The 142,820-nt window shown below is 41.7% G+C and overlaps 10 protein-coding genes, 1 non-coding gene and 3 pseudogenes across 12 annotated transcripts; 8 read left to right on the top strand and 6 right to left on the bottom strand.

Moving 5' to 3' along the window:
• The first annotated feature begins 4,362 nt into the window (after positions 1 to 4,362).
• Positions 4,363 to 7,588, top strand: LOC127780571 (ethylene receptor 4). Its single transcript, XM_052307494.1, has 2 exons — positions 4,363 to 6,107; positions 6,713 to 7,588. The coding sequence occupies exons 1-2, from the start codon at positions 4,401 to 4,403 to the stop codon at positions 7,247 to 7,249; spliced, it is 2,244 nt and encodes a 747-aa protein (XP_052163454.1). The 5' UTR covers positions 4,363 to 4,400; the 3' UTR covers positions 7,250 to 7,588.
• An 800-nt stretch (positions 7,589 to 8,388) lies between these two features.
• Positions 8,389 to 9,182, top strand: LOC127780545 (uncharacterized). The gene has a single exon (XM_052307463.1). The coding sequence runs from the start codon at positions 8,527 to 8,529 to the stop codon at positions 8,770 to 8,772; it is 246 nt and encodes an 81-aa protein (XP_052163423.1). The 5' UTR covers positions 8,389 to 8,526; the 3' UTR covers positions 8,773 to 9,182.
• Positions 9,183 to 18,161: 8,979 nt separating this feature from the next.
• Positions 18,162 to 21,310, top strand: LOC127778722 (uncharacterized). Its single transcript, XM_052305340.1, has 8 exons — positions 18,162 to 18,562; positions 18,651 to 18,724; positions 18,830 to 18,892; positions 19,249 to 19,347; positions 19,431 to 19,496; positions 20,210 to 20,282; positions 20,359 to 20,445; positions 20,518 to 21,310. Exons 1-8 carry the CDS (start codon positions 18,250 to 18,252, stop codon positions 21,255 to 21,257), a joined length of 1,515 nt encoding a protein of 504 aa, XP_052161300.1. The 5' UTR covers positions 18,162 to 18,249; the 3' UTR covers positions 21,258 to 21,310.
• An 830-nt stretch (positions 21,311 to 22,140) lies between these two features.
• LOC127778365 (BTB/POZ domain-containing protein At4g08455) lies at positions 22,141 to 25,497 on the bottom strand. The gene is made up of 2 exons (XM_052304951.1): positions 25,117 to 25,497; positions 22,141 to 22,946 (listed from the first exon to the last, which is right to left on the bottom strand). Exons 1-2 carry the CDS (start codon positions 25,378 to 25,380, stop codon positions 22,470 to 22,472), a joined length of 741 nt encoding a protein of 246 aa, XP_052160911.1. The 5' UTR covers positions 25,381 to 25,497; the 3' UTR covers positions 22,141 to 22,469.
• Positions 25,498 to 32,906: 7,409 nt separating this feature from the next.
• LOC127778253 (metal transporter Nramp1) lies at positions 32,907 to 37,672 on the bottom strand. The gene is made up of 13 exons (XM_052304825.1): positions 37,466 to 37,672; positions 36,349 to 36,427; positions 36,239 to 36,279; positions 36,029 to 36,107; positions 35,841 to 35,945; positions 35,494 to 35,603; positions 35,131 to 35,312; positions 34,844 to 34,913; positions 34,583 to 34,756; positions 34,353 to 34,457; positions 34,018 to 34,149; positions 33,677 to 33,772; positions 32,907 to 33,554 (listed from the first exon to the last, which is right to left on the bottom strand). Exons 1-13 carry the CDS (start codon positions 37,553 to 37,555, stop codon positions 33,255 to 33,257), a joined length of 1,563 nt encoding a protein of 520 aa, XP_052160785.1. The 5' UTR covers positions 37,556 to 37,672; the 3' UTR covers positions 32,907 to 33,254.
• Positions 37,673 to 62,237: 24,565 nt separating this feature from the next.
• Positions 62,238 to 67,625, top strand: LOC127778281 (alanine--tRNA ligase-like; annotated as a pseudogene).
• Positions 67,626 to 68,410: 785 nt separating this feature from the next.
• LOC127780156 (uncharacterized) lies at positions 68,411 to 75,178 on the top strand (annotated as a pseudogene).
• A 1,605-nt stretch (positions 75,179 to 76,783) lies between these two features.
• On the bottom strand, positions 76,784 to 79,716 carry LOC127778693 (uncharacterized). Its single transcript, XM_052305315.1, has 2 exons — positions 78,304 to 79,716; positions 76,784 to 77,294 (listed from the first exon to the last, which is right to left on the bottom strand). Exons 1-2 carry the CDS (start codon positions 79,658 to 79,660, stop codon positions 77,233 to 77,235), a joined length of 1,419 nt encoding a protein of 472 aa, XP_052161275.1. The 5' UTR covers positions 79,661 to 79,716; the 3' UTR covers positions 76,784 to 77,232.
• A 16,879-nt stretch (positions 79,717 to 96,595) lies between these two features.
• Positions 96,596 to 96,702, top strand: LOC127780978 (small nucleolar RNA R71). The gene has a single exon (XR_008018869.1). It is a non-coding gene; the product is annotated as a small nucleolar RNA R71 (small nucleolar RNA).
• An 8,294-nt stretch (positions 96,703 to 104,996) lies between these two features.
• On the bottom strand, positions 104,997 to 111,175 carry LOC127778682 (uncharacterized). 2 transcript variants are annotated; one of them, XR_008018550.1, is made up of 5 exons: positions 111,067 to 111,175; positions 106,651 to 109,204; positions 106,150 to 106,574; positions 105,831 to 106,074; positions 104,997 to 105,752 (listed from the first exon to the last, which is right to left on the bottom strand). XR_008018550.1 is itself a non-coding variant. In XM_052305305.1 (2 exons), exons 1-2 carry the CDS (start codon positions 107,740 to 107,742, stop codon positions 106,425 to 106,427), a joined length of 1,242 nt encoding a protein of 413 aa, XP_052161265.1. In that variant the 5' UTR covers positions 107,743 to 109,087; the 3' UTR covers positions 106,133 to 106,424. The 2 variants fall into 2 exon arrangements, 1 of the variants encoding a protein (XP_052161265.1); XM_052305305.1 differs by lacking the exons at positions 104,997 to 105,752; positions 105,831 to 106,074; positions 111,067 to 111,175 and having other exon boundaries at positions 106,133 to 106,574; positions 106,651 to 109,087.
• Positions 110,837 to 119,259, bottom strand: LOC127780155 (protein RGF1 INDUCIBLE TRANSCRIPTION FACTOR 1-like; annotated as a pseudogene).
• Positions 119,260 to 119,735: 476 nt separating this feature from the next.
• On the top strand, positions 119,736 to 120,648 carry LOC127780852 (uncharacterized). Its single transcript, XM_052307825.1, has 3 exons — positions 119,736 to 119,863; positions 120,145 to 120,263; positions 120,399 to 120,648. Exons 1-3 carry the CDS (start codon positions 119,768 to 119,770, stop codon positions 120,487 to 120,489), a joined length of 306 nt encoding a protein of 101 aa, XP_052163785.1. The 5' UTR covers positions 119,736 to 119,767; the 3' UTR covers positions 120,490 to 120,648.
• A 7,192-nt stretch (positions 120,649 to 127,840) lies between these two features.
• Positions 127,841 to 138,381, bottom strand: LOC127779851 (uncharacterized). Its single transcript, XM_052306770.1, has 16 exons — positions 138,205 to 138,381; positions 138,063 to 138,114; positions 136,521 to 136,654; positions 136,128 to 136,433; positions 135,420 to 136,046; positions 135,181 to 135,354; positions 134,834 to 135,098; positions 134,684 to 134,754; positions 134,501 to 134,600; positions 134,367 to 134,426; positions 133,746 to 134,114; positions 133,497 to 133,565; positions 133,128 to 133,184; positions 132,684 to 133,033; positions 130,438 to 130,471; positions 127,841 to 128,579 (listed from the first exon to the last, which is right to left on the bottom strand). The coding sequence occupies exons 4-11, from the start codon at positions 136,164 to 136,166 to the stop codon at positions 133,909 to 133,911; spliced, it is 1,542 nt and encodes a 513-aa protein (XP_052162730.1). The 5' UTR covers positions 136,167 to 136,433; positions 136,521 to 136,654; positions 138,063 to 138,114; positions 138,205 to 138,381; the 3' UTR covers positions 127,841 to 128,579; positions 130,438 to 130,471; positions 132,684 to 133,033; positions 133,128 to 133,184; positions 133,497 to 133,565; positions 133,746 to 133,908.
• On the top strand, positions 128,253 to 132,804 carry LOC127780154 (uncharacterized). The gene is made up of 13 exons (XM_052307111.1): positions 128,253 to 128,493; positions 128,837 to 128,917; positions 129,145 to 129,234; positions 129,594 to 129,674; positions 129,902 to 129,991; positions 130,586 to 130,713; positions 130,798 to 130,869; positions 130,959 to 131,009; positions 131,101 to 131,187; positions 131,288 to 131,365; positions 131,530 to 131,708; positions 132,291 to 132,414; positions 132,769 to 132,804. Exons 1-13 carry the CDS (start codon positions 128,253 to 128,255, stop codon positions 132,802 to 132,804), a joined length of 1,338 nt encoding a protein of 445 aa, XP_052163071.1.
• Positions 138,382 to 142,820: the final 4,439 nt, after the last annotated feature.

Here is a 142,820-nt window from a genome sequence, read left to right as displayed (position 1 = left end):
ATTGATGTTTAGCTCTTATAGAATTGATTTCTCTTTCTGAAAGAAGATGCAGGGTTTCATGCAAAGAACTAATTGGAATAGTTTTTTCAATTGTTTTAATATAGTAGTCACTAAGTAACGAAAAAGTACCTACATGATATATTTCCTTAATATTAACCTTAGGAATCTTCCAGTTGGAAATACTTTTCTCAATATCCTCAAAAGATATAGATGAAGCATTCTTTACCGACATGGTGCCAATAGACTTCTCGCTACTGCACGAGGCTACAGATCGATCAGTGGCTCTTCGTGATCTACCAAGACATCTTATACGAAAGATAGGAAGATAGGTAGGTAGTTACCAGTCAACGGCGGGGAATTCTCCCACAATTATGATCAACCTATTTGGATATAATGTGTTCCAGTCAACGGCAGGGAATATTTCCCACAATTAAGTTCAACCTTTGCCTTCTGCGGCTCAACAAGGCAACGCGACTTCAGGCAACCGATCAAAGGTTCGGGAACTCCGCGACTTCAGAACACCACCACACCGTTCGGGATCACCGCGACTTCAGCACGCTACCCGACCCCTCTCCCCCCTCTTTCGGAGAAGATGGCTTGGGGAGGTTACGAGCACTTGGCTCTGATACCAGCTCGTCTTATATATATATATATATATATATATATATATATATATATATATATATATATATATATATATATATATATATATATATATATATATATATATATATATATATATATATATATATATAGTAAATTTGTTTGATGCTCCATGGTGCCCGGGCACCATGATTGAAATTTACTATATACCCCAATTCAAATGAGTATGAAACTTTTTCAAATATTTAGGTATTAACGTTAACTACTTTACTAACTAGTTCAAAGCAAGTTTGAACTGAATTCAAACTTGCTTTTGTTAGATTTTGATTCTAGGTATATAGCATCCAAACATATAATTAGTTAGGTATGTAATAATGGATTGTGAAATAAAGTTAAAAATCGCTAGCCATAGTTGATACAAATATGCATTGCTCAGATGAAATGACAAACCTAGCTAGCTATATCTGGTTTCAGGCTTCTTCCTCTGAACTGGACCGTTGGAATGCCAGGAATCTTAGGTGGCGACAGTGATCAAAGCCAACTTGACCCTGTCTGGATTGAGGATCTCAAGCTCTCTATTCCTCAGCAGTACGGTCCTCGCATGTTGGTAATCAACTCACAGGATCTAAAATCATTGAAAGTTTGTAATGTGTTTCTGATGAGTTCGTCCAAACCTCACTTTCTTTTCATCCAGCAAGTGTTCAATGGGTGGCAATTTTCTCAGCTAGCAACAACAGCAGTTGATGACTGCCAATGCTCACTTTATGTTGGTGACTCAATTCTTAAGTTATTTCAAAATAATTTTAACAGCGCAACATGTTCTTTATTGATCCTGTACCAACCTCATGAAATCGATCGGTCTGAACATATGGATGATTTAGCCCACACAACAAATCAATGCGATTTGGAATTTAATTATTTGGTTAGTATTCACTATTCAGGTGTATGCATTAAGTCTCATGTTATATGTAGGTTTAATAATATCCATTGCTTCTTGATACAGTACTTGTCATATTCCAAAAAGGTGAAAAGATTGGTGTTAAAGTTAGAATGTTGCTGCAGCTAGATGATATTGCCTTCAGTTTTATGAAATTACTGCTATCCCCATGAATTGTTCAGAGTTCGATCATTAATTGTTTGATTTCAAAAGGTAGCAGCATCACAGTATAAATTGTGTTTGTCCCACTAAATACTTTTACATTCGTTGGTAAGCAAGTAGTGATTCAAAATAGTGGTTTTTATAGAGAACCATCCAAATTGTCATGTTAGTATAGTCTATGTGAAATTGTCTTAATTGCTAGAAGAATTTATATGGAGTGCATTGCATAGAAATGATTGCATAGATTCTTCTTCGTTTGCTAATATATACTGTCAAAACGTGCCTTGCATGTGCACGATTACTAGTATACAATAGTAGCTTACTATACTATTAATATATGGTCCCACCTTGTCGGAGATATAGGCCCGGGGGTATGCCAAGTGAGGGGAAATTACCTTCCCATCCAGCCATGTGGCTCTCCAGCCTGGCCCTCCCCTCGCGCCTCGCGAGTCTCACAAGCAGCCAGGGGGCCTCGGGGTGCCACGTCACACCCCTCGGGCCCTCGCGCTGCCTTGCCCTGAGGCCCTCGCCCAACTGCCATGTGGCGGGGGGAGCGAGCGGGGAGGAGACCCAGGCTGAACCGCCATCAATGCGCGCGGCGCCCCAACTGTCCCTCACCGCATTTAATACGCTAAGGGCAGACATGCGGTGCCGTCCGACTGACCCACGTCAATCGGGTGTGACCAGACTGTGACCGGCCTATCGCCGGTCACGTCCGATTCGACAGGCGGCCGCGCCCCCACGTCCGCCTCTGTCTCCGGCGGAGTGGAGGCAGGTATGTCCCGTCCCATCAGAGTATTATTCGGAGTTCCCTCAACGTGAGGAGGACCGCCACAAGTCTTCACTCATTTGAGGGAATGACAGGGTTGTCCCCCGTGTCAAGCGGGGGGCGGCGCTGGGTCCCGCTCAAGGACAGACTGCTGCTTAGCTTCCGGGCGAAGGCACGGATCGTGGCCCGGTCGAGGTAAAGTGGGTCCCCCTCCCGTGAAAGAGTAGGTAGAACCGGCGCATGTGGTATCCCCTTGAACTATAAAAGGAGGACCTCGCCCACCGAGAAAAGGGACGACACTCAGTAGGCCTGAGCTCTAGAAGGAGAAGATCAAGAGCGCTCTTCGGAGTTGAGGAACCTTTGTAACACTCAACCATAAATCCCACACATAGGAGTAGTGTGTTACGCTCCATAGCGGCCCGAACCTGTATAATCTTGTCGCCGGCACGCGATCTAGAAACTCTGAGGGCGGATATACGATCTCGAGAGGCGAACCCTTTCCCCCGACCGAACTCACAAAAGGGGATCTCACGATCTCCCGCTAGAGAGGATCACTCCTCGACACACCCGTCATACACACATTTTGTCTTGGAGTCCGTGCTACAGCTGAGATCTGTAGCCCGCTACTCTTCTTATCTTTTATCTCATTAAAATATATTTATAGCTGGCTAATAGTCGTACCCGCTCTAATATTGTCTGGTATTTTATAAAAAGAAACTCGTCAATCTAGTGGACGAGTCAATCTAGCAATGAAACCAAATAGGACCATGGGTTCGGATATAGTCTGAAACCATCTGATCTGCAAACATCTAGTCCACTATAATAGTTCAGTTAATAATTTATTCCAAACTACTCGTAAATAACACGTAGATACTCTCCATTGGTTTTGCTTTGTATGACCAAGAATGTTAATAGGCATAGGGCAGCTAAGGTTGAAGCCCTATGTTAACTCCATAACTCTCATTATATATTTTAAAAAAATGTTATGTAATTATGAAAAAATTAAACCCTTATTAATTTAGCTCATTGTTCTGTGGCTACGGGTGGAAAAAAAGCTCGAGCTTGGCTCGAGTCTGGTTGGCTTGGCTCGGCTCGTAAGCCAAACGAGCCAAGTCCAAGCCCCCTTTTCAGCTCGTTGCTGAAATGAGCCGAGCCGAGCTGGCTCACGAGCTAGGCCATCTTATGTTTATATCCATTATTTTATTTTTTATGGAGTTATTATTTGTCAACTTAAAATTTATCATTAAGATTTTGAAGAATTGAATATATAAACTTAAATTTTATATGTTGATGATTTGTTCTTATTTTTTTTAATAATTACAAAATATATTTGAAGAGGTGTTTCAATAGGAAGGCTTGTAAGTCGGCTCGAGCTTAGTTCGAGCTAGGAAACGAGTCGAGTCAAGCTTAAGTTTTAGCTTGTTTTCTTAAGTGAGCTAGCTAAGCCAAACCTAATTTATTACGACCCACTGTGAGCCGAGCCGAGCCGGCTCGTTTCCACCCCTAATACTCATGTGGCTTCGCCGCTGCCTGAGAGGCGGAGACACGGATGACACGATCTTACGAGGCAAACCAAACACCATTTCAAAATCTTTTGCGCCAATTTTGTTTTTTTCAAAACTGTCCAGTCCACCGGCCTCTGCCTTCCCTTGCCCGCGTGCCCAGCGGCAAGGGTATCCTTACACTTGTCTCTCCCACCACTCGACACAGCACGAGGCGCTGCATTGCCTACACTTGTCACCCGCTCACGCTCGCACGATTCTCCACCACCTCCACGCGCCGCCCCTCCCATCCAATATCCATCGCCCTCCTCACTCCCCTCCTCCTCTCTCGGTTGCGATGGCGATGGTGACGGCGCGGCAGTTCTTGGCGTCGGCGGCGGAGCTGGGGAGCGGGCGGCGGCGCTGCGGCGGCGGCGGCGCGTGCGACATGCGGGAGGACGGCGGGGTGGAGGCGCTGATGCAGTGCCAGCGCGTGAGCGACCTGCTCATCGCGGCGTCCTTCCTCTCCATCCCGCTCGAGCTCTTCTACTTCGCCACCTGCGCCGACCTGTCCGAGGTCAAGTGCGCCGTGCTCCACTTCTGCGCCTTCATCGTCCTCTGCGGCGCCACCCACCTCCTCGCCGCGTTCACGCACGCCCACCCGCACTCCGCCCCGCTGCTCAGGGCGCTCACCGCCGCCAAGGTGCTCGCCGCCGTCGCGTCGTCGGCGGCAGCGGTCTCGCTCCTCACCTTCATCCCCAAGCTGCTCCGCATCAAGGTCAGGGAGTCGCTGCTCCGCGACAAGGCCAGCCGCCTCCACCGCGACCTCGGCCTCGTCCGCCGCCGCGAGGAGGCCACCTCCCGCGCCGTGCGGGAGCTCACGGGCCGGATCCGCGCCTCCCCGCCCGACGCGCACGCCATCCTCCGCACCACTGCGCTCCAGCTCGCCGACGCCCTCGGCCTCCACGCCTGCGCCGTCTGGATGCCCGCCGCCGGCCGGCCCCACGACCTCGTCCTGGTGCATCACCTCACCTCCCGGCCCGACGACGCGGCCGACTTGCTGCTGGAGGTTGGTGACGCGTGCACCGTCGCCGCCGATGACCCCGACGTGGTCGACGTAAGGGCGAGCAAGGTCGCCAAGGTGCTCGAGCCGGACTCGGCGCTCGCCATGGCGAGCAGCGTCGGCGCGGCGCCGGCGGGGGCGGTGGCCGCCATTCGGATCCCCATCCTCAGGGTGTCCATCTACGACGGAGGAGGGACGCCGGAGGTGACCGAGGCAAGCTACGCCATCCTGGTGCTGCTTCTTCCCCCCCACGACGCCGCCGGCGGGTGGAGCAGCCACGACCTGGAGATCGTCCAGGTCGTCGCCGACCAGGCCGCCGTCGCGCTCTCCCACGCCGCGGTGCTGGAGGAGTCGCGGTCGATGCGGGACAGGTTCGCCGAGCAGCACAGAGCGCTGATGCAGGCCAAGCACCGGGCCGCCATGGCGACCAGGGCGTTCAGCTCCATCCAGAGCGCCATGTGCCACGCCATGCGAAGGCCCGTGCACTCCATAGTCGGGCTGGTCTCAATGCTGCAACATCCGGAGGCAGACACAATGCGCCCGGAGCAGAGGCTCGCCGTCGACGCCATTGCCCGAACAAGCAACCTCTTGTCGGCGCTCATGGACGAGGTGACCGTGAACCGGCAGCATTTGTCCGTGCAGAGGAAACCCTTCAGCCTGCACGCGCTGATCAAGGAGGCCATCAGCGTCGCCGGCTGCCTGTCTCATTGCGGGGGAGCTGGGTTCCTGCACCAGCCGGAATGCGCGCTGCCCGAATGGGTCGTCGGCGACGAGAGGAGGGTCTTCCACCTGCTGCTTGACATGGTGGGCACCCTGCTGAACCGATGCAGCACCGAGTCCGGGGCGTGCCGCCTCTCGTTCTCGGTCAGGATCTGCAATGTGGGTGAAGAGAGGTATAGCCTTGACTGGATCCCGATGCGACCGACCTTCTCCGGTTGCAACGTTTGCGTCAAGTTCAAGGTCGGGATCGGGAGATCTAGGAGTTGTGCTATTGAGAGGAGTTTGCCGTGCGAATTGCCTCGTCGTTCTGCGGCCACTACCAGCTCTCAGATGGGGCATATCTTCAGCGGCTACTTCAACAAGATTGTGCAGGTATATGGGATCACTCACAATACACTCTCATACAAGTACTGGAAGCAGATCTCCAAATCTATTTTGCTGCCTTACTGTACTCAATCATGCTCTGTTTTAAACACTTCATCCGTTTCATATTATAAGTCGTTTGACTTTTTTCATAATCAATTTTCTTCAAGTTTAACTAAGTTTATAGAAAAATATAGTAGCATCTTCAACCCAAAATAAGCATATTATCAATATATATTCAATGTTATATTTAATAAAACTAATTTAATATTTTAGATATTGCTAAATTTTAGTATAAACTTAATCAAACTTTGTAGAAAAAGATCAAGCAACTTATAATATGAAACGGATGTAGTAATAGAAATTGTTGACATCTCTCTGGCCTCTGTTGATAAGCACATAGCAAGTACCTACATATCCCATTGTTTAACACAGCCATTGTTTAACACACACTGACTCACCGACAGAAAGCGTTCTGGAAATGCTAGAATTATCATCACTTATCAGTAGTTTGTTGATAAAACTTCTCAGTTTAATTATAGGTTCTTTAACACCTGTAAGAGTTGTGTAATCCGAGGAAACAAATGAATTTACTTTATGTATTACTTGATCAGATGATGAATGGTAACATGTGGTCGGCGTCGGACTCCGAGGGCGTCGGAGAGAGCGTCACCCTGATCCTGCAGTTCAAGCTGCAGCAGGGACATGTCGAAGCATCCCCGCCGTACATCCCTCACTTGAACGGCCTGAGGGTGCTCCTCGCCGACGACGACGCCATGAACCGGGGGGTGACCAAGAAGATCCTGGAGAGGCTTGGGTGCCAGGTCATGTCGGCGCCGTCGGGCGCCCACTGCCTGAGCCTCCTGGCGAGCGCCGAGGCCTCCTTCCAGCTCGTCGTCCTCGACCTCGACGATCGCGCCATGCCCTCGGCGGCCATGGACGGGTTTGAGGTGGCCCTCAGGATCAGGGAGCTCAGGAACAGCTGCTGGCTGCTGATCGTCGTCGCCGTCGCGGCTGGCGTCGTCGCCACCGATGATGGCGGCGCCGTGCAGGAGCTGTGCCAGCGTGCCGGGATCAACGGGCTGGTCCAGAAACCGGTCACGCTGCCGGCACTGGGAGCTCAGCTCTGCCGAGTGCTCCAGGACAACTGATGATGCTGCCTGCAATGGAGTGTGTACCGAAAAGAGCAAGGACTGAAATTGGTAGATGCATCATGCAATCTACTACCAGGTAGTAGAAGAAAACTGGAATGTACAGTACCGTATTGCTGTCTCTTTATCATGGTGTTGCATCTGCCGGCCTTTTGCTTCGTTCATTTACCGAATTTGCTGGATGATTATCGAATTTGTCTGAACAACATCATGTAATTCCGGCCAAGCTGGTGTCTGAAGCCGTGCTAGCAGTCTTTTAGTTAGCACGGCTCTAGACACCAGTTCATCTCGTGTACTCGATAATCATCTCGTGTACTCAAATTATCTTATTTGATAATGCGTTCTATAGTGGTTAATATGAAATTGTAATTCTATATGATACTTGGATGCTTATATACCAAACATAAGATAATATGTTTCAATGTACATGGAATTTTATAGCAAACTAGTGGGTTGTAAATGCATATGATAAAGGCTATGAGGAGGACTTAGCGAATCCAGATTAGGAGGTGTCGTCCATGGCGGTGGCGTGCGGATCCAGAAGAGGGGAGAGGCCGTCCACAGCGGCGGAGGTGGATGAGGTCATGAAGGGGAACCCTTCATGCAGCAACATGATCGAACCACGTCTTCAACTGCTACGAGTTTCATGAATTTGTGCTATAAATTTTAATATTTTGTTCTATTAATTTGTGTTGTGAATTTTTATTCGCTTTTTATTCGGTTATGCATGCATCGAGGATTTGAGGACCAACAAAAATTAGTTTCAGCACCACTGTGAATTTTTGTGTAGATAGTCCCATAACGCTAACATAGCCGCTAGGCGGCCGTCCGCCATCTGTAAAAGGTGTTTTTTCACATGCCTTAAATCACAGACAGTGTGGCAAGTCATTTTCTGGCCACATGCTAAAACTGTTTTTTTCCCAAAAACAGTACCAAGACTAAGGCCATGCAAATATACATATTGGTGACTAGTTATAATTAAATTTAGGTCATCTGTTATTCCCCGTGTCGAGTCCGATCACCAAATTTAGTACAAGCTAAAAATCGAGCCCGTGACTAGTTATAATTTAATCCGGCTCTAAATTTCAGCCCCGCTGTTGATATTTATAGGCAAACAGTCTCCCATAAAAAGGGCTCTCCCAGCAAGCCATCATCAACCTCCAAAACACATAAGAGAAATTCAATAATTACACACAAAAAAAATAAGGCATAAGAAGGCAGCTGCAGCTGCTAGCTGCTGTTGTTGTTGGTAGTAGTTTTTTGGGCACCAATTTTCCATGGAGACGAAGGTGAGGATGAGCTGCAGGTTGGGCACTATGGTGGCCCTGGTGCTGGTGGGCGTCGTGCTGGCGGCGATCCTGCAGGAGGCCACCGTCGACGCGGCATCGTCCAGCAGCGACTCGCCGGCGGCGAAATCGGGCACCGGCTACCTCGACTACGGCAACCTCAAGGCGAAGCTGCCTCCACCGGGCGTCGCCGTTACCAAGAGGCCATGCATAGCAAAAGAGAAATGCCGCGGCTGATCGATCGATCGATCGATCATCACCGACGTACCCACACGGATGAAACGGATCGACGTACGTACTGCTTATGGTGTCAGCGTGTTCTTGTTTTTTTTTTCTTTTCTTTTCTTTCTTTCCGATGGAATTGAAACGTGTGTGTTCTTGTTTTTCTTCTTCTCATGGCATCGCCTTGGCTTTCTATATATAATGAGGTTTTTAATGTCACTAATTAATTAACCACCTGGGATATATAGGCCACATTGGTGAAAATCTAACTGTTTGTAGCGAGTATAGTGAGTAGAGTCGTGCTCCAGCATTATTAATACATCATCACACCGATGATTAATTCTTCTCGTTGTTGTTGTTATTTGGAGAAATTATGTGTTTTATCGTTGGTGATGGAATCTATGTAGAGCATCAACAAAATATATAATCCATATAGATGGGGTCCACACATATTAGCTTTAACTATTGCATTATTCATTGTATATCATGCCATTGTAGCATTAGAAGGAGAAATAGAGAGGGGAGTAGAGATCGATGTATTACTTAATTTATTCCATATAGATAGTTCATATGCATATAGATAGCTCATACTAATGACTTTTATAAAAACCACTTCCGTAATATATATAAGTAGATCATACGAGGCTTAATACCGATCTTATTTTTATATTGTAAGTATCCTAAGTTGTTTTTTTTGATAAATGCAAATTCTATGAATGCCATTTATGGGAGTGTTTCTCTTCCGATTTTGCTAGGTTGTCCCAGTGCCATCCGTTAACCTCTCACTTTTTTCTTCTCACAATGCCGAAACAAAGAATTCTATATATCCACTAGAGCGTAGCAGAAAAAATGGAACAAACGCTCCTAGGAAACCACCGGAACAAAAGCTTTAGGAAGATAAAGCACCAAAAGACGGCGATTGCAAAGTATTTTTTTTACGTAATTGAAAAGTATATACTCGTCAGCAGCAGCATTGTGCCTCTGGTTCTCCATATGATTTATTTATAGATTTGATCGTTTTTTTGGTATAATTCCTCCAAATCCAGAGGAAATCACTAGGGCCGATTTTGATGATTTGCTTGCTGATATTAATTATTTGGAGGCTCCTATTTCACCCCGACATGATAGTTCATTTGGGTCTGCTACAACTTCCACCGTGCGTGCTTATAGTTTGAATGCACCAGACCAGTCATTGGTGGTTCGACGAGTTCTTTCTACTCAATTAGTTGCAGCTGAGCAAGGGCAGCGCCATAATTTGTTTCAATCACGATGCAAAGTGAAAGGGCAGGTGTGCAGATTTATAATTAATGGTGGGAGCTGCAACAATAATATATTGTTAGTGCCTTGCTTGTTGAGAAGCTTGGCCTGCAAACACGTCGCCATCCACACCCGTACCATATGCAATGGTTGAATAATTCAGGGACAGTGAAGGTTTCATCCATGGTCCGCTTGTCATTCTCAATTGGTGACTATCATGATGAGGTTGATTGTGATATTGTGCCTATGCAAGCTTGCCACTTACTTTTGGGTCGCCCATGGCAATTTGATGTGGATTCTGTGCACTTCAGCCGGTCGAACAAATACACATTTATTCACAAAGAGAAGAAGGTGGTTCTTGTTCCATTATCTCCTGAAGATATAAGCTCTTCTGATGTTGCTCGCATGAAAAGAGATGAGAGTGAGAAAAGAAAATTATGTGAGAGCCACACAAATAGTATTGGAGAGACTCCTAAACCATCCAGCCACATAAAGCCTCCTGAAAATACAAAACTGTCACGACAACATGAGTGTTTATTTGTGAGAAAGAGTGATTTGAGAGAAGTGAGGAACACCACAACCCCGTTCTTTGTGCTCTTGCACAAGGTCCTATTTTCAGCTAACAACTTACCATTGTCGCTGCCTAGTGTTGTTCTTGATTTATTACAGGATTTTGAGGATGTTTTTCCCAATGAGGTTCCAGCTGGACTTCCTCCCATACGCAGAATTGAACACCAAATTTATTTGGTACGTGGTGCTTCTCTTCCCAATCGTCCAACCTACCGCACCAATCCTGAAGAAACAAAAGAAATTCAGCGACAGATAAATGAGCTTTTGGACTAAGGGTATGTTCGTGAATCTCTCTCAACTTGTGTTGTTCCCGTACTTTTGGTCCCTAAGAAAGATGGGTCTTGGCGCATATGCGTTGATTGTCGTGCTATCAATGCTATAACTGTTAGATATCGTCATCCAATTCCTAGGCTTGATGACATGTTAGATGAATTGAGTGGTTCAATCATTTTCACCAAGATTGATTTACACAGCGGTTATCACCAAATTCGCGTGAAAATTGGTGATGAATGGAAGACATCATTTAAGACTAAATTTGGTTTATATGAATGGCTTGTGATGCCCTTTGGTTTGACGAATGCTCCTTCCACTTTTATGCGTTTAATGAATCATGTTTTACGAGCTTTCATTGGAAAATTTGTGGTTGTATATTTTGATGATATCCTGATCTATAGTAAATCAATTGATGAACATCTTGATCATATCCGTGAAGTCCTTGTTGTTTTGAGAGCAGAGAAATTGTATGTAAATATTTCTAAGTGCACCTTTTGCACAGACCGTGTTGTTTTTCTTGGTTTTGTGGTGACTGCAGCTGGCATCAAGGTTGATGAAGAGAAGATTAAAGCGATAAAGGATTGGCCTACACCTGAAAATGTGAGCCAAGTTCGAAGTTTCCATGGTCTTGCAGGTTTCTACCGACGATTTGTTAAAGATTTCAGCACCATCGCTACACCCCTTAACAATTTGACAAAGGAGGATGTTCCATTCAAGTGGGGAGCTGAACAGGACCATGCCTTTGAAGAGCTAAAACAAGAGCTTTGTGAAGCACCGCTGCTACAACTACCAAACTTTGGTAAGACCTTTGAGATCGAATGCGATGCAAGTGGTATTGGCATTGGAGGTGTGCTACTTCAAGAAGGTAAACATGTTGCCTACTTTTCTGAAAAGTTAAATGGTCCACATCTGAACTACTCTGTCTATGACAAAGAGCTTTATGCCTTAGTTCGAGTTTTGGAAGTCTGGCAATATTATTTGTTACCTAAAGAATTTGTAATCCATTCTGATCACGAATTTTTATGCCTTAGTTCGAGTTTTGGAAGTCTAGCAACATTATTTATTACCTAAAGAATTTGTAATCCATTCTGATCACGAATTTTTGAAATATCTGCAAATCCAAGGCAAACTGAGTCGTCGACATGCGAAATGGATTGAGTTCATTGAAACATTTCCCTATGTTGTCAAACATAAGCGTGGCACAAATAACATTGTTATAGATGCTTCGTCTAGATGATGTGCTTTGGTTACACAATTAGATACAAAAGTGCTTGGTTTGGAATCAATTAAAAACTTTATGCTAATGACCCTGATTTTAACGAACCTTTCTCTAATTGTATTGCTAGAAAAGGATGGGACAAATTCTATGTGCATGATGGATTCTTATTTCGAACTAACAAACTGTGCATTCCAGCTTGCTCGATTCGAAATGTTCTTTTGCAGGAATCACATGTTGGGGGCTTGGCTGGTCATTTTGGTGTAAAAAAGACTTTGGAAATACTTTCTGATCATTTCTTTTGGCCACATATGCGACGTGATGTCCACCGACAAGTTGAGCGGTGCATAACCTGCTTGAAAAGTCTCGTCTTAATCCCCATGGTCTATATACTCCATTATCTATTCCAAATGTACCTTGGGAAGATATATCTATGGATTTTATTCTGGGGTTACCTTGGTCTCAGAGGGGGAGGGATTTCGTTTTTGTTGTTGTCGATTGCTTCTCAAAGATGGCACATTTTATTCCATGTCATAAGAGCGATGATGCATCACACGTTGCTGACTTGTTTTTTAGGGAGATAGTTTGTCTACATAGAGTGACAAAGACTATTGTTTCAGATCGTGATACCAAATTTCTTAGCTATTTTTGGAAGACATTAGGGGGTAAACTTGGCACTAAGTTGCTATTTTCCACCACTTGTCACCCACAAACTGATGGGCAAACTGAGGTTGTCAACCGTACTCTATCCACAATGCTAAGGCTGTGCTGAAAAAGAACTTAAAGATGTGGGAAGATTGCCTTCCACATGTTGAATTTGCTTATAACAGAGCAGTACATTCCACAACCAAATTTTGTTCCTTTGAAATTGTTTATGGTTTTAAACCACATACACCCATGGACCTTTTGCCTTCACCATTACAGGAACAAGTGAATTTGGATGCTGCCAAGAGATCTGAATTCATTAAGAAGCTACATGCCGACACAAGGAGGAATATTGAGAAGAAAACTGCACAATATGCAAGGCAAGCGAACAAGGGTAAGAAAACTGTTATTTTCCAGCCCAGCGACTTAGTGTGGTTGCATTTACGCAAGGATCGATTTCCCCAACAGCGCAAGAGTAAGTTATCCCCTCGGGGTGACGGTCCATTCAAGGTTCTAGAGAAGATAAATAATAATGCTTACAAAATTGAGCTCTCTCCTGAATATACCAATGTGAGTGCAACATTCAATGTCAAAGATTTGTGTCCATTTGTTGGTGAGTCTGAGTCAAGGACGACTCCTTCTCAAGAGGGGGAGGCTGATGAGGACGTCCCTAGTAGCCACTCTTCCCCACCTCCTAATAAAAGTGCATCTGATATAGTGGGTCCAATTACAAGGAGCAAAGCCAAACAATTGGGGAAGGAAATTCACTCTCAGGTGAACACTAATCTTGTGTTAAATAATCAAATTACTTTGGATGAGCCTATGCTTTTGAGTGTTCATAGGAATGATGGAGTGCATGAACGGATATGGGATGATGATGGTTTCTGCCATCCAAATATATGGACTAAGGAGCCTGGACGTGCATAGCAAAAGGAACCATTCAGCTGCTATACATAGTAAATAAAACCTTCAGATTAATAAAACCTTCAAATTGTTGTTTCCCATGTTGAGCTGGATGCAAATGAAGTCCAAACATCAAGAGAGCTCCACTAGGCCATGAATGCAAGGATTGTTGTGACTTCCTACTGCATGTTTTCATTTATGTTTTTAATCTTAACTAAAGACTCCACTAGTGCTATATATAGCCATGTAATAGATGACAAGGGGACTTTTTGGCTGCCAATTCAAAAATACAAACTATTTGAGCTCTTATTTCCATGTGAGTCTTGAGAGGCTTGCAAACTTGTTCTTTCGATTCCTGAGGGAGTTGTAGAACGCCGAACTGTGGTTCACCTAGTTTGTGCCTTCACATCTTTATGGTGTGATTGCGTGGGTTGGCTTCATCGGTACGTGGAAGGGTGATTGTCTCGGTAGTTCGTCGCGTGTGCAGACTCGCGGTGCACTGCCTCTTCACCAGGTCACGCAGCGATAGTTATCAAGTTCGTGGATCCTTCGAGAAGATTGGGCCACAACTTCTCGTCACACGTGATCCATAGACATGTGAACGTCAGCTAGGGTGGGAACGGGAGAGGTATCCGGCGGCGTTGGAAGGGGAATGGGGAAATTGAGGAAGGAGAGATTTTTATGATTCCGATTTTGACGTGGTTTTGTGCAAATTTTGAACCTTTCTCTAAATTGACAAACTACGAGGACTTAAATATAAAATGTTAGGGGCCGATATGAAAAATTAAAGCCACAGCTATAGCTCCTTTGCATTATGGGATAAAGAGAGTTAAGACCCGGGCGCCATGCCATGCTAACTCATGTGCCGAGATCAGAGCTCAAGCAAGGGCCAATATAGAGCTAAGTCACGCCAGTTCGCACGGGCACACTAGAGACCCATAAGCCGATAGTGGTCCACCAGCATATGACTAGCCACTGAATTTTTAAATGTGAGGTAGAAAAAAGAAAAATGTGAAAAAAGAAAAAATGAAAATGAAAAATGGAAAACAAGTAGAAAAAATATGTGCAAATTAAAAAAGTAAGGAAATTAGGAAACATATATGAGAAAATCTATATTTATAACTATATCTATATCTATACCTAATAAAAAAATTTGTAAGGCTTCCGTCAACTTTTATTTTTCATCTGTCTTCTTTTTTTTCGCCCCTTTTTCTTTTTTTTCGTCCGTCTTTTCCTTTTGTTGTTTTTCCTTTTTTTTTCTTTTTTTCGTCCGTCATTTTCCTTGACTTCTTTTTTCTTCTTTTTTGGGTCAACTTTTTTTTATTCGCCGCCATTTCTTCTGTTTCTTCTCCGTCCGTTTGCCATCCGTAGTTCGGGCTAAACCCTAGCGCCTCCACCACATTGATATGACTCCGCATGAATTTCCTCCTCCAATTAATTGTAAAAATTGATTCCCCACTGCTCTCTCGTAATTCTCCCCATGATTTCTTCTTACAATTCGGCTTTACATCATCAGATTTAATCTCTATTTAACAAAAATTGATTCCCCACTACTCCGGGCTAAACCCTAGCGCCGCCGCCACATTGATATGACTCCACGTGTGTTTCCTCCTCCAATTAATTTCAAAAATTGATTTCCCACTACTCCCTCGTAATTGTCCCCTCTATTTCTTCTTAAAATTCGGCTTTACTTCATCAGATTTAATCTCTATTTAACAAAAATTTATCCCCCACTACTCCCTCGTAATTCTCTCCTTGATTTCTTCTTACAATTTAGCTTTACTTCATCAGATTTAATCTCTATTTAATCGTCAACGTTTTTATCCGAAATTTGTAAGGCTTCCATCAACTTTTTTTTTCGTCCGTTTTCTTTTTTTTCGCCCCTTTTTTCTTTTTTTTCATCCGTCTTTTCCTTTTACCGTTTTTCTTTTTTTTCGTCCGTCATTTTCCTTCACTTTTTTTTCTTCTTTTTTTCGTCAACTTTTTTTTATTCGCCACTGTTTCTTCCCTTTTTTTCTCCGCTCATTTGCCATCCATAGTCCGGGCTAAACCGCACCACCGCCACATTGATATGACTCCACGTGTGTTTCCTCCTCTAATTAATTGTAAAAATTGTTTCCCCACTACTCCCTCGTAATTCTCCCCTCGATTTCTTTTTACAATTCGGCTTTACTTCATCAGATGTAATCTCTATTTAACAAAAATTGATTCCCCACTACTCCGGGCTAAACCCTAGCACCGCCGCCACATTGATATGACTCCACGTGTGTTTCCTCCTCCAATTAATTTCAAAAATTGATTCCCCACTACTCCCTCATAATTCTCCCCTCGATTTCTTCTTACAATTCGGCTTTACTTCATCAGATTTAATCTCTATTTAACAAAAATTGATTCCCCACTACTCCCTCGTAATTCTCTCCTCGATTTCTTCTTACAATTCGGCTTTACTTCATCAGATTTGATCTCTATTTAACAGTCAACGTTTTTATCCGAGTTTTGCATATTACTCCAATTTTGATAAAAAAACGGAAAGAGAAAATCGAGTAGATCAAAAGCCCTCAACCAATTTTGGTGATGGGAGTATTGAGAAAGATTCGACCGATTTTGGTGATGGGAGGATTGAGAAAGATTCGACCGGATCTAATGGAAGGATCGGCTCCGGCATCGCATGGGTACTTCTAGAGGTTGAAGACAGTAGTTGGCTGTGCGAGCTAGGAGCTAGGCCTATAGTTTCGCTTGTGGGCTGAGGGGACGAGAGGTAGGCTGAATAGAGAGAAGTAGCGGACTGGACTAGGATTAAAAGGAAGGAAGTAACGGTCTTTCATTCCAAAACCAAGGAAGGAGTATAATGTATAGCAATCTAAAATTTGTTTTACCCATTGCAACGCACAGGTATTTTTTCTAGTTGACAAAAAAGAAAAAAATGTGGAGAAAATAGATGGGCCAGGTCGGCAGGCACGGGCAGGGCCTATGCTTGCAGCCCGTACCTTGCCTTCTATGGCCGTGCCCATTTTAGAATTCTCCTGTATCCGAAGTAAAAGAAGGAAATGATTTTTCTATTCCACTTGCAACAGACTTTCAAGGTTTATATCATTTTTTTTATTTTTGGTTCATATGATTTTACATCAAGATTTATGTTATTTATGTTATTGTATATCTACCTACCTTACAGTTACATTCAATTACATAGCATTTACATTAAATTAAATAGCATTTACACTTAGCTACACGCACTTGCACGCATTTTAGAACATATTTTTCTCTAAATTTATGTTTTTTATATGCTTGTATTATTTTATTGTATTTAAAACGGACTATATTTATATTGGTTAAAAATTCTACAAGATCTATAAGTACTAGAGAATTGCTATAGTACGGGATTCCGTTTCAACTGGATACTTTATGAATTTAATCCCTCCTTTCGTCTTTCCCATGGTCAAGCTCCAACGTTGAAGCAACGGCAACCCCTAGCGCCTTGCCCCCACCGACCACAGCAACAATACAGGAAGGAGGAAGGCGTCGATGAGAGGAAGGGAGAAGAGAAGATGAGACAACAACAGTTGACTTACTGGCCAGCCAAACGATGACAACGCACTCTCCCTCTCCACGCCTTGACTCTACCCGATACCACATGTATCAGTCCTAATTCCTATGGATACCAGTTAGCACCTAAGGTATCAGGCACGATATCCCGAGATACCAGACTCTGGTAGGCTTGTACCTGGGTATCAGGCATGATACTTGAGGTACCAAACCCTGGCACCTAGGTATCAAGCATGATACCTGAGGTACCAGACCTTGGTACTAATAATCCCCTGATACCAAGGGTATCAATTGCAACATACCTGTATACAATAGTGATGAGTAATGAAGAAAACCAACGACCTCTCATCCATTTCATCAACTCCACGGTCACTATACATCGAGACCGGCTGCATCCACCTTCTTGTCGGTTCACACGACCTTTCCTTCTCACACATGAGACATGGCAATCCCCAAACCTCACAGCCATAATTAGCTCCCTCGCATAACCTCTCCAACCTCCACTCCGTCACATGCTCTGGATCCGGTATAGGAAGGAAGAAAAGAGGATAGGGGATGTCGTCAGCGTTGGAGACAATAGTATTGGAGTCGAGGAGGATGATCACTGGGATGGAAGAGTGGATGGAGGGAGGAGGAAGGCAAAGCGTCGGTGCTTGGTGGAGGAAAATGAGTTGATAGGAGAAACATATACGAGAGAAATGAATATGGAAGATAATGCTTACATCTTTTATATCCCGTGCTCTCATGCCCCCCGCCCCAATAGGATTCTGTCTGTTAGTTTTTCTGATAATACTAATATATAAATAGGGCTTGTTTGGTTTAGAACCAAATTTTGCCCTACCAAAATTTTGGTATTGCCAAAACCTTCGGTAGTATTGAATTTAAACTATTGTGTGTAAAATTTAGTAGCAAACCAAACATGGACTTGCTACTATTAAAGTTACTAAAATTTTGGTAGGACAATAAGCAGTTGGTATCAAGCCAAACAAGCCCATAGTCCCTAGGAAAAAAGAAATTCAAACCGAAATCCGGCGCTGCCGCCCCAAAACCCCCAATTCCCCATAGAGCCCTAGGCCCAAACCTCCATGTCCCAACCGGCAAGCGACGCCGCGGCCGCCGCCGGGGAGGAGGAGGAGGACGCCGCCTGGGCAGACGCGCTGGACTTCGACGACTCCGGCTTCCTCCGCCGCGGCCCGGCCTCCTCTCCCTCCCACCTCCGCTCCCCTCGCCCCGATGACCCCGCGCCGGCCGCCTCGCTCGCCCAGGGCGCGGCGCGCGGCCTCCGCTCCCCTCCCCACCTGCCTTCGTCCGGTCCCGCCGCCCGCGGCCACGGCCACGGCCATGCCACCGACCCCGACTTCTCGCTCGCCCCGTGGCTCCACGCGCTGGGTTCCCTCGGTGAGGGTGGAGTGGAGGCGGTGATCGGATCAGACATTCCGTGTTTGGTTTTGCGTTTTCGGTTACTCATCGTGGCGTGGGTATGCAGGCGAGGCGCGCGCGTGGAAGCGGCAGGAGATCGCGGCCATCCGTGGCGACCGGGCATTGTATCGAGCACGTCTGGTGCGTGCGGAGTGTGGACATCTCCTGGCTTTTACTTGTTTCGCTAGTTTTGTGCGTGCCATTGCTGATGGGTTGATTGGTCTTGGGGCTCTTGGTTGTGATCAGGTGGTCGGCGTGGTGACGTCGTGCGCGCCGAACAGGCTCGGTGATCTCTTCCTTTCTCTTAAGGTGAGCGAACACAAAGCATCATGGCATAGTATATGTGTGTACCGTGGAATGAGTTGGATTCCTTGGCCGAGTTATCATGTTCGCGGCATGCGGGAATTAGCCCGTGTTAAAATTGGAAAAGAGGGACTTTGGTCTTTGATTGATGTACTGGTTGGTTTTCTACTAATTACTTATTATATCTTATTGCATTATCTGCATCTCTTCAAGCTTGCATCTTACATGTAGAGTGCACTAAATTAGGAGACATTCAGATAAGTTATTAAACGGAAAGCCATAAATATTACTTTACAATCTGAGTACAGAATATTTATTGAATGCTAACTGATTGGGAAATAATGGTGAGTTATTCTTGATAGGATCCAAGTGGTACGGTTGGTGCTTCAGTTCACCAGAAAGTATTTACAAAGGAGGATAACATGGTTGTATCTGTAGGTTCTGTCATTGTTCTGAAAAACGTAAGGTGTTGTGGTACAAAAGGATTTTTTTTGTTGGCAAACTAACTTAGTATATGGAGTAATTGGTTCATTGTTAATTTCAGGTAGCAGTTTTCCGTCCATCTCACAAGGGCTGCTATCTCAATATCACCAAAGAAAATCTAGAGATGGTACAATTTGCACTTCTTTATATTACTATCTAGTATAATTGCCATTATTACTAAATCTTAATACGTGCACTGCACAGTAGAGTGAAAATAATATAAGATTCACTGATACATAATGTTACAGAAGTAGACAGCTCTAATACAATGATACCAGAGCATTAGTAAAGGATGAAAAGAAGGCACTCTGTGAATCTTACTTGTGTAAAGCATCATTATTGTCTTCTCTTTTTCCTTCTCAGTTTTTTGAGTGAAAATGGTAGAGAAGTATCCTACAATTCCATGATCCTATTGTTTGTTTTATTGCTTCAAATATAAAACTTTTCATGAAGTTAAAATACACCGTTAGTTCAAGATAGCCACATCGTATATCAATAACAAAATATTTTACCATTTTAGATATTGCAAACATTCTTGCGCATGTAATAATATAAATCAAAACCTCTGGCTGGGCAGATGTTTGTTCTTCTGGTTAACCATCATATTTTAGGCCTTTCATGCTTCAGACCTTGTGTTAATCAAGAACAAGCCCTTGCATTATCAGCAGAGTTACTTGGATTCACTTGTATTTCAAGTCTCAGTTCTTTAGAAGCATGTAACCATTTCGCAGAAGTTTTGCAATGATGCTTTGTTACTTTTGAACTGCCACTACAATGCTCCTTAAAATTAACATCATAATCATTTTAGGACATGGCGATATGAATGTTTTTATATTGCAGCTTGTGCCAAAGGACTTCTGCTTCCCATCTAAGCAAGTGTTTTCATCAAGTCCTTCTGAAAGTCAACATCCTGGTAACTTCCAGTTCATATCCCTTTCTCTTTATTAATCTCTTAAGAACAATAATATGTTACATGTATTCCATAACAGTAAAGTGTCAAGAAACATGGGGTTCTTCGTGCCAAGGAGATAACCGCATCAGGAAAACTGGAGTTGAAACATACGGACAAACAACAGGTATCTGCCGCACGATCTTTAGTACCAGGGATGATAGGATTGCTGATGTACTTTCTGATAATAATTATGCAGCAAATGCTGTTCGAGATAGTACGTTAAGAATGGACAAAGGCAGTGCTCAAGGTGTAGGAAATCACCTGGATATAAGGATGAAGGAAAAAGATATAAATCCTTCAAACAATAATACACCAAGCTGCAATGCCAATCAGCAATTCCAAAAAACTAGTTGCGATTCAGGAAAGCACCAAGGGATTGAACTACAAACATTGATGCAGCGCCTCGGCAGCAGGCATATATCAAACCGCAATGGTGAAGAGCATCACCAGCAAACTTCGAATGTTCCTGAAAACCCAAACGGAAGATGTTCCCGGTCTACTCTAGGTGGATGCTCCGTCATGTCTAGAACGGGAAATTCTATTGCAGCTAGTTCCGATGAAAAGCTGAGTCAACCTCTTGAAGGTGAACGGGTGCACCCTAATAGCAAAAAGCAAAGGGGTGATGCGGTATTGCCAGATAATGTTATGTCAAGTACGAATATTGAGACCTATGGGTTAGCCAATAATCTAAACATTGGTTTGGATGATGTCGCACATCTTGTTGAGCACGCTTCAATCAAAAAACCCAATGAGCATCAGCAAAAGGACTTCATTACTGGAACTTTGGGCATTGTCCTGCCAACTCAAGAAAATAGTTCTGTAAGTAACAGTGATGCAACTACTGTCAGTGCATCGTTGCATTCACAGCCAAATAAGATGGCTTCTGTAACTGAATGGACAGATGATCAGCTATCTGAACTGTTTGCTGACTATTAGGATAGGAGTGAATGTCTGATCAAGGAGCTACCAGATTTGGTACTTAATTTGAACTGGCTATCTTAATGGTTGATGCTTTTGGTAGACTTTAGCGATTTACTCAGGCTATCACGTCACACTCTGGTTTCAGATAAGTGCAGCTTCCCAGATCATTACAACATCATTATTTTAAATTGTAATTGATGTTTTCAGTGGATGAGACCTCTCATCACGCAAAGGAGCCTTTGCAGACAACGGAATTGTTTGTTTCAATCTTGTGCAAACCTGCAATCCCTGGTTAATATGATAGGATTGAAGGATCTTGTCAGCTTGTTTCACTAGAAACTTAAATGCTACTTCTCTTCAGAAAATGTAGTCTTTTGGTCTTTTAGAAAAGAAAAAGGTTAGCCTTTTGTATTTATCGAAGGTCAGAAAAGTTACTGCTAGGCAATGGCAACTTCAATCTAATGGTTAATGGAGGAAAATGCAAAGAATTACAGTAGTCCTTAATTATGAGCTTTGTTTTTTTGCTCTATTTGATTTATACATCACAAGTAAAAAAGTATAATTGATGTAGGTGAGTGGGACCACTTTTAACTGTCATTTAGCATTCTCTCTCATGCAACTTATCTCTGGCTTTTTGAGAGCTCAAGGCCCTATTTCAAATGTCGAGACTTCAAATATTCCCCAAATGTAAGACCACTTTCTCATAGTATTTGGCAACCAGCCGAATAATATATGTTCTTCAGCTAGTTGGAACATATTTTATCTTTTTAATCTCAACGCCGACGAAACGTGCATGAACGTAGTAATAGGGATGGCAATGAACACTAAAGAAATCGATCAAGGTTAGTAGAAGCTAGTCCGGTTCATGCAATGTTCTGCACTCTCGGAGCGATGCACAAATCACAACAGAGCCCGGGTAATCAATTTAAGCGTTCAACGTTGCAAATAGTTTACACTTGATACAACTATAAGCATCAGTTTCTTGTTCATACTGAGTGTGTTTGATGATCATCACATATCAGTGGACCTATATGTTACATAAAGATGGCAATGGATCTCATTCTATTAGCAGCGAGCACACAGTATCAATTCAACCATAGACAGAAATAGCTGTTCTTTGTCTACACCGCAGGATGACAATTTGATGTGCCAGTCTTTGCCTAGCATGAACATGCAAAAGCTTGGTTAGAACATTAATTACATCTCTGATAGAAGTTTTCTTTTGAATTACCCCTTCCTACTACTGGAATCTGTCTCCTTCCCAGCAGCAGTGTTCACTTGTCTGTTCAGATAGGCTTCATATATCTCCACAACTAGCCTTGGGTCCTTCTCAACAAGCTCCTTGTATTCCTCCCGATCTGCCAGCGTTGACATGTTGTCCATGATCGCTGCCAGGGATGTCTCAAGCAGCTGCTTCGCGCTGTGGCGATGCGCAAACGCATAATGCGTGATGGCATTGTCGTTGCTCACTTTGGATGTTAAGAACTTCTCGCAGTAGGCCTTCAGGTTCTTCACTTCGTACTTCTCAGCCAACACCAGGAGATCAGATGCCATCTGCTCGTCAAGGAGAGCTTCTGCCGTGTACATGTAATGGACGAAAGCACGAAGGACGTCATAGGACACATCGTATATTTTGATGATGCCACTCCGGCTCTCTTCCATCTCGTTCTCAAGCATAGCTCTGAAAACAGGAGATCTGCTGGCCTGTTTTCAAAGAGAAGAAACTCAGTTTAATGGATAATAAAATAAATTCTACAGCAGAAACTAGTCCGTGTGCATCAGTAAGATGCAACTAATTCACAAATGCGAAATATCTCAAGCAAATCAACTACAGAACATACTAATAGCTAGCTAAGAAATTAGAAGAACGATGATATAATTGAAAGTCTGTGAACAAGGAATAAAGCTATTTGTATCTTGCCAAAATACAACAGATATGATGCATTACATATGAGCGAAAAGTTAAATATTGAATCAGGACAGTTGACAGATCAAAGAATCTGAATGGAATTGTGTCAAGTTCAGAAATACATATATTCCAAAGCCTCTATGGATATACTCTAAAGCCACTCTCTGAGCGCAAAATCCAAAATTTGTATAGCCATGCGAATATTCCTTGTTGTCCAACCAGCAGTAGCTACTGCAGGGTACCTATTCAAGAATCTTGAGATACATGTTTGCCTGTGAGGCAGGTGATGTCATGTAGTTCGAACTCCCATCAAAGATCTTATCATAACAGCACAGGAGAATGATATATGTATGATTTCTTACATCCTACAGCTATGAGGATCATCATTGCCAAAGTTATCTTTCCAGATCTAACAACATGGAAATTACTTTTGGACTATCAAAAGAGTAAAAACAAAGTGAAAAGAAAACATAAGAGCAGAAGAGTACCTAATTCCATATGTGCATTAGGTACATAACTTGGCACGCAAGTACTATAGACACTCAAAAATATGTATTACCGCATCTGTTATTTATTGATTTGTATGATAAGAAAATAGGTTATATGCAACTTCACTTGCTGAAATGCACGCTCCTATAAAATTACTGTGGACATTTTTTTATTTTAAAAAAAGAGCAACTAAAATTGTCAAGGTATTGATGGGCGAATGCATTCCAAACTAGATAAATGAAGTGTTAATAACTTATAAAGACTCAAGTATGACTCTTTTACCATGTTAACATGATAGATGCAGGGTGATCTTGCCATTGCTAGCATGCAGTACTCCAGCAGTCCTGCTACAATGCTAGCATGTATATTAAAGTAGCTGTATTTGAGACTTATGAGCATGCTACAGTTTGTAGCTGTTATTATACCTAGTATCGTGCTGTACATAATAAGTTAACTTTCTTAGGAATAAAATCAGTCTTATACAAATTATGTCACATCCATTGTTGATAACCATTGTAATACACATGTACCGAGAAGCATATTTTCCTGTTTAGCCTACAGCTTACATTCTTTTAGAGGCCACTTAAACTCTGTCCATCAACAGTGATAAGTGTAAGATCACAGTTGAAGTCCAGGCTCTGTTATGCTTCATGCCTTCAAAAACTACATGCCCTCCAAACAGTTTTAATCAGTGTCATACTGTCTACAACATGCAATGTTATCTAGACACTAAAATAGTGAAATTCAACCTCCTTCATCGCATGTCTTTTATTGCTAGTAAAACTTCATTGCAAAACATGCCTGAGTTCAACTCAAACACATTCAAAGCAAGTAGCACCAACACATTGGAAAAAGAAAAGGAACTCAAAACACTAAAAACATGCGAAGAAGAATTTGCACACTTACACAGTTCTGCAGCTTCTTCTCCTTTATTAGTTACTAGACTAGTTTGACATGTTATTGCAGTGGTACAGCAAAGTAGCAATATTAAGCCAGACATTAACACATTACCCACTCTATATACTCCATTAAACATGTCCTAGTGTATATGCATACATATCTTTGTTCTTTGTGGAAAGAGAAATTTGTACGTCACAGATCAGGCTACATCGAAACAAAAGAAAGTGCAAACAATGGTTATGGCTAGGGAAATTCTAGAATCGAAATCAATCTAGAGAAGAAGACCAAAGGCATCAGAATGAAACGAAGTTCATCTTTACAGGGGTAAGCTCTGGGTTACAAGATTTACAAGTCGGCGACCTGCCGCTATGAAGCCAGCAGGACCCCCAATTTATATATAATCAATCAGGAACTACTTGGCTACCGGAACATCAATCCTAGATCAATCTGGCAATAGTAGTCCACTAACTTAATTGAGCACTGCCACTAGCACATGGGAAATCAAGAATGGCATGAACAAAGAAAGCTACGTGTTGGGACTAATGAATTGGGAAAAGTGAAGCAAGAATGACTCACGAGGATGACGCGGTGGGCGGGGACGGCGGGGGTGTCGGGGCGGGCAGGCGCATCGGCGGGGATGGCGTGGAGGAGGAGGTCGGAGTGGGAGAGGGAGGAGGCGTCGAGGGAAGGGGAAGGGAGGCGGAGGAAGTGGAGGCGGGAGCGGAGGTCGTCGATCTCGCGCTTGAGCTCCTCCTCCGTCTCGCTCGCCTCCTCGTAGCACTCCTTGCACGTCCCGGCGTCCTCCTCCTCGTACTCCTCCTTGCACGACTGGCACCACATCGCCGCTCCTCCGGCCCGGCACGGCGGCGCCGCCGCTGGGTGCGACGGCGAGGTGGCGGCGCGAATGGAAAGGGAAGGGGAGAGGATGGTGGTGTCGAGGATGGATGGATGGGCCCCCGGTTGGACAATTTTATAAATGGGCCTTGTAGGCTGTGGCTCTGTAGGCCCTACTCACGGATGAGTTTCTGGTACTTTTCTATGAACAAAATCCAATCTACTACAGAGCGTGACTCATTCTAATATATAATATAATAAATGGAAGGTATTTATGCGTCGAGCGTTCGATAGGAGTAGAAAAAATCTGGCGCACACATCAACATGACATCATCAGCATGCATGCATCCAAAATACTTTAAATTATTTTTTATCTTAAATTATTTATCCAAATCATGATTCGATTGTGCTATTAAATTCGTTGCAATTAAATCTTAAAAAAAAGACCACATATGGATATATTCCGCTGAAAAAACAATTTAGCTTATTATTGAATTATTTTTAAATGTTGCATGCTGTTCCACCAAGTATATCGGAATTATTTCACTAAGTAGATCGAAAATGTTTCAATCGTTTAAATCGGACGTTGTTTCACCTTATATAAAAACAATTTTTCAGCAAATAGCGAATGAATATTTCAATTCACTGCAATATTTAATCTATACATACTGAAACATTATAAGTACACTAGGTGAAACATTTTTGGTGGAACAAAAAAATAAAAAGAATTCTCTTGATAGAGGGTTTCTATACTATGAAGTTGATTTGTTGAAAAAAATGTTTTAATTTGCTGTAAAATTAGATCTATACATAGTGAAATATTGTGAGTGTAGGTTAAACATTTTTTGTGGAACAAAATATGAAACGAGTTCCCTTCATAAAGGGTTTCCAAAATATATGAGAGATTTGTTGCAACAGAGTACGTGGTGGAGACACGTGGCAGGTGGACAGGGACATGTGCTGGGTTCCGGGGGCAGGTGGGCCCGATTTACAGCATTCTTTTGGGTAACCTTTTATTTTGATTCACTGTACTATTAAGATAAGTCACGTTTGTCCTCGGTTAAGCTAAGTTTTTATTAACAGAGAGAGTGCTGAGAGTGCTAATGTAGTATGTGCTCTTTTTTCTTGTTCAGACATGATTTATGAGGAAACCTTTTATACAGATGTTACAAATGGGTCTTGTGGGCTCTGCTTAAGATTACTCACGGCTGATTCTAGGTTGGTTTTTGTCAACATATTTTTCAACACTAAACAGTGTTTCCTAATAAAAACTTATTCTTCTAAAATATTAAATAATCTAATTTTTAAATTTATGATAATTAAAACTTAATTAATCATGTATTAATTAATCCTCGAATTAGTCGTGTGAATATACTTATTTGTTAAGGCTTTCAAGGATTATTCAGAAATTGTAGTGATATGAGAGCATCTCCAAGAGTCTTGCTATCCCATTCTTTTAAGTCAAAATTTGGCAATTTTAGACTAAAAAATTATACTCCAACGAACTTGCTATTTGAATGGCCAACCCATCCAAACTGCTTCCTACGCTAGCCAAACTTGGCCAGCCAAAGCCGACTAGCCATCCGTGGAACCCGTGCCTGTTTCCCCTCTCTCCACGCACACCCTCCATCCGAGGCGTTGTCGAGCGCGTGCAGCAGCCATCACCCGTGCCTTGCTATTTGAATGGCCAACCCATCCAAACTGCTTCCTACGCTAGCCAAACTTGGCCAGCCAAAGCCGACTAGCCATCCGTGGAACCCGTGCCTGTTTCCCCTCTCTCCACGCACACCCTCCATCCGAGGCGTTGTCGAGCGCGTGCAGCAGCCATCACCCGTGCCATGATCTAGACACCGGCCGCCGCGGCGGCATCCACTACTACGAAAACTATTTTTCGTGGCGGCAATTTTGGGTTTTTCTGGCGGAATTTAGAGCCGCCACAAGCGGTTATCGACCGCCAGCAATAATTTATTTTTGCTGGCAGTTGTCTTAAGCCAGCCACTAGCAAAAAAATCTATTTTCGCTGGCGGTTAGCTTAACATGGCCGTCAGCGAAAATCGCTGGCGGGTTACACTGCCAGCCGCCAGCTGCCAGTGAAAATGCTGGCAGAGTTAAAAAAAAACGACGGACGGAGCTCTATCCGCCTCAGTCAATGCTCTACCATTCAGAAATTTCACAGAAATTTAGCCATGCATTCAAAAATCCACAGAAATTTACATCAATAATTTGCAGTAAAAAATTCTCATTCACCCAAGCATTCAAACATCAAAAAATCAACACACTACAAAAATTTGAAGTCCCCTCCACCATCACCGCCGCTGCCGAGCCCCGTCAGCCTCCACCGCCTCCGCCTCGACGACGCCGCTCTTCATGGCACCCTTCTGCTCACCTCTCTCCTTCTCCTCCTCCTCGGTGCAAGCCCTGTACCATTCACCCATGAGATCCAAAAAAGCTTCATCACTAACATTCTCCCGTAGCTTTGAAGCATCACAGAGCATCCAACCCAAATAGCCCGCAAAGGTAAAGCACGAAACCAACAATTTGAACAACAAAGCAGCGGAATCCGACGCAAGCAACGAGACCAGATCTACACGGCGGCGATCATATAGCTCCGCCCCAGATCTAGCATCCGCCGACCGCCTCGTATCCCCGGCGAGATCTGGCCAGGCCATTCCCCACATCCCCCTCCCCCACACGCTCACCAAACCCAAACCGTGTACCAAACATGAGCGGATCTGACGGTGCCCGAAACAAACGAGAAAACCAAAATTCGAAAATACGACGAACCTGGGGAGAGGCAGCGCGGGAGCGGAGCGGAAGCAGATCAGCAGGGCGGCGCCGCTCGCCGTGCCCGACTTGCGCAGGCGGCGGAGGCGTCGGGGGGGGGGGGGGGGGGGGGGTGGGAGGGGATTCCACGCGAGGGGAATCGGAGAGTTGAGCAGAAGAAGTTTTATTCTCAAGGAAGCTCCGCCGCCCAAGACTGAGCGCTACCGCCTGTCGCCCGGGCTCCGCCGCAGCCGAGCCCCGCCGCTCCCGTGCGCGCCACGGACGGGAACCCTTGCTGCTCCCCGCCGCGAATCGAGAGAGGGAGACACCAGATCTGAGAGGGTTGGAAGGAGACAGCGGTGGGGGTGGTGGCGGCGGTGGAAGGGAGGAGGGAGGAGAGGACGCCGCGCACCCGTGGCCCGCCGGCGACTGAGGGAGAGGGAGGAAGGAGGAGGAGATGCAAAAAATAAAAAAGAAGACCGAGGGAGAGGGAGGAAGAAAAGGAGAGGACTTAGCTGGGGTTGCCGGGTTTGGACGGTTTTAATATAGCGAATTTATTTTTCCTGGCGGTCCTCTTTATCCGCCACCTATGAAAATAACCGCCATTGATAATCCTATTTTTGCTGGCTGCTAGTAAATAGGACCGCTAGCGAAAATCCTATTTCCACAAGCGGTTGTTTTAAGTGAGGCGCTATATTTTTGCTAGCGGCCCTCTTAATCCGGCTGCCAGCGAAGATGCATTTTTGCTGGCGGTTCGTAGCCTCCCACCCCTTGTAATATTTTCGCTGGCGGTTTTCACGTATAACCGCCAGAGAAAAAAAATAGGGTGATGCCACGAAAAATCGATTTTGTAGAAGTGATCTATCGTCGGCCTCCACTATCTCCACTGCCTACACCCTCGTCTGTCATTGTCTTGGCCTCCTTCACTGGCCCTATAGTCGCCCCCATCGTCGGCCTCCATCGTCGTCCCGTTGCTGCTCCGATCTACCACATCGACGGGACAAGAGGACAACAGCGGCGGCGGTGGCCTGGTGCGTGGAGAAGCCGACCCCAGCCTAGGCACCTCCAACTCCTTCCCTGCATCGAGACCACCGGGGGAAGCCTCTGCTCGTGCCTGCTGTCGACATAGGGAAGGAGGCGCGCCGTCGCTCGCTCGCATCCTCCCCCGAGCTCGCTGTCACCGTCGGGAAGGACGTCCACCCGGGCACGGGGATCCAGAGCTCCTGGGCGACGGCGATCTTGTTTGGGTTAGAGATGTTGTTGGCGCAGCGTCCTGGTAGGGGACAAGGCCAGCGAAGACACCCCTGGTGATGGCGTCGTGGGTGTCGCCGGTGCGGATGCAATTGGTGGAGCGCTGGAAGGTGGCCCCGGCCCCGCCGGAGCAAAGGTAGGGGAGTCAGATGCAGAGCAGCGAGGGTGCCAACGCGGATGGCAGCATGGAGAGAGAGGGGAAACAGGCATTGCACACGAACCGCGCCACCCCCGCCTCCACCGGCTACACCGCCGCCACACAGAGGAGCGCCACCAGCACGGAGACGAGGGCATGGGGAAAAGGAAGTATGAGGAAGAAGAAGGAGTTGTAGAGGCTGACATGTGGGTCCCACTGTCATTGACTCATAATAGAGAGGATGAATGGAGAGGCTGTTGGAGTAAACCACGAGTTTGACTTGCCAAATTAGATAGAGAGTTGGCCAAATAGACATTTCGAGAGTTAGATTTGGAGAGACTGTTGGAGATGCTCTAACGGTTGTTCCAACTTACTCTCTTCTGTTTTAATCGGTTATATTAAAACCTACTAGGAATTGCAGAGCTGAGAGTAGGGGTGGACAAATAGTTCGGGCTCGTATAGTTCGGCTTGAAAGCCAAACGAGCTGAGCCCAAGCCTCCTTCTTAGCTCGTTTCGAAAATGAGCCAAGCCCGAGCTGGTTCACGAGCCGCTCGCGAGCTCATTTGGCTCAGTACATAGGTTATATACAAAAATTTTGCACCTTTTCTAACTATTTATTTGTTGGAAATGATAAGTTTGATTGTCATATTATCTATTTATGTGTTGTGATGACATATTAAAGAAAACTATCACTGTATTACAAATTCTATGTGGTAAAATGTTGCTCGATTTCTGTTAGACCTGCTTGAGATTTACTTGATGTCAGGCTCGCAAGCCAGCTCGAGCTGGCTCGAGCCCATTAACGAGCCGAGCCGACCTGTAGTTTTAGCTCGTTGTTTGTAGCGAGCAAGCCAAGCCAAGTTTCCCTTGTACCAAGCTTTCACGAGGCGAGGCTCGTTTAATTCCACCATTAGCTGAGAGCGCTTCGAGTAGCGTGTTCACACGCGGAGGCATCCACGTCGCTTGCGTGCGCTGGGAGGCAGGCAGTTTATGAAACCAAACAACCCCTTTATTTTATGGATAACTCTGTCTATATTCTTTGTGAAAGCTCTTATAATTGATGACAATTCCATGGACTCCTCGTAGTCACATACGCTATTCTTTCAATAATAAAACTTGTACTTACAAGTTACAATGTATTTAATGGCACGGGATGGACGGAATCCTAACGGCTATGGCATTTCTAGGATAAAATCGCTTGTAAGATGGCATTTCATGGAACTTGCACTTGTCAATGGTATTTCTTGAAATTGGACGCTTATCAATGCATTTCTTAGATTCTCTTTTTAATGATTCACGCCAGACAATGCAAAGTTCATATTAGTATAGCAAGAAAAAGCTACAATATTACAACCCTATGAGGTCGTAACCAGGAAAAACAAATGAAAACAAACACACCGCCACCAAGAGCTAGCAACTCCTCGTAGCACATCCTAGAGAGGACAATAGCACCAAGCCGACCGCCGCTAAGCGTGATCGATCACCACTAGGCCAACCAGGAGGTTACAAACGCCCCGTGAAACACCGACTCAATACAAAAGGACGTCAAAAAAGCTTTCAGTTATCCATATGTAGAGGGATTGAGGAGAGGAAGAGGTCAAGAGAGAAAGAGATCCACTCGTCCCTCGCCCAACCTGATAAAGACAACCAAAAACCGCCGATGACCAAACAAAGAAAAGGCGGTGAAGGCAAGGAACATGACCTCCTAGACAATGCCTTCAGGAAGGCCATGATGTCTTAGACGTCATCATTGCCCATCCAGCTAGACTCGGTTTTCACCTGGAGGGTCCTATCAAGGATGGAAGGTGGCCGCTCGACAACACCCCGAAGGGGGAACGCGACATCCGAAAACGTCGCCATTGCTGGCTTGGGAAGTCCCAAGCTAGGTTTTCGTCTGCAAGCCTCCCTACCACACTTGCCCCTGCCACCCCCAAGCACCGCCACCTACACAATCTCAGCCAACTCAACCTCAGCTGCACCAGTGCCCCATCGCTTGCCGGCCCCTGCCCTTGCCCCCGGTCTCCTGCACGGCCATGACGCCTCCGCAGCTTGCTAGCTCCCTCTCCCACAGCGTAGTGATCCCTGCCGTCGATGCGAAAGGGTCACTGCCGCCGGACATGCCGGCCTCTCGCGGTCACAAGCCATGATAGCCTCCATGCCGTCAGCCGCGCCGGCCTCTCGCGGTCTTAGGCCGTGACATCCTCCCTATCATCGCCCACGCTGGCCTATGCTGCCACCGAATGCGTCGGCCTTGCCACCGGCCGCGTCGTGCATCCCCCTTCATTGGGCACGACCGCACTTTCTCGGGCCGCCTCGCGACTCCACTAGGCTGCTATTGCTGCGAACTTCGCCGCCCTCTCCCAAACTGGTTGCGGGGTGTGGGTGTGTGTGGGGGTGGGGGGAGGGGGGGCAGATCAGCCTCCGGGTGGCCGGCTCCGTCGCGCCAACCACTCCGACCATTGGTCCCCACACCCGACACGCGCCACTCCATCTCGTGTCGAGAAGGAGTTTCATCGGGGTTGTGTCCCCCACCACCGCCTTCCCAGCTGTCCCCTTGTTTTTCAGCGGCGGGCTCCGACGGCGGCAAGGTGGCAAGTAAGGGTGAGGGGGTTGGCGACGCAGGCGGCTAGGGTTTCGTCCCTGAGCCGCCCACACGAGAGCGATGGGGCTATACAAAGAAAACTATTGATATTACCTGCCATTCTTGTGACTAATTTGAGGCGATCTGTAGAGCGAAGAAATGGAAAAACAAAAGATCTAAAGAGAAGCCAAATTAAACAGCTCGAGTGAAGGGGCTATGGAAGAAAAGCTCTAACGTTGACCCTAAATAAAAGCCAATGACCAATATGGAGGGGGAAAAAATGCTTTGTGCAGTAGCGCATTAGTCCTAGTGCACGCCTACTCATTTCCTTCGCTTCCATTCACGCCTTTCCCAAAATAGCATCACGAACATGGCTCCGTGCTGTGTGGGTTTTTCTTGTGGGCACACATGTGTCCAAATCGAGCATGCGCACAAAGTAGTTTTATCCAAAAAGGAGCTCTACAAAAATTTAATTAAAAAATGTAAACGGAGATAAGGTAAGAAGAGAAGTCCGATTTCTCAAGATACAAGGTGGTTATACCTTCTCACAGTCACAGCTTCCTATTCAGGATATAAGAGTACCTAAGCTTAAAGACATTTTTTTTTTTTTTTTGCGGGGAAGCTTAAAGACAAGTTAATGAGCCACAAGAAAAGTAAGAAAAAGAGAAGGTTCACTCAAACTCTAGAGATTATTTTAACTTGTAACCAAATCTAAATCTCAAGGAAACATGGAAGTCAATAGACGTAGCAAGACCTGGGCATAACAGTAGCACAAATGAATTCAGCATCAACAAGAGATAGATGTCCACAAGGAACAAGGTGCTGCTTTAACTGCATTTATTTACATTTATATTTATCATTGTCCTCGCATCCAAGAAAACTCACTCTTGATTTATGACTAAATATCTAACCATACAATTAGATTGCCTAGCTACAACATTATGCCAATCTGCCAATAACTAATCAGTAAGAAAAAAGCAGCAATCTACTCCCATGGGCCAAAATTCTAGCCGGTTATCACTGGTAACCGGTTTTTGAATTCAAAAATTTGGACCTAAACATCTATTGGATTTTTTATATAAAAAAAATTGGACCTAAACATCTATCCAATAAAAACCAGCCAACACCGGTAACCGGTCTGGAAGGGTACTACACGGGTGGCTCTTTGCTGTCCTCGTCGGCGACGCCGGTGGCGACCTGTGCTTTCTCGGTGTCGTCGCCGGCCTGCAGCTCACGACGAGACACGAACTTGACGGTGTCCTTCCTGAACGTCAGGTAGATCACGGCGGCGACGTAGAGCAGCATGAGCGGGAAAAGGACGATGCCGATGAGCACGTTGGCGAATGTCGGGAGCGCGTTGTGGAGGATCCAGCCGACCAGCTTTGTGCTGAGGAAGTAGACGTTTATCCCGATGATGATGAACCCCAGCACCCAGGAGAAGCCAACAATCTGCAGGTTTTAATTACCAATGCATTATTATTAGTTTTCCATGAATGCTTTTGGTTTGGTTTTCTGTGTGTGGACAAGCTAGAAAAAAGTATTGATTGATTGATTGATGGGGGAGTGCTTACATAGATGGAGTTCTTGTTTTCACCCATCTTGTTGCTGCTGCTGCTGAACTTGAGAAGAGGGATGAGAGCAAATGGTAGCTCAAAGGATAGAATCATCTGTATGAACGTAACAGCCAAACCAAAACAAGCATTAGGTTTTGATTCTTTGATACAGTATGATCAGAAGGAATGGGGTACAACAAATTACATATCGTCCACTTTTTGAAGAAAGAAGCATTTCGATTAGCAAATAACTTACTAATAATTGAGAAAATTAGAAGATGGTTGATTGTATGGCAGTTTTTTTTAATGAGTGTTCTTATGGGCAAACTGATAATTTCATTTGTAGTAAAAGATTGTACCGATGCAATGACGATGAGATGACCGGCGCCACTAGACCCTCCAATGATGGAGACGATTAAGCTAGGCACAATGGCAATGCTGCGTGTCATCAGGTTCCGAAGCCACTGTTTCATTTTGATGTCTAGGAACCCCTGTAGATACATGGAAAAAAAACTGTTACTATACATTCAAGCTTGATAATTGCAAACTTTTTTTCATTTCTTTCACCATTTTGGAGATCTTCTAGTTTACTGCGTGGTTAATACTATACCACTTGAACTGGTCATTAAGAAAATAGTTCACAGATAGTAATTGGTTAATTTGTAAACAAGGTTAGAGTTCAGATAAAATATACCTGCATAACATATTGCCCAGCATAAGTGCCAGTAATGGTCGAGCTCTGTCCAGAAGCCAAGAGTGCTACACCATACACTGTCGCACTTGACTTTCCTAGCACATTCTGAAAAAAAAAAATTCTGTAAATGACCATTATATGGTCAATGATAACATGACTAATTTATTTTTGTGAAGAAAATAACACAACTAAATATAAATGGTGATGAACTTTGCACATATATGCAGTACCCTGAGGAGGAAGGATGAGGAGTCCAATGTAAGGTCGCTGCATTTTACAGCATCTTCTGGTGAAAGGTTGGTTGCATTACATACAGTGCCGGAGACAGAGATGATTGCAATGTTGACAAGCAGAGCCACGAAAAGAGCTATCCCACTCTCAAAGAGGAAGAACCTACAGGCATCCTGGAGTACAAAAGAATGAAGGAATATGTATCAGCTAACTAGGAGTACCATTTCTTTTTTAATGCACGAACACGAACATCTGATCACCTTCATTCCTTTTGCTGATGCGGGTGTATTCCTCGACAGCACCAGGGCAGAGTGCAAGAATAGATTGTGCCTGTAATTAATAACTGATAATGCTCACTTATGATTAACAAGAGTGCATTTTGTCAAAATCTAAAAAAAGACTAAAACTACCATTGTGGAGATTTTTAATTACTGGAGAGTTGAAAACCTTATGCATGTTTACAGCTACCCTAGAAGAATCTTAAGACGCAAAAAAGACATTGCACACATTAACAACTGGGGGTATATATGCATGTTTGACTGCTTACGGCATTACAAGAGCCCCAAGAAGGGCAATGGAGTCTCCTGTGGCACCGGGCCCACTGAGCCTGGGGATGAATAATCCTTGAAGGACCTCATTAACCGGAGGCTTGACTATGCTCATCTCCACAAAGAAGCACCCTGCCATGACAAACACCAATAGCGCGACCACGACCTCCAGTTTCCTTACCTAGTTATATAGATGAAGGAAAAATGCAAACAAGTCAATTCAACAACAAACCCATTTGTAATGACCACCATTTACAATGACCGAACAGTAATGATCAAATACAGTACAATGATGTTTAGACATTCATTAAAACATTTTATACAGACATCTATCATATATCCAGTCATAAATAGTTGGTTACCCCATATCTTTGCAGTCCAAGAAGAAGAAGTGTGCTAGAGCCAGCAATGAGAACCCCGGTCCACACTGGTATGTGGAACAAAAGGTTGAAAGCAAATCCTGTACCTATAACTGCACAAAAGGTACATGTGTAAAAAACACCAAATATTAGATTAGATGTTGCTTTCTTCTCAGAAAAATTGCTACATATCATAATGTTTAGTGGATAAGAGACTGTATACAATCAGTGCAAGTGTTGCTCGTATACTTATATCAGTGAGAGAGTTTATAAACTTAATCAACTGAAACTCAAAGGTGACAGTTAAACATTAACTTTTTTTTATTTAGATCTATCATTCTATTTCCAACCTTCTGGAATATCGGAAGCAATCACAGCTAGTTCTGCTAGCAGCCATAAGCAGGTTTTCACCCATACTGGATATTCAGTCTTGCACAGCTCAGCAAGATGGCGCCCTGTATCAATTGACATTCATTACTTGCTACTTCCAACTGAAATGTTAAATCAATTATGTGTGCTGAAAGTGTCTATTTATTACCTGTCACCACTCCAAGATTAGCCGATAATGATTGTATAATCAGTGCAAAGATCAGGCCAATCAAAATCACCCAAAGAAGCTAAGAAACATATGAAAGAGCACATCAAGAAGCATATCAGTTAATTGTTTCTTTCTTCTCGCTGTAATGAAAGACATGACAACTGTGATAAATGGCAGGAAAAGTCATATAGAAAAGGCTAGAGAATGTACCTCATATTTGTGATTGGCACCAGCTTGTAGATCAGTCTCCACTGTTTCAATTCGTCAAGCGTGAGAAACCATATGAGTGTGAGAAAATAAATTTAGAGAGAGAATATTACTATTTCCAGGATCGAGGTAAGCCAAACAGACCATAAAGCCTGGTCCAATGTGGGACAAAAACCTTTTCCATGCTGGCTCCTGTGTTACATGACCAATTAGTAATAAATATGCATGCACATCATGTCAAAGAAAATAATTAAAACATAAAGAAAAATACAAAATAGGTACAAAACTAAGACTATTTTCAGTCAAAGTCTCAAAGACGTACAAACAATACAAGAATGAGTGAATGATACATTCAACTAAGAATTGGAAAATGAGTTATGGAAATATAAATAAATGCGATAATGGTAGGGCAAGTAAAATAACTAGCCACAAATGTGAAGAAATGTATATTAATGTAAGAAATGATGTTCACATGGACTCGCTATTATAGTCCAACAAGAAGAGGCTAAACTTTCAATATGAAATTTGTAATTTGAAGCTTATAACGAACATCTATGAGAAGCAGATAATGTCAAGCTATATGATTTTGGATTAGGTACGGCGGAGAAACAAATCATATTGTACTATCGGCGACCTATAGTAAGATAAACTGAGATCTAGGCTAAACCATACAAGAGATGACCAAAAGTAGAGACATTAAACAACAGACTTCTATTGTACAATAGACTTCGTTTGTCAAACAAGAGCAGAGAACCGTAATGCCTTAGTTTGTCAGACTTGACATCAAACAAAAAAACTGAGGTGATCACAATCTATTGTTTTGTATCTCATCTTTGTTCCATAATAAAAATGAACTATTAAGTCATAGTTATCAAAAGGAGAAGCTCCTAATTAACAAAACGACTTCTCCCTTTTATTTTCTCCTATAACTTAATGCCACTTTTCTTTTGAATAGAGACATAGAAGACTACTCTACTAAACACGATTTTTCAGCAAAGAAACATGAAAGAAACCCATCATTGAATCAACTTATAAATATTGAAGGCGCCGTGTCCTGTGGATGCATCCTCTGGGGCATTTTCACAAACAGCAAGAGCGCATACCAACAGGAATCAGATCAGACATTATAATTTCTCAGTCCTGTCCGTCCAACCGCGACATTGATGCGATCCCTCATTCATAGGTAGATTTAAGTATGAGCAACCAGGAGTATTTGCAGAGAGAATTAACCTTTCTGAGATCGGCGAGCGCCTCGATGTCGTCCACCACCTTCCCGCCGTCGCCGTCGCCGGCAACCGCCTCCGCCTTCGTCACCCCCATACTAGTACGGCTTCTTTAGCTCAGTCGCCTGAGTTGCCTTGCCTTGCCTCTCAACAACTCGCCGCCGGCGCCGAACCCCGATCTTGCAAGAAACCTCCTACTCGACCACGACTGATATATATAATGTATAACACATGTACGTGGCGGCCTCCGGTGACGTGCGGTTAGTTGGAGAGAGAGAGAGAGACAGAGGGAGTTCGAGCGGAGATCCTCCGGCCACCGCGGGCGCGCGCGCCGCCGCGTGCCGGGCACGCGCCGCCGCGTGGGCGCGCGGGTGCTCTCTCTTCAGCTGCGCCTGCGCGCGCGTGGCGTGGGCATGGCGTGCGAGGAGGTGGGCCGGGCCGAGCGAATGGGCCCAGTTGTTGCTGGAGTATAGAGTATTTCCCGATTCAATTTTGCTATTTTCTTTCGTAGTCTGTTGGATGTAAATATAATAGTAGAAAAAATCTAGGTGAATTTTTGCTAGAAATCACCCGACAATTGGATAGTCAGTTCCCGATTGTGTTTTCAAAAGTTAGTCATCTATCAATAAACGGATTGAGTATATCCATAACGTTTTTTGGAGTGTTTTCTTTCTTGAAAACACCTTCCAAAGGACATTTTTTTCTTATGTGGTAAACTTCACCAATGTTAACACCGGCTGATGCGTGGGCATTAGCAATTTTGCAGCCGGCCCACTTGTGAGTTGCGACCCTCTTAGAGGATCTTTTTTGCCTGACTAGGGGGCCTAAAATTATTTGCCGCTTCACAAATTCATCCCAATTTATAAGATCAAATACATATATGTAAATATGAAAAGATGACGCTCAATGAAGTCGGCGTCGTTCCATCCTAATTTAACATATAAAACACATGAGAGGATCGAACACATAGGAACATGAAGAGGTCTTGCTTAATGACATCCAAATTTATACATTTGGATGAGTTTGTGAATACCAAATCATTTCAAGTCCACCTAATCTATGATAACATTATTTGGGAGGGTGGCAAGTAGGCTGCCTCAAGAATTACACCTGTCTCTTAGCACGGTGTGACCGGTGTTTGGTCGTTTGACATGACATAAAAAATTAAAAAAAGCACCTTTTGAAGAGCGTTTATCCTATATACCTATACAAATCATCCCCACTACTAGGAATTCTCTGCTTCCTGCTGCTTCACGTCACCCCATTTGCTATGAACCGTACGATTTGAATCATTCGGTAGGGAAGCCATGAAGCAGCCTCCCAGAGTTCCCCGGTTGTTTATTAGGCCGAAAGAAGCCCATGTTATGGCCCAACTCAACGGGTATCCATCCCTAACCAGAGGCAAACCCTCCAGTTCCCTATACTGCAGCGCCTCAGGTGACGGCGCCCGTCCCTTCCTCTCCGCATCGTGTCCCTCCCCCTATCCGGCGCTTCCTCTGCCTTTAGTTCAAGCCCACCTGCCGGCTGCCACCTCCCAGCCTTTTCGCCTCCTCGGAATGTCATGAGAAATGAAACCGCTGCTTCGAGAGCAGACTTCATGGTTGTCATCAAAGACATCAATTTACTGCTCCCATAACGTCATGGTGAATTCATCCTTGGCCTTCGCTTATTATTGGGGAATGCTTCAGGCCCTGTTTCTTTCAGCTTAAGATTATTATAATCTAGATTATTGAGCCAGATTACTATAAGCTAGATTGTTATAATTTGTAGTATAATAAGCGGTTAGTTGTTTCTTTCCTAGATTATTAGAGCATAGATTATTGAGTTTGCAAGTCTAAAAAGGGAGTGGGGTGGCATGGTGGGTAATTTTTTACCCAATAATCTGAAAAAAGCTCACCTAAATGAGCTTATCAGATTATAATAAGCTGGGCTCCAGATTATAATAAGCTACTTTAATAAGTTGTCTGTTTCTTTCAGCTTACTCCCAATAATCTGGATTATAATAATCTCAAGCTGAAAGAAACAGGTTCTCTGTCCTTCTCCACCAAGGCACCAACTCTGCTTCATCTGAGTTTCCACATGTACAATGTTCTGCATTGATAACCGTAGTAAGTAGCTTTATTTTTATCCCTTTGGATATTTGATATGTACAGAAAGTTATTTGGTGATGTGGTATCTACAGCCATCCTTCTGAATGTGTTATGCTGCTCCTGTAGATCTTCAATCTGAAAAAAGGAAAAAAAAAGGTATGCACCGCTTTTCCTTAAACCTTCCTCCGAAATTTATTCAGTTGTCTCCAAGCGAATGATCAATTTACCCTATTCTCTTTGTCAGAGTTAATTTCAATGGTTATTTTAAATATCTAACCGGTGATGAATACCTTATACTCCCTCCATCCCTAAATGTTTGACACCATTGACTTTTTTAAACATGTTTGACTGTTCGTTTTATTCAAAAACTTTTGTGGTATGTGTAAAACTATATGCATACATAAAAGTATATTTAACAATAAATCAAATGATAGAAAAAGAATTAACAATTACTTAAATTTTTTGAATAAGACGAACGGTCAAACATTTTAAAAAAAGTCAACGGCGTCAAATATTTTGGGATGGAGGTAGTACCATTTAACTGAATTTTATTCAGTTGTACTCTCGATCTAACGTATGTTCAATCCAGCTGATTAGTACTAGGTTGATTTTCTGAATCAAACATTGCAGGGAGTCCCCCGCAGTCAAGTCATTGATTTGTTGTACAATAAGAACATGTGCTCGCTCAATGTATTGGCGCTAACAATTGGTCAAGATTCTCTCACCTGCCACCATTATCCTGCGGGTAGGCAGCTATACTTCTATTCTCTCTCTCTCTCTCTCTCTTACATTATTCATCTTTGATCTTGGTATTAGGCCCGCAGCTGGCTCAGATTATTCTGTCCTCTTTCCCAGCCAATGACCATATTGCATAGATTTAATTTTCCCTAAACTGAAGTGATGAAGCAAGCTTCTACCCAACTGGCCACCTTTATTCTCTGATGATGAGGTAGTTTACTTTATTATCCCCAGGTCTTCTACCTTTAAATGTCATGGTTTTTGCCTTTATGAGAATCCAGTTTTCCTTTTCATAATAGAAGTTGATTCCGAAGGTGCTCTAATCTTTCTCCCTTCTTTCTCATTTTTCTTGCCATAGTATCATCAAGTGATTCACTACCTTACCATAGTATTATCAGGTGATTCAGATGTAGTTAAAGGATGTAATTGCATGAAGTGATTTGATCAATACACAAAATAGAAGTGCAACTGATCGTCATCTGCAGTATAGGGCAGGTATTTCACTACTCTCTGCTCAAAACTCATATTAGATCCATCAGTTAAGTGTGTTAGTATTCGTTCTCCGTAGCTTCTATTTTACGGATTGTTTTTTTCTCTTTCTGAATTCATCCTGCAAATATCACGTTTTTGTTTAGTTTAAAAAAGTCTAGAAATGTATAAGCTTTACTAGGGAAATTTTTCAGCTATTTGTTTACTCAATAAAGTGCAATACAGCGCTACGAGGTAAAACTGGCCCTTCCAAATGTTCCCATAGAATTTTACTTAATCTATTGTTCAAAGTGTGTTGTACGTATTTTTTTTTATATTTGAAAATATGTACACTGTTAATTACACACCGTTAACTTCACATGTGCAGCCTACATATTGTTGCTCGACTAACCGAGTTTGTTACTGTAGATGGCAGGTTCATTTGTTGTAAGAGCAAGCTTAATAGTATAGCCTACTACTAGCTCCAATTAATCTATAGCCAATTTAATAGCTCATCCATACAATAGTTACATACTACACTATTAATACATGGTCCCACCTGTCATACACACACTGCGTCTTGGAGTCCGTGCTACAGCTGGCTACAAATCTGTAGCCCGCTGCTCTTCTCTCTTCTTAGTTATCTCCTTAAAATATGTTTGTAGCTGGCTTATAGCTAGCTATGCTGGAGCTCAGAAGTTGCTTGCAACCTAATCAGGCTAACCATTCAGAATATAACAAACTGGTGAATGTGATTCAGAAAACAAAGAAGCTGATAATTAATTAAGAACTTCCATTATTTTAGGTGAACATCTTCACAATTTACTGTTACAAACATCAGGGTTTCAAATTAATTATCATGTAACATTAGACTACATGAAACAACTTTCGGGCTATATCTATTACTACAAGTTTACAACTCTAGGTCATGTAAAAATGTCCCGCAGCAACGTACGGAGTATTATCTAGATATATAAATAAAGCTTCCAAAGAACGTTAAAGATCCGTAAAACTTGAAAACAAAAAGATATAGTACTGTAAATATATTTTTGACCAAGTAGTTTTGTAAATCTTCTTCTACTTAAAAAAATCGTAATTAGGGGTGAAAACGGGCAAGTATGGTCGGATTATGCCATTCCCATACCCTAACCCATATTTTCTTTTAAATTCGGAGTCGGATACGGGTAGTGATGGATAATATATCACTCATCCCATATCCTATCCCATATTATTTGCTTCGAATTGGATTCGGGAACGGATATCTATTTGTATCTCTAATTCATAGATATTAAATAAAATAAGGTAATTAAAGTATTAAAAAAGATACGTCAAGAAAAAAAAATACAATATACATATGAGCACATAAATAGTGATTAACTAATCTTTTATCATGTTTTTAGGTGGATTTATAATAAATTTTCATACATGTTATATAATAGGGACATACGGGCGGATACATGTCTTCCCGTATCCTAACCCACATTTTCCCAACAAATTCAGATTTAAACTCGGATAGTATTGGATATCCCATTTTTTCTCCCATATTCCTCCCGCGAGCCTCGGGTTAGGCGGGTGGTACGTCGGGAAATACTCACCCCATTTTCACCCCTATTCGTAATGGTGGTCTTGATTTCTGACACAGTAGACGCATTAGGCAGACATGCGCAATCGTAGCCGTTTGATCACCAAATCTAACGTCCCAGATTGCCTCGATCATCCCCTCCCTTGCACTCTATGATATAGATGACCAAATGGCCCGCCCGACCTGACCTACATGCCGAGCCTTCTCACGGGCTGCACCCATGGCCCAGGAGAGGCCCAACATCGTGTTTCTCCATATAATAAGTCTATTTTCCTCCCTCATAGCTTTGGGTTGCGTCTTATATGGCTACAATAAGTCTATTTTGTATCCTTTTTTCTTTGGGCCGTACCTTATATGGCTGTAAGTCTATTTTGGACCCCTCAACTATTTTTCTTTGACAGTCATGCCGGGGCGACCCACCATGACAAGGCATCGGCCCAGGCACGGTCCAACTGTTGGGTCGGGCCGGCATGAGCTCAACACCAGTCGCGCCGTGCCGTGCTTGGGCGGGCCAAATGGTCGTGTCGTGGGTCGTGTCGTGTCGTGTAGTGGGACTATGGGGCCCCCTTTAGTTCGGTCGGGGGTAGCGGGTGAGAATTGAGGCTTAGTGGAAGAGAGATGTGGAGGGGGTCGGGCCCCTCTAGAGCAACGAGACAAAAGGGATTTTTATAGGTTCAGGCCACTAAGAAGCATAACACCCTACTCCTGCATGTGGTTGATTCTGTGGGGAATACAAGTGTTCACGCGAGCTGAATGCCTTCAAAAAACCCCCCTTCTTCACTAGGCCTGGACCTCCTTTTATACCTCAAGGGGTTACCACAGAGGCCCTAAAAGCTACCTAGGGAAGAAGGAAAACATTCTTTACATTTAATGCATGTCTTGTTCCTCTGACTTGGAAGTCCTTATGCCCATTGGTGCGGCATGTGCCCCCATCAATTCAAGCCGGACGACACGGAGGACGCGTGTGTCACTCCTCATTAATGGATGAAGACTTCTGGGCACCCGGTCCCACTAGGGAACGGAAACCCGGATCGGACCGGAGCGGAACGTGGACTCAGGCCTAGGCAAGGGGCAAACAACCCTCAACATACCGTCGTGATGGGGCGGCGCAAGCTGCAGGCCGTCTGACAAGCAGTCAGCAGTCAGGTGCACTAACCCCGTCGGACCCATCATTCGGGGGATGTGCGGCCTGTCAGCCACGCCTGCACGCCACATTAAATGCGACGAGGCGCGGCCATCTGGCTCACCTTAAATGCGGTTAGGTGGGTGTTAGGCACGCCCACCTAACCCTACTCACATGGGCTGACACGTGGAGGGGGTCGGGGCGGCCTGACCCCCAAGCGAGGAGGGGGTGACAACCGCTCCACCCAGGGCCCGACCCTTCCCAGGGAAGAGCCACATGGGTTTGGGAATGGCTCCTCCCTCTAAACTTGATACCCCAGGCCCATATCACCGATAGTAGCCCCCGGCGTTAGCCCTGACCAAAACCTTCCCTAGGTGGTCAGGGTTGACGCCACTCTTTTAGTCTAATGACATGTGGGCCCGGTCTTTCTTTCGTGTTTTGTGAAGCGATTTGGTAGTTGTGGCCCCACGCGAAGCAAAAACCGCCTCCCCGGCAATGATGGGCTGTCACTTCGTAACTGCCACATCACCTGGGTAGGTGCGCGGGGCAGATATGTTAGTGGATTTGCCAGCGAATAAATGGCGGCTTCCCCGGTTACCGCGCGCAATTAAGGAGGGCGTGGTTCCACTTCCGTCTCAGTCGCAACGGTAGCGTGCCTAGCACGCGCGCTAGAAACGGATGCGTGGAGATAGTGGGCATGAAAAACGAGGGGGCGAAGTGAGTGGCCGCAAGAATCGAGGTGCCAGGCGTGGAGGAGGGGAGGATAAAGGGCGTCGAGGAGGGATTTTCTTCACATCCTTTCACCACTAGAATCCGCCACGCTCCTATGCCCTAGCTCTCGCCGCTCTCTTGCCTCTTCTCACCACACACACTCGCTTTTCGCCACACCACCTTCGTTGACGCCATGACACGGAGCTCCGTGCCGCTGGATGGCAGCTTCCTGCCTCCCTCTCGCATTACCAACGAGAGGTTCGCGGGTCTGCCGCGCAAGTTCATGCCGGCGCTGTCGGCTCCCAAAACTAATGATTCGGAAACCGATATGTTTAACTGTATCAAGCCCTGGATCAGTAGATTGATACAGCTTCAACAATCTGGATCTTCATTGCGTACATTTAAACAAGGCTTCAAAGGAGATGTTATTACATAAAATAATAGGGGAATTTGCAAGATTGTGGCTAACTATTACAGCAGAAGCTATAGAATGACTCAACTCTAATGTTTTGCTATAGACTTAAACCATCTAACTAATCTAGATTTGAGAAATAGGTTGAAATAAGACTAACTTATATGATTGAACTCCTGGCTTCGGCAAGAACTTCAATTTAACTCTGGAAAAAGGGGGTTGAAGCAAGGATGAGTACAACGTACTCAGCAAGCTATTATATTCAATAATGAATGTATGAAAAGGTAATACTTGAGTAGGATTACGATTACTTGCAGAAGGCAGAGAATATAGAAATAGAAAGCCTGATGCTTTAAATGTAGCAGCATTTAGTAAAATCTTGAATTAAGTTTCTAACCAAAGTACCATCTGAGTCCCGATACTCAATTCCGTGAGCACGGCTATTCGAATAGATTCATGTTTACTTTACTGCAGTAAATGTATGCTTTACCCGCAATCCATGACATGCCAATATTCATTAGCTTAGTCATGGCAAAGCTTTTCGGTTACTAACATCAGTGGTACCTGTTCCATGAACTCTCATCCTAATACGCTCTGAACGTAACGTTATCAGCAGCGAGAGGAGTTCTGGCGTTCCCGAGGTTTTTAGAGAGAGAACTAGTTGAGAGACCCCCGTCATCTCAACTAGGTTTTCACAATACACACACACTTGAGCTCAACAAATCATTTACCTATGCCTCAGTAAATGTTATATTTGCCCTTCGTGGCATATGCCCTTCGCGGCATAAGTTTGCCTCCTGTGCGAGGACTTAAATAAGAACCACTGTACAGAGGTACCACCTTTGCTAGATAACTTACTTTGCAAGGTCTGTCCCTATTCTAAAATTGCGGTCGTACTCGTTCGTTTGACATAAGTACTTGGTAATAACTATATTGACTGAGACAGTACAAGCCACCTGAAAATCAACCAATTCCTACGTACTGTCCCAATCTAAGTTCATTATATTTTTATGCAGACTAACTAGGCAGGGCTAAGCAAAGCTAGCATATGTCTGGTTTGCTATATGTTCAGGTTATGTATTCAAAATCATGAATGACTAATGCATAGAATAGAGATATAGAATATAGGATAATTATGCTCAAGGGGAGGAATAATAACTTGCCTTGCTCCAACGCAAATAAATCCAAGATAGGCAACCTGATTATCCGATGCTAGAAATACCTCAGGTTGCCATCCAGAATATAATAGACTCTACTAGAGAAGAGGAAGAGCCAATTTCAATAAAATCCATAAAATAGCAAAAGATCGATAAGCGTCTAAGAGAGCTAGGGTTTAGGGTATAAGCTATCTTCTTTATAGGGTATAGGGATTATGGGCTAATACTTTATGTGGAGGTTCTAGAGGGTTGGAGGCTAGAGGGGATTAAGTAACAATTGTCACTTATATTTTATGTGTGGGTTTTAGTTTCTTGGAGAGTAGGGGATATACTAAATAATCTAATTGGTTAAGTGGATATGTGGCTAGTATTGGTCGTAGTTGGGCTTTGGTAGAAGAATGGTTAGGATTTACTTGTTCTCGAGTCGATGCTGAAATAGGATAGCATATCGGCTCGTATTTCATGTATAGGTTATGGGTAGTTGGAGGGTAAATGGTTGGTATGGAGTTTGGATAGCAGACTGGCTGGGGTTTCATTTGATTAAGCCGATATCGAGGTAGGATGAATATCGGCTGGGATTTGGGTGTTTGCTAGTCGTTGCTAGAGTTGGGCAGTATAACGACTGAAATTGGTATCTTCTCTAGCCAGTGTCAACAGACAACATAACGGCTAGAGGGATAGGAAGTTTGTGTGGGTTTAGTGGGGCGGAAGTGTTACTCCGACAACCGTGAGTGGCGGCGGAGCGGTTAGGATCACACAGAGCCCAAGAGCTAACTGTGCGGCGTGCTGTGGAGGTCGAGGGAACAGTGAAGCTCCGACCACTATACGCATCGAGGCATGGGGTGCCAGGAGCAGCACTTCGACCTTAGGTTTGGCTTTGCCGGGCTTTACAACCAACGGTCCGACGTCGGGGATAGTAAACCGCGAATGTCCCATGGAAGGCGTAAAGTTCCAACCGGCGGCTTTTTAGTGGCTAAAGGGTATTTTGGGTTAAAAAGAAATATTTGAAAAGACAAACATAAATTCAAACAGTATTTGAATAAATTCAAATAAAATATTAAAATAGCAAACTTGGGGTCAAAAGATGGAGTTTGAATTTAGATGAATTTAGGTCCAAGTTTCACTGGAATCGGATCTATGGTTTAGGAGATATGGACTTCTAAAGAATAGGATTTGAATTAAATAAGGAAAATATAAAATGTTACTGTGCAGGGGCCCACCTGTCAGTCTTTCTTTTTCTTTTTCTTTTCTTCTTCTTCCTCCCGTCATCTTCCTCCTCTCCTTCTTCCCGTGTAATAGCATAGAGAGAGAGAGAGAGAGAGAAGGGGCGCCGGTGCTCCGATGGCGGAACGGCCTCGACGGCGGCGGCCAAGCGTGTTCCCGGGCGACGCGCACCCGGGGAAGTCGGTGGCTGGCCGAGAGAGAGGAGAAGTTGGCCGGAACGGCAAGTAGAAGAGCTTCTCTTCGGCTGCAAAGGAGGTGGTTGTGGTGGTTGCTATGGGGTGGGGGAGAAGGGGAAAACGGGAAAAACGGGTTTGCCGGAGGGAGAGGGAGTCAGTGGTGCAAGGATTTGGCTAGGGGTACTATAGAGGAGGAGATCGACCGATGGCGGCGTCGGCCGGACTTGACAGGAGAGAGAGAGGAAAAGCTTCAAGCTCTGATAATGTGAGGAGGGGAGGACGATCTCGCCGGCTATTTATAGGCGGCGGAGGTCGGTTGCTTATGGCGGTTTCGGAGGAGAAGGTGAGAGGAGACACGGCTGCGGCGGCGTGAAGAAGAGAATTACGGCGCCGGCTTCGTTCTCCTATTGGCTGATGAAGGCGGTTTGGTGCAGTGGCTGGCGTCAGCAGGGTGAGGTGGCGGTTGACTTCAGCGGCGGATGCTTAGCGGCGAAGGAAAGACGGCGGCGACGGCTCAAAGTTGCGGGTGGCGGCGGCAAAGCCGCGAACGGCAGCAGCGGCGACGTGGGCGCCCTGTGCGCCCACAGGAGAAGAAGGCGACGGCTCGGCTGGGTGGTTGGGCCGACTTGGGCCAAGTGAAATAGAGGAGGAAAAAGGATAATTCGGCCCAATCTAAAAAGGAAGAAAGTCTAATTTTCATAGAGGTTTAATTTAGAGGAGCGTTTGTAATTGGAAGCAATTTGGATGGCTAAGTTTTACAAGGGATTCGAATTCGGAGAATATTTGAATAAGAAGGTTTGAAAGGAAATTATATCTAAATATAATTTCCAGAAGAGAGATTTTCTGGTTTATTTGAGTGCAATATTTTGGAGTGGGAGTTTGTTTGATGCACTCAAAATAGGAATTCAAAATATTCAACACCATAAATAATATAGCTCTAGGTTTGAATATTATTGAGTATGTGGAGCGAATATGGAGGGAGTAGAATAAATAGAATTTTAGCCCAAAATATATGGCATGGATTCTAGAGAAATATACGAGGCTAAAAGGAAATTTGGATCGAGAATCAAGGATAGGTTTAAGATCAAAGGGATGGGTCAACAATTAATTCCAAGAAAATTGGAATTACTTTGGTTTAGGTTCAAGGGTTGTGTTGGAGGATTTCTTGGACCACAATTCATAAAAGTAAAAAAGGATTTTTAAACTAAATTTGAATAAAGGAAATTTTGGTTGAAAGAAGGTTTAAAATGCAAAAATCAAAGAGAATACCTCAATTTAACAAGATCAATTTTTAGAATAAAAGCCACGAAAGATTTTAAATACCAAAAAGGGATTTTATGCATGTTAGTTTTAGGAGGTCCCTCTAATTATAATTTCTTAGGTTTAGGAAGGTTATTAAGAACATAAGAATCGGCATGATGCATATTTAGAAAATAGCAAATTTTCAGTATGTTACAGACGCCGTCCGGTCGGGCGATGATTATCCTGGGCAAGGCGTGCCCGGTGCTGCGTTATCCGGAGCGGCCAGTCTTCTTCCTCTTGTTCGTCATGGTGGGATTGACTCCCCCTTTTTGTCTTTCTTCCTCGATGTTCAGGACTTCTACGGGATCCAGATGGCGCACCTCACCCCGAACGCCGTGCTGACACTTGCCATCTTCACACATCTGTGCGAGATGTTCATCGGGGTGAGGCCATGCCTCCGCCTCTTCCGCTGGTTCTTTACCATGCAACTCCCCCGCAACGGAAGCCGACGGCTGCTACTTCTAGCCGCGCGCCAACACGCAACAGCACTACTTCGGGCAGACACTACGCAAGAAGTGGGACGACTGGAAGCACGATTGGTTCTACACCGTCCTCCCTGACCACGCCCACTTTTGGCTCCCTACAGCACCGCCTGTTCAGACGTCGAGCTGGCGGTCGTTGTCGGTGTTGGGAGACACGTATGACGCAGTGATCGACTGCCTCACCGGTCTGCGGTATAAGGGGCTGACTGGTGCCATGGTCTTCAGCGACTACACTCGCTGCCGGATTGCGCCTCTCCAGGAGCGGGTCCGGGGTGCATGGTCGTACACCGGCTCCGACGACACCGGCTCCGACGACTCCATCCGGACTCACCGGGGGTAGATCTGGGACTGGAACTATGCCGACCTCAAGCTAGTGGTCCAGTGGGTGCTCAACCTCGGGGATGTCGAGCCGTCGCTAATCCCCCACAACATCCTTCCTCCATCCTGGCCATCATGCAAGCGATAGGCGCAGGCGGGGACCACAGCGGAGGTGATGGCGCTGGCGGCAGCCACGTTCTGGGGGACCGCCACCTGTTTGCCCGAGGGGGCCATGGAGGAATGTCCACGGACGGGGGTCGGGCAGCAGCCGCCCCCTCTGACCCGAAGGGGAAGAGGAAGCAAAGGGACTCCTCTCCCTCCCCGTCCCGGCCCCACGGGGGCGGCGCAGAGCGCGCCATTGGCAGGTGCCCAATGGGCACCGAACCGGCGCAGCCCTCAATGACCGCACAGCTAGAGGCTGGGTGGAGGAAGAAACGGCTGCGCAAGATGGCGGAGACCAAGCCGTGCCGGGGGGAGTTTATCAAGCCCCCGGAATGGAGCTCAAGCGCCACCCCTGAGGTTCGGTCTCAACGCCATCCTCAACCTATGCCCTTCGCTTATCTTTTCCATCTTGCTTGTTTTTCTCTTTTCTTTTTTTTTTCTTTTTAGCGAGATCCACCCTCGCGGCGCCCCTGCCGACGATCCCTCCTAGCGGCCCAAGTCACACAGGTCGGAGAAGGCTGAGGCCGAGGCGCAAACGGCCAAGACTGGGGCGCAGGGAACCAGGGTCAGTGAGGAGATGGAGTGGCCGGACAACGGCGTGGAGTCCCAGGCCTCGGGAGGGGGCCTGGAGTCAAACGCCGCGCCCGAGGCCGAGCCCGAATAGGCCCCAGGAGGGGGCTAGGATCCAGGCACCGCGCCTGAGGTAGAACCCAAGGTGAGGCCCTTGGGAGGAGAGTAGGCCCTAGGGGCCGACGCGCCCCCATACAACTGCTGGCAGGGCGTCCCCGACCGCGCACGAGGCAGAGGCCACCTGGGGGGCCCCTGCCACCAGCGCCACCGGACACACGCCCAGTGCTGGTGGGGGCGACGCCCAAGGCGCGGAGGACGGCGCGTTCCGCTCGCCACTGGGGATGGCGTGGCCTCGTGCGCGAGACGCGGTGGCCCGCGTGCAAGACGTAGGGCGGGACACGGGGTCTAGCCCCCAACCCCGCGTTCCGACTGCCGGCGGATATCGAAAATGTTGCAGCAACACATGGTCAGGTAAAGACGAGTATGGGCCAGACTGAGTTAACAGTGAGAACCTGGCCCAGGCTGCAGCGAGAGATTCCTTCTCGTTCCGTCAAAAAGAAAGGATGTCTAATCAAAGATTAATTACACGGGTTAACAGAAAGAAAGCAAGGCAGGATTTGCACTTTAGCTCCTCCTATTCACCGTGGAATTTCCTGACAGACAGAGTGTACCATTGCTTCGCTTCATCTCTAAGAGAAAAAAGGAAACAATTTCCATTTAAGAGTTTCATGTGTCATGCCTACGATGGATAGGCATGAACACACTAGCTCAAAATCCCGAAGATGGAGGTATGGGTTTTCACCAATACTACCAGCGAAGGTTTGCTCTTGAATCATGGCTATAAAGCCAGGACTAATTTCGTAGCCATCCGAAAGGATTGGTTTTGAAGAACAGGATGGCTCACAAAGATCAGCCCGAGGAGCAAAAAGGTTTTGAATTGTGGGTTGCTCCATTGTTGGTATTTCTTAACCTGACAGATAGAATCCACAAGCGCACTGAAAATACCGATGTAGTACTTCACCCCGGGAGTATTCTCAGGTATCGATTTCCACAGGGAACATGTGTGTTAACTCCTAGTCAAGTTCATCCAAGGACACGAAGCTAAAGATAGGCAAAGGATAGAGAGGATTCACCGGTGAGAAACAATGTCTATGGAAAGCTTAACTTTAATCCTAACGCGATACTTCGGGCACTGGCCAGCTCGCTACTCCCAGATATCGCTCTACTACATACCCGGACAGGAAGGACTTTAGTGATCTTGAGGGCTGTCACCACCTCTACACCCACCGCACACCTACTATAGGATACAGAGCAAACACCGGAAATGAACTACCTAGACACCATGTCTAAGCAATTAATAACTATTCTAGTGTTTATAACTCACTAAAGCAATCACTATTTTAATGTATTATAGTGAACGATGATCCGGCACGCTGATTAGGAACTAACTAAGAGGTAATTCTCACCAAGCAAAACTAAATTACTCAAAAGATATTTCTATTATAATTAGAGTAATTAACATAGCAGAAAGAAATAAGAAGAGGATTATTGATAACTCCGGAACTCCTCCGACTTCTTCTACTCTCTCTCCCTAACCTAATATACAATAAAGTACAATAGAGCCTCTTATAATTTAGCTCAAGCTTTGGTGTGTGTGAATGAGGGAGAGGAGAGGGCCGTATTTATAGGTGGAGAGATGCCTTAGGAATGTGGAGATGCTAAGCATCCTAAGAGCATTTTCTCTCTTGTGTTGACAAGTGTCCTCTCTACGACGGTTTCCACCAGTAGAAACGGTCACAACCGCCATTGGATGAGGATTGCAACTGCCAGGTGAAAAATGGGCCTGGTTGGATGTCATGCCCAGAAATTCACTAGTAATTTCCGAACTAATTTGTGCATAAAATCCTCGTCCAGGAATCAGCCGAGGTACACAAACTAACAATTTAATATACAGATTCATCAAAATAATAACGTTACATACTTACAAAAGAAAAGAAAACAGCAGCGGAATTACGGTCTAGCGAAGCTCCGGCTCCACTCCCACAGGCAGCTCAACTGGGGTATAAGCCAAACGTCTTCTCCTTCGCAACTTGTCTTCAACTGAGGTTTGATTGATTATTTCAAGGTGAGCATATGACATACTCAGCAAGCCGCACAGCAAATATGCAAGTGCACAAGGATACCAAAGAATGGCATAATATAGGGCTCATTTGCAAAAGCAACATTTAGCAAACAATTGAGAATTGTAAAATAGTAGAGTAATTAATCATCAATATTAATCAACACTGGACAGCACACCCATGCTGCACAGGCCCAACCATCCTGAACAACCATACCCGGCTGTACAGATCTATCTCCAAACCAGGAATGTACCATTCCAAACCAGGAGCTAATCAAATTATTACCATCAATTACCACATTATTATTAATGAGTAGTGTGGGACTAATCACGAAAAACATTGTTCGACCCGCCCATAACCGCGGGCACGGCTATTCGAATAGTTTTACTCTGGCCAGAGGTGTACCACTGTACCCACAAGACACAACCCACCAGCATGTCACCGTGTCCGCGCAGACACGTCACCATGTTGAGTGATTGTGACAAGACCCCTCGCATAACTCAACCCAAAGCAGTGCACCGTTCCTGGATCGTAGTCACCCCCTCAAAAACTAGAGGCATGGACTCCCTAGCGACCCCTGTGGGCTTATCTCTGCCACTTCTCAGTCTAGTGCTCCGCAGTGAGCCTTGTTATACAAAGTGTCCAGCCGTTGCCCATTCTGGCTTGTGGTTGGCACGGTAAATGTTTCACAACCGAAAATCGTGAACCGGTCCTTAATTGTCATGAGCACGACCATCAAAACCATGTGCTCACAACCCACCATTATCAGGTTTTAGTTGGCAAATTAATTAATTAACCAATCACGATTGACCATCGTGGGATATCATTAAGCCATCATTAAATAATAGTGAATCATAAGTTATCCCATTTATATGAGCTAGTGTCTCTAAGCACGGCTAAGTATCCTATTCACTTTAGCTAAAACTATATAATGTTCTAGCTAATCAAATTATTAACCAAGTGACAAAGAATAGGGAATCAATAGCAAAAGGGCTATAACAAGGCAATAGTTTATTTCCACCCAATGACATTCAAAAATAAATGCAATAGTTGAATAGAAACAATAGCTTTAAACGGGATCAACATTCTCAAAGGGCTGTTTTGGGATCTGTGTGACTTGCCTTGCAATAACGGGTCTTCAATTAATCTTCTTGAACACTTCCGGCGCACTCGCGAACCTTCGAAACGACGGAAACGACAAGCTAACACGCAAAACGAGGAAAAAGACTAATAAAAACCAAATAAACAATACATAAAAAGTAAACAGACATGTAGATCATGATTGTAGAGGAATTATGAGACTTTAACGGCCTCATTCTGACTTCATATGAATTAATTACGAATTTTACAAGATTTAATCTAATTAAAGCCCATTTAAAAAGTATTAAATAGATTTAATTCAATTTATGGATAATTTTAATATATGGATCTTTATTTTATACAACTTTTGCAACTTGAACCACATTAAACTGAGTTACAGAGAATTAGTTATGAATTTTCAAAGATTAAATCGGATTAAATCCTTTATATAGATTTTAATTGAATTATGACGCAATAATGAATTATTTTTGAAAAGGAAAAGACGATTATTGCGTCAGCGGCTCGGGTTCACGGTGGACCGGGTGCACAGAGGCGGTCTACGGAACGGACGGCCGAGAACAACCCTATCCAAAACGGATGGCCGAGATCGACTTGATCTACCGCCGGTCTACGGGAAACGGCGACGATGACGTCAACGGTGACGTCACCACCGGAGGCGGCTCGGGCGCGCATGTTCGCCAGCGAACGACGGCGCGACGGCGCAAATGGAGAGCATCTACGGGTAGGGGCGACACGGCGAACTCACCGGTGACCCAAACGACGGCGAACGACAACCGGATAGCGACGGCGACGAGGTTGAAGCGGCGGCGACGATCAGGTTGACGACGACGGCGGTGCTCCGGCGATCTTCGGTGGAAATGGAGGGGTGGACGAGGACGGCGACGGCTTGGCGATCACGACGGCGGCCTTCCCGAGCGACGACGACGACCGGAGCGGCGGCGGCGCACGGCTGGACTTGCGGCGGCGACAGCGGCGCACGGGTGAACGCGGAGACGGCGCTACAGGCGGCGGCGAGCTAAGGCGAGGGTGGCGGTGGGTAGAGGAGGTCCCAGGGGTCCTTTTATAGGGGCTAGGAGGCGGCGACGGAGGCCCACGGCGACCGGTGGCGAGAAGGAAGGTTTTACGGTTTTTAAAGAGAAGCTAACCAAATCGGCATTGAATCCGACGATTTCCAAACGAATTAGCTCGGGTTTCCTAAAGAGAAAAGGAAGAGGAGATCGAGAGGATTATACGAATTAGCTCGGGTTTCCTAAAGAGAAAAGGAAGAGGAGATCGAGAGGATTATTTCCCCTTAATTGATTTGGCCGGAGAAGGAAAGAGGCGACGGAATTGGAAGGGCGGTGGCGGCGCGGCTCGGCTAGGGTTCGGCCGGGCGACGGCGCGAGGTAGACGACGGGCCTGACAGGTGGGCCCCACCTGTCAGCGGTTGAGAGAGAGGAGGGAGGGCGTGGCGAACTGGGCCGGCTTGGGCCGGGCGCAAGCAGGCCGAGGAGAGGGAGAGAGAGATAGACTTGGGCTGACTTTCGGCCCAAAGCTAAAAGAGAGATTTTAAAACCTTTTTCTATTTAAATTATTCATGAAATGATATTCCATTGATTAAAAATACTTCCTTGGCTCAAATAAATCCCAGAAAAATCTAGGAACTATAGAAACAAGAGAAGTATTTAAAAAAATTTTATCTAGCCCACTTTTATATTGAGATTTAACAAATTAAATTTAGATCTTCTCTTTTAGGATTTTAAGATCATTTCTAATAATTCCTTTTAGACAACAATTTATAATTTAAGGATTTTTAAACAAGAAAAGCACTTAACATAATTATAATTAGATCATTAATTGATTAACTAATTACTGAATTGTTCTTTGTATCAATTAGGAATTGAGCTCTGAAAAATCCGAGAAAATTTCAGAGAGTATACTTAATCATGGAGAATTTAATAAAAATTAAATTCATCCATGCTTTATATTTAGGAAATTTTATTTCCCACATTTAACTTCACTTGTAAATTAATGAACATTTAATATAAATTCTATTAATAAATTATTAAATACTTTATAAATCCTAAAACGAAAATCAGGTTGTGACATTGGACTAGATGGTGGTTCGGCCGAACCCTGGCTGGCTCTGCTAGCCCAGCCCTTCCTCCTAGAGACTGATATGTGGGCCTCATTGTATATTCTTCTGAAGATTGGCTCAAATGATTGCATCTTATTGGGTTTATGGGCTCAAGACTCCATTAGCTTGGATATGAAAGTTATATTCTCATCCTTCATGTATATTTTCTCTCAACTTTAGTAACTTGTCACCTGCATACAAATATACACCAACACTCGTGGAAATTGTTAGAAATAAACCCTACCACTATGTTGGATGTTTTACATTTATGGTTTTATGCAGGTATTGACGGCGTTAATTTGGTACTTAACAGCCGTCAACAAGTCCCCACACTTAGCTCTTTACTCGTCCCGAGAAAAGGTTAAGGATTAATGTGGAATAAAATTTCCGAAAATACAATATAAGTACACAAATTATTCTAAGCCATACCTGTACCTATGAACTTTTGCACTGTCTAACTTACCATCTTGGGCAATTGATGAATGGAACGGATGTGACTCAAGTCCTTCTTGTTCCTCTTGTCAATCTCTTGGGTTTTCATATATTTTCACAAAGCAGCTATACTCCTCAAAGGACTTTCTCTCAAATCACTCATGTGGTTTGATTTGTGGAACCTCACCAAGGCATATTATGCCGAATTGTCCCTATTTTAAAAGGCTGTATATGTGGAGCTCGGTAGGGATCAATCGGGCATACCTGCATCACATATTTTGCAAAGCCAAAAGACCGGACCCAAGGAGATAGCAAGTCATACTATCTGATCAAGAATGTGCATGTGTGTGATATGTGTGTATGTGTGGTTATTTTGTGGGTTGTTGACGGTCGTTAGCGATCAGTTTCGACCATCAATATTACCAAAATAGAGGAGAACTAGTTATGCTTGCAATGCATATACATGTTAGAATAATAATATTCCACTAGTATTAGGTTCACTAAACTTTTGCAGAGAATAACCATAAAGTGGAGGAGAATCGATGTCAAATCAGACGATAAGTCAATAGGACAATGTCGAGAATCAGACTTATGTATGAATGTGCCAAGAGCTCAGAATTAATACGATGAATTGGGCCAAAATTCACAAGTCTAAGAAGTGAAGCAACGGAGAAGGCCACCTGCCGAATTTGGGCCAGGTTCGGTGTTGACGGTCGTTATCGATCAGTTTCGACCGTTAATATTACCAAAATAGAGGAGAACTAGTAATGCTTGCAATGCATATACATGTTAGAATAACAATATTCCACTAGTATTAGGTTCACTAACCTTTTGCAGAGAATACCCATAAAGTGGAGGAGAATCGACATCAACTCAGACGATGTCGAGAATCAGACTTATGTCTGAATGGGCCAAGAACTCAGAATTGACACGATGAATTGGGCCAAAATTCACAAGTATACGAAGAGAATCAACAGAGGAGGCCGCTAGCCAAAACCTGGGCTGGTTGGGCCGGCCCCTGGTTCGGCTCAACCAGGGGGTTCGGCCGAACCCTCCCTAGCGCTGTTGGATGCAAGGTTGCGGCTGGACGGTGTAGATTAGCCCCCAATGACGGTTGGAAGGTATTTCCGACCATTCCAACCGTCACAACTGTCATTGGGAGGCTATATAAACCCCTCACTCTCTTCACTTCAACACACACCTCAAGCAAGAGCTCTCTCATATTCTCTCAAGTTTAGTTTAGTAGTATCAAGATAGTGAAATAGGAATAAAGTAGAAATCAGGAGTCCGGAAGTCTTCGGAAGAGTTCGGATATGGCTCTAGTAGCTTTCCTTTCCTCTTTTGTAAGCTTTGTACTTTTATTAGAATATTCTTCTATATACATTTATGGTATTGAAATAATTTTCGAGTATATGAATGCCTACTTTACATTATGTTCATGTTATACTGAATATACTGCTAGCTTATCTGGGAGATGCTTTGGTGCGGGTATAATGTTTGCATATGCAATTACTCTATGTCATGACGATGATATTAGAGTAGTATCTAATAATTTAGACGTGGTGTCTAGATTACGGGATATTATTATTTGGGGTTATATGCTGTAGTTGAGAGGTGGGCCGCTGATGGTGACAGCTCAGTACGGGTATTCCTGCGCGCGTGTATATAATCCTAAGTTAATTCCCTGGGAAGGGTATTCCTCCGTATTTAGCCCCGGTTGTATGGTCATGATGGGCTATCGTAAGGAACTCGGCAGTCAGGGATGGCTTCTCGAAGTACCAGGAGGGCATCGGATAGAGGGTACTAGCTAGTATATCGGTTAACTAGAATGTATGTATACTATGTATATTAGAAGTATAGGAATAGATTATCTTTCTCTTTTCTTTCCACTTAGCTTAGATAATATATTATGAGAATGAGTAGCTGATGCTTGTGTGTCACTCTACCCTTGGATTATCTTAACCCCTGCTTAGAATATGATTATTACAAGTAATATATAAATTATTAGTCAATTTCTCTCTACATGATCTTCCCACGGGATAAAATAAATATGATACTTTTGGAACACTCTTGGGTGAAATGCTACAACGGTATATACGTGCGCTTGCGGATGAACTCTGTAACCATAATATACCAGGAGTATTTATGCGCCATTGCAGGGAATTATATTTCTAGTAATGTCGTTAAGAAATACCAACACGGGTGAAAAAGAAAAAACAAAAGATAACAACTCCTTTGGTATACCTCATCCTCCAATTTTCTCTCTTTGGAAAATGTGGGAGAGTGCATGGCTATTTCTTTTCTCTTTCTTTTTTTTCATCGGGCCCCATACTTTGTATGAGCAAGATTCTCTCTGTTTTTTTTTGCATACTTGTATGAGCAAGACTTTATTTTTCCTTCTTTTACATAGCCATGCCTCTCTCTCTCTCTTTTCTTTTTTTTTCTTTTGAAAGAATTTTGGAGGAAAAGTCATAAATGACATGGAGTTTTTATTTTGTGGGTAATGGATAAAATAAATAATCGATGAGGGATGCTATGTTCCAGTGTAGAAGTTTAGCATAAGTGTGTGTATGTGGAGTGTGCGTGTGATCTTGATCATGAAAGTATGAAAAACATCTCCACGGGTCACAATAATTTGACAAAGGTCAATGTAATGTCAAGCAGCCTATACACATATAAAGTTTTGCAATGAAAATCATATTTGGCCTTGGTAGTTAATTATAAAGTCATGATAGTTGGACAGGAATTTCTTTTGTCATAACCATATCACAAATATCAATTATTTAGATGAGCAAGGTTCCCTGTGATAGATAATTGTTCACAGGTGACAAGTGTTAGCAAAGAATAAAAAGTGTACATCCTCAATCATAGGAAAATTCTATTTGTTGAGACTTAATATTTGTAATCTTTATTTGGAGTCAAACTAAATTATTTTTGAATTTCCTGCCAAAGTTTAACTCACAAACAGGGGAGAATAAGGAAGAAGACGCGCAAACCTGACCATACAGCGAAGGAGTGATAGAGCCAGGCTAGTCAAAGGTCGAGCGAACACTTGGTTCAGCCAACCGAGCTAGGACTCCGAGTAAAAAAAAACCAGCTAGGACTTGGTTTTGGTTGCTGAATTTTGTGCGCGACCGTGGTCCAGTGTTCATCATATTGATGTGTCACGTTGAGTCGATGCTGTTGCGCGTCGGGATTGCCAAGACTCTCCCACACTTGTTTTGTACCTTGTCTTTATTCAACAAAAAACATAAAAGCCAAAAAGGCTTCCACCGGGGTGAAATACCGGTGAGCCAAAAATTTTATTCAAGTAACTCTAGGCGCATGAAGTGCCTAAATTTACTTTATTTTATTTCTTTTTCATTTTTTTTCATGGCAACAATGAAGGCCATTCCAGATCTGGTGGATGATGGTTTATCCATTCTGCAATATGCAGATGATACTCTTATTTTTTTGAGCATGACTTAGAGAAAGCTAGGAATATGAAGTTGTTATTATCAATATTTGAAAAACTTTCAGGCCTAAAAATAAATTTTCACAAGAGTGAATTATTGTGTTTTGGCCAGGCAAAGGAATGCCAAGAACAATATTCCAATATTTTTTGCTGCAGAATAGGAATTTTTCTTATCAGATATCTTGGCATTCCTATGCACTTTAGAGAGCTTAGTAATAAAGATTGGAAATTAATTGAGCAAAGAATTAAAAACGATCTTAATATTTGGAAAGTTAATCATATGTTAGTAGGGGGATATTGGTTGTGATTAATTGTGTGCTTTCAAGTTTAGTCATGTTAATGATTTCTTATTTTAGATTCCAAGATGAGTTATTCAAAATATTGATTATTATATATGACGTTCTTTTGGCAAGGTGATGAATATAGAAAGAAGTATAGACTTGCAAGATGTGACTATATGTTAGCCAAAAGATTAGGGTGGACTTAGAGTTCATAATTTAAAAATTAAAAACCAATGTTTATTGAGCAAATGGTTGTTTAAGTTAATAAATGAGCAAGGTGTTTGGCAAGACTTATTGAAACGATTTAAAGAATCAATGAAATAACCAAGTTGAGAGGAAAAAGAGGATTCCCATTTTTAGTCGAGACATGAAAGGTAAGAGTAGATTTTTAAATATGAGTTCCTGGGTAGTTAATAATGGTGAACAAGTAAGATTTTCTAGGAGGATAAGTTGATAGGAAATACCACCTTTAAGGACAAGTAAATTGTCTTTGTACTTTATAGTTCGAAAGAGAAACTCTTCCATTGCAAATGTTATGATTCCTGTTCCATTGGATGTTCCTTTCGGAAGAGCATTAGTAAGTCAGAACTCGGTCAATTGGCATAACTTATGTGCTTCAATTGTGTATATTCATCTGTCAGAAGGAAATGACATATTTAAATAGAAATTTCATCAGAATGGTCAATTCTCGGTTAGTTATATGTATTTTGTTTTAACTAATAATGGTTATATTGAGAGGAATACGATTATCTAAAAATTTAAGATGACTCTTAATATTAGATTTTTATGTGGTATCTGCTTAAAGCAGTAGTTCAAACTAAGGATAATTTTGCTAGGAGGAATTGAAATGTTAGTATGAGATGTATTTTTTTTTATGAAAAATGATACAACATATCATTTATTTTTAGATGTTCATTTTGCTAGATTTCTCTGTCATTTTGGTGTATATCCTTCACATCGTATATCTCATATCTTTGGGAATTGGTTTGTGGGTATTGATAAAATAACCAAGAAACTAATCCTTGTAGGAGCGTCTGCTATATGCTGGACTCTATGACTTAACAGAAATAATATGATTTTCGACAAATCATCGTCCAAATCTTATATGCAGGTAATTTTCGGGGCAACATATTAGATCCGGTTTTGAGCACAACTACAAAAGTGTGATAAGGACATCAAACTTAGCATTCTGCATATCGTAACCTAGAGGCGATTATGTAGATTTTCATCAATTATGGATGGAGATTCACAAATAGGCTTCAATAATTGTGGGGTTTTTCTTGTTTAATGTTGGTGGTCATTAGTTTGTGCTTTGCTTCTTGTTTATTGGGTGTGCTATTATGGACTTGTTGATATGCGCTCGTCATTGAGCATATTTATATAATAATTAGCTGTAGCTCTTTGAGCAAAGACCAAAAATTTATTCCATTATCTTAGAAAAAACAGTCCAACGCCATTAGAAAGGGTATTTTAGTGTTTTTCTCATTGTCAAATCTATCCACCAACCCCGTTACAAATGATATTTTAGTATATCCTATCTTATTATAAAGTTGATGCCCACTAACTCCTAAAGCTTAATATGCAAATGCTGCACATCATCACTCACTAATAATTATTATATATAATATTTTAAATATAACGCAAATATGATATATTATTTACAACTTTGTTGTACTTTTAGAATTCAATATGCAAGAAATATCAAATCATTGTCTTGACATCATTTTTAAACTATTTAAACTATACGTATATCATTTCTGTAATAATGTATAACATGCATTTATTCACGTATCCCACAGCAAAGCGTGGAGTATACCCTAATTTTTATCACTCCATCTGATTCAGATTATAAGACGTTTTGACTTTGGTCAAAGTCAAATTGCTTCAAATTTGAGTAAATTTGTAGAAAAAATAATAACATTTTCAACCCAAGAAAAATTTATTATGAAAATATATTTAATTATTGATTTAAAAAACTAATTTGATATTATAAATATTTCTACATTTATCTATAAACATAGTCAAACTTGAAGTAATTTGACTTTGATAAAAGCCAAAATGTCTTATAGTCTGAAACGGAGGGAGTATTGTTATTAGGTTGCGTTCTTTTCGGCTATTCCAGCTTAGCTAAAAAGTTAAACGGCATATTTTATGTGAAAACTATTTATATAGTAATAAATTTATTAATCAAAATTTTATATATTATGGGCCATTTTAGATTGATGCCAAAATGTGCCCTACCAATTTGTTTGGTAGTTTGAATAGTGAATGTAATGGTTTGGTTTGAAGCCAAGTGAATGGTAATGTCCATGATTAATTTGGCATAATTCTAGAACTTTCTTAACTATAATATAAAATTTGGTCTCCAATTGGTATCAATCCAAATCCATTCACCTAAAATGCTACCCTACCAAAATATTGGTAGTGCCAAAATATGCCTAAGTTTTGGTACTACCAATATTTTGGTAGGGCACTAAACCAAACAAGCCCTATAATACTACTTAATTAATCAGTCCTATGCTAATCACGTTAAGTGCGGCTAATTAGCCGTTTCAAGCATCTAAAAGAACTTGACACCGCAACGCTGTATGCGGGCGTTCGGCGCGGCTCTTTCATCCTACTTATATATCCTAGGGTGTAGGGTTTTGGTCGGCACCGCCTCTCCTCCTCCTCCTTCTTCCTCGCGCCGCGTCTTGTCCCCCTCACCGCCGCTCCACTGCCCTGCCGCCCCGCACTACCGACGATGGCGGCGCCACCGAAATGGCCCGCCCGCGTGGTGCGGGAGACGTTTCTATCGTATTTCGAGTCGAAGGCGCACACCCGGTGTTCCCCGAGCACCATCCTCGCCGCCAAGGATTCCCCTCTACTTTTCGCCGACGCCGAGATGAATCAGTTCATGCCGGTGCTCCTCGGCACCGCTGCACAAGGTTCGCAGCTCGGATGCCCGGGACGCGCCTGCAATTCTCTCCGCTGTATCCCCGTCGCCGTCGATGATAGGCACCTCACCTTCACCGAGGTTCTAGGGAACTGGTCCTTTGGGGACTACTTCAAGGAGGCAATTGGGTTTGCGTGGGAGCTCTTGACTAAGGTAACAGCTCCCCCCCCCCCCCACACCCCCCTCTCTTAGTCTCTTCTCCATCTATCTTGTGTTCATGTGTGGATACGACTGGGCTATGCAAATCGTGGGATTTGGATTTGTGATCCACTAGTGTCTTGGGTGGCTTGCGATTAATATTTGGGCTGCAGATTTACCTGATGTGCAGGAGAATTAGGGTATCTAGTTCTTCCGCAACTGAAGGGATTTAGGGACGTTGTATACAGTGGAATAATGACTAGTTTTTGTTTTTTTTAGGGCGATTTTTTTTAATTTGGTTTTCTACGATTGATTGAAACATAAAAATGGTGGCCAATGCCATTGTTTTGGGATGAACGTTTGATTTTTTTTGAAGATGAAAAATGTGGCTATCTGCAATTAGGAGAAACGCCGTTTATATGTCACTTAAGTTGATGTGTTGCTTCTCGGGTGAAACAGTTGAAGATGCAATCTATTAAGTTATTAAAATGCATTCATTGGACTCTTGATCTGGTCTGGGACCTATATGTTGCATTCATGGAATCATGATCTGGTTAGCGACCTATATGTTGTGTTTGCTGATTCAGGGCACATGTTGTGTTTGCTGATTCAGGGCTTCAGACTGTAACTCCTGAATCATTCTCTGATATGCAGGTCTACGAATTGGAGGTTGATAGAATTTTTGTGACATATTTCGGAGGTGATGAGAAATCGGGCTTAGCCCCTGATCTGGAGTCAAAACACATATGGCTTAAATATCTACCATCAGATAAAGTTCTACCCCTTGTCAACAAGGTATTGTGCATGTGCTGGCTTACTGATGAGAGCTTTTGGCAACAGGGCATTTTGTTGTATTAGTTTCATTTTATATGTTCGTTTCTCTCAGATTATTTTGCTCATACAATTCGATTTTACTATTGTTGTATTACTTACAAACGAACAATTATATAAACCTCAACAGGGTAACTTCTACCAAAATGGTGACACTGGTCCTTGTGGACCGTGCAGTCAAATATATTTTGATCAGATTGGTCATCATGATGTTGCTTCATTATTGAACAATGATGACCCTGGTTGTATTGAGATATGGAATCTTGTTTTTTTTCAGGTTAGTATACTTCTTTTAATCTGTTTTGTTTAGATGGCTAAAGTTTTTTCATATACATATAATCAGTTAGTTTGTTTTATTTGTACATGATGACTATCCATATTTATTCCTTCTACACGGTGCTGTGCTATTGCTAATTGCTTTTCTTCGGGTACTGGTTGATAAGCTTTTATATGTAATCAGTGATTTTATTTTTATTTGTACATGATGTTTTTCCTTATGCATACTTACATTTGCTGTTTGCATTTTAATTCTAGTTCAATAAGGAAGCAGGTGGCATATTGATGCCATCATCAGCCAAACATGTAGGCACTGGACTGAACTTCGAACAATTAACTTCTATACTTCAGAAGAAAAAGAGCAAATTTGACACCGACATATTAATGCTGACAATTGACTCCATCCGCCAAGTATGATGCCCATATGCACACTTGATGTTTTTATTCTGTATAATAGTTAGCCATAGTTTCCTATAGATTTTGTATACTGTATATGATATATTAATATTTATTAATGAATATTTTGCACATCTAAATGCAGTGTACTGGCAATGAAATTCAACCATACTCTGGTAAATTTGGTCCTGATGATATTAATGAAGTTGATTTGGCATACCGGATAGTTGCAGATCACATAAGAACAAGTAGTTTTGCTATTGCCGATGGTTCTCAGCCTGGTAAGTATATACTGTTTGATGGTGATAAATGATATGAAACACATGCAAATGCTTAGGGTTTTCTTGTTGTGACACATGCAAATGCGATTATGAGATGTATTTGCCTTGTTAATGAAATAAGGAGCTTTGTCATCAGAACATCCTCTAGATTCTTGGTCCACCTGGTTTACTGGGGACGGTAATGAACTGAAAAGATTATGTGGTGCATACTGCACTACCATTACCTGTTTTATTTGTCATATGTTTGTTATCCTTTCAGTCTTCATTTTGTAGTGAAAAATGGTGCTTGCCTGTCTATAATATTATATCCTTTTTAGGAATTGAGATAGCAAGGAATATGCTTAGGCGGGCTATTTACTTCGGTCATCAAAACTTGAAGGCCAAGCAACGATTTCTTACAATGTAAGAACGATCACTTGTCTATGCTATTTGCCACGTCTTTTGGTCCATATGCTTGCGTAACTTTATTCTTGCACAGAATGCCACAAAACAATATTTCCTCTAGACACAAAAGCTAGTCCTTTTGGTTTTGTGGATTTAAACATTATGAACCTTGGAAATCAAATTACAGTTGAAATGGTACAGTTGCTAACATGGATGTGCATATATAAGTCTCTAAAAGTACTAGTACATAATTTTACTAAGTTGAATAGCTTATTCCGTGCACTACTAAATTTACTGCACGAACACATGGAATTTTTATTTACTACATTGCATGGTAATATCCATGTCAATCTGCATGGGTGGTTTGGATGTAAATAGAATTTTTATCATGCACCCTGCATCAAGCACATAGTTTCCATCTTTTTTTGTTATTGTTTGCACCAGCAGTAACACTCCACAGCTCAAGTTGTAGGATGCTATTATCTTGTATGTATGAGATGGATACTTGGTACTGCATACGGAGTTCAGCACTGCTGCATATCATAGTCCTAGAAGTATTAGGTTATAGTATTGCATATATGAGATGGTAACTTGTTACCGCATATGCTATGTGTCTTTAGTGGAACTGCAAAAATAGCACATGAGATGGAAGTATTTTACCATGGGAGGCAGAATAATATGACTCCACCTGTGATTATGGAAGAAGAGCATTACTACAGATATCTGTTACTCCTGTCCCAAAATATAAGGTATTAGGACTGGATGGGACACATCCTAGTACTACGAATAACTTATATTTTGGGATGGAGGGAGTATGATAAAAGGTTTAACATGAAACAAACTAGTTTTATAGTGAATTTAGGGGCTGATGTGGTGGACGTTATCAACTATTACTTTGTTTTGGTCTGAGTCTTTTTCCAACAAATATTTGGTTTGTCATTGGCAGATTTAACATGGAATCTGACCGAACTGTTTGATTTTGTTCACATTAGCAAAGGCCTATGATATGATTGCTTTAGGTTCATGTGTGCCTTTTCATTTGATAGTTTAATTTATTTTAGCTGATACTTGGCTTTGGTATGGAAAATTTTTTTCCTCCCAGATCGTTGCCACCACCCATGTACAAGTATTGTTATTTGGAGTAGGCTAAATTGCTTGCAATGTGGGTCAATAACTCTGCTTAGACTGTAGGGAAAAAATACATGTCCTATATGATGACTGCCTGAGATTTATAATACTTAAATTGATCTTTTTTTTCCTTGAACAGCCTTGTAAGTGCATTTATCGAATCAATGAGTGGAGACTTTCCTGAGCTTTTACACAATGAAAAGAAGATAAAAGATATAATTGCAGAGGAAGAAATCACTTTTGCAAAGGTAATAGTGGTTTCCAGATGATTTACTGAGCTGAAGAATCAGTTTTTCCAAGTAAAGTTTCAAGTGTTTTTGTTGATTAAAATTTTTCACTCAAAAAGAGTGGGCACACTTCACTGCTCTTACCATGCATTAATAATAAATCATTTTGACTACATTTGGCGAAGGGCCCTTTGACATTTCAATTTGCTGGGTTTTTAGTGCCATTTGATACTGCTATATAGTTATGTTATTTCTAGATTGGTGTTTTACTATACTGCTAGAAGAGGGTGATGTAGAATAATTGTGTTGCATCGAGCAACTGTATCAAAATGGGAATATATCTAGAATAATAGTCGCAATCTTAGGTATTAGATTGGATAAAAGTGGCTTTCTTATATCAACAAGAAGCTTATCTGACCCTTTTATGCCTCCTGTTATTGACAATTCAAGTTTCTTTTGTTTTTTTTACTCATAATTCAAATGGCAGCTATGATTCCAGTTCCCATTCTCATTATAAGGTTGTTCCTACTGCATGTATTAACATTACAATATACACATGCAATATTGCAGAAAAGTACAGTAGCTTGCAATATAGTTGATTGTCACCAAAATTCATATTCTGCCTTCTCTTTCTGTTTAACTCATTCTTAAGGACAAGAAGAAATTTAAAAAGAAAGACAGCAAAAGGCAGAAGAAGGAGAAGAATAACACTGAACAAAATGTTGTGGTGACCAGACCTCCGAAGGTGTCCTACAAGACTAGGACAATTGATTTCTTTGGTCGTCCCACTCACATTATTCACCAGCATGAGAATGGGCCATGCGGTCTTATCGCGATCTGTAAGAGTATACAGCTTCCCTTTTTTTTTTTGTTCTATGTTTAGCTTAATTTACATTAGTTTCATGTGCCTGTGCAGGCAATGTTCTTCTCCTTAGGAGTGAGATTGGATTGTTCCTAAACAAAACTGAAGTGATGGAGGATGATCTTCTTAGTCGTATCATTTCTCGCCTTAAAAGATGCAGGTTTGCAACTTTTGTATAACTGTAATTTCTCACAATAAATACAAATGTAACTCAGGCTTCCCTTTTTCTTTTGCAGTTTGAGTTGCATGAGGGTTTTCAGTATTCAGAATTCCAACATAAAGTTTTATTTGTAGCAAAAAACCTCTGGAGAGAAGTATGCATAAATGTGACTTTTAAAAGGTGATAATGATATAAAATGTGCTGATTGGTTGTGTTTGTGCTTGCGTGTGTTCTGATGTTTGAAATGTTGACATTGCAGTACTAATGGCTTTGTGTTCTCACCTGAATATGCACTTTTTGATTATCTTGAAATCCCTGTATTCCATAGGTGGCTTGTGGATCAGGTAAGAGAACCTAATTGTTATGTTCTTTTTTTGTGCATAAATGTAAGACCACCGAGAACACTGAATGTGTAGTTATTGCAGTTGCACTTCAATGCAGCATCATGCTTAATGTGGTGTCTTTGCTTTGCTGCACGGTACCTTTCTCGCATTATCAGACGCAGTAATGGAACACCTCAGCCCATTTGAAGCCTGTAGATGTAGGAGGTGTTGGCCCATGTGGCCAAGAAGTGTTGTTGTGGTGGTGTTTTAGTACCAACTCAGAAGTTTAGGTGAGTGGGGGCCTGCTTATATGAAGCGAGTTAACCCTTTTACATGAAGCGAGGATGAAAGTGTAAGCAGGGTATTAAAATTAAACTGGCTGTTTTGCTGGATATGTTTGTTTCCAAACCTAGCCAGGCAAATGCAAAAGTGTGGGCCTTCGTTCCTGCTCTGGAGAAGTGGAGATACAGCTTCTCATCATATGTGCACATATCAGTCACCTCGCCTCCCTCAGATTACCTCACTTCTACCTCTACATACATACATACAACAGGATGATGGATGAGCATGAGCAGTGGGCAAGGAATGGGAGGACACTGTTATAGGGTTTAGTTTAGGGCTTTACCTCACTTCTACCTCTACATACATACAACATGATGATGGATGAGCATGAGCAGTGGGCAAGGAATGGGAGGGCACTGCTATAGGGTTTAGTTTAGGGCTTTGTTCCTAGGTCGTTCTCATTAGGCCTGATTGCTAGGGTTTAGTTTAGGGCTTTGTTCCTGAGTCATTCTCATCAAGCCTGATTGCTATCGCTAGGCTAGGTGCAGGCAACCAAACACAACCATAGCATATACATAACTATTTCTCAGATTTTGGTTTTCAACTGTTACATTGATAATCAGGATTCAGAGTTGGCGTCAGCTATTGCTACAAGTTCTTATGATGAACTTAATCTAGAAGTTGGAGAGTATATATCGCAAAAAGAAGCCATGGGGATTAAAGGGCGTGGTGATCGTGAAGAAGATGAACAACTGCTGAGAGCCATTAAACTTTCCATGGGGGACAACAGCGTTACTGATCAAACACGGGGACAACAGCGTTAGTTTTGTTTTTGAATTACATATTATTTGAACATAACTTTGCCAATCTTAACATCAATATTATTCTTTACCCTAAACATTAATATTATTCTTTACTCAATGTTTTCTTAGTGGAGCAGATCTCATATTTTCTTCAGGGCCCTCAACTGACTGCCTACGGGTATAAAGTTTAATTTACATGTTTTGAAATAGAATACTTTGGAACTAACAGAAAAAGAACATGTTGAAGTACAATTTTTTATTGTTGCAGCTTGTCATGCTTGCATAAAGACCTTGAAGAAAAGAAACCTTGTGTACTTTTCTGGAACAATCATTGGAGCACAGTAATTAAGGTGAGAAAACAAGGTTAACAGTCTTTGATTATTTTAGTACTAATTTTGTTTATCTGCCTTTATTATATTTTGACCTTTGCAGTTTGAAGAAGAATTGTATATTTTTAGCTTCCGATTCAGGTTTCTTATCAAGTGAATCCGGTGCTGTTTGGCAAAAGTTGGAAGATGCATGTCCTTATTTACTACTAATTTTTGTTTGATTGAAATGCATGTCTTAATGTCAAAGTCATGGCACATTAGGTGAATGGGGGTGGTTCATTTGTGGATAGCTCCTTCACACCAATTAAATATGCCGGTGAAGGAGCAAGCTTCTACACTGATCAGGCTCGTCAAATTCAGGTACAACTTCTCTACTTTGTACGATGTAATGCTGTTATTCAAACCTGGTACCTTGTTTTGTTTCTTGTACTTCACTCCAATAATCTGTCGTAGTCATTCACCTGTAACTTCATAGTTTATCCTGATAGTTGGTCTTAAGGAATTTTATTTCTCTTAGCCTATAGCTTCTTACTGCTCTTGCATTATCTTCATTCTTGGAACTGATAAGCAGATAATAGTTGTGGTCAACTTTAAAAAAGCTCCAGAGGCATGAGAGCATGGTTGAGACCATCTTTGCTAGTGGAGAGTACAAAAATACCACATTTAGTGATGTGGGCTTTGGGCATGTTCTAATTCTAAACAATACAATTTCTCGAACAAGATTGTCAGTCAGCGGCGGACCCAGGATTCCGTCATGCCTGGGCTAAACCCCTAACAACCGAACTAGCACTACCTTATATCTACAATGTGTTATAGCAGAAGCATATCATAAATGCATCACTAAGATGGCACTTTACTCAATGTTTCAAAGCTAACATATTACAAAAACTCATGGCTAAACAGAAAAAAATGTCTGAAAAAATATCTATACTACTATAAAAGACACTAGTGGGGTGGTTGTTCTGCCACCACCACTACTTTTGTACTTTCTGCAAATTAGTCCTTGATATTTTCTGATATTATACAATAGTCCAATATTAGTTTGAATCAAGTGAATATTATGTATTCAAATAAGCAAACATGTCTAACATATTATTATATATTTTCTTTTACCCATAGCAAAGCATGAGTGTTTTGCTAGTTGATCTACAAAAGAACGAACAACAAAGAAACCAAAACAACTTGCTGAAATCAATATGCTGAAGTTGTGTTCAGGAAAAGCACAAAAATTGCACTAACCTTTCTAGTTCAATTGTACATCTACCATATACTGATATACTAGAATGACAAATACAAGTATATACTGAATTGCTGTAATTACATTGTGAACAGCAATTAGATGGATTTGAATAGCTATAATATTCCATGTAGACGTTTTGGTAGGATCCATGGAGTGCTGCAATACAGTAGCATGATGTGGCAGGAGGCTACATAAATATTTCCACAATAAGAGTGTTCAATACAAATGCTATCCACATTGAGTTTGTTCTCCCTCTGGTCATAATATACATTCTGTATTGTTTGTAGGAAGTAAATCTATATTCTTGTTCTTAAATGCAATGATAGCCAGTGATCTTGGTTAAGCAAAATAATTGGGTTGTTGCAATTACAAGAATATTTTTATATTGAAACATGACATATAATCTGTTAAGACAATTATGTCTTTGTTACAGAAATGTCTAATGCCTGTTTTTGCCATGTCTCACAGTAACCAAGAATCTGCTGATCCCCAATGGTGGCCCCAGGGACTTGGTGGAAAGAATGAATGGGGTAATTATTCTTCACATCAGTTATCCAACTCTAGTGGTAGGCTGGCATGACTTTGTTCTGCAAAACTTGAAGTTTTGTAGCAAGTTTATAGATGTGGCATCCAATTTTTTCTTTATGTACAGCTCATGTCGTTTTCTTGTTTTCTTCAAAGTCTAGCTTGTCTTATAATTTATGTTCAAACATATGGATTGAATGATCACTGATGAATTTTTGTAGTTAATAGGACCATTCGTACCCCAACTTGTGTGTGAATAATAACTGCAGTAGCATAGCATATTTGAATAGGATTAGATATTCTCCTATCTTAATTCGTTGTGTCCACTTCAAAGTAGCTCTTTAGTGAAAAAATGGTTTATTCTTGTATTTCACATACTATTTTCTGATGCTTCAGATCATACTGGAAGAAATGCTCCTGCTGGAAAGGAAAATACGATCAATCCAGACATTCCAATTCCATAGTGCTAGTTGTATCAGGAAGAAATTCCATTGCACTGAATCATTTGTCTATGAAATCCTTTTATATTTTTATACCCATTTATAATTATTCATACTGGAGACGAACATCATTGGAGCAAGATTGTCTGTTTGTTGAATTCTTCTCTTTTTCGACTATATTATTTAGGCTCTGTTTACGGAAGCTTCTGGATTCTCGTAGAATGGACTATGGAGTTTGTAGGCTAACGTTTAGTCTTCTATCTTACATATTAAATACGTTAAGAAAGATGCTTGCCATATAGTTCTTTCAGGGACTTACCATATAATTCCCAGGCCATCGCCAGCCCCATCTCCAAGAATATTTGGAACTGGAGCACTGCCAAACAGACCTTTAGTTGATAATATTGTGTTTCTGCATTACCTTCCTGTTATGTGTCCAGTTCTTGTCTGAAAACCATACAATTGTGTCAAGTGAGGATGTGGGTTCAGCTACGATGCATTTTTCTTCTGCATGTAGGACTTCCAATAGATTCAATAAATTGATAACTGCTATGATTTTAAATATGTTTACACCTTGTTTTGTTTGAACTTTGGGTGGTCCGTTGCATATATCTAACTTTAATAAATTTATGCTCCATTTTCTTCCAACTCATGTCTCAAAGGCGTTGCATATGTCAGACATTGACATGGTTCCACTTTTTTGGTAGCTTAATAGTGGTATGCATCTCAGCGTATATAAATAACCATTGTGCTTCTAAACCACCAAGCTCATTAAATCAAAGTGTTCCTTGCAGTTAAACTTTTTCCTACATTACAACTACCTATTGTCATCAATACCACTTGCATTCAGATTGTTCTTAATTTCTCTTTGGCAACTCAACTGCAGTCATGAGGACTTGTCAGCTGTTGAAGTGGTAACTGAGGAGCAGTTGCCACCTGCTGAAATAACAGATGTTATTTTACCTCAAAAGGTACATAGCTCCTCAAGCACTCCTGAAGTTGCAAGATCAGATCAACTAAAGGACGCAGCGGCTTCACAAACCCCTGAATGTTCAATTCAAGCTGTGCCATATTCAACACCTATATCTTCACCACAACCACTAGGCCGTCAGGTACTTGAAATATCTGAATCTCAGGCACAATTGCAAGATCATCATATACTTCAGACACTAGCTGATTTGCCTGTGGCTTGCTACGGGATTTTGGAAAATAACATTTGGCATTCATTTTTATTTTTTAAAGCCTAAAACTGTTGACCTATCAAGTCATATTTCGCCATTAGTTTTTGGATATCTACTGGGCTAGTTAGAGCAGAGGCAACTCTTTCCATTTGAATCTCAGGGAGCACAAATGCGTCACAAACATTATTGTGGGGCCCACACAAGTGAAAGGAGTGGTGGTGGTAGATTCATTGCCACCACCACTACCAACATTTTAAAGTAGTATAGATCTGAATCCCAGTACATTGTAGTACTTCTTAATCCATTCCTACTCAAACAGTTTGATTTCATTGAAAGTTGTTGGTCCAAAGCAACGAATATCAGCCCATTCTACCGTAGTTGTGACAACACACTGAAATGTTAGCATGCATCATTCATGGGTAGAAAGCTTTTATTTTCATTTAAATGTCTGCCATGTGGATATAGCTATATATTACTCTAATAGCAATGGAATTTACCCCTATCTTGAAAGCTTTTCTTTGTTTGCATGTGATGTGCCATAGATTGTCTGATTCTTGTTGGAAAATGCATTGTGCACCAGACTTTATTGAAGTTCCTAAAATAAGTTTTAGATACTGGTTTTACGTCTCGCAGAAACATTTTATTAGAACTTAGTGATGAAATTATGATATACAGTTCAAAGTTTAAATTGTTTAAACTTATCACAAGGATTTGCAAATTAACTCAAATGATTTTCTCCCCTTCATTTACACCCAATCGGAAAAGATGAGTCATGTATTTGTTAGCAATAGCATCTACTTGGTAAGGGCAAACATAGAAGAACAAGAAAAGGAGAAGGTACATCAAAACTCTGAGCACCTTATATTTAGGAGAGAGTTAAGAAGGCTCAAATGGCCTACATGTATATGGATAGGAAGTACCTCTTACAAAGGATGAAGACCAATTGAGTAAAAGGAATTTGTTCTTTTTTATTTCAGATAATAGCAGAAGAAGAACGGGCTCAATTGTTGTTCGGTTCATTTGGTTGCTATGACCTTAAGTATTGGCCTTCTTACCCGACGGTGGTCTGTAACTCTGATGTAATGGCCAAGTCAGTGCCTACTGTTTCCAACAAGAGGGGGTTTTCTTCATTTGTTGACAAGCCCCTCTATATTTCGAAAGCTTCATCAGAGCACCGTGCCCAACAAAGTGCTTTTACAAATCGTTTTCTCGAATTTCTCAGAGGGTCAGACTTCTAACTTTAATTTTGTGTAGTCTATGTTAAAGACTGTTGCATTTAATTCATTTTTCCAACAATGACTACAAGTTTGGATTGGGGAATACCGAAGAGCCTTATTACAAAGGAACAGCAGCTTCTATGGTTTTTCTTGATCTTCCAATGATGGACGTAAAGTTTGATCATATCAAGATATTTGATAATGAACTTGCACTTATGATATGCCATGACTTTGAGAGGTATTTTTCTGTTCTATTTCTTCTTTTCTTTCAAGGATGCTTTTGCCTTCTTAATTGGTTTGTACATTTTGTTGCAGAAGTAGGCTAGATTTGAACTATGCAGCAAAATCATTTATCATGGATTTTAGAAGTCAGTTGGAAGGGATGTTCATGAAGAAGTTTGAAAGCTTCGACAACATTATAGTTCGTATAGATGGCTTACCGAAAATTGACAGGTTCACTTAATTGATTTGTACACTATTTTACTTTGACTTTGTGTTATACCTGTTTATGTAACTATTATGTTTGTTACATTTGCAGTTTAATGTCACTTGAGGCTTTTGTGAAATTGCCTGGAAATCATTTTGTTGAACCAAGAACTTTATTCGCTACTGGGAGTTCATTAACTGTTGCAAGTGGTACAAGAGTTGGAAGAATCATAGCAACAGGTGTGCTTCAAGAAATATTGAAGGCACATGCTAGTCGCAACAGCTGGAACGGCAGTTTTAAAAGAAAGAACATTTTAGTAAGAAATGGTTGCTATTCTGAAATCTCTATGCCTTTCCATGCTGAGTTCAGCAGGGACTCTATGCTCAATGATTATGTAGCATATTTTGATGAAGTGATCTCCCTATTTGAATTAAAAGGAGTAGGATGTCCTGCCTTTTTTCCTTGGATGCGTAAGTCCTTGTTAAGATTCATGCCAGCTCCTTCTCCATCCTTCTGCGATGAATTCAGGCATTTTCAATGCTTTGCAATGGCGCAATTTGCTTTGAAGCGTCCTGTCGTTAGGATTGGGTTCCTTTCAAATCTTTACAGGCTCCGGAGATGTGCAAATCGACAAGTTAGAAAAACTCTACTTGCCATTCTTAGGAGCTTATCATTAAGATCAGACTGGAGGGTTATTGTTCTATTGCACAGCCATCCCATTCTGGTAAAAGTGTACCTATTCAACAAAAAAAAGGATAAGGAAGGAAATGGTGGTGGAAAGACAAAGGAAGGAAATGGTGAGAATTCTAAGGATCAGAAAGGTGGTGAAAAAACAAATGATGCAGATTACAAGATGGCAAAGTTGACGAAGTATGATAATTCAGCTAACCATCTTGTTATTTACACTCGCCACGTGATTGAACACGGGATGGATCCAGCACAACTTGAGGTAATACATTCTATCTTTTATTTTTTTTTCTTAACTTGAACTTGAATCCTAACAGAACATTAAATTTCTTAGAGCGATGATGAAGTCTTGGAAGATGAAATGTATCAACTAGACGATGAATCAATTGAGATGCTTTCAGAACTAGATTTGCTGTATTCACATTACCTGGATAGTCAGTTGAATGACATGTTGGAAGAGTTGTTCTACAGTGGTATGATGACGAAAGAACTTTGGCAAGTGTAAGTATTTTGTTCTCCTAAAATCTATCAATCTAATCCAAATTAAAACATAAAGGAGAACTAACTGTGAGTTCTTTTGTAGGTTCGAGGAGATATTGGATGTACGCAACATGGTGGAGCCTCTGTAGTGACTAGATACACTTTTAATCACTGATGTACGTCTTTATTCATGAATGATGTATGTTTTTGCTTATGAAACAAAATCATGAGACTCGTGTTTATAGTGTGGTTTTTCTTTTGCAACAGTGGAAGATATAACTGAAGATCGACAGATGTCCGTTCTGGAATCCATGCCCTCAGCTACTAGTGGCAAAGAACCTGAGTAGTCAAACGAACAGTAATCGGCTGAAAGTTTCCTGTAGATAGTGTTTAGCTGGCTCTGGTGTCTTGTTTAGTTGTTTGTGACTGGTTGTCTGTCTGGTTCCTGGTAAGAGGCAAGAGAACATATACCAAGAGCTTCGAACTTGGTTCATGATGGTTTTCATCTGATTTAGGCAGCTTACACATTGATGGTTGTGTCCATCAGTATATTTTGTACTCTCTATCCCAATTTAACTATCACCTAAGCAAAGTTCTTCCATCCCAGTTTAATCATCACCTAAGAAAAAGCTAAAAAGCGTAGATACTGAAGACTGTTAACCTTCATCATTTTAATCCATATTGGTTAAGGTGTTTTGTTGTTTCGTGTTTGTGGATTGTGTCACGTTTTAAATATATTGCATGATGTTGCACTAATAAAAAATATTCTTGCTTGGTTGTATGTAGCGCATTTAACGATGCTCATTTACTCTTGCACAAACAAACAAAAACACTTGTTAGATGATAGATCATTTTAGATGATCATTTTAGGAAGACCATAAAAAGTTTTAGGGGATGATTAGAAGGGAATAGAGGGAATATTATCAATTAACAACAACGAGAACCCTGATGGCTGACGGTGCTGTTATCCTTGTCATGGCTCTAAGATGTTTAGCTTTTGACTTACCCTCTATATCAATCTTTACTTTTCTGTTGTGAAGTTCTTGGATTTTGAGCAAACGGTATAACATGGCTGGGAGCGTATATTGCTTTTGAGTAGCGTCAGTTCTTGCGCTCAATCTTCTACTCCTATCCCATTTTAAGCACAGTTGTGAATTTATGTGTCCAACGTTTGAACATCCATCTTATTATTTAATTTTTTTAATGATTAGTATTTTTGTTGTTTTTAGATTATAAAAAATAAATAATACTTTATGCTTAACTTATTTTTTAAATTCTTTTTAAATAAAATTTTCAAATAAAATGGATAGTAAAATATTAAACACGGAAACTTATTACTGCACTTTGAAATAGGAGTATTTACTTTTAGGTTGCATGGGATTGGGCACGTGCTGAAAAATTGGGCACCCTCCCCATGCCTGCTACTGTTGCGCTCACCCTACCGTTGTGCTATGCTGTTGCACTGGCTTTGCATCTCTGGTGTTCGGTACAACATATCTTTTCAGTTGATAAATTGTAGTGCAGTTGATAACTGAAAAATTGTAGTGCAGTTGATAACTAAAAAAAATATAGCCCTTAATTGAAAGGGAACAAAATTATAGCCTTAATTATAGCCTTAAGGCCTCAAAATTATCTACAAATCCTTCTAACCAAAGGAAGCCTCAAAATTGTCATGTGGTAAATTATAGCCTTAAGGCCTCAAAATTATCTACAAATCCTTCTAACCAAAGGAAGCCTCAAAATTGTCATGACAAAGCTGGTTTGGTCTCGGAGCCCATATTTTTTTTTACCAGTAGTAAAGATGATGCATACAAGGGAGGGCGAAATAAAGCAGTGGTACGATGTTGTTGAATACGAATAGTAAATATAGCGTACATCAGAACTTAGGCTGCTTCGTCCTTAAAAGACCATGGTAACTGCTTGCCAAATTATCACTACTAGCTCCCCATTTCTATAAAATGGCTTCAGCTTGCAGTAAAAGTTCACTAGTACACAATAAATCGTATCCTACAATTATCTCTCTAGGCGCAGATAAACCCCAAGCCAGTTTCCATACTGCAAACGACAAATGAACTCCTAAACCGCCACCAACAATATTACCAGCATCCTGAATCTCAACACCAACTGGCTTCCATCTATCCATCTGTAGACTGATGCTCTTTCTTCCAATGTTTCTTCTTCTTTATATGGGCCCCCACGCCTTTCACATGCGCCTCACTTCAACTGCTGCACTTTCAGTTTGTCCATGTGCCACCTCTCCTGTGCCTGAACAACAACAAAAGAGTTCGTCAAAATTGCCTAGAACTGGAATTGGTTACATTTTTTTTTATAAAGAGGAAGTACCCATACTACTACTATCATCTAGTAGCAGGGGAAAAAAAACAAAACAAAAATCGATAGCAAGAACTAGTCATTAGCTGCTAGTAGGTTGGTTACTTTGTTTTGATCAAATATATCTTACTACTCTGTCGAGCAGCAGAACCATGCTGTTTTGAACACTGACAGTCTCTAAAATATATAACTTTGACCGTTAATTTCAATTCAACGTGTGTTAAATCAACTATCATGGACAAGACATATCTATACATATTATATCCAATCTAAATATTTTAGAAGAGATTGATTATAAATTTAAATGTTTGATTAGAGATGGCACCAAAATGACACCTTTACCCCTCTTTTTGCACTGGAGGGAGTGAGCAAGACCAAGCTACAAAAAATAACCTTTGTCTGAAAGGGTAACTTTGAGATACTGTGTTCTTCAACGGTGCTTTTGGCCAGGAACAAAGGTTGAAACGCATTTTCTTGGGTGCTTATCTTCTTGCACTATGCTTTGAGGCAAGCTTGGCATCCAATCAATCAAAAAGCATTTGTTCTAAATGTGTTGTTATATTCTTAATTTGTCAAAACTCAACCAGCATCATTAAAGAAATTGAGTGCTCAGGAATTGTGAGTATAGTCCTAGACGGTTTTGCTGTACTTTCACTCAAAGACAAAAAGGAATTTAAATTGAGCACAGCACAATTTGAAATTCTATTTCTATTGGTTGCCAATCATACAGCTTAGACAATGAAACAAGCCGTATTAGTACCTTTTGTGTTCACATTGCCGTAATCAAATCTGAGATTCAGACTGCAATATGTTCCTAACTGGTGGAACTAGTGAGGTATCATAAGGCCCTTCTTCTAAACTAAACAGCGACAAATACAATGATGGCAAGTAAGTAGTGCATTTATACATATATCAGAAGTATATACCAGCACATAGAAGTTACCTGTAGTGACTTTCTTCAGATATGTGGACATCTCACTGGCGATGTAGGTGGGCATACCGAAATAGTATTTTCGGACATCAAGCTCAGCAACTCCTTGTATCTTCTTATTCCTTAGATCAACAGTAACCACGGCCTCCAATTTGTCCGTGCTTCCGGCTATGGAGAAGAAGTAGACATGATCATCATCCATGCTTATGGTGGGGAATACCATTGCTACGCTCCGCAATGCAGCTTTGCTGTGGCCACATCCACTCAGCTTAGACAGCAGCTTCAGATGGCTTGGGTCACGGACATTGATGCCGAGGTCTTTGACATTGAGGTGACAATCACGGCACCAGTGCTCCCACGAAACCACCGGAATTGGCATGGTCCAAATGGTGGCCTTCCAGCCACAACGGAGAACAACCGAGCTGGTGTACCTTGGCTTTCGCCGAACCCATTGCTGGTAAGATTCAGTTGGCTGGACAGTGGTGTGGGTCTCTCCTGTCCCAACGATCTCCAGCTCTATGTACTTGATGGAGTCTCTGCAAAGACTGACGGTGACATCACGGATGTAGTTGGGGTCAGTCTGCTTGAGGAGGCGATCCCAGTTGCCGCTCGCTGGCAGGGGCAAGGGCATGTCGCGGAGCACGGGGTGGTCGTCGAGCACGTCGCAGAAGATGATGCCACGCCAGAGGTCTACCCAGCCGACCGTACCGCGCTCGCCGCCAATCACGATCGTCTTCCTTGTCTCCTGGTAAAACCTGTACTCCGCAGCCGCTTTGGGCAAAGGCACAAGCTTGTCTCTCAGCCGATCCTCCAGCGTCAAGAGCTTGGAGACCCACTCACCCTGCTGCTGCTTGCCGCCATGGTAGAGGTGGAGGTGGAAATCCTTGTTTACGGAGAGGAAAGTGCCGGCGAAGGCGAGGGCGGCGACGGCGTACTCGCCGTCGCCGTGGCTGACGATGGCGACCTCGGAGTCGTTGAAGCGCATGGAGCGCGGCGGGGGCGGGATGAGGTGGAGCAGAGGAGGGTCGGCCACGCGGTAGACGAAGTAATCCCACGTCCCGCTGGAGAGGGCGGTGAGGGGATCGAAGGGGACGACGAGGAGGAGGAGGTCGGCGTGGGAGGCGATGATCTTGGGCGTGACGCGGAGGAGGTCGAGGCCCGGGCAGTGGACGCAGAGGTGGGAGAGGAGCGGCGGGCGTGCGGTGCGGAAGGTGACCTTGATGGGGAGGTCTGTGCTGGTTGTGGACTCGGCGGTGGTGGCGTTGGGGAGGTCGCCGATGTAGCACCATATGTCGATGAGAACCCAGTCCGGCGGCGGGGAGGCGCCGTCGGAATCGGCAAGTGGAGGGGGAATCAACGACGAAGACATGACCAAGGAGGAGGGGATTGGATCGCAAATTTGGGGCTAGGGCTAAGAGAAGAGGAACACACTCTCCCTCTCTTTTTATAATATCCTTTTTCTTTAGTTGAGAGGTCCAGCCTACCACAGAACGGGCCCGGCCCATTAAACATCGCTCCGTTCACATCATCTTTTGTGCAAAATTGCTAATTCGCCGAGACGAGGGCCGCGCGTGGGCTTTTTTTTTATTCGGTACTTTTTTTTGTTTTTTCCTTCCCTTTTTATTGGTTTTTTTTATACGTACGGGACATATACGTGCAAACACAAACTTTTCATATGTGTATAAAATTTTTTTTATACATGATGTATTTTTCAATTTTTTTTGACTTTTTAATACGAACTGTCGACGAAATGGGAATGGGTGTACCCATTTCATCGTCAAAACAATAAAGCACCTTTTAACGAGGGAACTAATAGAAGGACATGGTCGTGGGCCCCAACTATAGGGTTTGAGAATGCGGCTCGAGGTTAGCTGCGGACCGGGCCAGACCCGGGACCCCGGGCTAAGAGCAACTCCAATAGAATGGCCAAATGGCTGACCAAGTTAAATTTTAGCAAGTATAAAGAAAAAATGACCTTCAATAGCCTCTCTATCATGTTAGCTAAGCCATCCAGATGGCTAAATCTCACCCCTCAATGGCCAAACTTGGAGAGTCACCCTGCCTGGCTATTCGTGGGCCCCACCACTCCCTCTCCCACCCCCATCTCTCTCTCGGTCTCTCCCTAGCAAGAAGGCAGCGCCGCAGAACCACACGACGGCGACGGTAGGGAGGAGAGAGGCGCCGGAGCCAGCCACGACCGCCACCGTCCTCTGCGTCGTCGTCGTCGCCAGCCGCGCCCGCCGCCGCCGCCGTCAGCGATGTCCCTGGCCGCACCTGCTGCCGCCGCCACCGTCCGCGCCATCCTCGGCCGCGCCTGCCGCCGCCGCCGCCGTCCGCCCCGTCCGCGCCAGCTGCCTCCGTCAGCGCCGTCCCCAGCCGCGCCTGCCGCCGTAGCCGTCCGCCTCCGTCAGCGCCGTCCCCAGCCACGCCTGCCGCCGCAGCTGTCCGCGCCAGCCACCGCCGTCAGCGCCGTCCGCCGCCGCCGCCGCGCGCCGCCTTCCGCGCCGTCTCCAGCCGCGCCCGCCGCCGCCGTCCGCGCCGTCGTCGCAAGTGCTAATGGGAAGAGGTAGAGGGAGAGGAAAAGGGGGAGAAAGATGGGGGAGAAGGGGTATAGAGGCTGACGCATGGGTCCCGCTGTCATAGACTCAAAATAGAGAGGATGGATGGAGAGACTGTTGGAGTAAACAACCAATTTGACTTGACAAATGAAATGGAGAGTTGGCCAAATAGACATTTGGAGAGTCGAATTTAGAGAGCATGTTGGAGATGCTCTAACCAAGCTCCTTGCCGAAGCCCGCGCCCTTCGGCTGGAAGGGAAGAGCGCTCAACAAGGAGCGTTCCTGGCGTACGAGCCGAGGAAGCGCCCGGGCCTGGGTACGGGCTGAACCTACCCAGGCGAGTCTCTCTTTCCCACTCTCCCACTCTCGTCAGATTATGTAACAAAGACTACCACGGTCTCGGCATGCCCGGGGCCCGGGCTGACTTTGCCCCCGGTAGGGATCGTTTCTCCTTCTCTACGAAGGAAGTGCATGAAAGCTTATTAGGGAAGTAACTCAGAGATATCCGTCCGGTTGTATCTCCCTCGAGAAGCTCGACTAGAAATATCCTAACTACTGCCTTAAAGACGCAAGGGGCACGGTCAGCTGTAAGGCACTGCACCCCCTTATGATGAAACCAAAGCTTATAGAAGATTTATCCCACTGACAATGGAAAGACTTCGACAAGACTTCTGCAGCGAATCATTAGGGTCGGTGGTGCCCCAGACACGTGTCGCACATGCCCGTTGTTGACGATCGTTATCGATTAGTTTCGCCAGTCAATATTACTAAAATAAAGGAGAACTAGTTATGTTTGCAATGCATATTTGTGTTAGAATAAGTTATTTTCCACTAGCACTAGGATTATAACCCCTTGCAGAAAATAAGTACAAAATGGAGGAGAATCGACAGCAAAATAGACGATCCATCAATCGGACGCTGTCGAGATCTAGACTTATGGATAAATGGGCCAAGAACAAAAAATTGCCACGATCCAATAGGCCCAAAATTCACTTTTCTGGATAAGGGAGGAGATAAGGAGGCCACCAGCCGAAATTGGGGTGGTTTGGCCTAGCCCATGGTTCAGCCAAACCATGGGTTTGGCCGAACCCCCACTTGCACCATTGGATGCAGGGTTTGGCGTGGACGTCCAGGATTGCATCCCAATGACACTTGGAGGGCATTTCTAACCATTCCAACCGTCACAACCGTCATTGGGAGGCTATAAAGGGAGCTCTCATCCTCCACTCCATCACACACTCAAGCAAGAGCTTCTCATATTCTCTCAAGTTTAGTTTAGTGTTCTAGAGCTAGTGGAGTAGGAAGAGAATAGTTTCTTCAATCCTCGGAATCTTCAGAAGAGTTCATTCTTTTGTAAGACTTGTACTATTTATAGAATATTACTTTACTTCATTCTGATCCCTTGAGTATCGACTTTTCGATATATTATTCGAGATATAATTGTCTAGCTAGCTTACCTGGGAGATGCATTGGTGTGGGCATAATGTTCATTTATATGATTGCTCTAAGTCATGATGATGATTGTAGAGTAGTATTTAGTAGCATAAGCGAGGTGCTTAGGCTATTGAATATCATTATTTGGGGTTATATGCTACAGGACAGTAGAGGTGGGTCATTGATGGTGACAGCTCAGTACGGGTATTCCTCTACGTTAGTATATAATCCTAAGTTACTTTGCTGGAGAGGGTATTTGTCACACTCTGAAGTTCTTCCCAAGCCTAAATTCAATTTGGAAATTGTCTCAAGAAATTAGTTGTTTAAAGTCAAGAGAGAAACCCTAAAGTAGTGAATGCAAATAAAAATCGAAAATGGCATGTGGAATTTTTCTTGGGTTATTCATGTCAAAATATACTAACAGGATTTTTAGTGGAATTTTCAGAGCTCTAGAAATAATTTTAATCAATTAAAAACGAGCACAAGCAATTATTTCATCCCTGGAAATCGTTTTCTTTTCTTTTTTCCCTTTTTCCTTCCTTTTTCCTTTGATTGGGCCGTCAGCCCGTTCTCCTCTCCTCCCCGCGCGCTAGCTGGGCCGGCTCGAGGCCGAGGCCCAGCAGGCCGGCCGTGCGCCCCTCCTCCCTCCCGGGTCACTGACAGGTGGGGCCCACCTATCGGGGCCGTCCCCAACCTCCGGCCGCCCCCGTCGCCCGCGCTGGAACCACCGCCTCACCACCTCTCCCGCGCCTCCCGTGCACGTCGCCCGCCTTTCGTGCCCTCTCCCGCATGTCCGCGACCGCCGCCCCACTTTCCCCGCACGCCCATACCGAGAAACGGCTGGGATTCGAATTTTGAATCCCACCGGCCTCTGTCTCTCCACCTCCCCCACTTCGCCGGCCACTTCCCGCCTCTCCCAGCCACGTCCAACCTCCCTGGCCCTATATAAACTACCCCCGCATCCTCCTCCACCTTTTTCCCGTTCTCGTCGAGCCCTCCCGTGCACTTCACTGCCCTAGTGCCGTCACCCTCCTCTCCGCCGTCGCCGCCACCGCTCCAGCCGCCGCTAGCCGCCGTGCCGATCCACGCCGTTGACGCCCGTCGCGTTCGCCGTCCCAAGCGCCATCCCGTCCGCCGTCCGCCAGGCCGATTCCGCCGCCGGAGCACGCCTTCCTCCTCGCGCCGATGAGCACCACCATGGCCGCCGCCTTCGGCCGGCGCCTCCACCATCTGTGCTCTCCCTCTCCCTCTCTAATTTCCCCCGTTGCATTCCCTAGGTTTCCCCGAAGCTCGGCTGCTCGTCGCCATCGTCATTCCATCGCCCGTCGTCGTCATTCGCCGTCGCCTTCCTCTGCGCCGGCCGAACCCCTCGATGACGACCGACATCCCCTATCCCTCTCCCTCTCCATCTAGTAGCGCCGCCGCTCTCCACTGCTGGCCGCTCGCCGCCGATCGCCGCCGCCGCGCCGCCGCTGCGCCGCACCGCGCCGCCGCGCGCCATGGCCGCTGGGCCGGCTTAAGCCGCCCGTGCGTGCCAGGCCGCGAGTCGCCCTCGCCATCTGATCTACCCTCGAGTAGATCGGGGCCATTCGCTGCCGCCCGCGTGGCAGCCCACGTCGCCGCCACGTGGTGCACCCCTCACCGATCCCGTGGACCGGCACACCCCGACCCTATGACATGTGGGGCCCACATGTCGGCGCTGCCACACTCTCTGATGATGTCGCCAGGGGTATTAATTACGCAATAAATCAATTAAGGATTTTCTGTTATAGTAATAAACACATATAATCTTCTAAAAATCATAACTAATTCGTTCATGCTCCGTTTAAGCCCATTCAAGTCTCAGTAAATCAAGAAAAATGCAAAGAATCCATTACAAAAGGTTTTGTTCTCTGTTTCAGTAGTCTTATAGCCTTTTTGCATTGTTTGCCTTGTATGTCGCATAGATTCCGGCTCTCCTGACGCTCCGGTGTACTTTGAGATAGTTGCCGAGGTCCCTCCAGCCACAGAGCAAGGCAAGTCATGCTTGTCACTTGAACATATTGATCCCATATTGCAAATGCTCTATTGTTTCCTTTAAATTATGCATTGTTTTTATAATGTTATTATGGGATGTTTACCTACTGCCTCAGCTATACTATTTGTTCATCTTAATCCATTGTTAGCTTGGGTTGTAACATAACTAGATGTCGGATTAGGAATTGCTTAGCCATGCTTAGTTCAACTAGTACACAAAGGGGAAATCACATTAACGCATAAACTTTGGATTATAGTATAACTTTGGATTAGTGCCACCGCAATGGTGTTAGTTAATTAGAACACATTAATTGGTGGGCTGTGGGTGCATGGTTTTGATGGTCGTGCCCATGGCAATTAAGGACCGGTTCGTAGGATGCCCTGGAAGAACTTATCGTACTTACCACAAGCCAGCGTGGGCAATGGCTGGGCTTGTAATGTAGCTTTCCTCTAGCCGACGCATCTAGGCAAGGGTGGGTGTGATGGAGCGGGATGGGCCCTACAACGGCTTTTGTCGCTTCCGGATTCACCTAGGCACGAGAGGGGACTGCCCGCTACCTTTTGAGGAGTGGGGGTGAAACCTAAGGTGTGGTGTACTTGGTTAGAGGGGGCTATGCGAAGGGTCCTATCACGGCCTCTTTCTAGTATATTGTGGTGGCATGCCGGCGCACGGGAACGTGTCGTGGGGCTGTGTCTTGTGGGTACAGTTGTACACCTCTGATCAAAGTAAAACTATTTGAATAGCCGTGCCCGCGGTTATGGGCGGTCAACCAGATTCACTGTGATTAGTCTCACCCCTAGCTTAGCTTAATGGAACTGATTAGTTCTGGTGGTGGTTTTGGGCCTGTCTTAACGTGGTATAGCGTTAAGCAGTGATTGGGTTAAATGATGGATAATTATTACAACTGTTTTACCGCTTTCAACTACTATTCATAAATGCTAGCTTTATGCAAATAAACTCCTTTAGCTCTCTTTGGTTGTATCCTGCATCATACCCTTCGTTCCGGTATGACTTGCTTAGTACAGTGGGTAGTACTCAGTCTTGCTCTATCTCCCAACCCAAGAGTTCGAGTATGCGTCCGATGGTGGCTTCTCAGAGGAGTAGGCTTCGTCCATGCCGTCAAGGATGCCAGTGGAATGGTGTCTCCCGCTGCTATCCAAGTCAAGGCTTAGCTACTGTTATCCTTTTAATTTCCGCTGCATTTGTGTAAGACTTTTATAATATTTGTAAGATGTGGATCTGTATGTCAACATTGTCGTTTAGAGTTATAATGTTTCAATCGGCTGCATTTTAGAGTTATTTTTTAGAAAAGTTGAGCAGAATGGATTAATCCTATCAAAGAAAAAAATGGAAATATGCAAAGAAAAAAAATTAACTTTCTTGGTCATGAAATAGGAGAAGGCAAAATTCATTTGCAGGAACATATTGCTAAGAAAATTTTACAATTTCCTGATGTTATGAATGATAAAAAGAAATTACAACAATTCTTAGGAATTGTAAATTATGCTAGAAATCACATTGATAATTTGGCAACGCTAGCAGGACCCTTGTATGCTAAATTAAGGAAAAATGGTCAGAAATACTTTAACTCTAAAGACATTAAATTAGTACATATAATAAAAGAAAGGGTAAAAGAGCTAAAACCTCTAGAACTACCATTAGAAGAGAATTACTTTATTATTGAAACAGATGCATCACAATAAGGTTGGGGTGCAATACTAAAGCAAAGGCCTACTAAATACTCTACCAAATGAGAAGAAAATATATGTAGGTATGCTTCTGGAAGTTATAAAGTAAAAACTGTAAACAATACAGATCGAGAAATCTTAGCAATAATCAATGCGATAAATGCTTTTAGGTTATATCTGGGATTCAAAGAATTTACGGTCAGGACAGATTGTGAATGTAACATCCCGATTTTTCGTTTCTTTTAAAAACCTATTTTAAATATAAAACTATTTTCAAAATTTGGTTCTCATTTGAATTTTTACCTATGCCATTAAAAATCTCAAATCTCTCATTCCATGTCCACAAATAAACTCCTAGAATTATCAAAGTCCATGGTCCCTTTTACGGTCCATTTACACCCTTTGCATCAAATTCCAAATTTCCAATTACCAGAAAAAGGAAAGAAGTTCCTATTCCTTTGGGTTTCCCTTGTTACTCTCCCCCTCCCTCACTTTCGGCTGGCCCAAGGTGGCCCAGCTTGGCCCATCTGTCTCCCCTCTTCTTCCTCCCTACCCAGCAGCCACACCGCGCACCACCTGCTCGACAAAATGCCGAGTTAGGCAAGTGATGCACCGAGCCATTCCACACCGCTTGCACAGCACCGTGCGCCACCCCGCGTCGAGCCGCTCGCACAGCGCCGTGTGTGCCGCGCCGCGTGTGCCGCTTCCCGGACGCGCCTTCCTTGCCCTGGAAGCCCCAGCCACTGTGCCGATGTCGACATTGTGCATGAATTTTTCACTGTTGTGCAAGTAGTAGCCTTAGTTGTATGTTGGTTTATGTCAAATATACATTGTAAAATGTTTGATGTTATCTGAGATATGAAGATTTCTGAATTATGGTAGGGATGTGGACAGTGGTTATGTACAGTACGTTATTTGTTGGGTGAGTAGACATTTTCATGTTTATTGATGTAAATGTACTTTTAACGATAATGGGTCATTTGTTGTTAATGTGTAATTTGGTTAATTCTTTTAGTGATATAATTTTTCTATATGATTCAGGGTGGAGATGGCTGATAATAGGGACCCTGTGTGGGAGCACGGGGAGAGCATAGGAAATGGATTTCGTTGTAAATATTGCCATCAGCAAAAGAGCGGTGGTGGGGCAACTAGACTTAAAATTCATTTGGCTGGAAAGGGAAAGGGGACAACATATTGCAATTCAGTGCCTCCAGATGTCCGTGACTTGTTCAAGTGCAAGTTGGACAGGATAAAAGCTGCCGGTGCTAGGCGTAAGAGTGAAAAGTCAACCAGGGTTGAAGCGGTAAGGGTCATCTATCATGACCTCACAGGTGATGCCGACGAGGAGGAACAAATGGAACAGGCCATAGAAGCATCACGGCGAGAGCAAGACTTTAGAAGGGATGTGGAGGAGCGAGGTGGCACATATGAGCATGGCGGTGGTAGTGGATCCGCTCAGCCTGAGGCAAGGAGAGGTAAAAGTAACCCAATTTCCAATTTGCTACGAAGGGCTACATCTCAGAGGGAGTCACCTGTTTTGAGAGATTACAATCTAGCAGTTGCCAAGGCCCCTGTGCAGACACGCATTGAGACAGGGTTCTTCACAAAGAAGGAAAAGCAAGCTAGGGAGGCCATTGGTGAGTCACGGGCAAGGTTTTTCTTCACCTCCGGAATTGCTGCAAGAAATGCCGATAATCCTTACTTTGTCAGCGTCGTGAGAGAGACACAGAAGTGGGGTACGTATGCAACTAATATCAACTTATATTTTCATAAACATTTTAGACACTAATATTTCTTATGTGAATTGTAGGTGAAAACATACCTTCTCCATCAAGTAGGGAGATAGATGGTAAATACCTTGATTCTACGGAGAAGGACGTGAAGAAACAATTTGAGAGGTTCAAGCGCGACTGGGATGATTATGGTGTTACTTTGATGTGTGATTCGTAGACTAGACTGACCGGTATGGCCGTCATCAACTTTTTGATATACTGTAATGGAATAATGTTCTTTCATAAGTCCATTGATGCGACAGGCCAAAGCCAGGATGCTCAATTTGTACTTAAGGTAACACACTGGATCCAACAAATTAGCCTCACATGTTATCATGAAGTATAGGTGATGGACTTACGTGTATTCTGTGATTTATTAATGCAGGAGATCAGGAAGGTGGTATGCAAAGTAGGCCATCAACATGTCATGCAAATTATCACTGATAATGGGTCCAACTATAAGAAGGCCTGCAAACTGCTTAGGCAAGAGTACCGAGCTATTATGTGGCAACCTTGCGTAGCTCACACAATTAACTTGATGCTTAAGGAGGTTGGAAAGATGGCAGACCATAATATGGTGATTGCTAGTGGTAGAAAAATTTGCAGATGGCTATACAATCATTCGAAGCTGCATTCTATGATGGTCTCAGTGATAGGTGGTGAATTGGTTAAGTGGAATGCCACGCGGTTTGGCACCAATTACATGTTCCTTCAGAGTTTCCTAAAGGAAGCGATATCAGTTCATGCAGTGGATGGCTTCCTCTACATTCATGCAAAGTAAGTTCAATGGCACAACAGAGGGTAGATATGCACATGCCTGCCTATCTAGCATGAGTTGGTGGGAAAACTTGGAGGCGGTAGTGAATTCAGTGCAACCGATGTACTCCTTTCTTCGGTTTGCCGACGAGGACAAGAACCCCAATTTGAGTGAGGTTCTTTTGAGATATCAACTACTGAGAATGGAGTATGATAGTCTGTTCGCTCGTGAAAGGGATAAGTACAACGCTTATATGGATATTGTGGACAAAAGGATGCACGACCTCACCACTAAGACACTCATCAATGCAAGTAAGTTGCAGTCTTTACATAATGTTCAATTCCTAAACCCATAACTCTTGAACTAATTTAGGCTATGTTTTGTAGCTGCGGTATTGAACCCGAGGACGCACTACGCTTACACTTGTAGTTCCACCGTCCTCCAAGACCTTCGTTAAGCTTTCGAGTGGATGACGGACATTGACACGGCAGCTGCCGCTTTGCTGGAGGTGGAGATGTATCGGTGTAAGAGTGGCAAATTTGGGAAGCCACTAGCAAGAAAGATGGCCATGGATGGGAAAACTTCCCTTGGTATTTTTTTTGCTAATGTAGCAAACAAATTTCATAATGCAATGCTCTATGTGTTCATAATAGTGAAATGACATGTTCTTTGGCATTTGCAGCACAATGGTGGTCTATGTTCGCCTCAGACACACCGAACTTGAAGAAGCTTGCGTTACATTTGGTTGGACAATGTTGCTCCTCAAATGGATGTGAACGTAATTGGAGCATGTTTGCATTCATACATACAAAGGTCCATAATAAACTTACACACAAGAAACTCAACAAGCTTGTGTATGTCAACTACAACCTTCGGCTTCGCATACAACAAGCAAATGCACAAATTAGGAAGGAAGATGACGATCCCCTTCAGAGGCTAGCGGATCTTTCATTTTATGACATGAACAATCAAATTAAAGACTGGATGGACAATGCTTGGTCTAATGCTTGCCCTGAACTTGATGAAGACTCGACCGAGAGTGATGCCCCTGTGCCTAGTCCACTAGTAGCCGACCTAGTGGACTTGACAGACATCCGCAGGGCCACTGGGGCTTCTAGTTTTGCTGAGTGGGCTGAAAAGAATGTAGGCGATAGTCATATTGGGAAGAGGAAGACTAGACAACAGCCAAAAGCACCTGCAGCCAAAAAAAACAAAGGGCAAAGCTACAACTACACAGTCGAGGAGTGTCGATAGTGATGCCGACGCTGAAGGAAGCCCGGAATACCATGAGTCCGATGACAGTAGCTCCAGATGGATACAGATGATGGAGATGATGGTGGTCAAGGAGGCCAAGGAGGCCAAGGCACCACTGATGTGCCTTCTAGGGGTCACACACCTCAGTCAGAACACCATAGCCTTATTCAATTCACTGGTACGATATACTTTACTTGCTACTACAACTATCACCTTGCAATTCATGACTCATTAATGTTCTTGCTAATATTTCACTTGCAGGTGAGGCCGACTTTACTCACGCTACTCAAGACTAGGATCATGGTGCTCCAAGCTCGCAAAGAACTACTATAAATCCGATAGGCCGCCAACAACAACAACAGTTCGACACGCCCCAGGATAGCTACAGCTCTTTCAGTGCCTCTAGCATTCAAAGTGGCTATCCAACCTATGTGTAAAACCGTCCCCAAGCATCTGATATCCTGCTCAGACATGGGTGTATGAATGGCAAGAGCCCCAGTGGTATGCTCAATTGTACGCTTAATGGCAATCAACAACATCATGGACAGAACAAACTTGGCAGGAATACAAGGTGGGATTGCTACACTCTCATGGCTTGATGCTCATGTCAACAGAAGAGTACAACATGGCTTACAATCAGTGGAACACCTAGCTATGTCCTTCTTTATATCCTTCGTTCCAAACTACAACTTTCTATGTTTGTGTTGCTTGTCATATGAACTACCATATTTGTAATCGTGGACTCTATTGTTTCAACTTTGTGTGGACTTCATTAGGCTTTGAAATGTGAGGTTGTTCAATTGTTGTTGATTTATTATGCTATTAAATGTTGAATTGCTTCGATGTCCATAATATAGAATAGGTCATGCCGAATTTTCGAATTTTACACTCAAATGTTAGATTTTCTATGTATCCTACATATTCTTATAATTATATCCAAGATAGACACACATTTAACTGTATTTTCTATGTTTTTTTCAATTTGAATTTCATTTCCAACTTTCCCTCTTCACTGTCCGCGATAATCAGACAAATATCGCGATTATCGCCATAAACCACGAGATAATCGCGTCAAAGCTGCGAAACCGCCGAGGATTTGAATTCAAATGTTTGGATACGATTTTTGTTCGATTTTTCACGATTATCGCACGATTATGGCGGTAATCGTCCTACCGTGGGGGTGCGGTAACCTCTGTCAAAACGATATGGGGAACCCTGAGGAGTAGAGGGGAACGAGAGGAGATAACGAGAAGAGGAGAAGAGAGAAGAAAAGGGAAGGATGTGAGACACTGTCATGTGGGACCCGTGTACCCTACTATTCCTAATTAATCCTTGCACCGTAATTACCTCCTTAATCCTCCTCTTTTGTCTCAATGACATGTGGGCCCACTGTGCTTAATCTTTGTTTTAATCCCTTCTTAATGCTTGTGCTAATGACATGCGGGTCCCACCCTATCCATTCCCTTGCGGTGTGCCCGTGTGTACACCAGGTCCATGTGCGCCGGGCCTATGACGGCTGGGCCCCACACGCACCGACCGGTGGACCACGAGCCCGGTCCACCACCTCTCTATGTCGCGCCCTCCGTGGACGTGGTCTACCTTGCGCCGGCTCCTCCTGTGCCACTGACAGCGGGCCCCGCAAGGGGTTTATCCCGAAATATTCCTTTTTCCCATAAAGAAACTCTTTCTCCTTTGAATAGAAATTCGTTCAATCTTCAAAAATTCATATCTCCTAAACCGTGACTCCGATTGACTTCGTTCCACTTCTATAATTTTTCTAAAAATGAGATCTATCTAATGGCAGTATAATATCTTACTGTTTGAGCTACTTTATTAGCTCTTGTGTTGATTTTGCTCTTTTTGTGTATAGTTGCCGATCCCGCTGATGAACCGGAAGCTATTCTCGTCAAGGAAGAACCTCCGCAGGACCAAGGAAAACCACCTTTGACCATATTGCTTCCTATATGTGCAAAATTATGTTGTTTGCAAATGTGCATGCTTAGGTTAGACGTTAAACTGTTTTGCCTCGGGTTGCGAACGCATCCGATGGATCTACCTATTAGTCGCACTTATATTCTGTAGGATAGTGGACGACCTGTCCTTTATAGCTCCACATATTACGCACCGACGTCTTACCCTACGGGTATGAACATCGAGGTAGTTTTGCTTGGACCTGCCACGATTGTATTGTCGTGTGGGAAACCTGGATTTCCAATCAACTATTCAAAACCCGATGCTCCCTGTCGGTGTGTTTGCGAAGTAAAACTAGTTTGCGAACCCTGATGGTATGTAGGCTGAGCCTGTGTAGCTGGCTATGTATTGTCGTTAAGGACCGATTCCTTTGGGAATTCCATCCAAGCATCTTATAGTGCGACCACACGGGTATTATGGCATACCCCTTGAAAAGTACTTTGTTAGTCCATGACTATCTTGTATGCCTGTAGTAGTGGGACACTGGGGATAAGGAGACGAAGTTGCGTGTATTTGATGAGATCTTTGGCCAAGAGTGGCCCCGCCTCTATTGTGGCGATACGGTACCGATAAGGTGGAGGAGCATCCCTAGTGTACCCTGAGTAGACGAGGGCTGAGACTGCCTGATGCTTGTCGTGAGACTCGGCCTACTACGTGGTATGGGATTTTGATGGACTAGCTTTGGAAAGGCCTTGCAACAAACTTCCGGTGCCGACGGGCAACCGGTGTCATTTTTGTGTCGTGTGGGTAAAGCGTATGACCTCTGCAGAGTTTAATTAAACTGTTCGAACAGCCGTGCCCACGGTTAAGGGCGAATGTGAGGTGATTCTCTTAGCGTAGTGTTGTTTGTATATGTTTGTGAAATTGGTTTGTGGGATGGGAATCATTTCCAGAGTTAGCCTGTGTGGCAGACGACAAACCTGAGTGGTTTAGAACAGGTCTGTGTGATCTGGGATGTCGATTGGCATCATAGTGTGACTAGGAGTTGGACTGTTTGGTCGAGAGGTGTTCTGAGCTGAGATGGCTCGTGGTGTTCTGAGCTGAGACGGCTTGTTGTGCTCTGAGATGAGACGGCTCGTGGAGAAGTCAAGTGGAAACAAGTTGAAGAGTTGGAGAAGCAAGAGAAGATCTAAGGTGTTGGTAGAAGAACATATATTCACTAATTACTTGTGACAAGTTGTTGCAAAGCAACTTGTGGAATGGATTGAGGTGTGAGCCTCTTTCCAATAACTAAAACTTGATACACTAGAGCTTTGCAAAAAGACACCTTTTGAGCAACAGCTAGTTTTCACAAATAAAACCCTTTGCCTCATTTGGTAGCCGCACATGTCATCTTTCCTATGGCTTGCTGAGTACGAAAGTACTCACCCTTGCTCTACATATAATTATATTAGGCTTTGAAGATGAAGAAGGAGGATATGATCCAACCGCCGAAGAGTATCTTCAGGAGCACGCCAACTATGAAGACTTTTAGGGTTTCGGGCCTAGTTTCCAAACCGTGCCTGTGGAATAAGTTAGTCTCTTAGGTGCCTAGCCTAGAACTTAGTCGTTAAGTCGTCTTCCACTGTTCGCTTCCGCTCTGTTGTTGTCATTGTTGTTATTGTCTGTTGTGTCGTATCGTTGTCCATCTGGGGTCTGTCCACGATGGCAACTTATGTAAGGACTATCCGACTAATGTAATATTATTAGACTGCTTTGGATCACCGATGTTCCATGTGTACCAGCTTGTGTATCCTGGGACTGGTACATGTTACACAGGTATTGTACTGTGGCCTCCGGACCCGCGAGGATTTCGGGGTCACCACAGTGAAGCAATATGTAGATATTATAATCAACTTAATAGGAAAAAGAGTTCTACTAGGAAATGGATTTTATTTGAAGATATCATTACTGGAAATGGATACAAAGATATATTCGAACATATTAAGGGAAAAGACAATCATTTACCTAACCTGCTCTCTCGTTTACCCTTGTTGCAGGCATGAAGAAATCCATGAATTACAATGGAGTTGAATTCTTCACTTTTGGAGAAGATAACAAGCTCAAACTATTTCCACCAAATACCTATAAATTCAATCCAAAATCCCACATAATATTAGACGAAGTCCAGGAATGCATATTAGGCAATTTTTGGTACCAATATAATAATAAGAGGGAAGAAAAGGGTACATGCTGTCTATACAAAACAGTCTTGCTGAATATTTCCATTTACTAAATGACCTAATGCCAGCCTCAAAAAATAATGAAATAATACAACAAAAGCCTATATATGTAGTCTTTGATGGAAAGCTCCTCGGAGTTTATATATCCTTTGAAGAAATAATAGCCCAAAAAATAGATGCAAAAATAATGGGCGGCCTATCGTGGAAAAAAAAATATAGATGTTGATGAAGCTTTAAGTCAAGCCAGGAAAATTTTGGGAATAAACTATTATATGGAGCCAGCTGCAAAGGAATATATACAAAAATGCAAAAGAGCCAAAAATAAGAAAGCTCCAGAAACTCCATATTATATGAATACAAAAGTTGAAGGATCTTCTAAAAAACCTACATATAAAGAATGCTTAACTAAAGGGATGGATCCCTTAGATGGTGAATACATTGACTAGAAAATAATTGAAAATTTTGAAGAAGCCTCCCCTCAATTGAAAAAAGAGTTAAAAGAAGAAATACTTAAAGAATTAAAGAAAGAAATGAATGACAAATTTGAAGAAATAAAAAAGGCTTATAATGAGAAATTTGATGTATCTTTTTCTGATGTTGATACCGTGGATATGGGCAGCCATGGGTAGCCAGACCAATAAGCAATATAGCCAAATATAAGAAATTGATAATAAATTATCAAATTTTTGGGCATGGTAAGCCTAATAATAATATATAATTTTAAATCAATATAATTTTGAATCAATCCAAAAATGCTTTTCGGTGAATGACAATGAATGACGTTTCACTGCTAAAAATACTGTAGAGAATATAACTTTTGAAAAAGGAAGAGACACAGGTGCAAGGTATCTCCACTCCAGCCAAACAAAGGACGAAGTGAAGCAAAAGGAAGTGCCACTACATGGTGCGAGCCATCCCATGAAACCACAGTGATAAACATAGAGCACTGACGAGTTTCCTTCTCCAGCCCCTATAAAAGGACGAGCCTGGCAGCTGAAGAGAAACAACAAAGACACCACTCCAGAGCAAAGCTACCAGCTGTTAACGACCAAATTTGGTAATCCAAGGATTGGATGTGAAGGAGGAATCGAGACGGTATCTTAGAGTTTGTTAGAGATAAGAGTCGTGTCCGATATGGACATATTTTGTAATTCTCGAGTATAAATAGGCCCCGAGCCCCATGTAATAAAACTAACACACATTCAATACAATCTCGGCGCATCGCCACCCTTTTTACTTTCATTTTGTTTCGACGAGTTCTTGCTTTCAAGTTGACTGCATCGATTTCAATCTTCAACAAGAGGTAAAACTTGTTATAGCGGCTTGCGTTCTCGGGATTAGTGCTTCCATCTTCATGACACTCTAATCTTATTTATGTAATTCGTCGAGTTATCATATATCTTGCATGATCTCCGGCAATATCGTTATCTAACCTACAATCTGCTAACATCTGTCCGTAGAAGGCAGCCGATTAGGTTAAATACCGATGTTGACTTAGATTATATAGGATATCCACCACTCTATGACACATCCAACGACTTGATTGTCTAGATATTGTTCTTCTTTTCATACTTATAGCTGCATCAGTTGAGTTTGATCTTATGAGTCATGATTAGAATCTCAATCTCTAGCCTGCCTTTGGTTGCCGATTAGGGTAGCATCGGGGTTTCAGCCGATCTTACCTGATTTAGCTTTTATCTTATATGCTTTATTGACATGCTAAATCTGTCATTTATATTAAGATCTTGTTGCATTTAAGTATATTAGGCTTTCTGTTTGGTATATTCTATTTGCTTTAATATCTTAATATAGAGTGGTATCGGAGTATTAGCCGATACATGCTAGATCTATCTGATCGGCTATGCTATCAACATATTTAGTCTTATTATTAGTATATATTTCGATCTAAGTGATTTATACTGTCTCGGCATGGCGACCGATCTATCCCAATCACTTGATTTAAGTATATATCGATATAAGGATTATATATTGTTAATATCTACAGCCGATCAAGTAGATTTAGTTCTTTCTTACTTATTAATGACTGCCGATCGATGCATATATGACATCGGCTCGAAGATAAATGATATGTCATCGGAGGTAAGGATTGAACCCCTGAAAGCGAAAGTACGTCTGAAGGTTATCATGCTGTTGCTGCATCATGTTGTTGATATTGGTGAACTGAGCATCAGCAGATTGTTGCCATTCTTGCGTTTGAGCTATGTGTTCCGCGAGATCATATTGGATCTCCCCCGTCTGCACATCAAGGGTGTCCATTCTCCTAGTGATTTCACCCAAGTCCCACCGAGAGGAACTCGAGCGCTATTCACTTGGAGATGGAGGCACACCACTTGATCTGGAAGGTTGATTGTCCCCCCAGTGGACATGTGACGTGTGAGTCTAAGGCCTTGACGGTGCCTTGTGACCGATTCTCGTGGTCGTCCAAGCATTTCATGAGGAGGTCTAGCTTGGCAGCAAGTAACTCCGTCTCCTTGACGGTGTGCATGCCTCGCTAACGGGTCTAGAGTCGTTCCTCGTTGCAACCCATATTGGAGACCATCTTCTCTATGAGTTCAACGGCTCCTTGAACCGTTTTAGAGAAGAAGGCTCCTCCAGCTGCCGTGTCCAGGTGATCGCGGGACATTGGGGGTGAGCCCATTGTAAAAGTTCTGCAGGATCAGCCATTCGTCCATCCCATGATGAGGACAGGTGGCCACGTACTCCTGCAGTCGTTCCCATGCTTCAGGAATGGACTCGCCCCTTGTTTGTTGGAAACTGGAAATTCGTCCACGAAGGGCATTGGTTTTGCCCATCAGGAAGAACTTCGAGAGGAATGCCGTAGAGCATTTATCCTAGGTGTTGATAGCAGCACAGTTGGTATAGAACCACTGCTTCGCTCTCCCGAGGAGAGAGAACGGAAACAGCCGTAGCCTGAAGATGTCAGGATTGACGCCCTTGATAGTGTATGTGCTACATATCTCCAGGACTTGTTGCAGATGAGCGTTGGCATCCTCATTAGGCTTGCCACAAAACGGGCTAGCCTGCGCCAACGTGATGAGGCTGGACTTCAAATCGAAATCCACATCTCCTATGTTGACTTGCGGCCCGACGGCCACATTGTTAGCAGAGGGAGCAGCGAACTCGCGAAGAGTCTTGCTGGCCATTGTCTTGAAGGTTGGTGGCGCTGGTACGACTGGTTTCTCTGTCGGTAGAGTTTTCTACGGAGCAACGACCCGCAGCTTGACGCTCCGGAAGAAAGCTTCTGGATTTTCTTTGAAGTTTTCCGGCATGTTGAAACCAGTCATACACTACCCTGTTTTCACAATAAAAAGTGAAAACAACCAAGGTTAGCCTGCAAAGGAAAATGATTATACAGAGGTAAATATAAAGTATTAGTTTAAGTAATCTCTATCGTGAATCTTCCCCGGCAACGGCGCCAGAAATGCTTGTTGGTATTTCTTAACGACATTACTAGAAATATAATTCCCAGCAATGGCGCATAAATACTTCTGGTATATTATGGTTACAGAGTTCATCCGCAAGCGCACGGATATACCATTGTAGCATTTCACCCGAGAGTATTCCAAGGGTATCGTATTTATTTTATCCCGTGGGAAGATCTTGTAGAGAGAACTCAACTAATAATTTATATATTACTTGTGATTATCATATTCTAAGCAGGGGTTAAGATAATCCAAGGGTAGAGTGACACAAAAGCATTAACTACTCATCCTCATAATAAATAATCTAAGCTAGGTGGAAAGAAAAGAGAAAGAGAATCTATTCCTATACTTCTAATATACATAGTATTCATACATTCTAGTTAACTGATATACTAGCTAATACCCTCTATCCGATGCCCTCCTGGTACTTCGAGAAGCCACCCCTGACTGCCGAGTTCCTTACGACAGCCCGTCATGACCATCCAACTGGGGCTAAATACGGAAGAGTATCCTCCCCAGGAAATTAACTTAGGATTATATATAGGAGCGGAGGAATACCTGTATTGAGCTGTCACCATCAGCGGCCCACCTCTCATCCGCAATATATAATCCCAAATAATGATACCCCGTAATCTAGACACCACGTCTAAACTACCAGATACTAAACTAATATCATTGTCATGACATAGAGTAATTGCATAAGCAAACACTCTACCCGCACCAAAGCATGTCCCAGATAAGCTAGCAGTATATTCAGTATAACCAGAATATAATGTAAAGTAGGTACTCATATACTCATAAAGTATTTCAATACCATAAATGTATTTAGAAGAGTATTCTAATAAAAGTACAAAGCTTACAAAAGAGGAAAGGAAAGCTACTAGAGCCATACCCTAACTCTTCCGAAGACTTCCGGACTCCTGATTCCTATTCTAATTCTATTCCGCCAGCTAGATACTACTAAACTAAACTTGAGAGGAATGAGAGAGCTCTTGCTTGAGGTGTGTGAGTGAAGTGAGAAGGTGAGGGGTTTATATAGCCTCCCAATGACGGTTGTGACGGTTGGAATAGTCGGAAATACCCTCCAACCGTCATTGGGAGCTAATCCACACCGTCTAGAAGAAACCCTGCATCCAGCGGCGATGAGGGGGGTTCGGCCAAACCACCAGGTTTGGCCGAACCTGGGGCTGGCCCAACTAGCCCATGGTTTGGCTGGCGGCCTCCTTTGTTGTTCTTCTCTCCAGACTTGTGAATCTTGGCCCAGTTTGTCGTGTCAATTCTGAGTTCTTGGCCCATTCATACACAAGTCTGGTTCTCAACATCGTCCGATTGATTTATCGTGGGTGTTGATGTCGCCTCCACTTTATGATCATTCACTGCAAAAGGTTAGTAGACCTAATACTAGTGGAATATTATTACTCTAACATATTTATGCATTGCAAGCATCACTATTTCTCTCCTGTTTTAGTGATATTGACGGTCAAAACTGATCGATAACGACCGTTACCAATTATCAATAAGTATCAGAAGAAATATGACAAGCAGCAGGAGAAGCATTATGAAGAGGATGATGGTGGTTTTGATCCTCATTGGGGTTGTGAGTTCTTTAGATTTTGCTGGAATGAAGGTATGAGGCTGCCATCTATTGAAGACTGTTTTGGGTGCAGCAATGTTGCAGAAAGTTCAAGCCGATCGTATAATAGAGGCAATCGGCTAAGACAAGCAAGGGTTCCTGTCCATCAAAGATTGGGCCCAGTAAACCAAGGTCGTGACCAAGAGGGCAATGAAGGCAGGAAGACTCAATGGTGTCCTTCTGGTATTTTTACAAAGAATCAGAAGAGAAGGGTTCAAAGGTTGAGGAACAGGGAACGCTTTTAGGAGGTTGAGCTTAAGATCAACCATCGGCTGAAGAAAACGAAGCCGAAGCAGGAGTGGCGCATTAAGAATCAAGTTCCTACAGTCGATGAAGCCACAACCGATGAAGCAAAAAGATTGGCTAAAGGGAAAAGTGTTGTGACTACATCGGTTAACATGGTTTTCACACTACCTGCAGAATTTGGGGCCAAGCAAGCCGATGTTGACGAAGTTGAGGAAGAATCGGCTAAGTTAATTTTATCACCAGAACAAGCGGTCTTTGAGAAGTCGGAAGGGGCAGAGAATCGGTATCTTAAACCATTGTATGTAAATGGCTACGTCAATGGGAAGCCGATGTCTAAGATGATGGTCGATGGTGGGGCTACAGTGAATTTGATGCCTTATGCTACATTTAGGAAGCTAGTCAGGAATGCTGAGGATCTCATCAAGACAAACATGGTGCTCAAAGACTTTGGTGGCAATCCATCAGAAACCAAAGGAGTTTTGAATGTAGAGCTGACAGTCAGCAGCAAGACTATCCCTACAACAATTTTTGTCATCGATGGGAAAGGTTCCTACTGCTTGTTGCTTGGAAGGGATTGGATTCATGCCAATTGTTGTATTTCTTCAACCATGCATCAATGCTTGATTCAGTGGCAAGGCGACAAGATTGAAATCGTGCCAGCCGACAGGTCAGTCAACGTTGCCAGTGCCGATTTAGCTCTTTGGGAGATGGATGGTCTCGATTGCTTATCTAGAAAAGTTTGGGATGGAGATTTTCTAAAAGTGTCCGATTGTGATATACAGCCAATTGAAGATGGAGAGCCCAAGTTATTGTTTTGAGGGCGTCGTGGATGGTTCAAAAGTCTACACCAAGGACACAGTAGATGATCTCGATGACAAGCAAGGACAGGGTTTCATGTTGGCCGATGATTTGGAAGAAATTGACATAGGTCCAGGTGATCGACCAAGGCCGATATTTATCAGTAAGAATTTGTCTCCGGAGTTTAGAACCAAATTGATAGAGCTCTTCAAGGAATTCAGAGATTGCTTTGCTTGGGAGTATTATGAGATGCCAGGACTCAGCCGATCGATTGTTGAACATCGGCTACCCATCAAACCAGGGGTTAGACCACACCAACAACCTCCGAGAAGATGCAAAGCCGATATGCTCGAACCTATCAAGGCTGAGATTAAATGTTTATATGATGCTGGTTTTATTCGTCCATGCCGATATGCCAAGTGGGTTTCTAGTATAGTTCTTGTTATCAAGAAAAATAGCAAGGTTAGGGTGTGCATTGATTTCAGGGATTTAAACAAAGCTACCCCCAAAGGATGAGTATCCAATGCCAGTAGCCGATCAGTTGGTCGATGCTGCTTCAGGGCATAAGATATTGAGTTTCATGGATGGAAATGCAGGATACAATCAGATCTTCATGGCCGAGGAAGATATCCATAAGACAGCTTTTAGGTGTCCTGGTGCAATCGGCTTGTTTGAGTGGGTTGTAATGACTTTTGGCTTGAAAAGTGCTGGAGCTACATATCAACGGGCTACGAATTATATATACCATGATTTGATCGGCTGGTTGGTTGAAGTCTACATTGATGATGTGGTTCTTAAGTCTAAAGAGATAGAAGACCACATAGCCGATTTGAGGAAGGTTTTTGAGAGGACTAGGAAATATGGCCTGAAGATGAACCCGACAAAGTGTGCTTTCGGTGCATCGGCTGGCCAGTTTTTGGGATTTCTTGTTCATGAGAGGGGGATTGAGATAACTCAAAGGAGTGTTAATACAATCAAGAAAATTCAGCCTCTAGAGAATAAGACAGAATTGCAGGAGATGATCGGCAAGATAAATTTTGTCTGGAAGGTTAGAGCCTTTTACACCATAGTTAAGATTGAAAGCCGATCAAAAGTTTACTTGGGGGGCAGAGCAACAGAAGGCTTTGGATAGTATTAAAGAATATTTTAGCTCTCCTCCAGTTTTGATTCCTCCACAAAAGGGGATTCCTTTTAGATTATATCTATCGGCCCGTGAGAAGTCAATCGGCTCAGTCTTGATTCAGGAGCTTGAAGGGAAAGAAAGAGTTGTATTCTATCTAAGTCGTTGGCTCTTGGATGCAGAAACAAGATATTCCCCTGTGGAGAAGTTACGCTTGTGCTTGTATTTTTCCTGTACAAGGTTAAGGCATTATCTATTGTCCAACAAATGCACTGTTATATGCAAAGCCGATATCGTTAAGTACATGTTATCGGCTTTAATTTTGAAAGGAAGGGTTGGAAAGTTGATATTTTCCTTAACAGAATTTGATCTTCAGTATGAATCACCGAAGGCAGTCAAGGGGCAAGCTATAGCCGATTTTATTGTTGATCATCGTGATGATTCAATCGGCTCGGTTGAGATTGTGCCATGGACTTTGTTCTTTGATGGATCAATATGCACTCATGGTTGTGGTATCGGCTTAGTTATAATTTCTCCTCGGAGGGCATGTTTTGAGTTTGCCTATACTATTAAACGTTATGCAACTAACAATCAAGCTGAGTATGAGGCAGTTCTCAAAGGGTTGCAGTTACTCAAGGAAGTTGAAACCGATGCTATTGAGATTATGGGGGATTCTTTGCTAGGGATCAGTCAATTGGCAGGAGAGTATGAGTGCAAAAATGATACATTGATAGTTTACAATGAGAACTACCGAGAGTTGATGAAACAATTTCGGCTAGTAACCTTGAAGCATGTATCTCGAGAGCAGAATATTGAAGCTAATGATTTGGCCCAAGGGGCGTCGGGATATAAGCCGATGTTCAAAGATGTCAAAATAGAGGTTGCCGCATTAACAGCCGATGATTGGAGATATGATGTACATCAATATTTACAGAATCCATCTCAATCGGCTTCTTGGAAATTGCGATATAAAGTGTTGAAGTATACTTTATTGGACGATGAGCTCTATTATCAGACGATTGAAAAGTGAGTGCCTGTAACGATGAGTGCCAGCTTTTTCATAGATTGACTTGGGTGTTGCATCTCTTTTTCCAACTCGGATTTACCATTGGCTTGTCGTCCTCTCTTACCTGACCCTGTCCTATAGAAAGTAGTGTGTAGTGTGCTTAAAAAAAAGCAAGTTTAAATATAACCCGCAAAAATGAAAGCTCGCTTTGATTGAGTACTCTTCTTGGCTTGTTCAGTTCTTCTCATCTGCCTCGGTAACTAGGTGCTTTTAAGCTACTCTTGTTGGCAATTTCCTTTGGTTTGATAGTCGGATCTTATCTTTTTTTTAAGAAATCAAGCCTTCCTCCTTAGCCTTGAACAGCCACCACCCCCGAAAGATGCTTAGCCAGAAGCGACGAAGGAGGGGAGCTGGGGAAGGCCGACGATGGAGCAAGAGCTAAAGTGGCTCCTAAGAAAAGTGTTAGTGTACCTATTAAAGAAATGAAACTCATTATGAAAGGTAGGGATATGAAAAGAGGAAGAAGTCGAGCTATAAGAAAAATCCCCGCTGCAACCATAGTTGCTGCGTGTATAAGAGCTGAAATGGTGGTGGGTGCGCATACGCATGCGCACATCACACACGCGTGCACGTGTGCGTGCACGACGAGGGACAATAGCAGTTATGCTTACAGAAATGCGATATTTCGCATTTCAAATCGGTTTAGGTGTCAAAGTACCTAAACCTCACTAAACCTATGCTCTAGCTTCGAAAACAGGCCTTCTCGGCCTTTTTTCTCAATACACGTATCCCCGTACACGTAACTCCGATGGCAACATCGCTAACTCTTCCTGACAACGGGACTAGCCTCCTTACAACCGTAACCTCTGCAGTTTCCTTTACTCCGATGAGTACTCCCTTCCCAAGGAAGTACTTATCTCACTTCCACGAAAACATTCAACATTATATTTCCTTTGCTCCGAGGAATCCTACCTTCCCCAAAGGTAGAATCCCTCTCACTTTAAAACACTAGACTTTTTTGGGTACTAAAAAAACAAGTGGTTTCCGGGCTCGCCTCTTCGAGGGGCCTCCGCTCATGGACAACCTCGCTCCGGGTCTTACCCACCCTCGAGTCCAATCTCGGGTGGGCTTCCGTCAAGCCACTACTACATCGATTTCATTAGGAATCGAGGATCTTTTAACAATACCCTCTAAGGGATGGTTAGTCAAAGATGCGGAACAACAGAGTTTTCGTTTGGAAAAACACTATTATTATGGGGCTGTACACGCGGTAGAAAAATTCACCTCATACGGCTCCTCGTTCAGTTCTTTCGAAGGGATCCTTTTCCTTGTTCGAGAGTCTCCGCCCTTCTTCCACTCCGTCCCGAAGACTATGGGGTGTTGCTTAATTGTTTGAATGCCGATCAGGCCAAGGTTGCAATCGGTGAGGTTCATGAAGGAATTTGTGGCACTCATCAATCGGCTCATAAGATGAAGTGGTTGCTTCGACGTGCAGGATATTTTTGGCCGACAATGCTGGAGGATTGTTTTAAATATTACAAGGTATGTCAAGATTGTCAAAAATTTGGAGCATTTCAGAGGGCACCGACATCGGCTATGAATCCTATCATTAAACCATGGCCATTTAGAGGTTGGGGAATTGATATGGTTGGTATGATTAATCCACCATCGAGCAAAGGGCATAAGTTTATATCGGTGGCAACCGATTATTTTACCAAGTGGGTAGAAGTGCTTCCTTTGAAGAAAGTTGATTCTAGGGATGCTATACAATTTATTCAAGAGCATATAATCTATCGATTTGGTATTCCTCAAACTATTACAACCGATCAAGGTTCAATCTTCATGTCCGATGAGTTTGTTCAGTTTGCCGATAGCATGGGTATCAAATTGTTGAATTCTTCACCATATTATGCACAAGCTAATGGGCAAGCCGAGGCATCTAACAAGAGTTTGATCAAATTGATTAAGAGAAAGATTTCTGATTATCCTTGGCAGTGTCTTACTCGATTGGCCAAAGCGTAGTGGTCCTATCGGATGGCTTGTCATGGTTCAATCCAGGTTCCTCCTTATAAGTTGGTTTATGGACATGAGGCTGTTTTACCATGGAAAGTTAGAATCGGCTCAAGAAGAACACAGTTGCAAAATGATTTGACAGCCAATGAGTATTATAATCTCATGGCCGATGAATGGGAAGACTTAGTTCAGTCAATATTAAGAGCCCTTGCAAAGGTTACCAAGGATAAGGAACGGGTTGCTCGGCATTACAACAAGAAGGTGGTTCCCAAGACTTTTTCGGAAGGTGAACTTGTATGGAAGTTGATTTTGCCGATTGGGACTTGGGATAACAAATTCGGTAAGTGGTCGCCGAATTGGGAAGGACCATTTCAAATCTATAAAGTTGTGTCTAAAGGAGCTTATATGCTGCAAGGACTGGATGGGGAGGTTTATGGACGAGCACTCAATAGAAAATACTTGAAGAAATATTACCCAAGTGTTTGGGTTAATGCATGATTGGCTGGTACTGCCGATGCATGATAGCCGATGTATTCACATCGCCTTGAGATGGCCGATATTGTTATATCGCCCTTAGTTGTTTTTCATATTGTAATCGGTTGTGGTTTGCCGATGTATAATGGCCGATATTGTTATATCGCCCTTAGTTGTTTTCATGATTGTAATCAGTTGTGCTTTGCCGATGTACAATGACCGATATTGTTATGTCGCCCTACAACCAAATTATAATTTTATCAATGATTTTGACATTGTAAAATTAGGGGGGCACATGTATGCAAAAGTTGCAAAATTTTTTAGCACAATATTAATCGGCACAAAGGATTATCAAGACAAGTTCAATAAAGAGCTAGAGTTTTTTAGCTGATTACAAAAAATTTACTAAAAGTCTATTACACAAGATATCACAGAGACAAGTAGTGTTGGATGGCTGATATAGCCCTCTGCCTAATTTGTTCTACTTCTTCAATGGCTTGGGTGTCTTGGGCGTCGGTTCCAGGGATAACTTTTAAGGATTTGGTCATATCAGCGACATTCTTGATAGCCGATTTCAACCTTGCCTTTTGTTCTTCGATAGCCTGTGGGAGATCGGCTAGCTTCTTGTGTTCCAAATCCAGTTCGGCATTGCATTCTTGGAGTTGTGCCAAGAGCTCAATCTTACGAGCTTCAAGCCGATCAATATTAGACTTAATCGAGCCCTCAGATAGCTGATCAAGCTTGGACTTCTCTTCATGCACAAGTTGCCGATTGGCTTGGATTGTGGCTTCAATATCCCTACGCTCCCGGCGTTCGGCTAATCTCAGCTTGGCCTTCTCCAGTTTGAATTGATGCTGTTCAAGATAAGCTGCTGGAATGAGGACATCGGCTAGTTCTTCAGGAATCAGAGCTTGAACTTTATGTAGCCGAGTCCTAATTGATCCACAGTCGACCACCAAGCTGTCTAGGGATGATGCCTCTAGCCGATGAGAAATATCTTCAAGTGTTTTCTTCACATCATCGGACAGGGGAGCTAAAGCCATGCTGGTGGTATCTGCTTCTGTTTCTTCATCAAGATAGTCCTTGATGTCAAAAGAGAACAAATCGGCTAAGGCCTGCAAGAATAATTTAAGGAGAGTTAGAAGCCAAATAGACATAGCCGATATAAGTCCTTGTATCAAAGGGAAACTTACTGGGATAGCAGGAGCGGCTGGTTATTCTTCTTCTTCGACATGATGACTCCCTGTAGCCGATGGAGTTTGCTCATTTGGTGATTGTTGTACAGGGGAAGAAGTAGGAGGAGGGGGCCGCAAAAAAGAGATAAGTGTTAGATAAGATTGGCTATGATCGACTAGTGAGAAATTGAGAACATCTTACTGGTGGAGCCGGTTTGAGAGTTGTTGCTGCCAATTTCTTCTTCACAGCGATTCTCTTTTTCTGCAAAGACAAGATTAATAAGTAATCGGCTGAGAATAAAATGGTTCTAAAAGGGAATCAGGGAAAGATATTTACCCTCGAGAAATGGGCTAGGGCAGAAGGAGTTGGAGGGGTTTGCTTGGGCGAAGCCGATGGTGTTTTCTCTGTCTCACTCACTTCGGCTGCAGCTTGATCAACATCTTCTCCAATCTCTTCTTCATCTAGGGCTTGTTCAATGGATGGATCTAGGGCAGGTAGATCATCTGTTGGCTTGGTCTTCTTTGACTTGGCTTTCTTCTTTGGAGCCGGAGCCGATGGATCTATAGCCGATGCTCTGGTTTTTCTTTTTTTTACCAGCATCGACTGGTTCTCTAATGAGCCCTTGGAGAAGACTTGAAGTCTTTGGGGGCATGATAGCCGATGACAGGGAGAGATGGCCCGCCTCCATTTGGAATTAGACCTGGGGCATATTCGATGTCTCTGCCACTATTGCTTTGATGAGGAGGGTAGAATTCTGTTGTCTGCAAGTCAAAAGAAAATTAGTCAAATTGTAAATCGGCTAATACCTATTCAAGCAAGATTAAAGCCAAGGTGTACCTGAGGGATGACGTCCGGAAAGAGATCTGTCATGTACATAGAAGCTGATTGATGGAACAGATGCAGCTTCCATTCACCCCACCATCTGTCAAATGCCCTGCTCCTGAAGGTTGCCAGCTCTATATTTTCAATGCTGCCCAAAGGAGGTCCTTGGATATTCAACACCCGATCCATCATCAAGGTTGATGAGATCTCTCCTCGGCATTGAATTTTATTGGCAAAGAACAAGCAGATTGGTAGTTGACCAATCCCAAGTTGTCTGGCAGAACTCATCGGATGATAAAATTCATAAGAGACTTGAATATTCCTCCCTTGATGAATGCCGACAGGAAGGATGCATGGGCTAATTGCAGCCGAGAAGACTTCTCTGGACTTTTGGTATCTCTCATGGTTGATGTCTTCAAATCGGAAGTCCGATGGGAGATCAAGATGCACTGAATCTTCACAAGGAAACCAGACTCGGGCATCTTTTTGGAAGCCCTCATAAAAGCTGCAGAACCAATCTTTGAGCAGCTCAGCCGATAACTTTGCTCCAGCATCGGCTGGTGTGGATGCATATTCTCCATATGACATGCATGTGCCATGGGTGCGTTCTTCTCCATCGTCTTCTATAATTGGCTCTAGTCTTGGGAATTCGGCTTCTATCACGGATGGCCGATTGACAGCTTTCATGACCACTAAATTTAACCAAGTCTGCAGCAGCCACCATGGTCCACCTGCTCCAACTACTGAGCCGACAGCTATCTTAGCTGATGCATTGTTCAGCGTTTGGTACAGATAGCCGAGGAGGATTTTGCCTAAAGGGAATTGCCTTTTTGATTCCAAGGCCTCGGCTACGAACTGCCAATTGGTTGTAGGACCGCAGCTTGATCCACAGAAAAGAAATTTCTCCAGCCACATCAGCAGAAAGGCTATATGCTCTCGAGGAGTGACAGATCCTTGGCCCATATATGCTGCCACATAACCAGACCAACCGCCTATGCTCTTGGTCCTGAAGTCATACTGATTCTTGGTGTTCAGACTCATAGGGTTAGCCGATGAGGTCTCATCCAGACCAATGATCATGATGATATCTATCAGGGTTGGTGTCATCGGCCCTTAGTTGAACAAAAAGGCGTTGATGGTATTGGACCAGAAATAGGTGGCGGCGGCCATTAGGGGTTCATCCTTAGCCAAATTCGCTATAGTGAGGGCAAGTGCTTAGCCGATTCCAATCTCATCCCAATGTGTTTGCTTGCTAGCCGATACACGCTTGTACCATGTGGTCTAGCTTTTCTCAGGTGAAGTTTTCTCGAGGGATGGCCAAGATTTAAAGGTATTCTTCCAGTGACCTAGATTCGGGTTGGCTAATCTGAAAGGGATCCTATTGGTTTCACCAATGATGAACTCAGTGGGATCGGGATTGCCGATTGGACTAAGAAAGTAGTGGTTTTCATGCGACAAACTCGGGACTGCGATCAGATTGGAAAGATGCTACGAATCCAAAAGAACAGAGAAGAAGAAAACAAGATAAGGAAAGGGAAAACCAATCTAATGCGAAAGGAGAGGATCTAGCCGATGGAAACTTACCTCCGTGTACTCGGCTGAAGATGCAGCGGATGGACTGGCGGAGGTTGACATCGCTGTGGGGGGAAAGTTGGCCGGAGAGGAAATCGCCTGGGAATCGCTTCGTGCACCGAGGGGATCGCCGGAGAGAGAGAGAGGACGGAGTTTGCTTCAGCGGTGAAAACGGAGGAAACGGTGTGAGATTTCTCGGGGACAACGGTTAGTATTTAAAGCGCTGGAATAACGGTCGGAAAACAGCAAGTGCGATATTCTCTCGGAGTCGACGTTTGGCAAATCCGAAACATTATCCAATATTCCGGACTTGGGGGGCATGTGTTAACGACCAAATTTGGTAATCCAAGGATCGGATGTGAAGGAGGAATCAAGACGGAGTTCGAGATAGAGATTGTCTCGGAAACAGAGTGAGGATCGGCTGAAGTCCGAATCGGCTACGACTAAGATTGGCAGAGTTTGAGTCGGACAGGGTTAGCCGATTGAGCCGAATCCGACAATATGACACGGCATATGTTGTCGGGTTAGGCTGACGTGCTTCATGATGATTGCCACGCATGGATAGAGTCCTGAGAAGGCAATTGTATCTATTAATTAGGATATCTTATTAAATTTCCTTAGAGATATGTTTGGGCAAAAGTCTGCCGCAAAGACTTATGGTATCTTAGAGTTTGTTAGAGATAAGAGTCGTGTTCGATATGGACATATTTTGTAATTCTCGGGTATAAATAGGCCCTGAGCCCCATGTAATAAAACTAACACACGTTCAATACAATCTCGGTGCATCGCCACCCTTTTTACTTTCGTTTTGTTTCGACGAGTTCTTGCTTTCGAGTTGACTACATCGATTTCAATCTTCAACAAGAGGTAAAACTTGTTATGGCGGCTTGCGTTCTCGGGATTAGTGCTTCCATCTTCATGACACTCTAATCTTGTTTATGTAATTCGTTGAGTTATCATATATCTTGCATGATCTCCGGCAATATTGTTATCTAACCTACAATCCGCTAACATCTGTCAGTAGAAGGCAGCCGATTAGGTTAAATACCGATGTTGACTTAGATTATATAGGATATCTGTTCAGTATGAAGTAACTTTTCTTAAGTAACCATGTCTGTTTGTTCTAGTCAAGTGTTTATGCTAGGGACCCTATAGGAGAAACCTCTTCGGTTGTTCTCATATCTAGCCTGCATCTTGCATAGGCGTTTGGAGAATCTGTATCCATAGAGAAGTGTTCCCTTCGGGTGGAACTGCCTGGGGAGATGATAAACTCTTACCTAGATCGTTCATGACTAGGGTTATCTAATTTAAGTTGCTTCTAAAAAGACAGATAGGTGAGGCGTATGGTGAGTACCGAGTAGGATTTTAAAACTTCTGTTTGAAAGCGCCGGCTGTGTTGGATTCGCCAACCTGCAAAGATCATATTAGACTTACCTCGATAATCTTGAAACACCCAATTTGGAGTCTGAAGAAAGAATTAATGAATATGAGCTCAGTGAAAATATAGACAACTATTATATATCAAATTCCAATATAGAATGCATAGGACTACAAGCATTCGCGCCAGAAGTGAAAATATCAACGGGATACTTTGAGGGCAATAAGACCTCAACAAGTTTATAACATGGGATTCTTCGAGAATAAGAATGGGTTATATAGAATATCTAGAGAAATAGAATTAAGTGTATTAACCAAACCAGTAGAATTAAAAATAGTAGCTAAAGTGTTTGAAAATGGGTTAAAATATTCAGGCTATAAGTATATTCACCAAGGAATGTATATAATAGGAATCAAAGGAATGACAAGTAAGAAATTAGGAACTAAAGTTTTAATAACCTTATTAGATAAAAGAATATTACAAATTCCAATATAGAATGAGAGCGCGCGCTGGTATCTTTGCTCTGGAGTGCAATATAGTTCCTTTGTTGTAATATAGTTCCACAGTGTAAAGAGTCTGAAGAAAGAATTAATGAATATGAGCTCAGTGAAAATATAGACAACTATTATACATCAAATTGCAATATAGAATGCATAGGACTACAAGCATTCACGCCAAATTGGTATAGGGATATTAAATCTAAAAAGGATATAGAAAAGATCGTCCAAAGATTAGAGGATATCCAAATTATAGGAGAAATTCCTATGAAATATTGGGAGAAAAATGCAATCGAGTGTAAAATTAATATAATAAATACAGAGTATATTATTAAGACTAGCCCAATTGAAGCAACTCCAAAGCATATAGAAGAATTTAAGATGCATATAGAAGAACTATTGCCACTTGAACTAAAAGGCAAATTTAGTACACTTATAGAATTAAAATTTACTGGCTTAAATAAAAAAGGTAAATTTGCTTACACAATTCAAGTGGTAACACTATTCCTAGTGCTTTAATTACTATTTACCACTATATTCCTAGTGCTGGAAACACTGTTCACAGGGGTGAAAACACTGTTCACTCGAAAAATTCAACCTAAATATTCAGGATCTTTGCAGGGTGGTGAATCCAACACAGCTAGCGCTTTGAAACAGAAGTTTTAAAAACCTACTCGGTACTCACCATATGCCTCACCTATCCGTCTTTTTAGAAGCAACTTAAATTAGATAACCCTAGTCATGAACGATCTAGCTAAGAGTTTATCATCTCCTCAGGCAGTTCCACCCGAAGGGAACACTTCTCTGCGGATACAGATTCTCCAGACGCCTATGCAAGATGCAGGCTAGAAATGAGAACAACCGAAGAGGTTTCTCCTATCGGGTCCCTAGCATAAACACTTGACTAGAACGAACAAACAGGGTTACTTAAGAAAAGTTACTTCATACTGAATAGATAAACTTGCATACAAGCTTCCTTCATACCTTACACTTATATTACACACCTTGCTTCAATATACTTTGCAAGGAAGACTAGAGAGATTACTACAAGGAGGGGTATAGTGGAGGATGAGAGCGCGCTGGTAGCTTTGCTCTGGAGTGGTGTCTTTGTTGTTCCCCTTCAGCTGCCAGGCTCCTTTTATAGGGGCTGGAGAAGGAAGCTCGTCAGTGCTCTATGCTTATCACTGTGGTTTCACGGGATGGCTCGCACCATGTAGTGGCACTTCCTTTTGCTTCACTTCGTCCTTTGTTTGGCTGGAGTGGAGATACCTTGCAGCTGTATCTCTTCCTTTTTCAAAAGTTATATTCTCCACAGTGTTTTTAGCAGTGAAACGTCATTCATTGTCATTCACCAAAAAGCATTTTTGGATTGATTCAAAATTATATTGATTTAAAATTATATATTATTATTAGGCTTACCATGCCCAAAAATTTGATAATTTATTATCAATTTCTTATATTTGGCTATATTGCTTATTGGTCTGGCTGCCCATGGCCGCCCATATCCACGGTATCAACATCAGAAAAAGATACATCGAATTCCTCATCATAAGCCTTTTTTATTTCTTCAAATTTGTCAATCATTTTTAATTCTTTAAGTATTTCTTCTTTTAACTCTTTTTTCAATTGAGGAGGCTTCTTCAAATTTTTCAATTATTTTCCAGTCAATGTATTCACCATCTAAGGGATACATCCCTTTAGTTAAGCATTCTTTATATGAAGGTTTTTTAGAAGATCCTTCAACTTTTGTATTCGTATAGTATGGGGTTTCTGGAGCTTTCTTATTTTTGGCTCTTTTGCATTTTTGTATATATTCCTTTGCAGCTGGCTCCATAATAGTTTATTCCCAAAATTTTCATGGCTTGACTTAAAGCTTCATCAACATCTATATATTTTTTTCCACCATAGGCCGCCCATTATTTTTGCATCTATTTTTTGGGCTATTATTTCTTCAAAGGATATATAAACTCCGGGGAGCTTTCCATCAAAGACTACATATATAGGCTTTTGCTGTATTATTTCATTATTTTCTGAGGCTGGCATTAGGTCATTTAGTAAATGGAAATCTTCAGCAAGACTGTTTAGTATAGACAGCATGTAACGTTTTTCTTCCCTCTTACTATTTTATTGGTACCGAAAATTGCCTAATATGCATTCCTGGAGTTCGTCTAATATTATGTGAGTTTTTTTGCTTGAATTTATAGGTATTTGGTGGAAATACTTTGAGCTTGTTATCTTCTCCAAAAGTGAAGAATTCTACTCCATTGTAATTCATGGATTTCTTCATGCCTGCAACAAGGGTAAACGAGAGAGCAGGCCAGGTAAATGATTGTCTTTTCCCTTAACTGGAAGGTAGCCCGCGCAGATGCGCGGGCAATTTATTTTATGTTTATATAAAAAATCTGAAAAAAAGTCATATATCATCATATTAACTATAAGAACAGTAGATTACCTCGTAACCTTTCCATAAAAGAAGGAAATATTTATACCGTGAATTTGATAAGGTAAACGATAGTGTCTATCATATTCAAAAAAAAAATCACTTTGTTTTGGTTATATGTAAACTTACCTATCATCATCCTTTGCAAACATAATATGAGTTTTGATGTTTTTTTTTCTTTTATTATACATCTAATTCACTTACGCATGTTCATGGGTAATATACAACGAAATACTCTATATTGTCAAAATTATTTGTACTAATTGTTAACACAATTTATATGAGAACGGCATAATTAAAAGGGATAAAATATGATTCCATATGACGTTTTTTATTGTACATATGTACGTAAATTTTTTTTTCCCGAATGGTAGTCTCTCGTATGTTTGTTCTTTTTCATTTTTTTTTTGATAAATATTTCTCTCTCATAGGAGGTAGGGTGTGCGTATGTGTATTCATAGGGTGGGTGTGCACATGTTTAAACAACCGCCTATGATTGCGTTTTATATCGTTAGTCAAAAAAATATTTTCAAGAAAATTGGCGAAGGTGACATGAAGGGGCGGCATGGCAGCGTGGCTTCTTCGACAACCTCGCAAAGAGTGGTCGCTACATATATGTATAATTTGAGGAGAACCTTAGGGCTACCAAGAAAGAAATTGAAAACTACCAGACGTGGTGGACCATATACACACACTTCTTTTTTATTTTTGACATCTCGTATATGTACGTGCATATATACACGCACTTCTTTTTTTTATTTTTGTCATCTCTTGTATATGTACATGCATAGAGAGGGATTAGCTAGTTTATAGAAGCAAGGGCTTATCTGAATAAATCTAATTTAATGGTTGAAAATAATGGATTCATCGGTTTAAGTGCAAATCGATGGGTAGATGTTTTGTTTTCTCCTTATATTTTTTCTTAAATTTCCTCCTATTTATTAGAGCATCACATGACATCTCACAAGTGTTTGTAGAAGTATAGGAACACTATTGCTTAAACTCATAGTCTACTTGTAGTCAACTATTGTTTGTTGTGATTTTGTGTCATCCTCTACTTATCTATCATTTTTTTTATGGGTTCCCACTAAGTATCATCATATATCTTCGGTACTTGATGACGCACGTGCTTATTGGATGTCAACTAATTATTAATTGCATTGTGCATGGATGTATCATAAACAATATAACTTGACGATTGTTGACACTGGTTTGTATATAGAACTTATTACATAGAATTTATCAGGGACATACGATTGATATATTATACTATTCTAGATTCACAAAGTATATTATAAACTACATATTTAGTTTTAGTGCATAAGTAATAAATTTATGGTTAAGTCCTAAAGTGCTTATCGGAGTGGCTACTTCATTATTTATCATGACCATGTTTACCGAATTATTAAACGGTGCATATTTTACAAAATATTTTTTATTATAGAAGTTTTCTAAAAATACAAATAAATCCATTTTCAAGCTTTTACTATTTAATACTTGATTAATCTTGTGCTAATGACTTTTGACTTTTCGTGTGCCCTGGATACACTAAGTCAATGAGCTAGATCGAACGAAGGCTAAGTAGGAGAAAAAAGATATTGATGTGGTGTCAAATGAATATATTTGATCTTCAATTTTCTAATAATATATGAATAGAGTAAACACATAATACATAAAAAAATATTTCTGATAAATTTATAACATCATTTTTCCATATCAGTATTTTCTACAAGAGAGAGAGAGAGTGAGTAATTTTTGAAATTCTACACACACTTGAAGTTGTTTTTATTTTGGAAAATGTAAGTCTAATTTAACTATCACATAATCTATACTTTCAATTTATTTATATTTTTTATGGGTGTTTCGATGACATGCGCCTAATTTGAATACAACTCGAAATAGCATATATTTTTACAACTCAAAGCATAGTTGATATTAGTTTAGATTATTAGTTTGGTTTTCTATCTAATCCAAATGATGAGAAGAAAAAACATAAGGATGTGGGACGCGGTGTGTATACACACTGTTCATAGGAATAGCTATGTACATACTCTACGTAGGTACGTACTTTTCTTAAGAAGGAATACCTATATACCTACGTGCACGTATTTTTGCCGGTCGTGCCAATATGACATGGGCCTTTTTACAAATAAATTTATTTTGTAGTTTTCAGATAGATCTAATAGTTGAAAATAATGGGTCCACCAAATTAAATGAAAACTGATTGGTCGGGATTTTTTCTTATTTTATACAATTTCTATGATTTATTAGAATGCCACATGGTGGTCTATGAGCATTTATAGGGTACTATGTCCGGATTAGAAGCGTTTGTAGGAAGTTTATGCTCTTGATTATATTTTCTCCCTTTCTCTTTATGAAAATATTTGCAACAATAATTTTTAAATAACCACAACCTTCTGAATTATATATTTATTTGTAACAATATATTTTAACTCATTATAATTTTTAACTTTTAAATCATACCTTCATTTTTTTATCTATTTGGACCATTGTGTTATTTAATCACAATTAGAATTCATACGTAATTATCTACTTCACTCATAAAATGTATATTCTTCCATGTTCTATTTACTATCCTATGCATGTATATTCTTCCATGTTCCATTTACTATCCTATGCACGTCATTCAAACGTATATGAAAAATTATAAAAGAAAAGTGACTATATATTATTTCTTCCATTACCACTTCACTTGCATGTATAAATAAAGTCAGTCACTGTATATATTGTTAGATCAACTTTTTAAAGAATGCCCGCGTAGCTGAAAACATATATTTTCAAATCATATATTTTTATTGTATGTTTTTTTACATATTTGTGAAGTAATAAGTTTTGTTTTTCTACTATAGAAAATACTATTTTAAAAAACCATCTGTTTTTTTGTCTACGCATACGTACATTTTTTTTCTTGGTTTTGTCTACGCGTATGTACGTTCGTTTTTTTTAAATAAACAGTACCTAAAGTTTCTGTTTTTTTTAATTGTGCGTACGTACGTAGATTTTTCGGTATAAGCGGTTTCACTCGTATGGACATGATTTTCCGGTATATACGGCTTCAATGTACAATGTATTACTTTTTTTGGCTTTATAGCTGCACGTATGTTTGTTTGATTTTTTTTTTAAGCGAGCAGTAGTATGGGTTTATATCCGATCGGAATATACTTTAATTTTTCTCGTAAAACTTTCTCATGTATGAAGCTTATACGTTATGGGTGTAGCAATGACTTTTCAAGTACATCTAATCTAATGGTGTAAAATAATGGGTCCACTAATTTAAGTGAAACTCAACGGTTAGATTGAAAATTGCCATGTAGCGATTTAGGAGCGTTTGTAGGAACGCCACATGGCGGCTTAGGAGCGTTTGTAGGGAGATTAATGTACTTTTCGTATATAATAGATATGTTCGAATATATATTCGTATCCATTTCCAGTAATGATATCTTCAAATAAAATCCATCTCACGCAATTTACGGATTCCACTGGGTCCTTTTCCTCAAAGACATGGACTCATACAGAGTCCATGTCTATGATTCAATGGATAAAGAGGAGTCTACTTTTGACAAAATTTTTGAAGTGATAGACAAGTAATGTCATCTATTCCACTGTCATTATGAATTTTGCTATTGCTACTATGTGGATCTCGGATAATAATTAATCTTAACTTGTAACTGTACGTAGGGTAGGGCTTGGGCTCGGTTCCGTGCTTTGGACAAAGGGTCTTGGAAAGAAAAACTTGGCCGGAGGTTTAATATTCCAGTGAGTACATGCTCCAAAATTATATTAAATCATTAATTTGCTCTAAAATAGAATTGTATATTAAATATCTTGTCGTTTCTCCTTTAGTGTGCAAAGTAGGACCAGGGGAATAACTTGTGCGGATACAACATTTGCGAGTATACACTACTGAAGAATCCTTTTATAGTCCCATTTAGGAACCCCTTTTTAGTTCCAGTTTTCCAACCGGGACAACGAATCTGGGATTAAAGATGACATAACCGGGACTAAAATTAGATCTTTTGTCCCAGTTGGTGTTACCAACCGGGACTAAAGAGGGGCAGCGACAATCCCGGTTAGTTTCTATTTTTTTTCATTGTTTTTTTTGCTAGTGATTTTCTCCCAAATCCAGTGGAATGCATATCCCCAAATCAAACCCCAAATCCCCAAATCAAACTAAATTCCCAAGTACCACAAATCAAATACATCTCAAATCAAATATATCACAGATTATACATATTAGATCCATGCAATGGATTATAGATTCTCCAAAAAGAAATTATACATCTCAATCCATCAAATGAATTACAAATTCTTCATCTCAATCGATACAATGAATCACAAAGTCTAAAAAAAAAAGAAGGACAAATCTCTGGCAGAGGGGATGCCCAGTCGTCCTCCATGCATGCATATGCGCGCACCGGCAGGAGAGGGCGCTGCTGGCCACCAGCCGCCACCGCCGCCATCCCCTCCACTCCACCGCCGCCGCCGGATCTGGCGAAGGGGATCGCGAGGCAGCCGCACGCGCCTCCCCAGCCCGGCGGCCGCCACGCCCTCCCGGCCACCGCCGCTCCTGCCCGGCTGCCACCGCCGACCCAGAGAGCAAGAGTAGAGGACTTGGTGGGGAGGGGGAGGAGAGAGGAAAGGGGAGGAAGAGGAGAGGAGAGGGGAAGTGCATGCGCCTGGTTGTTGGATCGAGATGAGAAGGATAAGGCCGATATTAAAGAGGGAGAGAGGAAGGGGAGGGGATCGATAAGTCTCGGACTTGGCGGGCATGCGGCTCGGGAGGATTTTTAGTCCCGGTTAGGGTAAATAACCAGGACTAAAGTTAATTGGGGCCTAACTAGATCTGGTAAATTTTTTGAACAGGGACTTTGGACAACCGACGAAAGATGGTTTCTCTAGTAGTGATACCCACTGCCTAATAACCCAAATCTCCGCCATCTTTATTTCTAGTTGGTGATCTTTAGTTTTGGGTTTTTAACTAAAGATAACGATATTTAATTAGTCCCGGATTTGAAGTCCTATTTGCTACCGGGGACTATTACAAACCGGGGCTATAAATGGGTTGTGCAGCATGCACGCGTCGTAACTCTCCTTTGCTCCCACTGGTTGGCGGCGTCGCCAACCATGCACAGCACAGTACGCTCTCGCCGTCATCGTTCTAGCTCGGTGTACACGTCCTCGAACGGTATCTTCAACTCGGTGTTCCCTAGGCCACACATTGAACTCGGGCAACGACGAGGAGCGTGAGATGGAGAGAGAGAGAGTGAGTGAGTGAAAAGTTCGGAGGAAGAAGAAATAGTCATGACATGCATGACTCGTCACATTAGCTAGACCCTAGTAGCACCATATTTTCTGGAATCTCCAGTTTTACAAGTTACAGGAGACACGTTATATTTGAATACTGCGGTTCGAGCACGTAATTCAAACTCCACCTCAACATAAGAGACCTCAAGTAAACTTATCCCATGCCAAAACTTGCTTTTTCGATGGCCTTATGTCCTGAGGCCGGAACGGCCCGGATTATTTGGATGGGCCCTTTATCCTGGTCCATCTACTAGTAGTACTTTTGTAGCCTCTTGATGGAATAAGTTCAGTTTGACTCCCTTAAAAGTGACACGAATCTAATCCCTGACCCTAAACCGTAAAACCGGATATCTCGACCCCCGAACTATTGAAACCAGGGCAATTTAACTCTCTAGGCGGTTTTGAAGGGCGGTTTTGCTGACATGGCTCCTACGTGGTGGTATTGATCGAGTCTTCTTTACACGTGGCGTTGACGTGGCGCTTAAGTGGCTCTAGAATTAAAAAATATATATGTGGGACCCATTAGTCATTTACACAAAAAGAAATGTGGGCCCACTGACATGTGGGGCCATGGGCCCTCCCTGTCTCCTTCCTTCTTCCTCCTCGCTCTCTCGCTTCTCTCTCTTTCTCTCCCCTTCTTCTTCCCCTTCGGCCGGTGGCGCGCGTGGCGGCAGGCAAGCTAGGGCGGTGAAGGCGAGCTAGGGCGCCACCGAAGTTCTTGCTGCTTCCGCTGGCGGCGGCATCATCATTGGTCACCTTGCCAGCCTGCACGGTGGCCCCGCGGGCACCCGTCTTGGAGTCTGTCCACCAGCTACAGGCAAGCTTAAGTACATGCGAAAAACGAGAGAGAGGGGTTGCAAACACAGCCTTAAGCGTGACCCAACATAACACACGAACAAAAAGAAGAAAATGGAAAACAAAATGTAGTACTCCACTTGTAATCGTAGATGAGATTGAGAAAAATGAGCAGAACAAACTGCATCGGCATTGTATATAGTGGAGAAGAAATAAAGAAGTGGAAATTGAGGTGAAAGTAAAGAAAAGGATGAAAACCTTGCAAGTTGCAACCGAGGGAGCAGAAGCGGAATGGGTCGAGGAGGTCGAGGGCGCAGTCGCGCAGATCTGACAGTTGTATGGGGAGGTGGCGGCGCCGGCGCCGTGTGGCTGGTCTGGACGCCGGAGATGTCGAGGACGTCCTCCACCTCCGTCGCCCGCACCACGTCGTGGTAGGAAGAACGCCGTATCTGCACAAAAACCAAATCGATAATAATCTTCCTTGAAGTCGTTTGCAATTGCAATTGCAATAGAATGAAACAAGAGAAAGATGAGACCTGGATAATGCGGTGGGATTGGTGTCGGTGGGAGCGGTAGTAGTAGCAAAAGGGCGGGGAAGGGGAAGGGCAGTCGAGGCATGTGGGCCCCACAAGTCAGTGGGTTCACATTTCTTTTCGTGTGAATGACTAATGGGTCCTACGCATATTTTTTAATTCTAATGCCACACAAGTGCCATGTGAACGCCACGTAGAACGAAGACTTGGTCAATATCGCCACATAGGTGCCATGTCAATAAAATCGTTCTCCAAAACCGTTGAGGGAGTTAAATTACACCGGTTTTAACCGTTTAGGAGTCAAGATATCTGGTTTTGCGGTTCAGGGTCATCAATTAGATTTGGGTCACTTCTAAGGGAGTCAAAGTGAACTTATTCCCCTCTTGATTCGGTTTCAAAACGGTGTGGGCCGCTGTACCGTATCGGATGTTGTGTTTTCCGATATTATTCTGCGTCTGATTGAGTCGACTGTTTCTGGTTCGGGATTGAGCCCTTTCCTTCCTCCTTTTTATATGCAGCACCGGTCGAGGCCAACTGGCCAAACCCTGATCTTTCGAACGGATCGGATTACTTCGATCGTCCACTAGCTGAGATGGCCGCCGCGCGTGTCCTGTGCAAGAGATTGACGCCCCTGTTCCTTGCCGCTCATGCGTCTTCTTCCTCTGTCACCTGCGCAGGCGCTGCTGCTGTATGCCCACACTAAACTCTTATCTCTCTTGATCCCCTCTCTTCCACCATCCTGAGGTTATGAGCAGCAATTAATTAATCCATGTTTCCGACAGCAGCTGAATTTTCTATTTGTTTCCAAGCAATTTTTTATCTTCTTAATTTCATACCTGCTGCCTTTCAGGAATTTGGCATTAGAGCACTCCATCATGTTTCCACTAGAGCTATCCATCCTAGCTAGTACGGCTATTCCCAATAACCAGGGGCTTATTGTCTTCTAACTTGTGATATTGTCTAACGCAGGCAGCAAGAACTGGCATGGCCTTAATGAAAAACAATCCCATGAAGCCGCCATTTTCGGATTCTATTAATGGAGCCAAGAGACCTTTTTCATCCACATCCACCAAGAACACTGATCCTTTGTAAGAATCGTACACCTCTTTTTTTGTGGATCTGGGTACCTGCATTGCATATTTGCATATCAAAGATTAGCTGCATGTAAATTTACATCTTTAAAAAGTTTATGATCTCATCATTTTTTTTTTTTTGCTTCGCAGCGTCTCTTCAGAAAGAGGTTTATGTTCCTATATCTTTTTATTCGTGAACATGACATTTATCTCGTCAGTGCTCACGGTGCGTGAATGCTAAGGAGACATTTAGGAGGTCCCAAGTATTCCGAGGCATATCCCTCTTTTTTTGTCTATCTAAAAAAAAGTAATGTATAATGTGTTATCAACCAGAGTTGGTATGTTTTGTTATTGTATGACAGAGAGGGATGCTTGTAATCAAAATATGGAAATGTTAATTCTAAACGGGATGCATTGCACTTGCTATGTGTTATGTCTTATGCTGATAATACTACCTATGTGGTTTTTCTTCTTTTGTAGTAGTATATATGCAGTTTGTTTATGTAAATTATGTGGAGACTGTAAGAGTTTATTCCTGTTGGGTCTGAATATTCAGAGAGCTCACTCAGGTCTGCATCAGCGTGGTGTTTGATGGTTATCACTGGGTTCACATCCTCTGCCGTTGGCCCATGCTATGGCACCCGTTGGGCAATCTTGGCCTTTTTTTCTTCCCAATCATCGTTGTAGATAAATAACAGTTTTTTTTTATTTCGTTCTTCCAGTTGAATTTCGTTTCTATCATTTCCTCCCCAACGATTCTCATCCGCGGTGCAATTCATGGCTGGGAGCGGCAACTACATCGTCGGGAGCTCTGGCGCGGGCTCGGGATGCGGTGGTTGTGGTGGCTACAGGTGAGCGCCACTTGCCCGGTGTGCCGCGACTCGCCGCTGCCGTCGTTGATGGCAACGCCGCTCGCGGAGGCCGTGCGTGCCCCTCGCGGAGGCCCTGCCACCGCCGCTAGGGCCGAAGGGGAAAGAAAAGATAGAGATAAGGGAGAGAGGAGGAAGAAGTGTTAGACAGAAAAAAGGATGACATGCGGGTCCTACATGGTAGTGGGTCCCACATTATACTTGTGTGAATTCCAAATGGGTCTCACATATAATATTTTTTTATTCTAACGCCACCTAAGCATCACATGAGACGAATACCAGATAACACTGTCACGTCAGTACCACTTCAGCAAAACCACACTTCAAAATCGCTGAGGAAGTCAAATTACACTGGTTTCAATACTTGGGGGAGTCGTTTTATCTGGTTTTCTGGTTGAGAGGTACTAATTAGATTCGGCCTACTTTTTAAGGGAGTCAAAGTGGACTTTATCCGTCTGCGGGAACTCAGCATACAGCTGGGCTAAGGCCAGCACAGGGCACACACTTGCATGGTCCATGGGCCAATGTGGAGATGGACGGGAGTGTTTGGCCCACAGACCGCATGAGACGCGAGACATCCCAGAAGCCACTGTTGTTTTCGTTGCTCCGGCATAAAGACAGCAGTACAAGATGCTTAAGGGACACGTAGCAGTAAGTTAATGGGTAAAAATTGGACCAATCAGCTTGCGGCGGAGCCGCCGGCTTGAGATTAAGTGCTTTATTTTTCTTTCATTTCTATAGAACTCTGAATGAACTGGCTCGATTAACAAATATTTTATTAAACTGGTCTATTTTTTTACTGGTCATTTTCCTGGGAAAATTAGTTACCACTTACCACCATGTCCACTCTAACGCACAATATGAAACATATATAATATATATAAGGTTTCATAAAAAAATATATAATGTTAATTAGCTAAGATCATGAAGATTAAAAGCGTAATCATCTAATGTTTATATACAAAAGTTCCAAGTTCCCAACATCTCTTCCTCGTTTTCCGTGTCACGCTTTTCAAACTGCTAAACGATGTATTTTTTATAAAAGTCTCTATACAAAAGTTACTTAAAAAATTAAATTAATCCATTTTTGAAAAAAATTAGCTAATACTCCTTCCATCTACTTTTGATAGTCATATTTCATCTTGATACACAGACCAAGGATAAGTAATTCTACTTATCATCCATTTAAACATGCTACTAGTCATTCCTCGTAAACAAACGATTCATTAATATTTACATTTCTCGATGCCCAGCCAATCTTATGTGGAAGAATGGAGAGTCATGCATTAAATCCGAGAAAATCATTAAAGGGATAGGTTATTGGATTGAAATATGCCTATCAAAAATAGATTTTTCAGATTTAGAAATATAACTATCAAAAATAGATGGAGAGAGTACTTAATTAATCACGCGCTAATGGACTATTCCATTTTCTGTGCGGGGAGATGGGTTCCCAACCCACAACTAACGAACAAGCCATAGTAATTTTTTTTTCATTGCAACGAACGGGCATTATACTAGTATATAATATAGCTAGCAACATAAATATATATCTCACATTAAAAAAAGTCAGATTACTTTAATGCTTCATACAATTTGGAGGCAATATATATAATTTTTCAAGAAATACATTACAAATTTGTACACTCACAATACGTGCGCACTCAACCCGATAAACCCACACACGCACACCTTATTTCTATGATCCTCTTCAAAAAACTAGGCCAGTATATCTGGAGAATGATGAAATCATCACGGGTGTATCGGTATCGATCGATGGGTACATCGCTTAAATCTAGGACTTACCGGTTACCGCTGAAAGCATATTTACCATAAGTACAAGCACCCGTATCAAATCTAAGGCTTACCGAGGTGGACTTACACACTCTCGTTTCGCATGGAGGTAGTATAGTGTACTTAGTATAAGTATAATTTGTTTCTTTTTTTGGGGAAAAGCTGTGCTCGGTTGTGGTACAACGAAATAGTTAAGAGGACTATCGAGTATACTTTTTTCTTATTTTTTTAATATATTGTCTATACCTCCTATCTACACTTAGATAAGCTGTTCGTGTGGGTATATAGTACCTCATTTATGGAGTTCAAAACTGCATTTACTTCCAAATATATATTAGCTGGGTTATATCTATAAAATTCGGACAGAGAATTAACCTAATTATAAGATTTTCGCTTTCTTTAAACCTATCAACGTGTACAGATGCTTCATGTCGCAATACGCAAAGGGAGGGAAGATCCCAACTGCTAGTTCCACAAGAGTTGGCCTTAGGGAACCAGTCTCCCGAATGGCTTTTGTGTATTCCCTGGAGGTTTTTTTTGGTGCTCGGGAGCTTCCACTACCATAGTACCATAGAAACCTGGAGGTGCCGGTTGGAAATCCGGCATAGGTGCTGGATTTTTCAACCGTCACCTAGAAAGCGGTACAGATGAGAGAAATTAAATGTGTCGGTTTTGAAACTGGCACCTTTGAGGTTCCAGGAATCTTAAAAAAAGGCGACTCAATGTATCGCCTCGGTTTGAGCTGATGCATCGATCAGCTCCCCTTCACCTCACCTAGAACAAAAAAAAAAAAATCCAAGAACATATGAACCTGAACATCAAGAACATCAGCTTCCCAGCCACCGGGGTACTATCGAAGCTAATAATCTCCATGAAAAACACAATCACAAAATACACATCAAGAACAGATAGATAAGACATAGAGCCGCCGCTGCTGCCGCTCGACCCACCACCGCCGCTCGACACCACCGCTGCTGTAAAAATGCCCATAAAAATCGAAGAACCTAAAGCAGCAGTACGTGGAGGGGAGCATAGCAAAGGGAGGGGGCGGGGAGCGCGTCGTAGTCATCTCCCTTCCTGCCGGATCTGGCGAAGGGGAGGGCACCGCTGCCTGCTGCCTCCTCCCCTTGGGGAGGGCACCACCGATGCCCGCCGCTTCCCCTCGGGTGCAACCGCCTACCACCGCCTCCTCTCCCTCCAGATCTGGTGGAGGGGAGAACGCCGCCGCTGTGGCCACCGGGACGAGAGAGAGAGACGAGTGCTGGTTTTTTAGTGTTGGTTAATTAGAAAACCAACACCTAACCAACACTTAGGCCCTGTTTGGTAGGGCTCCAAACTTCAACTCCCAACTCCCAACTCCAACTCTAGCGAGAGCTAACTCCTACAGCAATTGAAGTGGGTACGAAAGTGTTTGCCTAGATTAGTTAGCTCCACTCCACCACGTCCCTTGTAGGTATTTCGTCGAACACCTGGTTGACGTTGCCCTGCCACGGCCGTCACTGCTCAGCCCGTGCATCGTCGCCGCCGCCGCCGCCGGTCAGCCCGCGGGCCACTGCCACCACCGCCGAACACGCATCACCCTGCCGCGACTGCGGCCGCCACCGCTCGCCCGTTGCCGCCCGTGCGCCGCCGGAGGGACGCCAGCGGGCCGCTGCCTCCCGTGCCCCACCGTGGTAGGCGGCGCATGGCCCGCGCGCCTCCCGTGCGCTGCCTGCTGCCGCCGGCGGGCCACTGCCGCCCGTGTGCCAACACCACCAGTGTGCCTGCCGATGCCGCCGCCGCTCGTGGTTCTCGCACGCCGCGTCGTGCCACCGCCGCTCGCTGCCGCCCGTCGCTGCTGTAGGGAGGAATATGGGGAGGGGAGAGAATGGGAGGAGATGGGGTACGAAGGTGTAGTTCAGTGGCATATTTTGTGTAAATATATTAAAAATTAAAGGGTAGTGAGTCTTTTAGGGTGGAGTGGAGCTGTGGAGTAGCAAAAATCCAACCCCACCCCTGCAGTTCATTTTTAAGGAGTAGCTCTGTTAACTCCACTCCCAAAAACAGAGGATCTGAACTGTATGGCGCAGCTTTGGCTCCAGGTAAGTTGGAGTTGGGAGTTGAAGCTGTGCCAAACGGGGCCTTATAATAAATTAAAGTTGTTGTTTTTTTACAATAAAAACCAACATCTATATTATAAGTACCGGTTTTTCTATAGAATCGGCACCTATAATTTTTTAAATGTGTCTTTCTTGTGTTTTCAGCTCATGGAGGAGGGAAAAGTTATATAGGTGCCACTTTTAACACTTTCGGCACCTATAAAGCTGACCTCTGTGAGCCTTTTGTGTTAGTGTTCACAGGTTGCATCAATGTTGAAAGCAATTCAGTGATAAACATCTGTCTACTAATGGCTTAATTAATACATAAATAGGCTCCATCGGATGGCCCATTAAGCCAAAGAAAAAGCTAAATTTTAAATTTTGAGATTAATTGTGAGATATTTTCAACGTAGTTTCTTTTCAGCATTGGCTTTTAAGTTATCAAGAACACATGTAAAAAAGTTTTACTTATAATTTTTTTTGAAATGTACCTACAAATTTATTTTTATTTCCTAATAAGCCGTTTTGGCTTATTAGAAAAAAAGCGAAACGATGGGGCTAATATATCTTACCAAATAAGTCTCCCAGTACACAGTTGTTTAAACAAGTACATACAGTGAGACATATGTAGCCCTCACAAGATATTTTAGATAAGTTGACTTCAATTAACATATATTCATCATAACGTTGGAGGATGGAGTCATCGATCACTTAGTTACACTGATGAAGTGTTCTTGAAGAGTCCTAAAATAATTATGTTCTTCAATTTATATAAATGATCGGACAAGCATGATCTGTGCTGCATGCCCTATAATTGAAAACAGTTAATGAACCTCCATTTGTAATAAGCGAAAGAGACAGTGATGAAGTCACCCATGACTTACAGAGTTACAATACTAGCCATGCATGTTGGAATTCTTTGTCCTTGTTTACATAAAAAAATTTTGGCTAAAAACGTCACATCAAATGGTTGGACACATACATAGAACATTAAATATAGGGATAAAAAACCAATTGCACAGTTTGCATGTAAATTGCGAGATAAATCTTTTGAGCCTAATGATTTGATAATGTAATGCTATAGTAAAAATTTGCTAATGATAGATTAATTAGGCTTAATAAATTCGTCTCGCAGTTTACATGCGAAATCTATAATTTGTTTTATTATTAGTCTACATTTAATACTTCAGATGTGTGTTCGTATGCTTTAAAAGACCCAGAGAACTGAACGCACATTTGTTCAATTTAGACATAACATAATTTCACTGTAATAAAATATCACAAATTCACAATGATTCTTTTGTGTGCGCTCCGAGAGGGGACGAAAACAATGATTGTACCACGTTGTAAAACCATTTATCTGCCGGCAAAAACTTAAATGCCTGGCCAACTATCTGTCAGAAATTAGTTGTACTACGTTGCATATGAATTATTCGCGAACAATAATGGTATATATATATATATATATATATATATATATATATTTGGGGTGATTGTGCATTTGATCCTGTTATAATGTCCAATTAGATCTTGCTATTTTAAGTTTTCTCAAGAAACACCCAGGGGTCTTCTGGCTAGCTACAAAGGTGGTGGGATAGACGATCTGGATTGGAAGCCTCATCCATTTTAATTATTTGATATTAGGTCTTTCCCTAATATTAACGCCCCCGTTTTATGTTTTCTTATTAAAACCTTTTTTTTAAATGAAGATCATGGTTGACCCTATTCCATAAGGGTTAATTGAATTCATACCACTTCAAATTGACAAATTCGAAAAAAGTACCACTATTATTTGCGATATCCGCTAAGTGCCACTGAAAATTTGCAAATTTGAAAACATACCATCGCCATAACATTTTCTATTTTCTTCTTTCTTTTCTTCCATCGTCTCGCTGCGAGGAGGCTAGTTGGCAAGCCCCTCTCCATCAATAAAAAAGAGGTAGGCGACGAGCATCCTCCCCCATCAAAGGCCATCGCCGGAGCGAAGAACGCCATCCCCCAGTGCTTCCTGCCTACCCCATCACCCCACCCCTGGCATGGAGCTCCTACCGACGGCGGCCATTGAAAAAAGACAGTAGACGAAGCCCAGAGCTTCATTGGCCACACCAGCCTCCGATCCGTACCGTACTACCGTCCTGGACCTCCCCTGTCCTGGATATATAACGTTGCCCCAACCAATGTCAAAGAAGGTAGAAGCCCGTCGCCGTACTGCACTGCCTCGATCCGCCTGAGGTCCGAACGTCAACCATGCTCGACGTGCTCCAGTCCGCCCCAATCAGGACACCGACATTACTGCTGCGCCGCCCGCACGCTGCCACGTCCCCAGAGCATGCTGACAGGGAGAAGAAGAAAAGAAAAAAAAAGAAAGAACATGGAAAATGTGATGGTGATAGCATGCTAATATCATAAATATCATTGGTCATTGTGCAAATATGAATATCATGGTACAATGACCGAGGATATATAAGTAAATCTACTTATCATATATTTAAACATGCTATTAGTTAATCCCTCCATCCAAAAAAAACCCAATCCTAGAGTTGAATCTGGACATTCAAATCTAGGGTTGGGTTTTTTTGACTGAGGGAGTATTCCTCGTAAACAAGCGATTCATTAATGTTTATATTTCCCAATACCCATGTAGCCAATCTTATGTGGAAGAATGAAGAGTCACGCATTAAATCCGAGAAAGTCATTAAGAAGATAGATGGTTGGATTGAAATATAACAATCTAAAATAGATAGATGGAGTAGCATTTTTCTAAATCAGAAAATGTATAATGGCACAGATCCAATTAACCCATTTCACAAAGCAACCTAACAATGTTAATTCAAGGATTTTATACCCTTACTCATTTGACATACTTTCTCGTTTTTTTATGGGAATGTCTATACTGCAGTCGCATGTTTTTTGTGTCCTATTTCAGTCAGATTTCTGTACCACACGATTTACATCTAACAGCTCACAAAAACTGCTACAATAACATATTATAAAAGTCTAGATTTATTTTTTTAGACCAATACAGGCCAAAAAAGCCCATATGTCTTAAAAACAAATTGACAAGCCCAAAATAAAGTCTAAAAGAAAAACAGAGACAGGCACGTGATCAAACAGAGCCCACAAAACAAACATATTTAGAAAGCTTGCAATCTAAGTTGATGGGCACGTGATGACAGCTAACTATTACAAATCACAACTAGGACCACCTCTTTCCAAAGAGATCACACAACACACGCCGCAACAATCCAGATTATACTAGGGAGATGGAGCTAGAGGAAGAGAAAGATCCCCCAAAACATCAATCCAAAATCAAGATGAATTCAGCAGAGATCAAGAAGAGAAAGATAGGCTTAGGAAAAGATCAAGGTTCAGAAAAGAAGGAAATGTCAGGAAAGAATATCAAATCTATCAAAGAAACTGGTACTAAAGGTCAATCCAAAGAACTCCAAAAAGAAGAATCGAAGAGCAGAAAGAGCACAAAAGACAAGTCCAAGAAGAACAAAGGTGAGTGAACAGAAAAATTCTCCAAATATTACCTGCTTGGTTTTTTTCAGAATTTGATTCTTCGTTTGGAATTTGTTTGATCAGATCTGTAAAGAAAAGTTAATGAGGTTAGAAATGTAGAAACTGATTAGATCTAAAAAAAAAAAATGAATCTGTTCTAATATGACTAAATAGAGTTAATCTGAAAGTAAATCTGACCACTGTAAGTAAATTGGACAAATCACTGTAACTGTCATTTTAGAACTGGGCAAATCACTGAAATTTTCAGAATGGTGAATAGTATGAATTTGTTCTAATATGAACTCATAGAGTCAATCTGAATGTACTGTCAATGATTGTGCAGATATGACTCAAGTTCCAGCAAATGCAGAAGAATTTCACAAGGAATACACCACCAAAGTGATCAGAAAAGAATCAAGAACATGTATAAATTATTTTCTTGCCTGATGAGAAGCAAAATTAAGATTTGCTTACATTATTTTCAGTCATTTAACAATTTTCAAACAAGTTACAGTGAAAGAATAATAAAAATACATACAAAAGAACACTGTAATTTTAGTTCAATATACATGTAACTGTAGGAAACACTGTACAAATTCTAACAAAAGCATGATCTAAGGCAGTTTTATTTTCAAATTGAAATGGTTTCAGATTCATTAAGCATAGAACAAGTCATCGGTACTTCAAGCATACAGGAAATGGAGACAAATGAACAAGTCAAATCAAAAGACACTTCCAAAGGTATGTATTCTTCATACTTGACTTTTATTTTTGTTTCATTTCAAATATTTCAGAAATCACCAATTATCATAGAGTGAAATTGTGTATTTGCATGATAGCAGTATATTCAAAAGAGCACATAATGGTCTTAATTTTCACATATTTGTCTACAAATCAATATACAAACTAGTTACAGTCAAATATTTATAAAATTACATAAAATGAACACTGTAAATTTAGTTCAACAAACATGTAACTTCTAGAAGCAGTACATATTTCATTACAACATTATAAGGACTATACAACAAATCTGAAAAAAAAGTAATTCAAAGCAAAAATGAAATGTCTATGACTAAAACGTAACGTCAATGATTGTGCAGATATGACTCAAGTTCCAGCAAATGCAGAAGAATTTCACAAGGAATACACCACCAAAGTGATCAGAAAAGAATCAAGAATAGGTATAAATTATTTTCTTGCCTGATGAGAAGCAAAATTAAGATTTGCTTGCATTATTTTCAGTCATTTAACAATTTTCAAACAAGTTACAGTGAAAGAATAATAAAACTACATACAAAAGAACACTGTAATTTTAGTTCAATATGCATATAACTGCAGGAAACACTGTACAAATTCTAACAAAAGCATGATCTAAGGCAGTTTTATTTTCAAATTGAAATGGTTTCAGATTCATCAAGCATAGAACAAGTCATCGGTACTTCAAGCATACAGGAAATGGAGACAAATGAACAAGTCAAATCAAAAGACACTTCCAAAGGTATGTATTCTTCATACTTGACTTTTATTTTTGTTTCATTTCAAATATTTCAGAAATCACCAATTATCATAGAGTGAAATTGTGTATTTACATGATAGCAGTATATTCAAAAGAGCACATAATGGTGTTAATTTTCACATATTTGTCTACAAATCAATATACAAACTAGTTATAGTCAAATATTTATAAAATTACATAAAATGAACACTGTAAATTTAGTTCAACAAACATGTAACTTCTAGAAGCGGTACATATTTCATTACAACATTATAAGGACTTTACAATAAATCTGAAAAAAAAAGTCTAGTAATCAACATAAAAACAAATTACAGTCCAAAAATTAAAAAAAAATACATAGAATGAACACTGCAAATAGAGTTGAACATACATGTAACTCCTAGAAGCAGTATATATTTCATATAAACAAGTAAAACAATTTGATTTACCTTTTATTTAATTTTGTTGGACTCTGCAGCAAATCTGAAAAATTCAGAGAAAACAAATCATTACTTTCATATTTTGAGTTATGTTTATATGCAGAGACTAAAATGAATAATGAGTTATGTTTATATTTTGAGTTATGTTTATTTGCAGGTATCTCATATGAGTTATCTCAAGAAGAAATAAGCATCAACGACAAGATGAAATTAAATAAAGAAAAAACAAATTCAAGTGATGAGTACAACAATTGTACTCTACATGATGAATGGTCTCTTTTAGGAGTAAGTTTTAGAATGACAGAATTTATAATATCAAACAAAAATCAGCAATACATGTCATAAAATAAATTTTTTTTCAATTTGCAGGCTCAAAATTATTCATATACAAGACTCATGAAACAAATTATATCATCTCAACCTTCAATATCTGAAGTTCAGGTATTTTACAAGTGTAATAAATGTAATGCTGAAGACAGATAAACAATATTATTAATGTGTAAAACTAACATTTTAAATTTCAAATGCAGCAAGAAATATCAACAGAATCAAACTTTGTTGCTACACCAAGAGCATTTCAGGTACTCACATATTTCATAAGAAGAAAGAAAATAGTAAATATGTATTAAATTTTAAATAATTGTCTTATTATTTGAATTACTTTTTGTGTAGAATTCAATGATATTGACAACAAGTAGAACAGAAGATATTCCTTTTGATATGGATTATGCTGATATGGATTATGCTAATACAAATCAGGTATGAATTAATTTATTTTTTTGCTTCTATAAATTGTATTTGTGATACAATTAATGTTTGAGTTTACTTATGATATTATTTGTTCTAACTATTTTTAAAGGTTGAAGATGAGGATCTAGAAGATAATGAATTGGAAAATTGGAATCTTGATATGTTCAATCTGTCAAACGGTCAAAATGTAAGATTTACTAAGAACATTTCATTACTGAAAATTTTACATTTGAAGAATGTTATTCAAATATAAAAGATAAAATTTGATTTGATAATAATTGTTGTGAAATTAAAGAAATTTTTTTTAAAAATAATTGTTTGAAATTTGAAATTGAATTTTTGAATAAGCAGGTGCAAAATTCAGCTGACAACAGTACCGAAATTGGAAATCAAGCAACAACAAATGTTGATACAGTGGAAAGTAATGATTCAGATGCAAATGGAGAAATGTTGACAGAAGAAAATATAAAAAATTTTTTGGAGCAAGAACAAGAAGCTACAAAAGGAAATAATGCAGCAATTGATGCGAAGTACATTCCAAGAGTTGATATGCAGTTCAAATCAATTAAAGAAGCACACGATTTCTTTAACTTTTATGCTTTGTTGGCTGGATTTTCTGTTGTCATTGCTCACAATTACCACAGTACAAGCAAAAAAAGGAATGGAGAAGTGATTAGAGTAACACTCAAATGCAATCGACATGGAAAAGCAAAGTCAGAATCACAAGAAGAAGAAACAGAAGAGACATTAGTAGCAGAGAGAAACAGTAATGAGATTAAAGCCACAAGTTGTAACTGTGCACTGGTAATTTCTGAGAGAAATTTGATTTGGAGAATTACAAGGGTTAATTTAGATCACAATCATAAGATGAGTCCAAGAGATGAAGTTAGATTCTTGAAGTCACACAAAAATATGACAACAGAAGAGAAAATGCTGATAAGGACACTAAAGGAATGCAATATTCCCACAAGGCATATGATTGTGATTTTGTCAACTTTGAGAGGAGGGCTGACATCTTTGCCTTATACTAAGAAGGATGTTAGTAATGTGAGAACTTGTATAAATAAAGAGACAAGTAGCAATGATATGATGCAAGTTCTTCAATTTTTCAGAAAGAAGAAGGAGAAAGATCCAAAGTTCTTTTCTGAATTTGATTTGGATGAGAATAAGAAGGTGACAAATTTGTTTTGGACTGACGGAAGGTCAATTGACTGGTACGAGAAGTATGGAGATGTTGTTAGTTTTGATACAACATATTTCACAAATAGATATAAAAAATTAAAGATCATGATCATATAAAACAATAATTTGCATCAGTCAGAACACACCCTTGTAGTGTTAAGCTGAACTTGGGAGTTCCACTACACAAACTAAAACTAATATCAAACATTCAGACATGTATATATATAAAGTGACAGGTTGACATCACAGATACACATTTCACGGTACAAATAACTTAGTTTCAAGATAAAAAATAGTAACTAACAAAAGGGAAGAGAACATACTCATGGATTTTACTTGTTGAAAGTTCACAAACAGCAGTATAAATGTCTTTTTGATATTGAGATACTTGAAATGATTGCCTCTCAGGAGTATACGGATCAGTGCAATACTTTGCTGGATTGATAATTCTTCTCAGATCTTTTTGAGATTTACTTTGTGAATATTGTCCAATTGATTTGCTCATATTACACAGAAGAACTCTCTTTGGGCTTCTATATGATTCGTTGCAAATTTCTGGAGCAATCTTCACAACTCTATTAAGCCTATTGTACATAATGTCTGCTTGATTACTCAAATCAACACAATTTTCAGAAAACTTTCTTTCTCCAAGAATTACACAATCGGGAGATTCCTGTAAATGGAAATGTAAAAATCAAGTTTTAATTTTTTTGTGCACTGAACATTTAAAAAAAATAAAAAGAAGCAATATATAAATCAGTACATACCTTTTTTATGGAGTTTTGCTTTATGAATTGTTGAGCAGTATTGACATTTTCTTTATCCTGATTGATCATTTAAATGAAAAAAATCAAACATAAGGGTAAATCTAGTGTAAAGACATATTTAGTAAAAAGAAAGAAGAAATATGAAAGTTCAATTAGTATACAATAACCAAAGTTACAAAAAAATCATATTACATTATTAAATCACTGAATCAACAAAAAAATAAAATAAAACCAAAGAAACAAAAATAATAACATGTCATGAAAACAATAAACGTAAACAGGAACAAATCTATCATAACTGAACTTTTTGGGACAAAATAAAGAGAAACAATCAGAAAGTCATCTTGACATATTAAAATGAATATGTACCTTATTAGCACAAATTTCCTTGGCAACACCTTGAGTTTGTGTAAAGTCCAGTGTGCACATTACAAGTTTCTGAGAAAAGAAAAATGGTGAAGTGTCACTGAAAACATATTTTTTTTAATTTGAAACTTAATATAGAGTCAACTAAAAACTTCAAACAGTCCTTGTTAGCACAAATTTCTTTGAAATCATCTTGCGTTTGTGTAAAGTTTAGTGTCTGAGGAAAGTAAAAAAAACATTGAAAAACAATACCTCATTATCAGAACAATTCACAGAGTCTTCAATGTTATCTTCCAAAGTTTATGATAAATTCTTTGTTGAAATCTATAAAAATAAAAAAATTTAAGAACAATTAAACTAAAATCAATATCTAAAATATTGGAGAAGTGTCAATGATAAAATGACTTACCAACTTTTAAATAGCTTGCTTGGCAGGAATTGGGGAAAAAGAATCAGGTACAATATACTTTTTATTGTGATCGAAAACCGGTGTAACTTCATTATTCAAAATGTCAATATCATCTGCAGGATCCCATATTTGAAACTTTGGAAAATCATCGTCTGACAAAACTGGTTCCCTGTTATTGAACCCAACAATTCGAGACTTTGCCTTGTTTGGAGCTTCAAGTTATTTACCAAACAGAAAAATAGAAAAAAAATAAATTATCAAACATATTATAAAATTTAAAGTCTACAGAAAACACAAATAAACAAATCGTTTCTCATTTGTTGAATGAATCATTTTTCAAGGCATGGAAGCATATAAAAAGGGAAAGAGTATACAGAACAAACTATAAAATATAAAATATAAAACAAACAGAAAAAGAATCACAAAGAATATAATGAAAACAATTAAAAAAAAATAATATTTACCTAAACATGAAGGAATGTTGCTGTCTGGATTGCAGTTTACTGGAGTAACAAATTCTTGACCTTTAAAATTCAAAATAAACATAAACAATTAACTATAGAATAGAAGCATAGAAAAAAATATTGAATTAAAATACCTTCTTTTGTAAGCTTCATTATTTTTGCAACATCTACATTATCAATTTCCTCTTTATTGTTTGCATTTCTGTTATCATCAATATCATTGTCCATATTGTCCTAAAAGAAATAGAAGTAGGAAGATATGTAGGACAAATTAAATAATTTTACAAATAAAATATGAATATGAAATAGTAAGGTACCTTTGGACTGTGAGCAGAAGTAACATCATTTTTTTCATCATTGTTTTGGTCTGTTGGATTGCAACTTTTAGCTGAAAATATTAATTTGAAATTAAAATCCAAACAGGAAAAAAAGGATCATATGAAGTACAAATTTGATATAAAACTTACACAATTTGTCGACTTCACAAGATAAATTTGTGTCAGCATTACTCTTGCTTGCATCAGCTAACAGAGCCAACACATCAACAAGTAGTTTTTTGGGTCTCTCATCAGCCATATCATCCTCATTACCAAAATAATGAACAAGTAGCCCATGTATTTTGTTCTTAATGTCAACAGGCAACATATTAGGAATTGAAGAATTGACCATTTCAAAAAAGCTTGTATTGTTGTGCTTCTTTGGAACATCATCAGAGGAAGCAACTGTATCAATCTATAACAAAATTGTAGGAAAAAAAATTAAGGAACAGAAAAAAAAGAAAAACGTTACATTAATATTGAAAACAAAAAATTACCATTTTGTAACAAGTTGATGAAATATCTTTCAATGGTCTTCTGCCATAAACACCTTTGGATTTCTTATCAAATTTTGAAAATTCCTTGATCATATTGCCTTTCCAAACATTGATCCTTGGAATGTCTAAGGGTAACTTTCTGAGCCCAAAGTTTACATAGTCCAAGTAATTGACCTAAAAAAATTGTGTGAATGGAGTAAATATATTACAGTAAAATAAAAGTTTGAAAAGAAACTAACCGCAAGACAGTAAAAACATCCACCAAGACTCTTTGATTTCTCCAGCTTTCTTATATGTTTCATCAACCAATCAAAGATGAGTTTGCTCCAATTCAAATTATCAATCAACTCAATGTTTTCAAATGCACTCAGATATTTGTTACTAGGCACCAAAGAAGAGTTTGGACAAAGAAAGCAGTTGAGAGATACTAGCATGAAACTGATAAGAATTTGATCATCTATCATATGTTCCCCTTTAATGAACTTGTCCCCAAAAAATTTCACAGAGGGCATTGCTGATTTGCCAAATGTTTCAAGAATCTTGTTTTTTCCAAGTTCAAAATTAAAAGAAATTTCAATTCCTCCAACAGGCAATCCAAGAATAATATGTACACAATCTTCTATCAATGGAATTACTTTGTCATCAACAACTATATTAGAAGAAGACACATCTACATGATTAGCAATCCAAGAGGCAAACTGATTTGGAACAAATGAAGACTGGAAATTCAGCAGGCTTTTAAAGCAAATCCTTCCAATAACTTCCTTATCATGTACTGATAAATTATTGATTACTTTAGAGAAATACTTCACATTGAATCTAGTGAAAACTTCTTCACACTTGTTATCTTTCTCAAAGGTTTTTCTCTGCCAAAAAAATTTAAAGAAAAGAAATTAAAAAAACTAAAGAAAAAATTATTCACCAATGAAATAAGGTAATAAAATTACCTTATTTTCAGACTGTTCACCAAGCATGCTTAATTTCATTTTCAAAGAATGGAGAACTAGATCATTGTGAATCTCTAACAATGCATCATCGATAATTGAGTCTGATTCAACTTTTTGTCTCTGAAAATAAAAAATATCATATTAAAAAAATAATGTAAATTACAAAAAATCTAAATATGCATTAATCATACCTTCTTTTTTATGGTCATGTGTAAATGGCCTTTTACCAAGCTTTATTTTCAATTTCTTCATAAGCTCTTCTTTAGTTAAATGAAGCAAAGGATCATTTTCCTCAAAATGTTGGTCCTTAATAAAAAAACAAGAAGATTCAAAAAAAAATATTGAAATAAAAAATAAACTTCCATGATAAATGAACATGACAAATGAACTTACATGATTATCAGAACTTTCATCATGATTAGATAAATGAACATCACCATCATGATTATCAGAACTCAAACTACAATCATTGCCACTGTTAGATTCACTAGAAATATCCACTTTTGATCTTTTTCTATGACCCATGACTGCAAGGAGAGAAAAAAGATCTCAAAACATAAGTATTATGGACTAAAATATATAACAAAACAGAATAAAACATACAAGTTAAATGCACCATGTCATATGAAAATAATATTACTTTCATATAGTAGAAATAATTATTTTCATAGAGTAGTGTCAAATGTGTAGCACAAACTCATGTCATATATAAGAGTATAGTGATGACTAGGAATTCTATACTCTTCTCCTTCTGAACAAATGTATTAACAATACTCTTCTCCTTCTGAATACTAAACCTGAGCATGCAAAATGCAGAGACAAAAATTGACTACTATAAAAAACATTCTAGTACAGAAATCTTCAATAACTTGTGTTATTTACTCATGTAAGGTTGTCATTGAAAGATTAAAAATACCAAACTAAAATGCAAATGGCATATATCATTTGTGGATTTCTAGAAAAAAAACATTCTGAATCAGTGCATAAACATCCACCTAAATAGCATATAGCATTTTCTTGCATAGATTTAGAAACTGACATCAAAGCATTACTACAAAATCAATCAGTGCACAGAACATGCAAATCAAGGGTATACAGAAGGGTCAACAAATGTACATTGCACACATCTAGTTCACAAAAGCAAAAGCACAGATCTAGTTCACAAATGCAAAAAAGCAATCACAAAAAGATATATCTAAAATGAAATGAATCACACATCTAGTCCACATAAACAATATCTAGGGCTAAGAACACAAATCACAACCATAAACATAACAGTACTCTTCTCATTTTGAATACTGAACCTGAACATGGAACATGCATCAGAGACAAAAAAAAAATAACAACCATAAATACCATTCTAATAAAGACATAAAACCTGAAACTTAGTACAAACCAGTATATCTTAGTCATGCAAAAAACAACTGATAATATCAATAACAAATTTAACTGCTCATATAAGGTTGTCATTGAATTAACATATAGCATTTGCAGATTTCTATAATAAAAACATCCTGAATGCATTACTACAAAAACAATCAGTGCATACAGATAGGTGAACATATGTACATTACTCCCTTATTTGCACACATCTAGTTCAGAAAAAAGCAAAAAACACAGTTCTAGAACAAAATAAAAAAGCACGTAACTAGTTCACAAAAGCAAAAGCACAGATCTAGTTCACAACTACAACCACATCATGTTCTGTAATTTTCATATAGAAGACAAAAGCAAAAGCGCAGATCTAGTGCACAAGACAATATATAGGGCTAAGAACACAGAGATCACCGAGTCATAAACGAATATGAATCAAGGGGATTCACCATATCAAACACATACATAGATTCCGAGTCGAAACAAACTCAGATCTACAAGCCCCACGAATCAACGACCTAAAACACAAGGGAATATCACAAAAACGAAGGGGAAACTCACCGAAATCAGCTCCAACATCACAGCCGTGTCGTAGCCACTAGCAAACCAAAGACTACGAGAAGAGAAAAATGAAGAGATGAATCAACACAAGAGCAACAAATAGAAGAAGAAATCGATAAAAAATGGAAAATAAATCTGCCACCTTCACCTCCCGCAAACTGCGCAACAGGACTGCACAATCACCGGACGGAATCGCTGCCGCTCCTCCCGACGGAAACGCCGCCGCTCCGCCCGACGGAATCGCCGCCGCGTCGCCTGAGACGACGAGAACGAGAGAAATATCTCTCTCTCTCTCCCTCTATCTGACTCACTCTCTCTCTCTCCGTCGGCACAAAAAAGACAAGCGCGGATTTCAAAATTCGAACAGTGCCCATGGGTCCCACACAGGCTGTCGAAAAAAATTTCTGATGTGGATCCCACATAATTACCACACACAAAAAAAAGCCCAAAAGCCCAGACACAAATAAAAAGCTCATAAGCCCACACACCGATACTACAAAATGAACTACAAGCCAGTACGAATCACAAAGAAATCCGACGGCTTAAAAAACGAATGATAGAGCCAAGAAAAAACATGCGACTGCCAAATAGCCATCCCGTTTTTTTATTCAACCAAATATGTACTGTTGGGACTTTATTTCTTTTTTCTGAATTATTTTCTTATGAAAAATTACTTGCATCACTAACAGATGGATGGACACACATGTCAGACTTTCATTCTTTCCTCTTCCTCTTTCTCATTCCCCTCGGTTTCTCTCTCGTTCAAGCAGCGCGCAGGCGCCGAGCAAAGTAACGTGGGAACGACGGTGGTCGGCGACGAGGCTATGGATGGCTTGACGAGGTTGGGGGCGGCTCAACTCATTGTCTAGAGTCTCATGAAATCTGGCATGGAGGGGGAAGCGGCTACTGAAAGTGGGCGGGCAGCCATGGCGACAGCGTGCTCTCTTGGGCCTTCCTTGACACCTGTCCCCGGTGAGCTCCCGCACCCTCCCCCTCATCCAACTCCGTGCCCCTGGGTGGCACGCCTACCCTGCGTGCAGTGGGTCTCTTGCTCCACGCAGCTGCTCTCCCTTCACCCGCGCATGCCTCCGTGTATGGCAGTAGTGACCTTACCCTCTTCATCCCCTCACCCACCTCCGCGCCACATGCCAGCAACCGTGCGCCGGACCTAGCTCCTTGACCTCGCTTCGGGTCTCGCTCCACACCGCTGCTCTCCCTCTACCGGCCTATACCTCCCTCTGTGCCCGGTTGTGGCAACCGCGCCACCGCTCCCTCTATCCCAGCCCTCTGTATCAGTGAAAACCTAGTGCTAGGCCAGCTGCGTCGCCAAACTGAGTTGGGTCAGGCCGGGGGTCATGGATTTGTTAAGGTTGGGGGATACGGTTATGCGGAATCAAGGACATTTTGGTTAGTTCGGGCTAGTATTTTTTTTTTCTTTTTCATAAATGTAACACAAATGGTGGAGTGAAAACAAGGTCAGAAGGTAGCTACAATTTTGAAAAGCGGGGTCAATAGCAAACTTTAAAAAGTAGGATTATGTTAGTAGTTAGGCATCAAAATACGGTTAAACGAGCAATTGTCCGTATATATTTGTTGATGCTAATTAAGTATTTGTGTGAGCAATATAATATGATAAACATATTTAAAACAGTTAATATAATCTAATAGGATCCCACCATGTATGTTTAATTTGTGCTATTTTTCCCTTTTCTACGGTACCCTAGGATAATAGGCCATCCGTTGCTTTCTATCGAATGGATTATATCCTATAATAAAAAAATAAACTGATAGTATAGGCGGTAGAAATTTTCATGTGGCACTTATTTCTTTTCAGTAAATCACTGGATTATTGAAATGTATTACTCTCTCCATCCCAATTTAATTATCACATAAGATTTTTCAGATTTTTCCGAAATGATCATTATCTAACAAAGTGTCTCTTTGTTTATTTGTGCAAAGAGTAAATGTGTATCGTGAAATGTACTGCATGCATGCAACCAATAAAGATTAATTTTTATCGGTTCATTTAACCTATATATGCAACATTTAATGTGTGAATTAATTTTGTTAAGACGAAGCGACGGAGCTTGATCGATAAGGATTATTTTTACAATGATGGATGTTTTAATGTTGTTGGTTTTGATGTCATTTACTTTAGAGAGTTATCAAATTAAGATGGAGGGAGTATTTCCTATTTGATATTCTTTGGAAACAACACTTTTTTTATAAAAAAAACTATTGCATTGCTTATACCACTTGTTTAAGTTATTTGTTAAGTTTATTTATTAAAATATTTGATTTATACCTATGATCAAATCGATAATCTGTAGCAATAATTTACCCAATAATTTAAAACAATCATGGCCTTAGCTAGGACGCAGTTATATTTTCAAAGGAACCGGATCCTCTAATGTGAACTGCTCCCTGACGTGGTCACTGACAGGTGGGCCCGTGAGTGGTGGGGCCCACATGTCAGTCACCACGTCCCTCTAACTTCACGTTAGAGGATCCCAATCCATTTTCACCAGGAAGATTTTTTTTTTAGATAATGGAATATAACATCCCGGTCTTTGCTCAAGAGAGCTACAACCAATTATTACAGAGTAGCACTCAATCAAGTGTGTAGTTCAACAAAACATTGAAAACACCCAATGAACAAAATAAGTAACGAAACTAAAATAAGGAAAACACATTATTGAAGTCTATTTGTGAATCTCCAACCATAATTGACAAAAAGTTGCATAACTGTCGTCTCAAGCTTGCGATATGCAACTTTTATAAACTCTCCGTCTTCTTCACACTTTTGTAGTTGCGCCCAATATTAAAGCCAATATGTTGCGCTGAAAATTACCTGCATATATGAGATAGATGATGATTTATCAAAAATCAAATCATTCCTGCTCAACCACAGAGCCCAACATATATTGTAGAAGCTCCTACAAGTACAAACTTGCTCCTTTTCTTGTCCACCCCTAAAAGCCAACCATAAAAAATATGTGTTATGCTAGTAGGAATGTATAAACCAAAAGAGAACTGGACTGCTCTCCATATAAACTTTGCATAATGGCAATCTATAAAAAGATGTTGGATAGATTCATTTTTCATGCAGAACATCTCAAACTACCATTCCAATTCCGTCTTGCCAAATTGTCTTTAGTTAACACGACACCTTTAAGCAAATACCACATAAAGATCTTAATCTTAAGCGGCATCTTGAGCTTCCAAATTATCTTGTTTCTCTCAATATAGCCACTATTAATTAAAGCAAGATACATTGACCTTACCGTGAACTGACCATTCTGATTAAAGTTCCATTTAAAACAATCAGATGAGTGATTCAACTGGATATGTACAATAGAAGCACACAAATCATGCCAAGAAATAAGATTCTGATGTGGAACAGAACTCTCCTAAAAGACACATTAAGAGGAACAGAACTCATAACACTAACAATTAAACTAACAATTGAAGAACATTTCCTTCGGATAATGGTATATAAGGAAGGAAACTTAGCTTTAAAAGCCAAGTTATCTAACTATTTATCTTCCCAAAATCTATATAAGTTTAGTGGTATAAGTCAAGTTGCCAGGAAGATTTATATGCATTTTAATTTATTTCACCTTGTTCACAGTAATTGTTTTAGGACTTCTGCACAGGGAGTACTTAGATCGCATCGTCCCAATAACAATTCTCTCCCCCGCCGGCCCCCCCCCCCCCCCCCCCCCTCCTCCTTCTTTTGTTTCCTTAATTTTGAGACGATCATGACTGCTTACCAGTCAGCATTGTACACTTAAATTCCATCGAGATTCACGCTTGGCACATGCATCATCTCCCGTTCATATGGGTCAGTTTAATTTCATTCTGGCAAGTTGCTTCATGAAAATGATGAATTTGTAAGCTACTTGCTTTGTCTCTACAATTTTATACGTACGGATATACACGTAGACTACAGAACACATGATGTTGCGGCCATCAAGCTGGGATGCAAATGCATTTTTGACTTTTGGCAGTAATTAATTTGTACTCCTTAGGAGTAACTCATAGCTCATGTCAGCCAAATTGAATGAATACACAATTATATTCTAGTACTAGAGAAGCTTAGATCTGAAATGATGAGAACAGATAATATTCATGCATGTATTCTTGGAGCTGTCATATGTGCTTGACAATTCCTAGAAATTATTTTTAATCTCTTAAACCAGTATTGACATGTGGGCCTAACCAAATTAATTAATTAAACTCTAGATACATATAGTAGTTACTACTTGCCCATTTATCAGCCTCAATACTTATTAAAACCCATCAAATGCTGGTAACTCGAGTCAATGTGCACATGTAAGTATGGAACATGTGTGAAGCTAGAAAATATTAAGCAACAATTTGAAGTGGGATAAATTAACAGGTATATGTACTTGCAACTATTAATTAAGTTAAGTACCATGTTTGAAATTTGTGCATTGACTTGTTTAAGTTATGGACTTAACTTTTTCTCTGTGTGAGTAAAGATGCATATGTACTCCCTCTATTCTAGTATAGACTAATTGATTCCCTGTGCGTTGCTGCGTGACTTCATATCTATACCGTAAACTTGAAGAAATACCAATATAATAGATAGTTGATACTTGGACAGACAAATAGAGAGATAGCATCGAAATGACATGTGCACACTTACAATGAAGCTAACCGATCTGACTAATAACGTTTGCTCTTAACTATAGACTGTTGCATTACCTGATGCAGATATTAGATAGATATTGG

Source organism: Oryza glaberrima, chromosome 7 (genome assembly GCF_000147395.1).
Source record: "Oryza glaberrima chromosome 7, OglaRS2, whole genome shotgun sequence".
NCBI lineage: Eukaryota > Viridiplantae > Streptophyta > Magnoliopsida > Poales > Poaceae > Oryza > Oryza glaberrima.
The sequence above is the reverse complement of the archived record's forward strand: the minus strand, read 5'-3'. Positions and strand labels throughout refer to the sequence as shown.

Coding starts and splice junctions, on each gene's coding strand:
- LOC127780571 (XM_052307494.1), top strand. CDS start 4,401: ATGCGGGAGGACGGCGGGGTGGAGGCGCTGATGCAGTGCCAGCGCGTG. Junction 6,108..6,712: donor ACTTCAACAAGATTGTGCAG/GTATATGGGATC, acceptor TTACTTGATCAG/ATGATGAATGGTAACATGTG.
- LOC127780545 (XM_052307463.1), top strand. CDS start 8,527: ATGGAGACGAAGGTGAGGATGAGCTGCAGGTTGGGCACTATGGTGGCC.
- LOC127778722 (XM_052305340.1), top strand. CDS start 18,250: ATGTCCCAACCGGCAAGCGACGCCGCGGCCGCCGCCGGGGAGGAGGAG. Junction 18,563..18,650: donor CCACGCGCTGGGTTCCCTCG/GTGAGGGTGGAG, acceptor GTGGGTATGCAG/GCGAGGCGCGCGCGTGGAAG. Junction 20,446..20,517: donor AACATACGGACAAACAACAG/GTATCTGCCGCA, acceptor ATAATTATGCAG/CAAATGCTGTTCGAGATAGT.
- LOC127778365 (XM_052304951.1), bottom strand. CDS start 25,380: ATGTGGTGCCAGTCGTGCAAGGAGGAGTACGAGGAGGAGGACGCCGGG. Junction 22,947..25,116: donor CCGCCCACCGCGTCATCCTC/GTGAGTCATTCT, acceptor CTTTGAAAACAG/GCCAGCAGATCTCCTGTTTT.
- LOC127778253 (XM_052304825.1), bottom strand. CDS start 37,555: ATGGGGGTGACGAAGGCGGAGGCGGTTGCCGGCGACGGCGACGGCGGG. Junction 36,428..37,465: donor CGCTCGCCGATCTCAGAAAG/GTTAATTCTCTC, acceptor CATGTAACACAG/GAGCCAGCATGGAAAAGGTT. Junction 36,108..36,238: donor GTGCCAATCACAAATATGAG/GTACATTCTCTA, acceptor TATGTTTCTTAG/CTTCTTTGGGTGATTTTGAT.
- LOC127778693 (XM_052305315.1), bottom strand. CDS start 79,660: ATGTCTTCGTCGTTGATTCCCCCTCCACTTGCCGATTCCGACGGCGCC. Junction 77,295..78,303: donor TCTGAAGAAAGTCACTACAG/GTAACTTCTATG, acceptor GTTGTTGTTCAG/GCACAGGAGAGGTGGCACAT.
- LOC127778682 (XM_052305305.1), bottom strand. CDS start 107,742: ATGACACCAACCCTGATAGATATCATCATGATCATTGGTCTGGATGAG. Junction 106,575..106,650: donor TTCCGGACGTCATCCCTCAG/GTACACCTTGGC, acceptor TTTGACTTGCAG/ACAACAGAATTCTACCCTCC.
- LOC127780852 (XM_052307825.1), top strand. CDS start 119,768: ATGGCCGCCGCGCGTGTCCTGTGCAAGAGATTGACGCCCCTGTTCCTT. Junction 119,864..120,144: donor CCTGCGCAGGCGCTGCTGCT/GTATGCCCACAC, acceptor TGTCTAACGCAG/GCAGCAAGAACTGGCATGGC. Junction 120,264..120,398: donor ACCAAGAACACTGATCCTTT/GTAAGAATCGTA, acceptor TTTGCTTCGCAG/CGTCTCTTCAGAAAGAGGTT.
- LOC127780154 (XM_052307111.1), top strand. CDS start 128,253: ATGGAGCTAGAGGAAGAGAAAGATCCCCCAAAACATCAATCCAAAATC. Junction 128,494..128,836: donor CAAGTCCAAGAAGAACAAAG/GTGAGTGAACAG, acceptor ATGATTGTGCAG/ATATGACTCAAGTTCCAGCA. Junction 130,714..130,797: donor ATGAATGGTCTCTTTTAGGA/GTAAGTTTTAGA, acceptor TTCAATTTGCAG/GCTCAAAATTATTCATATAC.
- LOC127779851 (XM_052306770.1), bottom strand. CDS start 136,166: ATGAAATTAAGCATGCTTGGTGAACAGTCTGAAAATAAG. Junction 134,601..134,683: donor CTTCTGCTCACAGTCCAAAG/GTACCTTACTAT, acceptor TATTTCTTTTAG/GACAATATGGACAATGATAT. Junction 134,427..134,500: donor AATGAAGCTTACAAAAGAAG/GTATTTTAATTC, acceptor TGAATTTTAAAG/GTCAAGAATTTGTTACTCCA.